The 144,179-nt window shown below is 42.3% G+C and overlaps 4 protein-coding genes across 4 annotated transcripts in view; 2 read left to right on the top strand and 2 right to left on the bottom strand.

Moving 5' to 3' along the window:
- Positions 1–23,810: 23,810 nt before the first annotated feature.
- On the bottom strand, positions 23,811–73,765 carry grk6 (G protein-coupled receptor kinase 6). The gene is made up of 16 exons (XM_084940978.1): positions 73,538–73,765; positions 62,193–62,288; positions 51,899–52,011; positions 47,872–47,949; positions 46,553–46,653; positions 42,814–42,906; positions 36,638–36,701; positions 34,112–34,252; positions 33,138–33,328; positions 33,020–33,057; positions 31,825–31,914; positions 31,286–31,494; positions 29,937–30,074; positions 26,948–27,085; positions 25,982–26,116; positions 23,811–25,677 (listed from the first exon to the last, which is right to left on the bottom strand). Exons 1-16 carry the CDS (start codon positions 73,587–73,589, stop codon positions 25,627–25,629), a joined length of 1,728 nt encoding a protein of 575 aa, XP_084797104.1. The 5' UTR covers positions 73,590–73,765; the 3' UTR covers positions 23,811–25,626.
- Positions 73,766–79,415: 5,650 nt separating this feature from the next.
- Positions 79,416–90,294, top strand: nop16 (NOP16 nucleolar protein homolog (yeast)). Its single transcript, XM_084940977.1, has 5 exons — positions 79,416–79,641; positions 80,924–81,032; positions 82,090–82,144; positions 83,684–83,790; positions 87,110–90,294. Exons 1-5 carry the CDS (start codon positions 79,535–79,537, stop codon positions 87,251–87,253), a joined length of 522 nt encoding a protein of 173 aa, XP_084797103.1. The 5' UTR covers positions 79,416–79,534; the 3' UTR covers positions 87,254–90,294.
- Positions 90,295–103,983: 13,689 nt separating this feature from the next.
- arl10 (ADP-ribosylation factor-like 10) lies at positions 103,984–128,584 on the bottom strand. The gene is made up of 4 exons (XM_084940976.1): positions 128,264–128,584; positions 121,427–121,610; positions 110,624–110,799; positions 103,984–107,053 (listed from the first exon to the last, which is right to left on the bottom strand). The coding sequence occupies exons 1-4, from the start codon at positions 128,399–128,401 to the stop codon at positions 106,880–106,882; spliced, it is 672 nt and encodes a 223-aa protein (XP_084797102.1). The 5' UTR covers positions 128,402–128,584; the 3' UTR covers positions 103,984–106,879.
- A 10,003-nt stretch (positions 128,585–138,587) lies between these two features.
- wwc1 (WW and C2 domain containing 1) overlaps positions 138,588–144,179 on the top strand; it is a 38,557-nt gene continuing 32,965 nt past the window's right edge. Inside the window, exon 1 of the mRNA XM_084940975.1 lies at positions 138,588–139,560. Coding sequence (XP_084797101.1) covers positions 139,442–139,560 — 119 coding nt within the window. The 5' untranslated portion in view covers positions 138,588–139,441. The remainder of the gene's footprint in view (positions 139,561–144,179) is intronic.

Here is a 144,179-nt window from a genome sequence, read left to right as displayed (position 1 = left end):
AACTGTTTTTACTTTGTACAAGGTTTCTGTGGTAAACTGTGTTGGAGCACCAGATCGCCAAAGCGGGCGCCGTCTGCTGCCTCTCGGGTTGATTTCCCAAACATCTCAGTGGGTTTTTGGTTTATTCTAAATAATTTCAAGCACATCGTTCTTTATCAAGCATGTTTGAACCCAAATGTGGTGTTTTTATCAGAAACGATGAATGAAAACGGAGGTCGTGATGATGTAAGAACCTGCTGTGAGGCTCATTTCATTGCAGCTTTTGGGTTTGCACACAGCTTTTATCTTTGGTTTGCTGAATAGAAAATTTTAAACTATTAATCACAGATATTAAATAAAGGGTTTCCCTTCAAAGAGCTTAAAGGTAAACACCAACATCATCGATGTCACAGTCACCTCTACAATACGCTGATTATTACTGCTGGCGTGTGATTTGGTTTGAGCCGGTGGTCGTTTCCCTCCGGCTGAGAGGAGAAACGATGTAGTAACAGTTTGTTTTTAGCCCCGCTGACGGTCTATAAATGGACCGGGCTGTTTCTGGATAGACGCTCTGAGTGGAAACTCCTTCAGTGGTTTTACAGCTGACGTGGTTTCCACCCACACTGAGCCGCTGAGTGTCAGAGAGGGAGGGAGAGGAGTGGGTTTTATATGAGGGTGCAGGAAAGCAATTACAAACAGTTTGAGTCACCCTAATCACGTGCACGGTGGTTTCCCCTGACACACTAACAGTTATTCACTTATACTTTGTGTTTCCCTTCGTGTGTGTGTGCTGTCGATGTGGTGGATTTTTATATTAAACATGACCAGAAAGCTTCAAAATACTGTAAACACTCAGCGTCATAGTTTTTCACTCTCGTGTACGATATGCTGAGAAAAAGAGCGCCGAATTATGGTTTGTATGAAAAATAAAATGGACTGCTATTTCTAATCTGGTGATGCTACAAAATTCATAAAAAATTTACTGAGATCTAAAAGCATCGCCAAAGTCGTCCTTGTTTAAACAGGTTTCCTCAGTTAGTAGCGTCTTGGTAACGTGGCCATATCGGACATTGTGAAGCATTATTATCAGTCACACTGATGAGCGACACCCTGGAAAAAAAAGTCTGCAACCGGTTGGTGAGCAGTTGCTGGAGGTTCCTGATAGCATGAACTTATTTCCAAAGAGGCTTCACTAAAAACTTCTTTGCAATTGCTTTGGTTGCTAGCAGGTTGCTGCTGTTACATATTGTTTGCATGGCTGGTGCCAACTTGTCTGCAAACAGTTGAAGACTGCTCAGCAAGTAGAAGTCAAATGTACAAAAGTACAAACAGGAAACGGAGACCGTTTGCTTTCAAAGTTTAAAGCTGCACTTGTTTAAGTGTTGCTGCAGCGGTAAGGCACAGCTTTTATTTTGAAAGTGAATGCTTGTGATGCAGACAAGTTAAAATTTTGACACGAACTACATGTGACCACAGCAAGGAGGTTTTTGGCATATGTTGAGGTTCAATTCTCGACCTCACCGATCCTTTAATGTCCCACCTGGAGAAGAAGAGTCAGATGAGGCTGAAGTATCCTCTCATCAAAGCTTTGTTACCAATGCGCATTGGGACATCACACTACATGCAGCCACAGCAAGCACCAAGTGGATCCGAGGAGCAGTTCCTCAGTCTGTTCCTGCTTTTCTATTCTTCTTTACAACCTACTGCTTATCTCTGCACGTCAGAGGGGAACTGGAACATGCCACCTGCTCTAATACTTTCTCACACATAGCGCCCCTTTGCGACTGATTTCACCCAGAGATAGTCACCAACTTCCAGGAACCACTCGAGGACCAGTTAGCATCCGGTCCTCTGGTCACCTGTGTGTCTGATATTTACTAAACATGAACAAGGACATAAAAACTGCTCATACAGAATCAATAAAAATGCTGAAACTCTGCCAACCTTTTTTTGTTTTTTCATGTTTCCCAAGTTTTCTGTTGTGGAACTGTCCTGTAGAGTGCCAAGCTTTGTAGTTTTGTAATATTTGTTTGTGCACTTAAGTGATGGTTAATTGGAACTGTGAATAACTATGAAGTAAAATTACTCCAGTGTCCATGAATAATGATATAAAGGTGGTAATGAGCAGAACAGGACCCTCCAGGTAGAACTGGATGACCTCAAAGATGGAGCTCAGGAACCTAAATGAAATGTTTTCAATATTTCGTGTAGTGCACGTGCTCATTAAGCCAGTGTGCATTATAAAGTTACAGAATCATGAATGTCTGTGCAAATCTCACTGAAAAACTGTTAATCTGATGCTTGGATGTTTCAGTGCTGCGTCACAGGTGTAAAAGAAAAAGAGACGCTTCACTCAGACACCAAAATTGTCCCGGGATCTGAGCCGATCGACTCATCCAGCCTACTGACTCATGAAGGAAAACGTAGGAAATAAACAATGCCACAGTGATGATCCAGCGTGGGATCCGACCCACAGGACAGGGAAGCAAGACAACAACGACAGAAAAGACAAAAGTGTCGGTCTGAGTGGGTTTGGGCTGACGTTGCTGCGCTGAGTCTGCAGGAGAAACTGTGTTTGATCCAGTGACACACAGCGCTGACAAGTGTGTGCGTGCGGGGGTGAAAGTGTGACGGTATGACGTCCGATCCAGAAGTGACACACACACACACACTGACTGTACACACAGTGGAGTCTTTGTGCTGTCCGCTCTGGACGCGTCCCATCCCGTGACTTTTCTGGAAGACGCTACATGACGGCATTTTATATTAACTAAGGATCCGTGTGTTCTCAATGCAGTCAATCCAAAACCACACAGTGACATAATAAACCTCGGGGTGTGGATGGACGTCACAGACGTTCTCTGAGCTCAAGTTTGGTCAGATGTTGGTGTCTACTTCCTGCCAGATGATGCCATTGAGGATCCTCAACATGAACTCACCTGAATTTGAGAACCTTAAAAATATCGCTGCGACTGGTTTACATCCAGAGTTATAGCAGTGCTACATGTTTTTTTAGTATATCATCTTTAAATATAACCTCTTGCTAAGTCAAGTTTCAGAACTTTTTCTTGGCTGCCTGGACTTTCCTGGAACACCTATACAAGGTTCATTATTTGTCACATGGATAGCTATACAAGTATAACACACAGTGAAATGTAGCCTGACACGCTCCTCGACATGTGCAGAAATGGGGGGGTGGGGGTACAGGAAGAACGTACCTACCTACATACCTACCTACATACATACAGTGCAGAATTATTAGGCAAATGAGTATTTTGTCCACACCATCCTCTGCATGCATGTTGTCTTACTCCAAGCTGTATAGGCTCGAAAGCCTACTACCAATTAAGCATATTAGGTGATGTGCATCTCTGTAATGAGAAGGGGTGTGGTCTAATGACATCAACACCCTATATCAGGTGTGCATAATTATTAGGCAACGTCCTTTCCTTTGGCAAAATGGGTCAAAAGAAGGACTTGACAGGCTCAGAAAAGTCAAAAATAGTGAGATATCTTGCAGAGGGATGCAGCAGTCTCAAAATTGCAAAGCTTCTGAAGCGTGATCATCGAACAATCAAGCGTTTCATTCGAAATAGTCAACAGGGTCGCAAGAAGCGTGTGGAAAAACCAAGGCGCAAAATAACTGCCCATGAACTGAGAAAAGTCAAGCGTGCAGCTGCCAAGATGCCACTTGCCACCAGTTTGGCCATATTTCAGAGCTGCAACATCACTGGAGTGCCCAAAAGCACAAGGTGTGCAATACTCAGAGACATGGCCAAGGTAAGAAAGGCTGAAAGACGACCACCACTGAACAAGACACACAAGCTGAAACGTCAAGACTGGGCCAAGAAATATCTCAAGACTGGTTTTTCTAAGGTTTTATGGACTGATGAAATGAGAGTGAGTCTTGATGGGCCAGATGGATGGGCCCGTGGCTGGATTGGTAAAGGGCAGAGAGCTCCAGTCCGACTCAGACGCCAGCAAGGTGGAGGTGGAGTACTGGTTTGGGCTGGTATCATCAAAGATGAGCTTCTGGGGCCTTTTCAGGTTGAGGATGGAGTCAAGCTCAACTCCCAGTCCTACTGCCAGTTTCTGGAAGACACCTTCTTCAAGCAGCGGTACAGGAAGAAGTCTGCATCCTTCAAGAAAAACATGATTTTCATGCAGGACAATGCTCCATCACACGCGTCCAAGTACTCCACAGCGTGGCTGGCAAGAAAGGGTATAAAAGAAGAAAAACTAATGACATGGCCTCCTTGTTCACCTGATCTGAACCCCATTGAGAACCTGTGGTCCATCATCAAATGTGAGATTTACAAGGAGGGAAAACAGTACACCTCTCTGAACAGTGTCTGGGAGGCTGTGGTTGCTGCTGCACGCAATGTTGATGGTGAACAGATCAAAACACTGACAGAATCCATGGATGGCAGGCTTTTGAGTGTCCTTGCAAAGAAAGGTGGCTATATTGGTCGCTGATTTGTTTTTGTTTTGTTTTTGAATGTCAGAAATGTATATTTGTGAATGTGGAGATGTTATATTGGTTTCACTGGTAAAAATAAATAATTGAAATGGGTATATATTTGTTTTTTGTTAAGTTGCCTAATAATTATGCACAGTAATAGTCACCTGCACACACAGATATCCCCCTAAAATAGCTAAAACTAAAAACAAACTAAAAACTACTTCCAAAAACATTCAGCTTTGATATTAATGAGTTTTTTGGGTTCATTGAGAACATGGTTGTTGTTCAATAATAAAATTATTCCTCAAAAATACAACTTGCCTAATAATTCTGCACTCCCTGTACATACATACATACACACACATACACATATATATAGTATATACAGTATATACATTGGGTGAATGTGCAGTAGTAGCAGCAAGCAGGTGAATTCTGTACATTAATATGAATAGACATCTGACTATTTTACAGAATAGACAATATAAACATATTTAAAATTAAAGGAATTTGGAATGTACATTGTGCCTTGGTTTAGAGTGTCTGGAAGAGAGTCCTGTCTCAGTCAATTATAGATGATGTGAGAGGGCGGGTGTGTGTGTGTTTAGGGCCCGGATGGCTTGGGGATAGAAGCTCCTCTTGAGTCTCTCTGTCCTTGCCCGGATGATGCGGAACCTTCTACCAGATTGCAGAAGTTGGAACAGTTTGTTGCCAGGATGGGACGGGTCCTTCAGTATCTGCGCTGCTCTAGTCCGGCATCTCCTGGTCTAGGTGTCCTGAAGCGGGGGGAGAGCAATCCTGCAGCAGCGTTCTGCTGTACGGATCACTCTCTGGAGAGCTTTTTGGTCCTTCACACAGCTGTTCCCAAACCACGATGTCATGTTCTGTGTGAAGATGCTCTCCACAGCGCCTGTATAGAAAATCCTGAGGATCTTTGGAGAGACCCTGAACTTCCTCAGTTGTCGTAGGTGATACAGGCGCTGCCTAGCCTTTTTGGTCTGGACCTGAATGTGGGCAGCCCATGTCAGGTCTGAGGAGATGTGGACACCAAGATACTTGAAGGACTGCACCCTCTCCACTGGAGCTCCATTGATGATAATGGGCTTGTAGTCTCTGTGCTGACCCCTTCTGAAGTCCACCACCAGCTCCTTGGTCTTGCCGATGTTCAGCTGGAGGTGGTTGTCCTGGCACCATGATGCCAGATTCTTCACTTCATCCATGTAGGCCGCCGTCCACCGTTTTACCTCCCTCGTGGTTACGTCTTCCCTCCGTATGTTTTGTTTATACTGGGGAATGAGGAAGATGGCGTTGTGGTCAGACTTTCCAAAAGCCGGGTGTGAGACAGCTTTGTAGCCCTGCTTGCATGGCGTGTAGCAGTGATCCAAAATTCGATCCCCTCTCGTTGGACACGAGACATGCTGGTAAAAGTTTGGCATGACTTGTCTGAGGTTCGCTTTATTAAAGTCTCCTGCTACAATGAGGGCTACAACAAAACAGAGATAAACTCAAACTCGATCATGTCTGTTTCACACACTGTCCTGAGATCACAGCGTAGACCAAGAAACACGATGAACTTGAACCGTTCTGGCCTTTCTTTTACTTGGAGTCATGTTTGGACATTAACCTGTAAAGAACAGAAGCTCAGTTATTTAAAGTCTGACAGGCTGCAGACTGCTACCGAGCCTGGCTGATGATGACCCGAAGCCTTTGCACAGGAAGTTTCAGGTTCTTCCCTCAGCATGAAGGTTTGATCGAGCAGCCATCGCTCACATGAACCCATCATCGCTGTGATGTCCCATGTGTAGTTTCCTTCATTAACTAGTATCAGGCTTCTCTGTGCATGTGAGGGTGGATGACCCGCCCACTGCAGACCTCAGGTAAACACGACTGACTGCAGTCACTCTGCAACAGGTTTGAGTCTGTCTGCAGCACATCTCTTTGTAACTCGACTCAGGTGTTTGTACTGGATATAAGATGATGCACCTTTGTCACTGTGCGGTTAAATTGCTGCAATGCAGCAACTACATCACTATTTGTGGAGCAGTTTCTGTTTCATGTCTCTGAAGTTCTGTCTGGATAGTTCATGTTTGTGGTTATCGCTAATGTCTCTCAGATTAACATGCTGACCTTGACCCAGTTCAGCTGACTCCGTCTTATGGTCGTTTGGCTGCACCTCTCAATACAGCAACTAGATTGCAAGTAGTTGCAGACCTGTGCCCTATATTCAACACAACAGTTTGTTTGTGCCACCGTCTCCAACCAAGTCTTAGCAAGTAAAGAAAGCAGCTGCTCGAGTTCCCAAAGAGCAGGATGTGATTATGATGATGAGGCCTTTCTTATTTTCTGAACGTTTCTTTCTCCTCTGCATTTGTGCTTCTTTTCATTTCGCCGTTTGAGCATTTTTGATTTCCTTCTCTGAAACCCGCTCTGTATCTTCCTGAGGAAAAAGTGCTCTAAAAATAAAGTTTAATGATATTTAAAGTCAACAGCCTACATTTATCTTGTCTCTGAGGTGATGGGCTGGCTTTCCAGCCGAGACTGCTGAGCTTTGCGTCGTGCTTTAATCACAGGTTGCTCGCAGGTAGATTTTCAGGGTTTTGAAGTGACAGTGAGATATGAGGCGCTCCTCCCCGCCGCTCGAGTTTGAGGACTCTTCACACAGCTCACGACCTGATTGCTGAGAGGACACACAGCCTCTCCTGCTCTGCCTCCTTCTCCTCGTTTGTATCTTCATGAAAGACAAAGTGGCTGCAATCATGAAATATGCGAGCAATCATCTTTTCCTCCTCTGCGTGCCACAAAGAGACGAATACAGAGAGCGGCGGCGAGCGTACGCTACGGGTGTCTGCGTGGGTGACAACACGTGTGGGCGTGTGTCTACTTACAGTATAATCGCTTCATTGAAATCCTTCCTGATTCCGAGTTGCCGTGGTAACACGGGTTAAAACGGAGGATGGATGGGAGATGTTGACACTCGTGCATGCTGCTTGTTTCTGCACCAATTTCATTTTCTAATTTTACTTTATGGGGCTTTAATTTCTCCCCGTGTGATCGAGAAAGACATTCTCATTTTCTGAAAAAAGATCCCACTTCTCTCCTAACACGTGGATATCTGCCCTCTCTCGTGATTAACTTTCATTATGTGGAGCAATGTCAGCCAATAAGGAACGATTAGTAAACTGTTATGATGGAATATAATGAGATGAGATGGCAAATGTGTCAGAAGTGGGTTTTGTTATCAGCCTGTCTGCAGCAGCAGACCCACCTCAGTGAATTGAGTGCGTTAATTATTGTTCTGAGCCTGCGGGTCCAAACTGGGCACGCTATGAAAGCAAAAACTGAACCATGAAATAAGTAATATGGGTCAGAAAATAAATGCAGCCGTCTTTGGTTTTTAATCAGGTGACATTTGATTGATAACTTGCACACGGTCACATAACAACCGCCCCAAGAGCTCAGATCAGTATCACCAGAGCCTGATGGGTATAAACAAAATGTAAGACATTTGATGAGCTTAATGCTCGAGTCGACTCGACAGCGGCACGACCAAAACTCCGTGCGATGAGCTTACAGCCTCGGTGCATCTCGGGGACTGCATCTTCAGCCAGTCACAGTCAACCGCCATCTTCAGGACAGCTTTGGTGAGACATGACGGCAGTTACACAGCAATAACTTTTCTACGAGTCTGTTGTGGCCAGTGCTATCCTCTACGCTGTTGCATGCTGGGGCAGCAGGTTGGAGGTTGCTGCTGCTAACAGACTCAATAGACTGATCTGCAAGGCCAGCACCGTTGTAACCAACATAATTTCTCTAGGGATCAATAAAGGATTTTGATTTTGATTCTGATAAGACACAGTCAGCCTGCTATCAGTCTGTGGCTGAATCAAGTTACCAATTATATGCAATCTGTTTGTGATGAAGTTAAATGAAGTTAGAAGTACAACCAGTTGAGTTTCCTGAATGTGGTGATCCACAGGTTGGTGGTGTTGCCTGCTGATCCTCTGGATGACGAGCAGGGCGCTGCAATCGAATGTTCACCAAATGTGAAAAAAATTAAATTCACCTTTCCCAGTTCCAAAGAGGTTTTATTTTGACGGTAACACGTCAAACCAGCATAACCATCACCTCTGTCGGCATTAATATGGACCTATGATGTCAGCTGTTCACATTCAGAGTCTGTTTGATTTAATTTTGTTGTAATTAACCAACATATTAAACGATTCTTGAACACAAGCTTTCTTTGCTGGAAAATCTAAGAAGGACATCCAGGAAATGTTCAAGAAGTCGGGCTAACAGCCAGCCTGTGTTGAAATGTTTGCTGGGAAATCTTTTAAAAACGTGAATGTGCGTCATATTTATCCATTCGCTTCCACTTCTCAGGGTCGCGGGGGGCGCTAGAGCCTATCCCAGCTGTCATAGGGCGAGAGGCGGGGTACACCCTGGACAGGTCGCCAGTCTGTCGCAGGGCCAACACACAGGGACAGACAACCATTCGCACTCACATTCACACCTAATGGCAATTTGGATTTTCCAATTAACCTATCCCCACAAGCTGCATGTCTTTGGACGGTGGGAGGAAGCCGGAGTACCCGGAGGGAACCCACGCAAACACGGGGAGAACATGCAAACTCCACACAGAAAGACCCCGGCCTGATGTTGGAATTGAACTCAGGACCTTCTTGCTGTGCGGCAACAGTGCTAACCACCGTGCTGCCGCATCATATTTATGTTGGTTATAATTTCAGTGGTTGTTAATGCAGGAACTAGTACAAGTCATTAATATTTGCAGCAGCCATGTGCTAATTTGTTTAACTAGTAATTTGGTGTCGTAGGAGAAATATAATTAATTGTCGTCAGCACTGAAATAGAAACTCACACTGTGTTCTTCAATAACACCAGGTCCAAGAACAGCACCCTGTGGAACACCACATTCCAGCATACATTCAGCAAACAGCAATATTCAAATCATTTGGCTTCCTGTTACAAAGTGTTCTGTGTCTGTGTTATACCCACCGTGTCTCCCAAATATAATCACATCTGGTTCTGACAGCAGCCAAAACACATTAAAATCTGCGAGTGAGAAAGCGCCTGTTTCACATTAAATGAGAATATTGATGACAAATATCAGTGTCACACTTAGAGCAGCATGTGGAGGAATTAATGAGACAATATTGATCATTTTGTGTTGGAGAAAATTACATGTTTCACACTAATTTCACCAAACGCTGCGCTGTAAGCCTTTAATAACTTGGGCTTAACATTTCCACAGCTTATAGCTGCAGGCTTCTTTTGCTTTGGCATTAGCAGAGGGACTTTTGTTATCAGGAGGGACGAAAAATGGTTTGAAGGAGAACAAAGAGGAGTTCAGAGAGTAAAATAACAGGCTTGGTTCAATAGGAGGATCAGAGAAATGTGGACGGGGAATGTATTAAAGCTGTGAAAGCATTCACAGCAGTGTCACGGACAGACGTCACTTCAGTCTGACTCAAACTGACTTCTTTCTTTTTTATACATGAAAATGATTCACTCGGCCGGATCTCTGCAGTGCTAGCTTATTACAGTTAATTTTACTCACCTGGTGAGTGACTGTCACTGATTAGATGGTGAGACGAGGCCCAGCAGGACTCGCCGACACGCATCTCTGAAATAATCTGCAGCCATTATTTCCAAGGACAAGCTGTTCATATTTTACATACTTGTGCTGTTTGGTGAAGATTCGTTTTTCGGCGCGGCGTGAACGTCACGGCGGCCAAATCACAGGTATGAGCCATGAGGGTAGGACGCCTGACGAATCTTCTTATGCTGGACTTCTGGCAGGTCGCAAATCCTGGTCGGTGGTGTTTTCATCTCAATCTGGTTTCTACGTGTTTATTACTGCGAATATCTGAATGCACGAAATGAGCAGAATGTAATAAAACAATTTTTTTAGCCTGACTCAGTAAGTTAGTGGAAACACCTCTACAGTAAAAAGTCTTTTCCCAGTTTTGAGTTTTTAATGTTTGTCACATTTACATGTTTCACATCATCAAACGAAATGAAATGTTAGCTAACCCTTCATCGGCGTATCAAAGGTTTAACCGAGTCAAGGGTTAGCAGAATGTTAGCTAACTAGTTTATATCTAAAAACGTTCTGATTAAAAACGTTCTGATTAAAAACGTTCTGCACTCCTTCGATCAATCACTCCAGAAAACTAAACATCAGCCACGTTTGCAGGTTAGTACTGGGTTGAAACGCAGGTTTCAAACCAGTACTAACCTGCAGGTCCAAGTACTGGACCTAAACGCAGGTCCAAGTACTGGGTTGGACCTGCGTTTCACCGCAGCTCAAAGGTGATCTACTGGGCTGAGATCTGGTGACCAGCCATTTGAGTTGGACAAACCAGTTTGAAATGATGGAATATTACTTGCTGGAAGCAGCCATCAGAGGATGGATACTCTGTGGTCTTAATGGGATGGATGTGGTCAGTAACAACACTCAGGTAGACTGCGGTGTTTAAATGATGCTCAGCTGCTGCTAAACGACCAAAGATATGGCCAAAAATACCCCACACACCGTTACACCACCACCACCAGTCTGAACTGATGTAAGCCAGGATGGATCCATGCTTTCATGCTGTTTACACCAAATACTGACAAAGCAATCTGAATGTCACAGCAGGAAGACTCATGTGACCAAACAATGTTTTTCCAGCCTCGGCTTCCTGTTGTTAGCTGACAGGAGTGACAGTCTGAGTGTGGTCTTCTGCTTCAAGCCCGGCCATGCTGTGCAGTCAGAGATGCTCTTCTGCAGACCGTGGCTCCAGAGAGGGGTTCCTTGACTTCCTGTTGCTGTCTCATCAGCTTGTCTAGAGTGGCCATTGTCTGCTTTTATTCTCCATAAACTTTACAGATTGTTATCAGGGACAATCCCAGCAGATCATCAGTTTCTGAAACACCCAACAACCACGTTTAAAGTAACGTAAATCTCAGTTTCCTCCTCGTTTTGATGCTCACTTTGAACTCCAGATCTGAGTTGCTGCCATGTGATTGGCTGATTAGAAATTTGCATTAGTAAGATGTGAATGGGTGTAGCTGACTGCAGACTGTGGTTCGGCTGATATAAACACACTGGCACAGAGATGATGGAGGATTTGTTTGTTCTTAATAAAGGTTAATAGTCTCGTCTACATGCAGTCGGATTCTCGAAGGACTTCTCTTCTAAGTCTCCGTCACCGCTTTCCTTGAAACCATCATATTTTTTATCGAGGTCAAAAAACAGAGTTGGAGAGACGTCATCTTTCTAACGATTATTTGACTCGTCTGAATGTGTGCTGAGGTCACTCCACAGCCAGGACGAGAGCTTTTATTTCAGTCTGTATTATGTTTTGTTAAAGCTTTTCAGGGTTTAAAGGCGATGGTTCCCAGAAAAGTGCTTTTATAATCTATAAAGCTATAACAGCGTGAAAGCAGCCGGAGCAGTTTTCACTATAAATGAATGAATGACGCCAGCGTGTTCCTCAGTGAAAGGCTCTCCGGGGTAATGAATAGTCTGTTAGCAGGAGAGCAGAAACAATGATGGACACATTCAGAGCTGCACCGCCTGAATCCTTTAATCACGCCAGCGGCGAGAAACTAACAGACCATTAACACACCTGCTGTTCTCATGTAGGTCATTTAATTCAGGATAACTCGAGCTGGATTTATTAACTTTGGGATTTGAAGATACATTTTTAAAGAGCTCCTCAGTCCAACCCAGTTTTTGCTCTTTTCTTTTTCTCCTCCATAAAAGGCCACGTTATTCTGGAAGTCCCAAGACGAACAGAATCAACCTTTTGGGATTTACTTACCTGGATGAGCATCAAGACATTTAATCTGGAAGCCTGCAGAGTTTGTAGGCGTATTCTGCCTTCAGATGATGAACATATGACTCGTAGGCAGAGATGGGCAGTAACGCGTGTAATCTGATTACTTTTTTCAAGTAACAAGTAAAGTAAGGGATTACTATTGCAAAAATAGTTAGATTACTAGATAATTAGATTACTGTTGCTTTCCCGTAAGCACGCTGCGTTACTAAAACCGTGATTTTTTTGCGAGAGTGTCTCATGACAGTGACGTAACCGAGTGCGACGTTCGTGGCAACAGCTGTGTGCAGATCAACAATGGATCATATAACGAGTGCGGGAGAGAGTATGAGCGTGCAGCGTTTAAAGCGTGGGAGTACTGACCTTACTTTGAGTTTGATTCTGCAAAAAGTGACAAAAACATTAGCGTCTGCTGTTCACTGCGTGGGAAGAAAACTTCTTTTTACAGCGAAAAAACCCCCAAAACTTCCGAGCAAGCACCGAATGCGCGGCCACGGGAATGTGACATTCACAGAGAAACTCGCAGATTCTTCCACTGACCGCTGCGGCACACCTGCACCTGGGCAAACATCCGCCTGCTATACAGGTGAAAATATATTATAGTATATTAACCTCTATTTAACCAGGAAGATCCCATTGAGATTAAAAACCTCTTTTTCAAGGGGGACCTGGCCAAGATAGGCAGCAGCAGGTGTCTCACAGTTACAGAAATTACTCAATTAAACACAGGCAGCAACAACACACATGCAAAAATAAATGAAAAAAAAAAACAAACAAAAAAAAAAACCATAAAATAAAATTCAGTAAAATTCAAATAAAAATAAAAAATCTGTTAAAATGATAATCAATCTAATTGAAACAGTTGCATGTTATGGACTTGGCCTCAAGGATTCGTAGTTTAGATTTAAAAGCACTTAATGAAATGAATTCAGTCATTTTCCAGTCGTTCTGCAGTTCGTTCCAAGAAAAGGGAGTTAAATGGACAAAAGCTCTTTTACCAAGTTCAGTTCGGGCAAATGGAACAGAAAGCAACAAGTAACCATGCGGACGAAGAGAATACCGACCAGCATGTTTCATTACAAGCAGGGAACATATATAAGAAGGCAGCAACCCAAGTATTGCCTTATATATAAAACTGTAGCAGGCCGTCCTACCTGAGAGTATAACTCACAGTGGTGAGTCTGAAATTTACGGTTAGCGATGAACCTCAGAGAAGCACGATACACAGAATCAACCATTCGAAGACATTGAGCAGAAGCATTCATATATAGAACATCTCCATAATCCAGCACAGGCAAGAATGTTGCAGCAACAAGCCGCTTCTTTGTATTAAAAGAGAAACACAACTTACTTTGAAAATAAAATCTCAGTTTTAACTTCAGGTTTTTCACAAGAGTCTCTACATGTGGTTTGAAGGTAAGCGAGTCATCAATTAAGATTCCCAGATATTTATAGGTGTGAACCAACTCTATTTTATTACCTTCAAGAGTGGTTACTGGTGGGATTGTTTGGGCTCGTCTCCTTGATTTAGAAAACAACATAAGCTTTGTTTTGTCTGCGCTGAGAACAAGTTTAAGCTGAGTAATGAGTGCTGGACAGCAGAAAAGGCTTTCTGCAAGGAGTCAATGGCTTGAACAAGAGTTGAACCACAGCTGTAAATAACTGCATCATCAGCATAGAAGTGCAAGCTTGCATCTGGCACATTCTGATTGTTTATGTAAATGATAAATAGAAGGGGACCTGATACAGAACCCTGTGGCACTCCGTTGTGCACTGTAACAAAGCCAGAACATAGACCGTCAGATTTTATGAACTGAGTCCTGTTACTGAGGTAGTTTGAGAACCATCCACTGCTCTCTCAGAGAGTCCTGACTGGAAGAGTCTAAGTTTTAAAATACAATGATCAACAGTGTCAAATGCTTTTGACAAATTGTAACCAATACGTCTACTCACCAAAGAATGAGTGAAGCAATATGGATAACAGCAGAGGACAATTTATTTAGGGTCTGATGGCAATTTACCATCGGTGTCCAGCACTTTAAAGGATTGATGGACTGGAGCACATCTGTCCTTAACATACCCTCTTAAACATCAGCTTGACACTGATACATCAAAGGAAACTTAACCGACTCTAAGTGCAAATGTTTCAACCTGAACAACTTAAAACTTCTCTGGGATACAATGTAAACAAAGACAAGAAGAAGAAAAAAATATTTCCATCAATAGCCACTTCTCCTAACCAGGAGACAAGTGAATATATTATGTAAAGAGTCTTTTTTCTCAGTCCTGGGGTTGTAACACTCTATTGTCTATTTGACAATAACCAAAATGTCTTTGGATAGTCTTTGTGAATGCAAAAAAACCAAACAAAAAAAAACAATGGTGTTAGCTGGCCAGCAAAATAAAGAGAGTGTATGGCACTGAGTGCGGGCGTGTGTGTGAGTACTTCGGTCCAAATAATCGAGGTCCGGATGGATGAATGGATGGCAGCCGCTTGTCCTTTAATGGCACCAGCGAGACAGCACAGTAGTAAGGCAACACAGCAGTGAGGCGTCTGGCAGGAGAACGAACAACAGTTTTTTTTTTAAGGCTACTGCAGAAGGAGATATTCCCCGCTAGCTCACCCAAGCTTGCTCTCTGGCACAGCTACAAGCCACGTGAGCTCGTAACCCCACAGTGACATACGAACTTGGCTACCAACGTCCGCTTAGCATGGCGGCTAATTGTCGAGCTTGCTAGCTTGTCCCCGATTAGCGATTAGCACCTTAATAACCATTACTACACATCACATCATAGCATAGCAAACACATGATAACACATGGAATAATATAATATACATACGAAACATATTTTTACCTGGCAGGAGAACGAACAATAGTCTTTTTTTAAGGCTACTGCAGAAGGAGATATTCCCCGCTAGCTCACCCAAGCTTGCTCTCTGGCACAGCTACAAGCCACGTGAGCTCATAGCCCCTCCCGCTAGGATGTACTACCACAGTCGACTGTCGTAAAGCAGCCGCAAACCAATAGCAACAAAAAAAACCTCAAAATCATTGAAGAACATTTTATAACTGAACACCCAATATAGATATATACATATATACTGAATATCACACAATATCAGATAACCAAATTAACACTGGGTTACAAAATCAATAAAAAGGGATGCAGAGTGTTGTTTTTTATCAAGTGCAATAGTAATATCATTTACCACTCTCATTGCAGCTGTGATAGTACCGTGACTCTTCCTTAAGCCTGATATTCAGATAAAATGGCATTGGTGTGTAAAAACTCCTTTAACTGCTCGCACACAAGAGCTTCAAGAACTCTGGCCAGCACAGATAGATTAGATATTGGTCTGTAATTAGTTAACACTGCTGGGTCGCCCCCTTTTAATAGAGGAACAACAAAAGCTGATTCCATACTGAGGGAATTTCATTCGTATTCAGTGTGAGGTTGAAAAGTGTTGTGAGAGGCTCTGCCACAAAATCAGCTGCCAGTTTCAAGAAGTAAGGATCTAGTAAGTCTGGATCTGGAGATTTTCTAGGATCTAACAGTTTAAGAGCTTTACAGACCTCCTGCACAGAGAAAGGAACAAAGTTAAATGGCTGACCAGTGTACACCGGAAGGTTTGTGCCAGATTTTACAGAGACTGGGTTCAGAGAGTCAAACAAAGAGCCAGAAGATATAAAGAGCTTGTTAAAGCAATTCATCATCTCCTTCCTATCATAAACAGGAACAGAATCCTTAAAAACATCGGTGGGTAGAGCGTGGGAGCTTTTACTCACTGAAAGAGACTTCATGATTTTCCAGAACTTCTGTGGATTATTTAGGTTCTCAGTGGTGACAGACAGATAATATTCTGATTTAGCTTTCTTAATAGAGGAAGTATATTTGTTTCTTAGTTGTCTGAAAAGAAGCCAATCAGCGGGGTAGCCTGTTTTCCTCGCTTTGGCCCAAGCCAGGTTACAATCACCAATGATATCTGCCAGCTCTGGGGAGAACCAGGGGTTTTCACGACCTTTTATCCGATATCTTCTTAATGGAGCATGTTTGTTCACAATTTGCATAAACCCATCCGTAAAGAATGGCCACGCTAATTCTACATCAGGGATCAATCCTATTTTCCTCCAGTCATAGTTTGACAAATCAGGATAAAATGCTTGTTCATTAAAATGTTTAAGAGTTCTTTTAAAAATAATACGATGTTGTGACTTGGGCACCTTAGTATTTCTAATAACCGCAACAATTTAGTGGTCAGTTAAGTCGTTACAAAAGACACCCAAGGATGAAAATTTATGAGGAACATTTGTCAAAATCAAGTCAATCAAGGTAGACTTTCTGGGGTGTCTGAGATTCGGCCGAGTGGGTAAATTGACCAGCGGAGAAGACTGATACAATCACAAAAAGATTTAAAATCATCTGAAACAGTTTTGAGCCAATCCCAGTTAAAGTCACCAGCTAGAACAAGCTCATAATAATTTAGTCTGGACAGCAAAAGGTTTAAAGAACGCAGAGCTTCTGTGGAGGCAGAAGGAGGTCGATAGCAACAAGCAACTGTTATGCAAAGACCCTTTGCAACATTCACATTCAGAGCCAAAAATTCCAGTTGTTTGCAAATGGATTCTGATTGAACTATTGTAGCATCAAATTTTGACTTAACATAAGCAGCAACACCACCACCTTTCTTAAGCCTATCGGTGCGATAGATATTGTAGCCAGCCATGCTAACATGTTCATCAGATATATATTTAGACAACCAAGTTTCAGAAATGAGGACAATATCTGCATCTGCTGATTGAACCCAGATCTTGATCATATCCATCTTGGGTAACAAACTGCGCACATTAAGATGAACTATCTTCAGCCCAGGTGAGGATTTAAATTCAGATGGTGTCTGACTACACTGCAGCTCAGGGCCTGGGTTAGGTTGCACATTACCAGATAAGAGCAGTAGTAAGACAATCAGAAGTCTCTGCTTTGTAACATTACTTATTGATTTTGACTTGTGAAATGTTGAAACAAAGCAGAATTTTTCATAACTAATTTTGTAATCGTACAAAGCAAGAAGGTTTTGAAGGTGAGGTAAATCTTTGTGTAGTTCAAATGATAAATTCATGTCCTGTTCCAAATACATTGGAAATTGTACAGGATGCACAGCTGCAGTGACACATGTAGCTCTGGGGACCATGTCTCGCAGAATGGGGACACAGTTAAATGTGCTCATCTTAGAAAAACTGAGTGTCCCAAAGTCCCCCACAGCCAATAAGCAAAGTAAAGTTATTAAGAAAGCCATTATCCAAAACACACAATGACTGTTGATGCTGAATTAAATAGGCTGCACAAACCTAGGATGGCAAGTAAGGCTCCAGCCAGAAGCTCAGATCCTGGTGGCTTGCTAGCAGAGGGGGCTTCAATCAACAGCACAGCGCCCGATGTAATGCAGGTGAGCTTTTTCTAGCAGCACAGGCCTTGGTGTGGTGCTGACAACTTCTGGTAGTAGCAGAGGTCCCAATAAATAGACCACTTTCCAAGAATTTAGAGAATACTTTAAAATAGTCTTTAAAAAGCTTGTTGGAAAAAACTAAAACCCATTTAAAATAGTAAAAAACAAAAAAATACCCCACAAATTCAAAGCAGACATTCAACAAGGAGACATGCTGCTGCCATCTTGCAGCAGGTGCAGAAAGTGCGACTGCTGTGAGCACAATAGAGCAACAGGAGCACAAAGTCTTTGATTTTATTTATTTTCTGCTGTGTTTCACTTGGATCTATTTGAAAGATTGAGTGTAAACACAAAAAATATTTTATTTTATGTGCTGGAATATACAGAAAATAGGTTTAAATGTTAAACAAATTTCTTCAAGTCAGAGACTGTGGCATATAATTTATTTTTGCTTGATGCATAAAGTTAAAAGATTAGAACCAATAAAAGAGACTTTTTCATTTGATTACGTTTTAAGCTCAAAAGAAAATTTGAAGTTTTACACTGACTGCTGGGATATTTTGTCAGTGGCTGGGATAGTGGGAGTTTCTGAAAAAGCTTCTCTTCAGCATGTGGTTAAAATCAAACAGGCTCGGTCTCCTCAAACCAAAACTACAGTCAGTTTTGTTCCTGTAGGAATCACAGGATCGGACTGGAGAAGTTGACTGCAACTTAAAATTCTGGCTATTCAACCTGCAGCAGATCGAGGTCTGGATGCAAGTTGAGCTTTTCTCTCAAAGAGCCTGACTTTTAAGTCCATAATGTGAAACAGTTTCTTTGAAAGTGTCCTTTCTCCATTTGGTGTTGATGGGTAGCTGTGTTTTTGTGGCCTGTATCTGTGTCTGGTCTCCTGTGAGTCATTCCTATCCAAGCACAGCGTCCTCAGTGACTCACAGGACAGGACGACGGGGCAACCACTCGCAAACATGCCCTTGAAGATTCTTCTCCAAGCGTAACATCCTCATTGACACACAGTATCGCCGGGTCAAACTCACAAACATGTCCTAACCTGTCCAGGTGTTGAGCTATAACCAGGTTTTGGAAATGAATCAGGTTTCATTTTGCAGGTTGTGTGTGTATAAAACTATAATATGAAACAAAAAGCTTAAATCAATCAATTATTGTTCCTCGTGAGTCGTGCATCAACCTAAACTCTACCCAATCAGAGGCATCTAGGGCGGGCCGTAGTGTCGCAGAATTTTGTAGAGGCTTTTCAAAGTAAAAGTGATCTAGAGCATCGCACGTTGATTCATGATGATTTTTTTGTCTTTTGTTTTGAAAAAAGATGAGTGAGGTCCAGACCTGAGTGACCTCACAGCTGGTTACGGTCATATCCGACACGTCAGATAAGAACCGAGGTGACAGACGGTGTTTGCAGTGACGAGCGCTTAGACCTTTATGGACATGAAACCCAGCAACCAATCCAGAGACGCCCTGTCGTCAAGGCGCCACTCAGCTTCACATCTGCACCTAATAGATCGAAGGTTTGAGAGAGGAGCAACGGAGGCGTCTATGTCCACCTGGAAGGAGTTCAGCTGAAGGGCCTCACAGGTGATTCAACCTTCATCCTGTCATTTCATTCAATGTACCTGCGATGAATCCCCATCAGCTCTTATAACTAAATATGTCTGTATGGATGAGATGGTCAAACATCTTGAATAACATAAAAAATAACTTTAGACCACCGTGACATGAGCTGGGTGACTGAGAACCTCGACAGAGAAAATCTTTTCCTCTTCATCCTCACACATGAAAAACACACCAGTGACAGGAGGAAACAGCAGCAGGCTTCAAACATACTGTGAATGTCATAGAGGACCTTCAAACACCAAAAGACACTTAGGATGGGATCTGTGATTTTCTGTACATGACGTGTTTGGTTAAAACGACCTGGCTGAGAACAGCAGGCACACCTTGACTTGATTTACACAAAGAAAACTGAAACACAGCTCAGAATCAAACAGTGGACTGATGAGAAAAATACATTTTTTAAAGGTAAGTTCTGTTTTTCAACTCAGGCTAGAACGTTTGATCAACAGCTCACTCGCAGTTCAGTAACTTTCTTTTACCAAACGGCAGTAAAGCTTCTAGACAGCTGGCCCAGCTTTCTTGCCGTTGTCAAAGGCTAATTCTTTATTATTTTAACCCATTTCCTCTACAGAGGAATGAGGAACATGCAGTCACCAAATATTAGATTTGGTGATGACGCTCCTTCCACAACAGAACAGAGCCGGTATCAAATAAGAAGAAGGGGTGGGGTTGCCGAGTGGCTTTCAGATGCACAACAAAAGCTCCTGTAAATACTTTCAGATTGAGACAGTTGAGATTTGTTGCTCATGAGATTATTTCCATCCATTTCTGTGACGCTGATCAAGTCAGGCAGCGGATGAAATGAGGAGCTGTGGTGGAGGTAGGTTGCAAAGCGGTTTGCACAATTATTGGTGTCAGCTGAACCTGATGTGGGTGGGCTCTGAGATCATCTGATCTGCAGGTGAGCTGAACTTCCTGAACTGATACTTAAGATTAGCATCTCCTTCCTGGGACTCTTAGCAGCTGGCTCACTCACTGATTGTGGTCAGTCAAAGTCAGACAGCCTCTAACGGATCACTTCAGCACGCTGGACTTCCTGTGTCATGGAAACATTTGCGGTAGTCCAGAATGGGACTCTGTGGAGCTGAAAAATGTAAATCCGGTGGATAAACTCTTTTGTTCTGGGTGAGGAGAGCGTACAAAGTTCCAAATACCCAGATTTTAAATGCATTTCTGTGAGTATACAGGACGTCGTGAGCGTGAAGCAAGCAGCACAACAATCAGACGTCTCTTCTACACGCAAAGTTTCTGCTGTGGTTTACCTTCTAATGTGTGGCTATCATTTGGAGCTGGACGCCACTGAGTCTGTCCTTAACCGACCAATCAGCACGCATTAGCAGAGTGGCTGTGTTTCAGGGGGAAAAACTCAGCTTTGCTTCAAGAAAAACTAGAGAACAAAAGTGTTGTTTTATTTCAGATTGGAGACTTCTTAGTTTCTGGGGCTTTATGGATATTTTTGTCTAAAACTGGTATAAATAAAACTTGTCGCATGTGCAGATCGGCTCTGGCTACATTCAGTGGAGGTGATGTGCTTCCTTCTTCCAGTGAATCTGTGTAACTAAACTTCAGATCCACAGACCCCTGTTAATGACAATGTGGTTGACATCAGGTTTCATCCTGTCATTTAGAGACAATAATATTATTATATAAATCACAGTGACGACAGATGCTGGTGTTCACTGTAACACTGAAGTTTCCAAACTCTGTCTGTCATCGAAGCATTTCAAAACTGAAGAGCAGGAGTAACAATACTGGTAGTTTGGGCCAGAAACTAAAAACTTAAGACTTTTGCACAGTGCTGTACCTCACAGGGTTGAGTCTTTTGTTTCTATTTTGCTTGGAAAATGTAAAATAGATGCAGCGATTTACTGAAACGTGCAAATATACATGGAAATACAGCACGTAAGGCAAAAGTCAATATTTGGTATGATCGCCTGTGTTTTCAGCACAGTCTGAACTTTCTTTGGCAGAATTTCTTTCAGCAGTCTTCAGGAATCCTTCTCAAGGCTCCCTGAAAGACATTTAAAGCTCTTCTTGTGATGTTTCTGCCTTTTGTTCTATCCTTGGTCAGCGTCCGGGCTCTGGGGAAGCCGATCCAGGTATCCAGGTATGCTTTTACTGCACTGATAGTGTGTTTTTAAAGGTACGCTGAAAATACAGGCTGCTGCCAATCGGATCCTTTTCAGATGATATTGGTATTAAAATCTGATGTTACATTTTGGGGTCAAAATTTCATCGGTTTTGACAATTACTGCGACAATGAAGCCCAAAACTGTCACACAGTGTGTTTTACAGATGGCTGTAGAAACTCACTGCTGTTCGTCTCTTCTCTTCTGTACATATTTCAAGGAAAAGTGCTACATTTGGATTCATCAGCCTTGTCACCACTAGGGATGGGTACCGGTATCCGGTGCCATCATGGCACCGGTTCTGACATAAACGGTAGTAACCAGACCGAAAAGCAGCGCACATTTCGGTGCTTTATTTCGGTGCTTTTTTTCGCTGAGCTGTGATACACTTTGAATTCTAGCCAATCATTTTACGTTTCCGAGGATAGTAGGCGGGCCCAGGTACGTCCGTTCTTTTAGAGCAGAGCAACAGATTAAAAATGCCCAAGGCGAAGCGGTCAAAGTCTGGCTGTACTTCACAGCAAAATATGCAAACTCAGCAGCAACAAGTGCTTTAAGCTGATACTGTGATACTGTCAAAGGAGGTAACACCTCGAATCCGATGAAACACCTGGCGACGCATAGCGTTTTTTTTTAAAAGCCGAGAAATGCGCCGTATTTGATAGCTTGCTGCGAGACCTCACACCGAGCACATCTACTGCGGGTGTGGTGCCTGTTATCGGACCCGGAGTTAGCAACATCCCCCAAGAACCCGAAGAGGAGAGTCCTGGCCCCTAGCCCTGCCAGTGTAGCAGAAATGATGAGGATGATGATGCAGCAGCAGCCGTTCTTCTCTGCGTGAGTAGCTTAATGTTGTTCGTGTGTAATTTACGTTGAGTAGGCTAACCACGTTATTACATTAATGCACGTAAGGTGAACTAGCAAACATCATCATAGCTACATGCGGCTGTCTTCTTGTTTGATGGAAGATGCTCCCGTCACCCTGGCCAAAAAGGCTAAAATGACCAAAGAAAAAGTGGAAAACAGTTAAACATGAGAGGTTTTTGGACAAAGTTGGTGTTTTTTTTCATTGTTTAAGCACTGCTTCCAGCCAAGAGTGATACCATATATGCCCTATAGCTGCAGAAAAGGCTAACATTCTTATCTTTTTACAAAAAAAACAGCTGAACATGAGAGGTTTTAGGATCAATTTTGTGTTCTCCATTCTTTAGGCACCGGTTTGAGCACCGTTTAAGCACCGGCACCGTTTCAAAAGTACCGGTTTGGCACCGGTATCGGATAAAACCTAAACGATACCCATCCCTAGTCACCACTGATTTTCAGTCCAGCTCTGGTGTCACTGAGACTCCTGCTGATGACGCTTCATAAAACAGTAGATGGATCAGCTGAAGGTCACATAGAGGCCTGGATTTTTCCCTCTTTCTTAACGTACTAATTTCAGCTAATCACTCTTTGAGAATCACCTTGTTGGTGGAAAAATATGATTCTGTCTGTCAAACCGTGTTACCTTTGTGATTTTGCACAGACTTAACTAAAGAAATGGGAACAAATGATGTGTTTTTGTAATTGGATGCTAGTAAGTGCTTAAAGATACGATTTAAAATCGGATGTTTGCTAAGTTGTCTGTTAAATGTAGACAAAATGCTGGTTAATCCCTTGAGTTAGGTGCATACTTTATGCTTAATTATTCATAGGTCAGTGTTAACTGACTTAAGAAACAAAACAACAATCATCTGTAATGGTCAGGTGACAAAGCAGCTGATGTCCACAGAAAAACTTTAAAACACCTTCAGGAAGCCTGGAGGATTCCTGACCTCAGTGGCTCAGAACTTTCGATATCACGTTAACTTTTTAAAAAACTGGATCATTTGTCCTTGAACGCTAAAAGCAGCAGGGTTTCCTGCTGCCATGTAATCAGGATCCCACTGAAGTCTGAGATTTATGGAAGAAACCATCAGTCACGCTCATGTTTGTCTTTCCTGCACAGTGGGCATGCCCGGGTGTTTACTTAGCTGCATTTAATACACGATAAGCTCATGATTCACCTCAGTGATCAATCTCATTATCTGACTGGCTAAAGGAAAATTCCATTTATTTTTTAACATTAGAGATATCAGGCGCACTAAAAGGTCAAGGGTCATGGAGGTCCATCCCATCACAGAGCACTTCCTGTCTGGTCTGCTGGGATACCAGCGGAGCCATAATTATAACAGCTCAGTGCTCCAAATACAGACAAGCACAGATTGAGAAACACGACTAGAGCAAAGTGTCAAATCATGTTTTCTTTTATAAAACTTGGTGAAGAAAGTCTTAAAAAGTGACCGTATTCTATGGTACAGCTTTAATTCTGGAGCCTGTGAGCCAAGAGGAACGCTGACAGTTAAAGGAGAATTCCACACGCTTTCCAAAATCATCCGCTACGGAGGATTAACATAACAGCAGAAACAAACGGATGTTTGTGAGACTTTGGCGTCTAGTTGGATCTGTTGTCCTAAAGGTCGTTCTGCAGAAACAACATGGCAGCCAGTCTGTACATTCAGAGGTATTTCATTTTAATAGCTTAGAAATAGAAAACCATTGACTGTAACCGTCCAACTTCAGTCTCAGGGTTTGACCCCAAAGCTTCAGTTATTCTTGTCGTTTCAGTTTCAGAGTGACTGAGAGAGTTTGGACTGAGTAGAAAGAACCCAGAGCAACTGGAGGCAGCAGAAACCCTGAGAGAAACGCAGTCTGCAGCACTAAACACTGGGACGAAAAGAAAAAAGCCTCATTGTTTTATCTGCAGTGATTTATATTTGGCAGTATGAGTCTGGTCTGGGAGCTACAGCATCAGTGACAGGATCTGGGTTTGGTGGGGGGTTGCAAAGCAGCTTGCACCGGCAGCCAGCACAGCCAGTTTGTAACATGACCTGGTGCACGTAGATCAGTGTGTCATTGGCCTACATGATGATTTTAGTTTCCTTCACAATCACACAAGCCTTCTCTTGTCTCGCGATATGCAACAAAATAAGTAGTAACTATTTGTGTCATAATTTTGTAGTTTAATTTTTACCAACTAATTCAGATTTGTATCCACCTGGTCTTCAGTCATATACTTTCATCTTTTATTTAGATAATCAATCATAATCATTGTAGATCTTTGTGACATGTTGAGTTTCATTCATGCTGACTCTTGTGAAACACAACATTTATGCCACTGAAAAAAAAAACTAAACCTTTGGACAACCAGATGTCTTGGTGGGTAAACGAAACCCGGGCTGACTGTTGTTATTATCAGGGGTTAAAGGTGGCAGTTTGGAAACTACCAGAGCTGGTGTAACAGTTTTCTTTGCTGCTGCTCTGAATTTCAGCCAGTAAGTAATCATAGCTGCTTTCCAAACCTTGCCAGGATAAACCAGAGTGAGTGAAATGAAGGCACAATAAGGTGTGTAGGTCAATGCAGCTCTGAGTGACCAGAAGTGATTAAGGGTGATCATTTCTATCTCAGAGTTTCTGTTAAAACTGGACGGCTCATCTCCCATCACATCTGAAAACTGATATTTTACTGACAAGAGTGACTGAAGCTGCGCTGACACACACGAGGAGTCGATTGTCTCATGAAATCCATCGGAAAAATTCTGAAAGAAACCCAAATGTTCAAACCCTGAATGTCCCAGCTCGCAAACAAGAGAATAAAAAAGCGGTGAGGTTCGTCTCAGCAGGATGGAGGGCAGAAGAAGTGGTCACAGTTCACAGGCTGAAAGTTTCCCTGGACAAAGACATGGAGGAATGTTCGGTCCTCACTTCACAGTGCCCTCAAGCAAGGCACTTCTACAGCAGGCGCTTGTTCCAGTGGAGCTGCTTCGCAGCCAGAAGCAGCCCTCAGTTCAGTGTGTGAGTGGATGAAAACAAAAGCAAAGTCTTCCCTGGACAAATAACAACAACAAACTAAAAATAAAAGGCAAAACCCCCCCCAAAAAAACAAGAGTTCATTTTCTGTCTCCGCCTCCTGATTTGAAACAGCAGATATTTCACACTTTTAAATAACATTAAACATTATGGCTATGATGAAAATTTACATTCTGACATTTAGATAGGACTACCGTAAAAATACAAATGTGCAAAAGTTGTAAACAAATCAGATGGTATGTGTGTGGTTTGTCACAGCCTGGTGGGCTCCTCGTCACTGTCGCTGCAGTTACCACAGCAGTCCTGCAGGGGGAGGAAGAGAGCATCGATGTTACTGTCATTCACAGATGAATGCAGATCATTTTTCTATCGACTAAATTTTATTCTTTGTATTTATATTGTATTTATTTACTGGTCTTTTTTGTTTTTTTACCATCTTGCTGTTTTACCATATTAACTCCGCCTTACTGACGTCCGTCTGTCGAGTTAGCTTACACTATACAGTTTAGTGTTTGCGTCCTTTGTGCTAGCTCACAGCTCGTGTGTGTTGATGTATGCTGGTAAATAAAAGAGCGGTGATGTTCTGGAGGTGAGGGAGGTTGCTCACATTTCTGCCGAACAGTCGCTGCAGGAGTCCCTGTTTGGGTGTCGGAGACGGCTGTCCTCTCCAGTCCAGGTCAGGAGGAACCGCCCCGTCCTGGTAGAAAACGTTGAGCTCTGTGAAACACTCTGTCTCGATCATCTGCCGAGAAAAACACAAAAATCTCAGAACCTGTGCAAAAACACGGGGCAGTTAGGAGTTTGTTCTTTTTACCACTAACGTGGTCAAAAGGCTCGACTTGTTCTGGACAGCAGCCGTTAGTGAAGCAGGTGGCAACAGATCTGGCAGGTTTGACATGACATGAAAACGGGATGAAGGTGGGTTGCAAAGCAGCCTGGACTGACTTTATGGCCTCCCTGATTAAAGCTGTGCTTGATTTCTGTAACATGTTTTACATTTAAGACTATTTTTCAAAAGAACAAATATAATGTTTGGTTACTCATGTAACCACGGTTCTCTGGAAATTGAGCACTGCATCTAATTACTGGGGGAGTGTGAACCATCCTGTAACTTCCTGTCTTTGCAAGAACTCGTGCTGGTGCTTTTGGCTTGTTGAATGTACTTTCCTGTACTTAAAAAAATTTAATCTTACATCAATTATAATTTAATTAGTTCCATCTTCAGTCTTTCAAGTTCCTTTTTATGTTTTGTTCCATCTGTTATTTATTTTTAAACTGAAATCTGCTCTAAAGGTCAGGCGACTTTTCCTAACAGTCACCATTTTCTCGGGTGAACAGTGTGCGTAACGACAAAGTGAGGACTGTGTTTTTCCAATTAGGTATTTTTATCCTCCTCCTACTGAGATGGAACAGCAGCAGCAGCATGTTTAACATTTTCTCACTGCTGTTAGTCATAAATGTCAAAACCTCTAAAAATCATGATGCTGGTGGTAACATCATCAGGAGAACAAATTTCCTGGATTTTTTTCAGCAGGACATTTTACAGCAGGAGTGAGCTGAGTGTGTCTCTAACCTCGTTTTGCCAGGGAATGGAAACGCTCCCCGTGGACACTTTACTGTAGAAAGACTCGTCCTTGGGCTCCAGCTCCACCCCTTTAACTGTGGAGAACTGCTCGATGTCCAACACGTCTTTACAGTAGATGGCCTGAGGCTGAAACACACAAACACACACAGCCGATAAGGTCGTCAGTCTCAGCAGAGACAAGTCCAAACATCTCCAGTTATCTGACCCCACGCTGGCTTCCTGCCTTTGCCATCGTTTCCACGTGCATCACCCGAGTCTTCGCCCTCCCCTCGTCAGACCTTCTGTTTACCTCCAGCACAAGTCTGCGTTTACCTTTTCAGTCTTCTTTGGCTTTTATTGGGAAGCTCCTGCTTCACCCTGACAGCGCCTTCAGTCTTTTGAGTTCCTTTTTATGTTTTGCAACCTGCCAGTTTGCCTCCTCGGTGGCCTCTTTTGGAGGCACACCTGAAGGGGAAAAACACCTTGAAACCAAACTCTGCGTCTCTTTGATTAGATGTAAGCTCGCTCTGTACCCGCCCAACATGAAACCTGCTGTATGGATCCTTCCTGTTACAGACGCCGTGCAGCAGCTTCACAGAAATCACGCCAGGGCCTCGGAGACGCACTCATTCACTGTGCTGTGGAGTGCTCTCATTGTACAGCCTCTCACTCAGAGTTATTATTAGATACTTGGCTCTCGCATTATCGGCTAACGCACAAAATCAGCGAGGTCGTCCCACCTGACCCCCTCAGAATCAGCTCCATTAATAAAGCCAGTATCTGACATCACACGCTGTAGGTTTTCTAAGCTTTGGTCCTCAGAGCAGGCAGAGAGGGTCAAACATTTGGTGCTTTTTAATCCATTTTTACATCTACAAGAAAACTTCCCATGAAGCTATGAGGGTTCAAAAATGCAGAATAAAAAAATAACTGAATCTTCTTTTTTAAGCAGCTTCCTTTAGAGGTCACCACCGAGGATCATCTGCCTCCATTTCATCCTCCTCAGTCACACCGAGCATCTGCAGTTCCTCCTTTCTTTCATAAATAATGCATCAGCTGATTCTGAGGGTCGGATCAGGATCCAGCTGATCTTTTATGCCAGATGTGTCCAACTCCAGGCCTCGAGGGCCGGTGTCCTGCAGGTTTTAGATCTCACCCTGGGTCAACACACCTGAGTCACATGATTGGTTCATTACCAGGCGTCTGGAGAACTTGTTGACGAGGTGATTCAGCCATTTGAATCAGATCAAGTAACGACACAGAAAACCTCAAAACCATCCAGATTTAACTGATTAAATTGATTTTATTACTTAAGTTAGTGCAGCCTGGCTTTAAGACTGACCTTTGTCTTTGTTTGGATCGGTGACGTGATTGGAGGCTTTTTGCTGCTTGAATAAAGTGAGCGTGGCTCACGCCGGACTAGGGCTACGTTCACTCTGCAGGTCTTGATGCTCAATTCCGATTTTTTGATCAAATCCGATTTTTTTTTTGTCTGCTTGTTCACACTACAAATAAAATGCGACAGCAAACACGCTCTAGTGTGAACGCTCAAAGCGGCCGCATGCGCAAAAGAAGACGTCACACACAACGCGCTCTGTTTAGACCCAGAGCAAACAATATTGTTTGACTGATGGCCTTAATATAAAGACTTCGGACTTCACGTTTCCCAATTTTTGCTTTAAGTTATTTTGTTATTTACATAATAATGTAAATAACCTAATAATGATCCTTATTGCTGTTTTAGAGGAGCGGTGCTTCAAAGGATAGTTGCAGATTTCTGTCAGAATCTGCAGATTATACAGTACAAATAAAATGTTCACGTTTCTCCAACGTTGTCTTCCCAACAGTTTCACTGACATCTACACAGGATGGCCAGGAAGCGTTCACGATGTCTTCTCCGGCGCTGATAATTGGCGTCTGTCTTGTGTCAGTGACGTAAAAGACGGATTTAATGCGACATGACCATCAAACAGCAGTCGCTTTCTGAAACATCGGATATGTATCGGATTCAGTACCACATACGAAAGTGACCCAGATCGGATTTGAAAATATCGGATTTGTGCCGTTCACACTGTCAGACCATGATCGGATAGATGGGTCGCATAGGGTCAGAAAAGTCAGATTTGATGCGCTTTCGCCTGCAGTGTGAACGTAGCCTTAATCTGTGACGTTGGCTGACGATGCACAGACAGCTCTGATAGTTTTAACGGTAGAATCACAGAATCATCGTTGATCCCAGCGATGTCCACATGACGTGACCCCAGAGATGTTACTGAGTTTGGTATTTTTGTGATATTTAATGTTTTGAGTTTTCTTGTGTATTTAGTATCACTGGTAGAATTAAATGTTTATTTTGCACTAACTCAAAAGAATCACAAGTCCTTCTATAACAGTTTTATGTTTTTATAGATTTTTAATCACCATCTGTGGAGTAGGTGGCGCTTGAGTCATGTGATGTATGAAACACCTTTTGATTGGTTAGACGCTGTCGAGTCTAGTTTTTACATTTTCTTGCCCCTCCCCCTCGTCTTCACCTGTCGCTGACTGTTGTCAGCTGCCGTGTGCTTTGCTCCCTCATGCGCCTCGTTGTGTCATCACTGCCTCGTCTATAAATAGTCTTGTTTGTTAAGACTTCTGTTTATGATCCCTGATTTGCTCGCTGCGTCCTTCCTGATTTCTCGTGTTTATTTTTGGATTTCAGGGTTTTTTTCCAACCTTTGAACTTTGTGACTTTGTACTTTTGAACCTTCCAAAATAAAGGCAAACACTGTACGCACTGACAGATACAGATCTCATCATTTGTGTGTGACGGATGAAGAGTCTCAGACTTCATCTCGGGTCACCAACAAACCTGTTTTCAGGCTCGTACCTGAACGTCAAGTCACAAACTTGTCAACGACTCTTCAGAAGCCGAGTTTTGTTCTAAATGATAAAAATGAAAATCTTTTTTAATAAAGCTAAACCAGTGAGCATGTCGGTGTGCTCGCTGTGGACTTACGTCAGGGATGAAGGGTGTCTGCAGCATGCCGGCCTCCAGCCGTTTGAAGTTGATGGAGCGGAAGATGGGATGAGCTTTGACCTCAGTGGCTCCGCCCCCCAGGCAGCCCAGCCTCTCGGTGGGATCTTTGGCCAGCAGCTGAGGGGTTAAAAACACAGCAGAGCTTTAGAGAAGGTGGAGAGTTACTGCTTCAGGTCAGGCGTTAAAGCATCAGCGGTTACGCCTGAGCCGGGTTTCATTTTCCACCAGTTTTACAGGGTTTTAGCAGGAAGCTGTGTGTTTGTATTCAAAGCATGACGTGTCTGCGAAAAGCAGCCAAAGGCAAAGAGTTCTGGATGTTTGCTACCCTCTTTATTAAAATGAAGCAGACACAGTGCCAGTGATCCAGCTTTGCTTGTCTGGCCTCCACAGTCTGTACGCATCGTGAGTCTGATCTTCAGGAGGAAGTTCCCTCGTCTAAAGCTTGTTTTCCTAAGCATGGAACAGGTTTTCCTGAAACCCTGCAGTGAGATGACAATAATTTCCCATCTTTCAGCCAAAAGTATTGCAGATCATTACTTTAAGTGTACGCAGACCAGTTGAGCCGTGTGCACTCGCCCTCCAGGTGTCCAATTACGAGTCAGGATAAACTCAGGTGGACCACAGATCTCACCTTAATCAACCTCCCGCCTGACTTTCATTTAAAAAAAAAAAAAAAAGATGCAGGTTGAAATCTGACCAATGACCAAAAACAAACTGCAGTATTTCCTGTTGGGAGGTTATTCCGTCTTCTGTTTGTTAGCAGACTCAGCAAACATGGCTGAACCGCAGACCGACGACGCGTATCCGTCAGCTCGCCGCGAAGACGGCAAAGGCACACGTCTGCATCGTGTTCCTGGACGTTTCTCTGCGTGAGAATTCGGTCATTTGTTTCGTCCATTCACCAAAATCTGGGATGATGTTTATAACGAGGTTTGTGATTTGGCCCTCGACCATGACGTGGTGCAGCGTTTTAAAATGTTTGCCTTTCACGCCAAAGAAGGCTGGATTCTGGGGGGAGACACACCCCCAGCCTCGTGGAGTTATGAGCTAACGTTGTCTTATGTTCGGTTCTGAGTCTGGATGAATGGGATAAATGTATCTGGGTACAGCTCGGGTAAATATCACAAACTAATCTGGATCCACACGTCCTCCTGGATCCAGGAATATTGGACGATTACGAATAATCGCAGGGAGCAGGGAGATCTCGCCGCAACGTTTCAGCCACTCTGAAAAGCTGAGTCTAAAAACGTGACTGAGGTGGCAGATGGGAGCTAAAGACGCCGAAGACAAAGAAGCTGATTTGGCCGCTCGCCGGCGCATCCACTCACCATTTTACAGAGGGACTTGGCGTCCTCGGAGAACTTGCTGGAATATTCCTCCTCCACCTCCCTCACCAGCCGCTCCACTTCCTCCCTCTTGATCTTCTTCTTCCTCTGCTGGAAAGGCGACTGGCCCTCGATCATCTCGTACAGCAGGCAGCCCAGCGCCCACCAGTCAGGGCTGAAGGTGTACCGCTCGTTTTTCACCACCTCTGGAGCTGGAGGGGAGCGAGGAGGCGGTGGGAGAGAAATTAGAAATCTGGATCGTAAGGTGGATGTTTGTACTACAGTAAAAGTACAATTACCACTTTGTAAAAGTCTTGAAATAGATAAACTGAGTACAAATACACAGGAATAACCAAATGTTTCCCAACACTCGAGTGTTATGTGTAAAAGCTTTCTGTTATTGTGAAATGTCTCAGTGTTAAATTAAAGTTGGTAAAAACATTTAACGTTCCTTTGAAATGTGTTTGATGTGAGAGCACTTCATACTTTAGTGCAGTGCTCACATAAATGTACTTGCTCAGTAAAGGTCAGAGGTCACTTACACATGTATCCCACTGTTCCCACTCGTCCCTTGATGGTTTCTCCCTCTGGCACATGAACCGCTAGACCCAGGTCTGATATCCTGATGTGACCTGAAGACACAAATGTTAGCACACATGAGGATAATCGGCTAATTAAAGATATACTCCATCTATCCATCTGCTCAAAGCTCCCTCCTGTGGTCCACTCGCTCTACACAGGCCTGTTTCTGACTTCTTGAGACTTTCAGTCACTGGTGATTCAACTGTAGACAGTTTTGTAGGCCTGCCACTTCTTTTTTCCTCCACTTGTCCAGCATATCTCAGTATATGTTAGCATGCTGAGATCAGTTTTCTCTCTATGAAAAGCGCCTTGCTGGTGCAAAATGGCATTAAATGCCTTCCAGACTGTCATTTTTATTGATTTATCTAAATAAATGGAAACAAATTATGTTTTTGTGTTAGTAACAAACTGCTAGTTCTTTGCAAACGTGTCTGTTATGTGGACACAACACTGGTTCATCCCTTGAGCTCTTTTTAAGATTGAATTATTGAAAAGTCAGAGTTAAAGTGGTCCAGGTACACGGACTGGACTGATTATGAATGAAGAAGCAGCAGAACTCGGACCGACTCTCAGCGAGCTGGAGAACTATTGTTTAAGAAACTTTGAAAGTGACAACAGAGTCTGGCTCACTGTAAAGAAAGGAGGGGTGGCTCAGGACTGTATTTAGAAATCAGATTCCCATTGAAGGCTGAGATTCATGGAACAAACCATCAATCATTGTTTTAGACAAAGTTTTTCAAACGGAGAATCTCAGATTTAGACTTTCATGGCGTTTGTCTTTAGCTTCAGTCACTCTGTTAGTGAGACTGGCGCTGCCTGAGGCGAGTTTCCTGGAGTCAGAGCGCCCTCTGGTGTTTAACGGCAAACACTGACACTGCAAAAGTGAATCTTGGAGTGGAAGCGGAGCTCATGTTAACCATAAATGCTTTTTAATCTGTATTTGAGTCAGATAAATATGATTTGCTGCTTCCCAGAGATCTTTAACAAGGCCTCATTTTCACCCTCCTCCCCCCCACCTGCCATATTTTTATTTTTCCAAACACTGACTGGAATTACTGCAAAAGTTCATCGTGCAATGTTACTGAAAGACGTGCAGAATTAAAGATTTGATGATGTTTGTGGTGGCGATATCTCCTCCTCGGTAATCGGACTCACCGTGGTCGTCCAGCAGGATGTTTTCTGGCTTTAGGTCCCTACGCAGAGGATAAAGACACGGAGAGTGAGCAGAAAGGCAGGAGCCAATGAGACGAGAGGAAGGTGTCTGGGTGCTCACCTGTAGACGATCCGCTCCCGGTGGAGGTCCTCCAGGCCGCAGCAGATCTCCGCGGTGTAGAAGATGGCTCTCTTCTCATCGAAACCCGCGTCACCCATGTGATAGATGTGAAACTTTAAATCGCCGCCGTTCATGAGAGTCAGCACGAGGCACAGGGCGTCCTTGGTCTCGTAGGCGTACGCTAAACTCACCTGGAGATGGACAGGAGTCGTGTGTTTAAGCATTTGGATGCTGGGAGTGATTCGTGGACTCTTCTAGGGCGGCTTTGCATGATTCACACAACTTTCAGCCGTTTGTGACTAAATCGACGAGCTGATCTGAGAGCTGCTCTAAAGCCCTGAGGTTGTTAAGCAGTATGCTGCAGCTGCTTACACACACACTGCCAACATGCTCACCGAGGCTCCGGCTCTTCATACACACATGTGGATGAAGATATGTGGAATCTGTAGGCAACCAATAAGATCTCTGACACTGAGAGGTCGACTGACTTGACGCAGGGGAAATGCTGTGGCTGGTTTTCATTTAGGATTTAAACGTATTTGCAACGAGGACGTTGAATTGCATCAAAAATGTGCGCACTGTCCTCAGATGCCGTGCTGAAGATAATCTGAGTTTGTCCGCGCCGTCGACTGTTTTCTTTTGAAAACTGTAATCCATTCAAGTTTAGGAAGTTCAGCATGTTCTGTTCTGCACACATAAACACAAAAACCTCGTGCCAAAGATTTCCAAACTGATTAAGATGTGTTAATTAAAGCCGTCTGTGAGTTTTCGCATTAAACCCCGGGAGACCGTGTAGGCCCGAGAGCCCGGACGAGCCGACTGACGGCCGTCCAAATCAAATAACAGCTGAACGAAGTCCATCTGGTCGAGAATCAAACCACAGCAGAGACGCTGCAAACCTCAGCGCTGCCTTTTAATTACTGCCACCGCAACGATCCCTCGAGCTGAATCTGAAGCTGAGATGAGATACTTACTACAAATCTGCTGTTGACTTTCTCCAGGATCTGCTTCTCGTTGAGGGCCATAGACTCTCCTTTCCTCTTCTTTATCCTCTTCTTCTCCAACTTCTTGCAGGCGTACATTTTCCCCGTGGCTCGTACCTGACAGGCACACACCTGCAGAGGACGGGGTGGAAGAAAAAGGACACGTTAGGATCCCTGAAAATATCATCATTTAAAAAAGAAAAATTAAAACCAACAAAACTATGGAAGCCCGTTTCCACCACACAAAAAAAAGTATCTATAACTCGAAATTTCGAGTTATGGATACATTTTTATTTTTTTTAGTGGTGGAAACGGGCTTCCATACAAACCTCGCTAGAAACTGACTGAAAAAATCATGAAAACTAAAAAAAATATATCAAACTATATTAACTGCAGCAAATGAGGAGGAAACGAGTTCACATTGGATTATATCACATAAACACACAGTTAAAGGAAACTTAATGTTTCAGCTGTAGTGACTTTTGTATGGAAGCCCGTTTCCACCACTAAAAAAAAAAAAAAGGATCCATAACTTAAAATTCCGAGTTATTTTCTCGAAATTTCGACATATTAACTCAAAATTTCGATTTATTAACTCAAAATTTTGAGAAAAGTAACTCAAAATTTCGAGTTAGCGCTGCCAATCAGTAATCTACGTGAATGACGTCATTTCCTTGTTACCCGGAAGCTGAAGCCCTCAGCTACAAATGCTACAGCTAAGCTACTGGTATTACATCCAGTCGTGAATGCACAGATTGCTGAGTGTTTTCAGCCTGGCTTCACAAATGATGAAATCCCTGTGTTATTAGCTGAATCACATGGTGTTACTATCAGCAAACGTACTCGCGAAAGCGCCAATTTGTTGGGATCCGTTTTTGAGTGCGCGTTCCTCTGCGCCATGTGCTTCCGGGTAACAAGAAAGCGACCTCATTCACGTATATTTTTGATTGGCAGAGCTAACTCGAAATTTTGAGTTATATTTCTCGAAATTTCGAGTTACTTTTCTCGAAATTTGAGTTAATAAGTCAAAATTTTGAGAAAATAACTCGAAATTTCGAGTTATGGATACTAGCTTTTTTGTTTTTATTTAGTGGCGGAAACGGGCTTCCATACTTTTGTGAGGCAGCAGCAGTGTTAAGGTAAAGAAACAACTCACTACTGACCACGACAGGCTGACTATTGCATGAAACGTTCATGGCTGAGAAACACAAGCTGTGGTAAAAACAACCACATTTAAGCTTTTTCTTTTTGACACTGCAAATACAATTATGTTGTATTTGTTACAGTGACAATACAGACATGATGATTATCTTATCCAACATCATTCAGAGTAAAACTGTTCGACGCAGAAGAACCGAAACAAACCCTGGATTTTGTTCTGATTTTGCCAAACTGTACCAGAGGAATGAATTTAAATCAGACATGCTTCATGGAGCTTGGACGCGGATTAAACATTGTTTCTCTTTCTGGAGAATGCACGGAGGGTTTTGGGATCTTTGCGGTTTGTTGCTTCATTGTCTGCTCTGCTTGTCCCTTTTATTAACTTGTACAAACTTCAGAGGAGAGCATCCAGCTGTGTTCAGTGCAGTGTCCTCCTCCTTCTGGTAGTATCAGTGCTCAGATCATCCTCTGAGCCTGGAGGTAAGATTTGCATGGTTTCATTAAATATACTGAAGTTACTGTACAAAAGCAATCAGCTGACTCTGAGGGGGTCAGATGGGAGGCACTGAACGACCCCAGAACCCCTCATACAGGTCAAAGACTGTCAGAAAATGTTAGCACTCCGAATTGCCTTTGTGTATCACTTAAAGGTGTCCCCTGTTTTTTCCTCACCATGACCTTCCTTGTGGTTCCAGTAAATGCGACTCACCGTGATCTGAACCGACACCTGACCCTGACTTAATGTCCCCTGTTATCTCATGACCTGATGCGTATACGCCTAATCAGCTATCAGTGTTTGGAATTAAAAAAGACTCGTCTCATTAGACGAACAGAGGGCACAGAGACACCATTCAGTGTTGTGTAACAGGATTTAGATGCCTCCGATAAAGTCCTTCATTTCAGGGGCCAAAGAAAAGATTGAATTAGGAACACTGAACTCCTCTGCACGATTAGACCGTTTAAAGGTTTTAATGCATTTGTTTTAGTCTGACCTCAGTGAAACAGCACCCATTTCTCTGAATCTGAATGACTGGAACGTAATTGACAACTTTTCCTTCTGCCCTCTGTTTCGTTGGCCAGTGTTAGGACCTACAAACTCATCTACAGCCTCTGATTTCTTAACGGTTGAGATTAAATCCAATAAAAACATGTCTTAAAGTCTAGAACTTTCTGACTTACCAATGCATAACTTTTCATTCAAATCTTCACTGACCTCAAATGAGGGCAGAGCCTCTGAACTTTTAACTCAGGTAACTTTACCTGTATATACTGTAGCTGCTCAAGAAAGACTGTTTTAATGACATTATGGCAACATAACACATTATAATTAAAGTAACAAAAACTTTCAGTACTCACCTCTCCAAAACCACCTTTTCCTAAAACTCTGTACTGTCTGAATGTATTTTTCGTCACTGGTTGCCTGTTTGACAAAGAGAGAAGCTCACTTTAATAAACGTCCAATTTAAAAACCAATGTACACGTGTTTAGAAATGAAATGACATGAAAAAAGGATGTTTAGGAAAGCTATAATGATGATATAGCTGAACCAGTTTAAAACCAGTTTAAAACTTGAAAGAAAAGCAGTGTTAAGTCTGTTTGTTTGTCTCCAATCAAGAAAAACAAAGAATTGCAAACAAACTTTAACTTCAGACACATAAGAGCCATATACATGTCACACGAAAAACAGCCACATTTCTTTTATTACTTTATTTTTTTATTTGTCAAGAGATAAATTAGAGAGAAAGCCAGCTAACTGCTACTATGGTTATCAAACAATTTGTAGGCTACTATTAGCATATCGGCTATCATTAGTTAAAAGAAACCCAGTTGTATCTATTAGAGCCTCGCTAGCCTGTTAGGAAATTGACTATGAGGAGAAAACTGTTTGGTCAGATGTTCAAGTCGTGGAGATTCTTTGTTTGGTTTTATGGACCAATTTTAACTTTTAGTCTTTGTCTGGTCAATGTTGGCTAATGCTAGCATGAGTGCTAAAATTTCATTTGTTTTCTTATTGGATGTGTCAATAATTTTTTTGTTTGATTTTTTTGTCCTCTTAGTCTCTTTGTCAAAGGTAATGCTAATTAGCTATTAGCTTGACATCAGATGCTAGCTATCAGTTAGCTATATAGTCAGTTTTCCTGGGGAGTAGGGAAAACCACTGATATTTGGGTTTGATCAACCATGATAACTTGAATTAGCAGTTATCATCTAAACTTTGTTAGAAGTGATCAACACTGAGTATCTACTTAATACATCTGATTTAACAATAATCCATTACTTTGGTTTAACAAAAGTAGATTAAGGCTACGTTCACACTGCAGGCGAAAGCGCATCAAATCCGACTTTTTTGACCCTATGCGACCCATATCCGATCATGCTATGACAGTGTGAATGGCACAAATCCGACCTGGGTCACTTTCGTATCTGGTACTGAATCGATACATATCTGATGTTTTAGAAAGCAACTGCTGTTTGAACGGTCATGTCGCATTAAATCCGTCTTTTACGTCACTGACACAAGACAGACGCCAATTATCAGCGCCAGAGAAGACACCGCGAACGCTTCCTGGCCATCCAGTGAAACTGTTTAGAAGAAAACGTTGGAGAAACGTGAACATTTTATTTGTACTGTATAATCTGCAGATTCTGACAGAAATCTGCAGCTATCCTTTGAAGCACCGCTCCTCTCTAAAACAGCAATAAGGATCATTATTAGGCCAAATGTAAATAACAAAATATCTTTATAACTTAAAGCAAAATTGTGAAACGTAAAGTCAGAAACAAGTCTTTATATTAAGGCCATCAGTCAAACAATACTGTTTGCTCTGGGTCTAAACAGAGCGCGTTGTGTGTGACGTCTTCTTTTGCGCATGCGGCCGCTTTGAGCGTTCACACTAGAGCACGTTTGCTGTTGCATTTTATTTGTAGTGTGAACGAGCAGACAGAAAAAATCGGATTTGATCAAAAAATCGAATCTGAGCATTAAGACCTGCAGAGTGAACGTAGCCTTAGTGTCTTGTTTTGATCTTCAGGTGACCGTTACTTTAATAATGACATATTGTGTGAAAACTATAAGATACCAGCAGCTCTGCATGCCACCTGTTTGAACAATGCAGTGGTTTGAAATACAGTTTTTCTGTTGACAGACAGTCGTTGGTAAATGGATTGCAGAGAACCGCACACTGTTGTAATAAACACCAGCACCACTGATCTGGACCCTCCTGGGATCAACACTCTCATCTCATCACCCCTTTTGGGCATTTTGGTCATCCAACCAGGTAATTTAAATGGACCCTGGGGCACAGGCTCACTAAACCTGATGACTCATTTACTGCTTAATAAGCCATGGGATGAAAATTCTCCTATTTCTTTTTTCACATTTGCATTTTTTAATAATTGGCATTGGTTTGTGTATTTTTGCATTAAGCACATGTGACATCCTTGGTGCTTTTATTGGCAAATTTATCTGCCAACAATCATCTAATGTATTCAAATGGAAATCACAAGGAATATGGAAAGTTACTAGCAACAAAAGCACCACTCTCTCTGCTGCCCTGCATATTAAAACGTGCAGTAGCCCTCACTTTTAATGTGTTAATATCTTTTTATTGACAGTGTTGGAACAGACTCTAATGAAACTCAAAGATTTTCTCCATCTTTCTCTTTATGCTTTAATAGCGTGTGGACTGATTTCTATGTGATAAGTTGATAAAGTCACACTGATGCTTACGTCCAATTCCCTTTCCTAATTTCCCAGCATCAACAATGAGCAACACTAGCTAGCATTAGCTTACAAACAGCATATTAATCAACATCAGCACAACAGAGACTCCAACACAACTCCACATACAGGCGAAAAACAATCACAGATCCAGCTTCTGATTTAAATTGAGACACAGCTAGCTAACAGGGTGGGAAGCAAATAATAAATTATTGACATTACTTTGAGAGCCAGTTTCCCCGTTTAGGTTTCTTCACTCTCTCTGACTGCACTCCTGCATCATCAGCTGCTTACTATCAGCCATTACCCAGCCCTGCTAAATCAGCCCCATTAGTCTGCGGGCATATGCTTCTCTTGAGTTAGTCAGTCTGTCTCGTTTTTCCAGCAAGAGAGCAATCTGCCTGCACGAGAGAAGCTTTTAAGAAGTACTGACAGGGTAAAATTACTTTCCTTCTTGTCGTCACGTCTGACACTTTTCTCTCCTTACTTGAAGCACAAAGATTTTGTTCATCTTTAAGTTCACCAATTAAATCCCTTTGTGTCTTTTTGCCTAAGTTAATAAAAGACAAAAATTCTGAGGTTTATTCAGATTGTGACCTGGTAGCTTTAGTTGAACATTAACTCAAATTTAGGCTCATTTATCAGTTTCTGGCCTCTGATCAGGAGGCTGGAAGAAATGGAGGTATTATGTTTTATAATCTTGTTGGAGACCAAAGGCAAGATGAAAATACCATAATCTCCATTAGGCATTTAATTATTTTCTATCTGAATAAAGTTTAGATTGCTTTACTTTGGTTCTTAGCAGTCCAAGATGGGGAGTGTCCCTGTTGGATAAGACTACAATCCTTGTTCTGATCATATTTCTGAGTTAAATTGCAAGAAGTCATTGAGTTTTTAATGCCAGGCAGACAGAAGTACAGGGAGGACTTTTTTTTTTCAGGACTAAATGAGACATAACTGGCAGTCATTAGTTTATTTCTATAAAGAGGTCCAAGGTCTAAGCCCTGTGGGACCCCACATGCTATCTTTAAGTGATGACGTGATGAATCCTGCTTCCAGGCCCAAATTACTCTGTGTTTATTAAGGCTGTTGTGTTTTTAAAGCTCAGTTTTTAAACCCTTACGATGTAACTACAGCCCATGCAGCAGTATATTAATGACTAACCTCGTATTGTTGATGGATTATCTCAGTTGTTCTCCTGACTGGAGTTTGGTCCGTTTACAGCATCCTGCCATGCGATTGCATTTGTCTCTAACCATCGGGAACCCTCACGTTAACTTTTATTGAATGGAAAAAAGTTAGCGTTCGTCCTCCAGCTTCACTGTTTATGTTATGCTAACATAGCTGTGTCGCTAGCCACCACGTAGCACAACATTATATACCAGCTAGCCCAGCTTCAGTAACCCTACAAACGTCACTGCTGTTTAGTTTTCTGTCTTCATTTATGTTGGAAGTGATAGCAGAGCTGTACGTTTGAATTTTTCAGAAATCTCTCAGTCAGAACATGCTATCTCATGTTTAGGTGCAAACTAGCGAGCTAACTTCCTGCTAACTTCTAACTCTGTTAAATTTCATAAATCCTGTTTTCATGGATGCCTGGATGTTAAGCTTAATTGTTACACCTGGTAAAGCAGCAACGCTGATCTTTTGAGAACAAACCTGACTATAATTCTTTTAGCCTTGCTGAGCAAAACAACGTCAGGTAAATTTTTTGACTACACTGAACAAATCAATGAATTATATTTCCGAACTATAAATGAGCTAAATTTTCTACTGCCCTCTTAGAGTGACTAAAAATGACATGCAGCTTTATGTAAAACAATTTCTTGGCTCAAGCTGTCTCTCTGATAACTGCGTGCAGACATCTTGAATGACCACGACTTTAATCTCTGTCAGTCAGCAGCACGGCAGCCTGGCTTTACTGCTAAAAGAGAACTTCCACTTATGGTGCTCATTTCTCATGATTTTGCCTCATTTAAAGGAAGGAATTCAGAGCTAGTCCTCGAAACTTCAGTCGATGAACTGACAAGTTTGAGGTCAACGACCCTCCGCAGTTCCCGGAAAACCGATCATGCTAAACCCTTAAAAAAAAACTGTTAAACGGCATGTGAGGCTGGAACAAAGGAGACTCGTGTTTTATATCTGCTAAACGTGGATCCCTGTAAGATTCCCTGGTTTCCCAAGAGTGTTGTTTCCGCTAATCCATCATGAGCAGAAGTTTAAACAATGAAAGCAAAACAGTCTGCAGGATCCAGAGTGTGTTTGCGGCATCGCTGAAGTTTTCAAAGTGGAGACTGGGAACCATCAGAGAAGCAAACAAACCTGACAAAACTGCCATTATGCCATTGTGTGTCAGCTTACTCCACCACAAACAAATTAACAAAGCACTCATCAGAGCGCGCTTACAGCTGAATACCAGGAATCAGGACCCTGGTGTTTCCTGGGAATCCTCATCAGGAGAAGTCCCTGTGGGAAGTCTGGATTTTGGCTTGTGGATATTTTTCTCAGTGTTGAAAGAAGAAACTATTTCTTCCAATTTCTCTGTGTGCTAAAGTGGCAGCGCAGTCATGTGACAGAATATCCTAAGGGAAAAGTTAAGGTCGCCAGATGCGACCTTGAGTTGTGTCACTCCGTCCTTCGAGCAGCTGCAGGTCGCTTCATAATTAACCAAACATTTCTAAGGAAGCCACACTCAAATCTTAAAAAAACAAGTGTGACACACAAGACTAAAGAAGAAGAACTTCTTTCATTGTTGGTTCACAAAGATTTGCTTGATCTCAATTCTCTATAAACAGCTTCCCTTTTACTTTTCTTGCAAATGAGCGATAACAAATTAATTAAATACTAATGTGTGAGCCCTGCAACAGACTTGTCCAGTATGGCTGCTGTGATAGGCTGCAGCCCTCCCAAAACCTGAACTGGTTAGTGGAAAAAAACGTAATTTTTTATTGTCAAATGTTTCTTTTTGCCAAACTGCAGTTCGTTCATAGACCACCAGGGGGCTGTGGCCCACACTTTGAGACTCCCTGCTGTGTCTATTTTCTGGTGTGATTTAAAAACGATCTACAGCGCCATCTGCTGTGTATAAAAACATGGACGTCTCTTTCAGCCAACCAGCAGGGGCCGACTGCTTGATTTTTATAGGAAGTCTAAGTTGTTTAAGTACTCCCTGTGCCAGGAGCAGTTGGGTTTTTTTCTGCTCTAGGATGTGTATGATGTCACAGAAGCCACACCCACCTGCTGTTCAAACCTCAAAGAATCCAGGAATAGAAAAGTGTAGCTGAAGGTGAATCGCTGCTCTTCCTTCAGGTATTTAGGAGTTGTTTGGAGAGATTTTCATCCTTTGTTTTTCTGTAAACCTGTTATCGCTCAGCACAGCTCTGTGGAAGCGTTTATCTCTTATTTCTGAAGACGTGATTAGACACTGCTCGGTCACACTGCATGATCGAGCAAACGCCCTCAGGTGTTGCTTGAAATTCTGCAGAACCCCCTTTAGGCTGTCTGTTTGAGTAGCTACCCCATAATATTCAACAGAAAAGTGAAACATCCCCATTGAGCAATTTCCAAATCAGATTTTTAAATGTGTGACGGTGATTTTGTTTGTAAAGACTGTTCTCACCCCCGTTAACCCCCCGAGGAGATTGAAGGACACTGATGAAGCAGCTGAGCGTGTTCATACTGGTCCTGTGGAGGATTTAGTGCCTCTGAATGCGCCTGAGTTATTTTTTTTTAAGTTGAAGAAGTTGCTGCACACAGAGAGCAGAAAGAAAGAAGGAGAAAGAGAAAGTTGGTGTTTATGCTTAAATGTTACCTCTCCAGCCATTTCCACTGGAGGAACCTGTTGTAGTACATGCTGTCGAGGTAGTCTGCGAAGGGCGCCATGCTCAGGTAGTCATGGATCAGTCTGGAAAACACACAACACACAACAGCTGTCAGTTTCACACTGAATTCAGCTTCATCACTGAGAGCTCTCCGATCATTTAAGTCAACAATCTAATTATTTCTGCGTCTCCTGTTTGCTGTGACCTGACTGGTCTCGTTGGGTTAAGGTGAACCTCACACTGGACTCTTAGGAAAATGAAGGATTTTCAGTAGGGCTGGGCGATATGGCCTAAAATTCATATCGCGATATAATTTGAAGCATGTGCGGTAACGATATATATCGCGATATATTCTTTTCTTCTGTATAACGTATTTTCCACACTATAAGGCGCACTTAAAATCCTTTAATCCTTTAAGTGCTTCATCTCTTTGCTATGACTGTCAGCATAATTTGCAGATGATAATAGTAGCCACTGCGATGCTTTCGACCAAAACAGGCGCAGCTTGATGACATCATCAACATGCGCTATCGCGATAGAGCGGTATAGTCAAAATCTCTATCGTTGGCCAAATTTATATAGTTTCTATCGTATATCGTTTATATCGCCCACCCCTAATTTTCAGGTATTTTATTCCCTTCATGTGGACACAAACCTGCCGAGTTGAACATGACTTTGTTGTGGGTTGGGATGTTCCTGGTGACACTTTATTAGTGATTAAACGACTCAGAGGGGCTCAGAGCAGAGCTAATGGTCCTCCACATCGAAAGGAGTCAGTCCATGCTCAGGACACTGAGTAGGACACCTCCCAGCAGACCCCCTATGTGAGGTGCGTCAGGTGTGTCCTACTACGAGGAGGGACATGCTGCAGAGATGACATAACATGTCTGGCTTCAGAGTCCCACACTGTCTCTGCGGATGAGCTGGTGGAGGTGCTGCTCCATCCTGCACTCAGATAAGCAATATGGACGGATGGCTGGACAACGGAGAGATCTCAGACTAGTCGAGTCATCTAAAAGCCAGACAAAAAAAGGTACTGTGCAGACTAACTCTGTGGTGAGGCGTGGTCTGTGATGCTGCTGCAGGTGAGATGGACGCACCTGCACGGCATCTGCAATCACCTCGCCAGTGCAAAAGGCTGTGCTGTTGTCATTAGTTTTGTTGTTGTTGGTATGTGTCCGGCTGTGAGCTGCAGCCGAGGTGTTTGAGTGTACATCAACCGTTAATAAGATGCTGCAAAGCATGCAAACATCGCTGGGTCTGTCGTGGTTTTATCACAAACCCGTTTGCTTATTTCCTGTTTTGGATGCTCCTGAAATCCTGCAGGTCTAAACCTCCTCTCTTACACACACCTCTTCTTCGGTCATCAGTGCCCTCAATGAGACTCTGCTTCGATGCACAGGCTTTTTAAATTACAGCGTTAGCCATAAATGTTTCATCCTTGGGTGCCCTGTATGCATCCTGCAGTAAGCCTCAGGTGGACGTTAGAGGAACTGCAGGTTACCCTCAGGTGGGCAGCCACAGAGTGACCCACACAGAGCTTTGAATGGTCTACTGTCAGCTGTAAGATGATGCACGATGGCTGCTTTACATTTGCAGTTCAGAGATCGTGGTGTTGATTTTGCCTCTCTGCGCTGCATCACGCCTACGCAGCGATGAAGAGGACGTTACTCAACATGTGAGTGTTGTTAGCACACCGCATCAGAGAAGCAGCATTAAATGTATTCATATTATTTTTACAACCTGCTCAAGTCAAACTTTTCTTTTCCTTTTTTTAGTTAGTTTTGTTTTACGTCATCTGCAGCCTGACAAACAGCCACCGATACTGGAGACGTTACAAACACTCAGGGCTTTAAAATGAAACTGTGATTATTGGAATTTCATTGTCACACATCTCTCTGTATGCTGTCGGCTCTTTGGCGTACATTCTGAAGCACCGTGAGGCGACTGTTGTTGTGGTTTGGCGCGATATAAATAAAACTGAATTGAATTATTGTTGCCTAACAAAAACCCCAGAAACACTCCAGCAAACGTTATTAGACGGAGAACTCTTCGGGCGTTTGGTCCTCCTCTGGGCCAATCATAACCCCTCACACACACAACACTCAGGACACAAGTTTGAAAAAACCGTTGACTCTAAAAATCGCTGCTGCGCTGAACTCTGACTTCAGTTGGACTCGAGCCTTGTGACTTTAAAGACTTCGCACGGGGCCGACATCAAAGCCCGGCTGCCGGTTTCTCTGCAGGGCCCTCGATGTTTACCAGAGATATTTCTGGATAAGCGCTAACGCCGACACCCTCGACACAAAGGGATGTTTTATTTCACGCAGAATGGATAAAGTCTGTCATATCCGCACAACTGAATCTCTTATATTTGACATTAAGTGGCAATTTCTCTGCCGCGCCTACACAAACAGGGCATTGTTCAAACAAACGCTGATTCGTTTCCAAGCTCATCACACGCTCGGAAAACCTGCAGCTTCTCAAACGTAGATGTAATCACATTTTCCTTCATGTGTCCATAAAATGAAGCGTCTGAGTAGGAAGATTCTGGGGGAAATTTTCCGTTTAAACTCCTCTTTTTTTTTTTTTGTGAAGCAGAGACAAAACGCACATCACTGCCCATCCACAGAGTCGGGTTAAAGCGGCAGCAGGCGAAGCAGAATATTCCAGATCTTGTGATATTCCCAGTAAAGTGAAGCAGCTTGGACTTGAGATAGGATCTGGATGTGGCACATTCATCTTTTTGCTCGTCTTATTTTGTTGTAGTCAGCTGTTGGTGCCGTTACTCGTGTGTTTGACCATCATCAGGTAAATGCTGACGCCATAAACGAGTCCTAGAGTTCAAAGGCTTTTTGTTAGAAAGCATGAACAAAAAGAGCAGCTGTTGTATTTTAAATATTTCAAGGTAAAAGAATACATTTGACTCAGCTGATTTAATTTATTTACCCTGAAATGGAAACTGTTTCTTACTCCAGTTTGTAAATGGTGCTGTGGGGATCCCAGCTTTACTAAACTGCAGTGAAAGGGAAGGTTAAAAGTACTGATTGAGTCAACAACCATATTATTTTGGTTTTATGGGTTTCCACTGTGGTTTGTCAACTCGGATGTCATTAGATGTACATTAGAGTCAGGAAATAACACCTCGGCCTGTTCATGGGTTTCCTAATAATAATATCTGGTGACGTCTTTGGTTGGCGAATGGTCTCAGCTCTGAATGTTTCCTTTTCTGATTTTCTTTGAAAACAGTTTGTTATGGACTGGTTTAACTGGTCTGGATCACTGAGATCAAACTAAAGTAACTCGGTGTATCGTTTCCAGTTTGAAGCGCACCTGTTTGTGTGATTTTTGGCTCTTAGGACGCTTCAGGAGGCCGGGTCAGGTTCTTGTGACCCGTGCTGCTGAACAAAGACCGAGGATTGTTTCAGCCTTAGGGCTGCTTACTCCTGACTGTAAGGTGTGTGGGGGGGTCTCAGATTTAATTTCTTTGATTTATCTAACAGCTTAGGTTTTACATTTGTGTTACAAGTCACTTTTTGTTTATGTATGTTTTTAGGCAGTATCCCCTTGCCCAGTGAAAACCTCTCAACCTTAATGTTCCTGGGGTCCGAGGTGAGCGAGAGTCCGAACAAGCACATTAATCAAACCTTAAAAAAGCTGATCTGATTAAACTGGGGAAATATATCCAAAAGAACAGCAAATGAATCCTTAAAAACCCTGCAATCTTACTTGGTGCAGTCCTTGAAGAGGTCTTTGCAGGCCTCCTGCTGCAGCCTCTCTGTGCACTGAGCCATCATGGCCTCCTCCACCTCAGGCACGTGGTCCTCTGACTGCACAGGGAAAAAACACATGAAATCCAGGTGAAAACAGTGAATCAGCTCCGACTGTAACTCTGACAGAGAGAGCCGGACGGATGAGGTTTGAGACGGAGCTGGGAGGTGTTTGTGTTCGTCTGCAGGTTCAGACCTGCACGTTCGCGCTCACACAGAATTAGCAGGAAACATCAGGGCGGAGCTTCAGCCTGAACCAAGGCCTGAACCAAGGCCTGAACTACAAGGCGAGGCCAGGATTTCTTTCTGTTATCTGGCTTCACTGATCCTGACACAGCCAATGACCAATCAGAGTATCAGAAGCACTGATGCTGGTCAGGCATCAGACTACCTATCTCACCTGGCTTGGAAACACCTGAGGTAGAGAGAAAAGATTTTTGACCCTCTTACTATCAAACACAGAGATCTGATTGGTCAGCAGGCGGTGATCTCTTATGTCAAACATAACCTTCGCCTGCTGAGAAGTGAACCACCTTCATGACACTGAAACTTCAGAACGAGCCGGACTGAGCGCTTCCTCCTGAGTGATGCGTTCAGGGACGCTCTAGAGGCAGGTGTTTTAAAATTCAACCACAGTGGGGGCATTTAACAGAAGACAGTCGAACCTTCTGCTACAAAACTGGCTGAAAAAATAATAACAGTAAAAAACTAAAAATACAAATAAATTTAGCACTTTGTCCAAAACTCAGTGACTCTATTCAGTCTGCTGTGATGACGAGTTTTATTAATTTACTCTACTGGGCAGGTCATGTATTTTGAATAAAAGTATAAAATAAATCTATAGTGCACACTGTCACAGCACACTGGTACCGACAGACAGAAACAATGTAAAACATGGAAAAGATTTGACGACTTTTGGTCTGATATTTTTGTCAATGAATACATCATTAATATAAGTTTAAATCGCTCCGACAGAGCTCCTCTGCTACTTTGACAACAAAACTGATGTTTTGTTATCAAATTCAAGATCGTCCAATGCAATAATTTTCTTTAAACGACACATTTAATGACCAAAAGCCAGTGGAAACCTTTTGGTCATTTGATGGTCGTTGGTCTTCAGTTTGGGCTTGTTTCTATATCTTCCTGCTTCAGAGGGAAATGAGCTTTGAGTTATCTCTGATCCTGTACATGTGGGCAATAAACAATAAAAATACTAACAGATATCGTCCTAATAAAAATAAAACCATGTCAGACCTGACAGGAAACATCAGAGAGTACCTTTGGGTTGAAGTATTTTTCGATGAGCTCCTGTCCGCACTCCTTCCTCTTCTCATCCGGAGTCACTTCGTAATCCGCCTGCAGAGAAACGCACACATCAGCATGCTGTCAGCAGGCGCTAATACTCAAATAACACAATCTGAGGACAAAACTGTGCTCAACTTATTTCAGTGAATTCATTTACTGCCATGACCTGAGTTTACTTTTTGTTTGTGACATTATGTTCTAGGGCCTTTGTATTTCTTAGTACGAAGAAAGTTTAACCAAGAAGGCTTTAGCGCCTGAACCTACACAGGTAGCTTTTAGCATTAAATCCAAGCAAGTCAATTTTAATGTTTGAGGCAAACTCAGTAACTTATCAATTATTGCTGAATATTTTTTAATCACTTGAAATAAAGTCGTCTTTGTAATTAGGGTTAGCCAAGTAATTCTTAGCAATTAACAATAATCAATTAGCTTTTAGCTACTGATGCTAACCACGTAGTTTTTAGCAATTGATGCTAACCAAGTAGCATTTAGCAATTGACTCTAAACAGGTTGCTTTTAGCATTTGAGGCCAAGTAGTTTTTAGCAATTGATGCTAACCGGGTTGCTTTTAGCATTTGAGGCTAAGTAGTTTTTAGCAATTGATGCTAACTGGGTAGCTTTTAGCATTTTAAACTAACTAAAGAGTTTTTAGCACTTAAGACAAACAAGGTAGTTTCCGGCATCTCAAGCTAACTAAGGAGTTTTGAGAATTTCTGCACTACAATGTGACACTGCCAGACCTTCACAAAGAGAAGAGTACCAGGATGTGGTTTTCAGTTTCAGCATTGCCAGAAAAATGTGGTTAAAAACATTTCTTTTATTTGGATTTTACCATGTTGCTGCTAGCTGTATTTTTTTTTAGCATCCTGTCATCAAAACACCTGACTAATAATAATGGATTGCATTTATATAGCGCTATCTAAACAGAGTTAGAGAAGTGTTTGGGTTAAAGTGAACTCTTTTTTTTTTTTAATTTTTTTTTTTTCCATATAAGCTCATTTACATTTTACATGCATTTCTGCATATGACCACTAGATGTCATTTCATTTAAAAACATAACTCAGTCATTAATTTGGACAGAATCTGATGAAACTGTGAATATATGATGACAGTATTGAAGGCCCATAATATTGAATGATTGCTCAGCTGAACTACCAGCTTCGTGTGTGTCCCCTGCAGCCTCCTCTCGGCTTCAGAAAACCCACTTTATGAGTTAATTGAAGACTTTTTGTAGCCCTCCTCCCCCACACCCGAACCGATTGCATCTACTCCTCCCTGTGAATGACCTGCAGTAAACTGAGCCTGACTGGAAAACCCCAAAGTGCTTCCTCTCCCCTCTGGCAGCGAGAGCCTGTAAACTAATGCTAAGTGACAGCGGAGACGGTTCAAATCTCATTTTCCCCTCTCCATCTCGTCCTCTCGCAGGGCTCTCAGAGACGAGATGGGAAGCGGTTGTGGGGTAAAAGGGAGCATAATTGCTTCGAATGCGAGTTGAAAACTGCAAAGCCATCAGACTGGAGTCAGCTGAGCAGAGCAGACTGTCTTCATTAACCTCCTCTACCTCAGCAGATAGGACTACAACCATTACCTGATCCACTTTAACAAATCCTTTCTACTGTTAATAACACCAAATTGGCAAAACTTAAAGAAATGCAGGCTTAAAAGGTTAATCTGACATTACCTCACACTGATGAGCCTCCGCAGTTACAACCTTCTGACAGCTTTCATTCGTTTTTACTACTTTCCCATATTAGCAGGTGAAATTCGACTTACCCTTGACCTTACCTAAGCCTCAGACAGGATTAGCCATGAACCAGGACAGTTAATATTAAAATAATCCCACACTTCCTGTCTGAATGGGGCTTAATGTTTGTTTTTGTTCTGAGTGTGATACTGTCTGACAGGTCAAAGAGCTCTTAATGCTTCAAACCCTCATTTGTTATGAACTTTTGCACAGAGATTCATGGTCTCTGCAGAGTGAACCCTACCCAACACTGATGATCCTCTGACTTTACCATATCACCAGCAGGTGGTTTCAGATCAGATTTTAAGATTTTGGACTTGTTCAAACTGTCGACAGTTATTGCACTGACTGGATAGATTTCCCAGGGGATGAACCCTCAACTCAAGACAACATGCAGCGGTTTTGGACAAACTGAAATATCTTGAGTGTAATCACATGGACTGGTTTTTGTAAACACATCCCAAGAGGATAATCACAGATGACAGTGATGAATTACTGATATTTAACACGTAGGGACATCTAGAAATCTGTGGTCTCTGGAGGACGACCCCTCAATTCTTTAAACTTCAAAACAACTTCCTGATGCTGATTTGTGCTCCTTTTCATCTTTTGAGTGGTTCAAACCAAAAATATTTCCAGTATAATTTGGTAGATTAATATTCAATTTGTATGCATATCCCCAGAGGATAAACATAGATGACAGTGATGAAGTAATACACAGGGGCACCAAGAAAGTCGTGGTCCCCAGAAAGTCCTCGTTCAAAGAAATCAACAAATTCATGACTAAAAAACCTGAACATCAGGATTCCCAGCTAAACCCTTAATTCAAACCTTCCCCCTGACGAACCTGGTTCTTTAAACTGCGTCTGGTCCCTGAAGTTGTGAGGACCACTCTGAATGTCCTCATAAAGCATTAATGTCCCCACTGTAATGGTTTTAGATACAGAAACACACTGTGTGACCTCATCTGCTGCAGTAAACGAGTCGTAACTCGCTCCGCTCACTTCAGGAATGCTTCCCTCACACTTTGTTTCATTCCCACCGGAGTGTGTGTGTGACGGGGATACAGCATGGGAGGTAGGAAAGAGCGACTCAGTGACGCAGATTGTTCCCAGAAGTCAAGAGTTCCTGTATTTCATTAAACAGATATTAAACCCTACTTCCTCCTCCTCATCTTCAAGTGCTCCATTTGGGCATTCAGGGTAATTAAACTCGCCAATCAGCTTTTGGAAGGGTCAGTTCACCCGAAGAAAAAAAGAACATTTTCCCACAGCTCAGCGTTGGCCTGCTTGGACAGTTGGGGCACATTTGCATTTATTTTGGGCGACTCGAATCCTGAAAAAACTGTTTATGTATCACAGCAGAAAAAAGCATAAATAGGCCACTTTACCGTGCTCTGTTACTGTGTGTTACTTCCTGCTGTAAACTGAGAGCAGCATTTAGCTGATAATGAGCTAACTTTCTTTATCAATGTGAGTCGCTGGAGGCCAAAAATCAGCTAAAAGTGAGTGAATATTGGGCATGTAGTGCTATAATCACAACGTTTAAATGTCAAAGTGTTTGTTTCCTGTTAAAGGCCTGCTGTATATTCTACCTCATTTCCTGTCATATATCGGGTGCTTGTATTAAAGCTACTAAATAACGATGTTACACCTGGTCCAGTTTAGAGAGCAGTACAGAAATCACTGCCTCGTTCCCTAACAGTATCAATGACAGGAATGACCCAGGATTTCTTACAGGAGTGCCTCCTCCACCTCCTCACAGCACTGAACAATGAGGTCTTCAAACTGCCTGAAGCAGATCTAAACAACACATTAATCTAACTGATTAATTACAAGCTGTAGTTAAATGTCAGATCCTTACTAACACTGATAAGTGTACTAACTCACTCAGTCAGCCTCTTTCACTGTTGCAGTCATACTGAACTCACAGCTTAAAGCAAACACACATTAATAAACAGCTGTATCACAGTTTTCCTGCCACACAAACCCTCAGATGATACTTTCAGTCTGTATTAAGTGTTTAAACTCAGAAACAGTTTTCTAATAATACAGTTTAATCGTGTCTGTTCCTCTCTGCTGTCAGCTGGCCTCTCCGTGTCTGATTGGTCACGCTGTTTTCACGTTAATGCGTACGTAGGGAGGCTGATAAATCCTGGGCTTACAGGACAGTCTGAACCCTGCAGAGAAAGATGCTGAGGCTGGACACACACGAGCACACGAAGAGAAGAGGTCAGACGAAGGCGGCTCTGCTTACCACGGCGTCCAGGAACTTGACGCAGCGCTTCAGCTCGGGTCGAGTCTCGCAGAACTGCCTGAAGAGCAGCCGTCCGATTGGCTGCCGCTCGCAGAGGCTGCTGTAGTCCTTCTCTGCAGAGACATGGAGGCAAGCGAGGTCATCGTTACACAGATCTGAATCAAACCGCCGGCACTGTTTTACAGGAGGCCTGCCTACACTGATGGAAGAAACAATTCTCACATACTTCGTTTATCTGGACACAAACGTGCACGTTATTTAATCCAGAATCAGTCTGTGAATGCTCTCAGGTTAAGCCCATTGCACACTGAGCGTGCTGCGAAAGAGCAACACAAAACTTTTCAGATGCAAACTGATTGCGTAACATAAACGCCTTTATGCAGAAAATAAACCTCAAAGCGAGCACACTGATGTCTGATTGATCAGATCTGTTTATCGGATCTGATCAATCGAGCTTCATCCAGCAAACTCACGTGGAGTAAAAGGCTGGATTAAGAATAGGTGAGTCCAAATGCAGGAAAGATTTACATGATTTAACATGTTTGGTGTGTAGAGGTCTTTGAGGCCCCTGAAGGACCCCGGGATGAGTTTAACTTTGGTGCTTTTTAACATCTTTTTCCATCATTTTTAATCCTCAGAGCTTCAGAAGCTCAGGAAGCAACTTTCAGAGCTCTGTTAAAAACTGCAACCAGATCAATCCAACACCCACTCCAAAGGTCACAATCTAAACACAAACTCTGGGTTCTTTTCTATAACAAACTTCAAGCTTCAAATTAAATCAGACCCTCACAGGAAGTACAAAGTAGCACGCAACCTTAACCACACCTTATACACTGTGACTATTTACAACGTAGAAAATTCATCAGATGAAATTTGCTTTCGACACAGTTTTTCTTTCCCAAACATTTTTACTTCCTTCTAAATAAAAGCTGAATTTTTATAACATAAATAATAAAGTTCCTGCAAGCAAAACAGCAGGTTTATGCAAATATGCTGGTATTTGATTATTCCATGGATCAGTGTCGTTCCCTGTTATGCTGTGAGCCGGCACCAAATGTGTTCTTATTATCTTATTATTATTGCTGTTTCTGATGTACTGCATTATTAGAAGGCTCTAGAAAAACAAAGTCAGATGGACGCTTATTTCTCCATGTAGAGAATGGAGGTTAGAAAATGTTTTCTGAGGAAGGAAACATGCTCAGCACATTTGTGAGGCAGGAACTGTTGTGAAAGACTGAATGTAAATGCTAAAGAGGCAGCACACTTTTTTTTATAGCAATAAAGGAGCAGGCCTCCCTCAGTGGACACTGGAGATCCTGTGACTGAGGGAGGAGTAAACCTCTCTCTGACTTGCTGAAGTGTCACATTGATCAGTCTGACCTTTTCGCTCTTTTCCTCGTCTCTCACGCCGACCGCCCCGATCTTCAGTGAATCACATTTGCTTGTGCGTGAAGCTTCCTGAGTTGTTTTGCATGTGTACGAGTCACAGATGCAAATCCACGTTTCCTTGTTAGCGTTTCTATTTTTTTTCCTCAAACACAGCTGGACAGATGAACTGAAACGACCCCAGATATCAATCTAAAACCTCCTCATGCGAGTATGTTTTTGTTTTTGGTGTACATGTGACTGTCACTACAACAGCGGCACAGCCTCGAACGGCTCACGTAAACAGACATCCCGGTGTTACTGAAATCATTCTCTTCTGGTTCCACAGTGAACATGGAATAAAAGACACGATGACCTAAAGTTTTGACTCTTTGAACTGTAACCATTCAGCAACTGAGACCAAAATCAAATCATTACAAACGGACAGAATATTGTATCGCTGTCAGGTCTCTCTGTGCCCAAACACTGGCCCAGTTCAACTAATTCCTTAACCCAGTGCATCACACACCGACTTCAACAGATGCCGAGGTACAGCAGGGTGTCATCTGCATATATAATAATAAAAGTTGTTAGATTTCAGCCTCTTGTGTCAACATTTGTCAGTGAGCGTTGTTACTGCTGTGAAGCGTTTTAATCCAAACTACTGTCTTACTCTAAACCTGAGTCGATTCTATCTGACAGAGGCGTCGTATCAGGGTTGTAGATTTAATAGCCAAGTTACACCAACAGACTGAAGTTTCATTCATAAAACCATCTGCAGGAGTAAAAAGATGCTGTTTGCTTTGTGGGTGATGTAATCCGTGTCATCTTTTTGTCTCCCTGCCTGGCTCAGTAGATGAACATAACTCGGGTGGAGCGCCCCTTTGATTGTTACTCTGCTGAGTCATTTCCTTTTGATGACCCACTGACTGATGGTTACTGATGCCTTGTTCTGTCAGGTTCTCCTCTGTTTTATCCTACTTTGAGATTTTCTGCTCTAGTTGTCTCTGCTCTGCCCTTTGTCCCGCTCTCCTCTCCTCTAATGATCTCTTCTCTCTCTGATGTTCCACTTAAGTCCCGCTGCAGAGAGAACAGAGAAGCTAAGTGTGCGGCAAAGGGAATAAATCTGTGGATGACAAAGGACACGAAAGAGAGAAAGACGAGAAAAAGGCCGTTCAAAGTCTTCACATCTACAAACCCACTGTTTTCTTTACAAAAGGGACATAAATTACTTCATTACAGTTCATAAAGTTACTTAGGCAGTATCAGATTCTTGCATCTCAAAGTTCTGGGAATTCTCCGAATAATCATTATCTCATTATGGCTGATTACGGACGTTTTGAGACATGATAGGAGTTGTGATATACATGAATGGAGATCCAGGGCTGTAGAGAACATGCTGTACATTAACACGCGGAAAACAAAGAGGCCTCTGTCGGGTGTCCTGTTGGCTTCGAAGGCCCTGCAGTGAAAGTGAGTTTCAATCCAGACCAAAGCACGACACGGAGTGCCTCCATCACTTTATACAGCGTCACACTGATTTTAAGTGCACCAGTTTGTTCTAGAATGAGCTGAACAACTATCAATAACCATGCCAAAACATCCAACAGGAGGAAAGGTCAGCAGAAAAAGCCAGAGTTACTGTTTCCTTCCTTCCAAACCAGCTTGGTAGGAAAATCCAAGCAGATTAGCAGCGTCTGAAATACTCGAACCAGCTCGTCTTCAAAGTCAGGAAAATCTTCCTCATTCTGGGGCTCAGACTGAACTTCAGCAGGTCATCTTGAGCTGCCACCGTGTGATAGGATGTCTGTGTTAATGACCAGTTGAACAAGTGGATGGTGAGTGTATATATTGTAGGATGTATTTGGTAAAAGGAAGCAGTAAACCTCAGAGCAGCAGCAGCACATTAAAAAATATTATTTTCATTAAATCCTACTTAACCCCTGATTATGAATGTCTATGAATCTTAGATATTAGCACTTACATAGAAAAGTGCTGGTTGTGCAAGTTGTGCAAAGTGCTTTGACGAGTAGAAAAGTGCTATATAAGAACCAGAGCAGTTACCATACTTTATTTTATCGCCCTGGAAGTTGCTGCATGATTACAGCATCACCACCCTGACGAAGCAGCCGGTTCCCTCTTCCTCTCTCTGGGTTGCTCGGTTGTATTTAAACCATAAACATATTCCTATGATTCAGCAGCTGAACACTGAAACCAGTGTGGACCTACTTTACTGTAATATCATGTTACTCTAATGGCCTCTTATGAGGACTGAGGAGGAGGGGAAGGGGGAGGAGAAAGCATCAATCGAGACTAAAAATGCTTTCATTTGTGCAGAGGACGTGCGGTGAAACTCCCTGCACGTGTTTCTCAGGTTCAGCGAACAGCAGAGTCACCGGGGCACAAACAGACAGAAAAACACACTTTGTGTTTTGCTGCATTTCAGACGAGCCTGCGAATGCACTGCCTCGACTCTGCACACAACAAGAAAGCACACGTTCGAGTGCGGTGCAGGGCCAATCTTTCGTTTTTTGTTTTTAATTGGTGCTGGTGAAATGTGTTGTAACAAAGGGAGAACATCTGTAAGATCTCTGTTGTGCAACATAGAAATGTCTCACGTTGCTTGCAGCATAATTACATAACAATAAATGATGTTCGTATCAGGGGATGAGAGGAAAAAGAGGCAGTCTCCTGAATATCTTCCTCCCACTCGTCTTCTGGCCTATCAGCCCTGCAGCACCTCTGCTCCCCTCTGTGGGACATCAGCATTTCAAACCGTACTGTATGTGGTTTTAATGCTGAGCTTCTAACTTCCTGTGTGTGTTTGACTGAACTCATTCAAATCCAAACTTATTTGCATCGGCCCTTCCAGGGAAACAAAAGAAGCAGCAGCAGCATCTCGAGTGTAAAATGGCTCATCTTTATTTCCTTATATTTTCACATCAGCAGGAAGTCTTTAATTATGTTAAGTACGTGTCTAAAAGAAGCCAGATGCAGTGATGATTAGGAAAATCAGTAGACGAGCTGGAAACAAAGCGGTCACGTTATTTAATAAGCTTCTGCCTCTCCTGCCACAGCCTAACCAAAGGGAACGCCACCGCTTCAGATATATTCATATTAGCCTCTATTTCATTTGAAATATCGTCAACTGCTCTATTAATATCTATATATAATATTATACTCTATATGTCCTGGTGCTGCTCTGAGCCTGACGGCCGTTACAGCTGCTCCTGTTGGTGTTTTTCCAGTTTACTCTGGAGGCAGAGTGTCGTCACCGGACGATGGCCCGTAGTCCCCGAGCAGAGGCTACTCGGAGCTAAAAGGAAGTCTGTTCCTGCCATCATCACGTGGAATGTGAGGTGTTTGGACAACGATATGGAAGAGCTGCATGAGTTGATTACCCACCGAGGTTACCACACTGGAACTGCCAGGAGGGCCGTTCTGACCCTGTCCTGTAACAACAGCATGAATGCTAAAGACAAGTTGTTAACTTTCAACTGTTTTTCTAATTTCTAAGTAAGATTTGGCCAAATAATTATTTAAGGTTGATTTTAAAGGTTTCATCAATGATTTAACACAAACACATTAGAATAAACTCCTGAACAAAGAGTTAAACAAAGCATAGTAACTACAAATGGAGTTATGAAAGAAGAAGAACATGAATTGTGGGGTTAGCTGTATTAAAATGAAGGTGGTGTAAAAACAGAGCTGACCTCAGAGCTGCTACAAAAATATAAGCAACACATTTTAAATAATTACTGTAAAAGCAGAATAGTCAAAGTTTATCATCTGCCTCTGGTCATCAAACCTGAAGCCGTCTCAGCTTCACCTCTTCAGGCCTGACATACGTTTTGGATTTCCCTCTTTATTTGCTCCGTTTAGTTCTCCACACTCTGGACTTCAGCTCTGCACCGGTCCTCCACCCACTCAGTCACGCACTCCCTGCTCTAGTGGTTTTATATTAATGTGTATGGGTCAAAATGACGCCCTCTGCAGCTCTAGGTATACTTTCTCTTTCTTTTGATCCCACAGTATTTGATGACCCACTTTAGAAAAAATCCCAAAATATGAGACGATGAGAGTTAAACAGGGTTTAAAACGTCCGCCTTGGCATTTCCAGTGTTAAACACAGTGTGAACGTATCTGTGTGGACGGGAATGTTAATCTGGGTAAAAAGAAAAGATGACGAGTCCACGCTGTGATTAGAAAATGGGGTAAGCCCGAACATGTTATTGAGACGGGGATGTTTCTGGACTGGAACCTGTGGTATACGCTTGGGGAAACCTGAGTGATGAAACGTGTCACATTGTCGTTGCCGTTGCTGAATCATGCAGAGTTTTGTTTACCAAATGGCTCAACTATCGGACCAATTGTGCTTACGTGCATAAACAAAGGCCCATTTTGAGTCCGGAGACGTCTTGAATGACTATTTGAATATTCAAAAATCATGACCATCCCTACAAGCAAAATAAATATGTTTTCTGTCTCTTGCACGCTCTACTCAGGTGCCACCCTTGCTTTAACCAAATTGAGTATTTCCAGTAGTGAAAACACATCTGGATCAGACTGTTTCCTGATACATGTGAGCAAAGTACAACTTTGGAAAATGTCCTGACATTTTAGCTCAGTTAGCTTCATGTGCTTTCATTGTCTTTTTGAACTGCTCCTTGAACTTCCCAAAACAGTAACAGTAACAGTAAACTTCGCCAAGAACACGACCCTGGAGGCATGCCCCCGGGAGCTGGTGAATGGATGTATTAAGCAATAGAAATCTGTAAGACTTGAGCGTATGTGTATGGGGCAAATAAGTCCTTGACTTCTTTGGTGAACTTTGGTTTACCAGTAACAAACATGTGCTGTACTTTAGTCCAGCTTGCCCACCTGTCGCCACCCTGTGCCTCGAGCCATATTAAGTTTTATAACAAGTCATCAGCCCAGCTCCACTGCTTCTTCCTCTTCTTTCTTCCTCACAATGTGTCCTATGTGTCTGACTTGCCCCGCCTGGGTACCATGGATGCAACCATGCCTCTGTACACAAACACCCCCCCCAGTAGGTGAACAGGAAGTCAGCTGTAAAAATCTTCATAATGCTAATAACTCACATCACACTGATATCACATGTTGCTGCTGCTGTTAGGCAGCAACTTAAAGCAATTGCTTTTATGCACATGACCTCGATTATTTATTCTAACCAAACATCAGGGACTTTGAAATAAAAGCCCGTCTCTAATGCTGGACAGTGGCCTCCTGCAGCTAAGATAAATATGGGATATGGTTACTATTTAAGGAAATAAAGTCATGAGAACCAAACCACGTAAACCACAGTTCATGCTTTGGTCACATATCTTCTGACCGTCCCATCTGGACATTTCCATCCAATTTTGTGAAGCAAAAATCATAAACAAGTTGACATAAACACAAAGCACGAGACGCACATGTGCCAGAAACTGCAGTTCCTCTGACGTCCACTTGACGGCAGCTCCAAATGTCCATCAGTCTTCATAGAGTCCCATGTTAAAATGTTCAACTTTAACAAGGAAACGAACGTGTTTACAGCCTGATACACGTTTGGGTATTTCCCAGTCAATGACAACGTTACTGTGGGCGAAGTTTTATAAAGGCTTAAAGTTTGACAGGAACCATGTTTGAGCTCATCGTGACTTTTGGGGCTTTTCAAACAAGTTACTGAACCAATAATATAAGTGAGTGAATTTCTAGACGATTATTAGCTGGCGCTAATTAGCAGATATCTTTGTCTGTGTTGCACAGTTGCCCAAATATGGTCACTTCTGGGTGCAACAATCCAACATGACAGTGCAAACACCGAGGTTTCGGTGACGTTACAGTGCCTACATCATTCTACTTTATGCTTTCTGAAGTAAACATGTACACAGGCTTCTTACCCCCAAAAAGGTGAGATAGTCAGTGGACCTGCACTTTTTTTGAGCTCACTCAAAGCTCTTTACACCACAAACCACCATCATTCATTCACACAGGACTTTATTCTTTAGAAAAAACTTCTGTGTGCGAGTTTTATCTATCTGTAATCTACATGATTACAGATAGATGACCTAACATGCATGACTTCAGATTGAAGAGGAAACCTGAGCACCTGGAGAAAACCAGCCAGGCGTAGAGAAAAACATGCTCGCTGCTTTGACCTTTAATTTTATTTTGTAAAAAACTAAGTGCAACCAATGACAAAGCACAACAACAATTATCTCCGAGTCTGGTCTCAGGTAGAGATCAGATCTTTTCCTGAGTGACTCGAAATTTTATTTCTCCAACCAGTCACCAGTTAAAATGAAAGTAATCGGTTGGTTGAAACAGTAGAAAAATAACAGGCTGCTTCCTCTTTCTGCAGGCGCCACAGTTTCCTCTGTGGTGGTACTTGAGCAACACTAGCGTTTTGTCTTCATACCACCCACACACTTTCAGACCCATCGCAGGTTTGACTTTTCAATGAATAGCATGCTATTAAAGTTCGCGCAGATTGTCGCTGCTTGTTGCCTGAATGTAAAAGACATTTTTATAACATGGCAGCTGCAGCTCTGAGAATACAACTTCAAAAAGGAAAGGACGCATAAAAACAGAAGTTGTAGCAACGCTTGATCCACAGTCTCGGTGTGTTGGACAGGAAGCAGTGACAGTCTGGCAATTACAAAAGACGTCAACTGTCATCTCAAAAGTGAGTCTTGGTTTGGGGGACTGGAAGGCAACTGTTTTTCATTCTCAGTTTATTCTGCAACAGTTTCCAAAACCTTCCATATAACATGGTTACAAAGTTCACAACTCCAACAAAATATACAACAATCATGATATCGTTCAGTTTTGGATTTAAGCCCAGGTTCATGCACAACAACCTGACCACTACCATGTGTATGTGGATAAAGTGGTGGTCAGCGTGGGGCTAAAGTGGGGTTTGGGCAAGTAGATGAACCCTAAAATCCTAATTATTGACATCGGCATGAACGTGTGGCGGAGATGGGAGGGTCATCTCAAATCATCAAGAGCCTTCTGCTTATAAAAGTTGCAGGTCGATCGACGGGCTCCATGGAGCTCATGTAACTTTTATTTGATAACTGGTCTAAATTTAAACTAGTCTAGTTCCTGTAGGAGGGAAATGTTTTCTACACAAATGGAAATGTATGAAAATGAAGAGCAACGACAGCAAACACTTCAGTGTTACGCTCGGTATGAAAGTTCTGCCAGATACATTAATCAGCATTAAGCAATTTCCCAACCGTCCGGTTAAAAACTGTGAGACAAAGTCACAGTTATTGCTACAAATGAGGTTAATGCAAGCATAATGTCATGGATCATATCCAAAGTGGTTGGAAGTGAGATGTTGGAGTGTGAAGGGTCACTGTTGACCTTGGAAAGAGTCGTTTCCCTCTCAAAATAAACTTCTTCCTCAGCATATCCACTCCGATCAGTTCTCACAGTGAGAGATATCTCGCATTTAAAAACTAAAACTTAGCCTTAATACTGTTACAAGTTTGTTATTCACATGTAACAACTCATTTATTCAATCATTTGTGATTTATGGAGGTTTATGTGTTGGAACTAATTCTTGATGAGCAACAGTTTTGTGATCACAGGACAGTGTGCCATACGTTTTCTGCCGTTTTGTACACAACCTGAGGTCTGCTGGTGATAATATCAGCCATGTGGATGAATGAGAGTCTATTTCTGTACAGAATTAGGAAGCCGCCACCACCGCTGCTGCTGTATACAGAGGAAATGAAAAATCAACACTGATCATATTCCCTCAGTGAAATGTCATGTTTAATACTGAGGATGAGTAGCTCATGTTTCACTGCAGCCGTGTGTCTGACAGTGTGTTCTCTACTTTATTTGCTTTCTTAAAGAGGTTTGAGCCTCGGGGCCACCATACCAGACTGCAAAGACAAGGAGAGAGACACTAGAAAGCATAACATCTTCTGAAACAATGAGGGGATTGAATTCAGGCGTCAGATGAGCCACAAAACTGAGAAACACACAGAGCCGTGCTGTGCAGCAATTCATAAATTAATATCTAAAACTGGACGTCTTTTAGGGGTTTTTCCCCAGTAAAGAGGAGTCATCTGCTTCTCACTAAAGACATTTTAAGATATAACTCCCACACAATTCCTTTAACAAACAGCCCGGTGCAGAAACAGTTAGGTCTCTGTGGACAGTTTTCATAATGACTGCAGCAGGAGACTTTTTTATAACTTAGACCCTGGAGCTATACTGGGAGGGCTTTAGGGGCGTGGCCTCTGACACGGCCTGTAGCTGCTGATTAAATGTTGATGTTAACGACTCCAAAGTCCACACCCGATAAGTGACTTAACGATGGCTACGTCCATCTTTTAAATACAGTCAATGAGGGATTGTGTCACGCCAAGTGGGCGTTGGTGGAACTGCAGTTTGTGTCTAGAGTTTCAGCCCAGCTGGTTACTGCTCGTTTCCCCACAGATAAAACTTTATTTATAAATCAATAATTTGCATCCTTCGGAGGACGAGGACACGCCGGTAATCATGATAACAGTGAAAAATTAAAATCAAAGAATGACATGATGTTAAAAACATCGTAAATAATCCACCTGCACAGCTACAGATTCTTCCCTTTCAGTTCTTAATATATTATTGCACAATTACCCACTTAAATAATTTCTTGTGTTTTGCATTATCACAGACTGTGTTTTCCATGGTAATAGTTCCTTTATCTCCTCTATTTTTTAATTCGATGGTTTTTTGTGCAAGTCTAATCATGTCGAGTTTGAGGTACCAGCGGTGATGACTGAGGGGGTATTCAAAGGGTGCCATGGATACGATGTGTTTCAAAGGCGTCACACTCACTCGACACAAAGACGTCCACGTCAAATGAGATAAAGGTGCTGCTCTGAGAGAGAGAGCGACTGGAGACAGAGCGGCGTTAGCTCACCTATGGTTTGTCGAAGCTCCTCGCACAAACTTATGTGTGGGAACTGCAGCATCTGCTTCCACTTCTTGCTCTTTCCTTTTCTGTTCCCGCCCCCTCCTGTGAATGACATACACATTTTTTATTGTATTTTGGGTTTGACGGAGAAGAAAGTCTCTACATTCAAAAGGAAGCGAGTCGGGGAGGACACGAAGAAACACGTGAGCGTTTAAAGTAAATCAGCAGGATGTGTCGTCATACCGTTGATACGGAGAACCCGACTGAGGTTTTTTAAGACTTAAATATGCGTCGAGTGCATATTAAAAAACAGCACAGCATCGAGCCCTGACGAGCCGCGCCCTGATGTTTCTGAACAAGTAAAGTAAGAAACTCAAATTCTGGTTTCCAGGTTGGATTTTGGGACCATTTCTGAGGCGGTGGAGAAAAAATCATTTCAGAGAGCCGATCGACCCGATCGATGCAGTGATCTGATTGGTCAGATCTGCTTATTCAGATCCAAAAAATCTAACTTGGTTTGAAAACATAAATGTTGCAAATTCACCCAGTGAAATCACATGATCAGTGTGAAAAGCTGCACTGAAAAATCAGACATGCAGATATTTTCTGAGCGCTGGATGTTTTTCCTGTGCTTAAACAACTAGTAAATTCATTGCAGGGACAGTCTGCGTTAGCCTGACTGCTCACCACAGATCACATATAAACGATGGTCTGTTTGTGTGTTAGAAACCAGGAAACTCGTTGGTTTGATGAAGTCCAGCAGTCATTTGGGAAAAATGTTATTCTCCAACTGGTTGTCAAGTAGTTTCTGGAGGTTGCCAGCTTAAAAGCTTCCCTGGGACTGCTTTAGTCACTCATAGTTTGCACGAAACACACCAACCTATCTGCCAACATATAACCTGGAAACAGAGAGCGTTTCCCTTCCAAGTAAAAGTTACGCCTTACTGTTGCAACCAACACGTTTCAAAGGTACAGCTTTTACTTTGAAGGGACACTATATTTGTAGAGTAGTTTGGTGAGTAGTTTGAGTGTTTGCAAGTCGACGTCTTCCATACTGGTGAACGAAGCAAACGCCAGGAAACTCCATTTTGGATTTTTATTTTAAGGGAACACACGCCAATACGCCAATCACAAGGTAACATTATTTTACTCCGATGGTGGGTTCACACTAAGCAGACCAGACTAGACTAATATACAATAGAAGCTGCAGCAGGTGATGTCTGTGTGGTTTTAAAGCTTTGTTGTTGCTGTGATGAGATTCTTTTGATGGCACTTAGCCATGACGTAATTCCACATAAGTAGTCCTCCTGTTGGTGGTCATGGCTGAATATTCTTGGGTTCCCAAAATCACTGTTCTTCATGTTTCATCTGGAAACTCCACCATAACAACCACAATTTACAAAGTAAACATCACGTGGTAAACACAACTTGCGACCATGAGCTCCACGAAGGTCGTAAACTGAGTACGAAGCAGGGTCGCTTTCTCATAGACGTCTATTCAATCAGATCTGTTTGAAACCAGAAGAGTCGCCCCCTGCTGGAAGTTGGTTTGATCGGTCCAAACGTGAGAACAGAAGAGAGAAGAGCAGCATGTTGTGGTTTTAGTAGGAAGCGCAGGCTCGATCTGTGGGGGTGATGTGACCAGAGGTGCTGATCTGAGCAGATGTGGCTCCCATGCGCTTTAAACAAACAGCAGGAAACCCAACACTCATACCCACAATCACTAATTTCGCAGCTTCACCCTCTATCTCTAATTTTGAGGGTTTGAGGCTTACACGTGTTCAGTAACACCTCTGCTGTTGTCGGTCGTGGGTGGCAGGCAAGGCCAAAGGGCTCGTTACAACAAATGATCCCCAGCGATGAGCCGGCTCCTCACCAATCCAGCTGTGCACACACGAGCTGCAATGCACAAAGGAAAATGAAACCGAGAGCCGGGCAAAAGTCTGCCTGTTTTTCCCTCCTTCCTCCAGAGTCGTATTCAAATAAGACAAAACCAGTGAGTGAAATCTGATTAAATTTGGTCCTTTGAATTTACTCAGAAGTGATATCGCTCTCTAAAAGAGGATCTTTGTAAAGCTGTGACCTGCTGGTCTGCATCTGAGGATTGTTTGTGTCAGGGTTTCTGGGATGTTTTGAAGGACAGTCTGAATACAAATCACAGACACTGAGAAAAACAGAGGGAAGTAGTTTCTAAATCAATAATCAATTTAGCAAACAGGTCCTGTGAAGCCTGTTTTGAACATGAAGCATTTTTCTCTGTGGACAAAAGCAGACTGTCTCTACACCCAAGCCTGAACCACTCCTGAATCCTCTTTGTTTATCTCAGTTAAGAGCACATGCTGTGGTCAGAGGAGGGATCTTTTATTCGAGGCTCCGTGTTTGAAATGCGATGAGGTTAAAAGTCATGGCAACCCTGCAGCCGATGAACCGTTTTCATAGAAGCCGTCGAGCAGGATGAAGACAAAGAGCTGCAGAACAAAGAGAAACCAGAGGAAGTTCCTGTCCTCTCTGCGTTTGGGCGGTTTCTCAGAGGCAGGCGGCACTCTCATTTCTGATAGAGCTTCATTCAAGACGCAGCAATAAGCAGGACCAGCGCACTCTGTGAGCTCATGTCTGAGCCTCGAAGGCCAACCATCCTCCCTTTGCAAGTTTAGGAAAGAGATCGGATCCCCACCAGAATCGTACAGCTTCTTCCTGTCACCATGCTCCGTATATATCTGCTCCAGAGTTTCTTAACATTTAATCTGATGACAAACATCCATTTTTTAGAGATATCGCGCTACAAAAACAAGAATAAAGTCTTTTAAGAATCTCCATTTAATATTGATGCTCATCAGTAAAAGTCGGGAATTCAGACGATCTCTAAAAGTGGAGCAAAGCAGTGATGGAGAAATGTTTCGGTAGCATCGACTGCAGTTCCTCTAACAGCCAGTTCACAAAAAGTGACTCGTTCCTCATTGACTCCCATGTTAAAAAAAAATCCCACTTTACAGAAGAAATCAACCAGCTAAGAATAAACACATTGGGACAGTTTCTCCCTTTAACTCAGCTTCAGTGTGGTGGGTAAATTTGTTTATAACTGATCCAGCTCGATCCTTCCGAGGCTTAAAGTTGGGCTGCAGTGATTAATATTGGATTGTAGCTCAAGTAGAAGTGGATTGGGCTTGTTCCCATCATGCATTTGGGAGCATTTTTAGTGGAATATCTGATAAGTAATATATTCTCTTCTGCTTCCAAAAACCCAACAGGACAGCTGCAATAAATCTAATCAAACTGCAGGTTCATAAATGGACATCAGTGTCTATGGTCTCATCATCGTGTTGCTATTTTCTGGCCCTTGGCTACAAAAAACTGGGACAGAAAGTCAGATTTAAAGAATAAAAAATAAAGGAGAGCGAGTCCCCCCCATCTGCTGTCTGTAAACACCCTCTTACGTGAAATATCGTGAACCTGCACCATCCAGGCTTTCACTGATAACACGGCGTTGTTGTAAATACAGCAGCAGCCTTGAGGCGTCCAGCCTTCAGCATCCCTGATCCTGAAGGAAGGCAGTCCACGCTTCAGGATTTGCTATTCAAATACTTCCAGGCAGCTGCTTTGAAAATCAATTACTGTCATAGAGACACTGCAAACAAGATGTTGTGTTTGTGCCTGAAAAATGAGCAATAACATCAGAATTACAGATAAGCTGACTGATGCCCCGCGCCCGCTGTGTGCATTAGTGAAAATGTAAATCAAGACAAACAGCATGAGTACACGGATGGAAAGCCAATGAAAGACGGACTGAGCGATACACCGATGTAATTAAGATGAAAGCAGCCCAATTCATCCCGCACTCTCAAAGTCATTAGGCAGTTCAAAGGTTACACATGAAGGCCAAACATGACCCTGGAGGCCATTATGAGGCTGGCTTATGAGCTAAGCAAGGTGAGTTCAGGTTTAACCAGGCTCTGAAGCAAGTCCAGGAAGGAAACCACTGCCTGCTGACCAATCAGCTGACCAATCAGCAGTCAGTGGAACACCTTAAACTCTGTATTTCCATTCATGAAGACGTCTGCTGATTTCAGGCCTTGACAATGACTTTGACTTGGTTCGGTGTTGGGTGGTGTTTTTCTGAACCATGGAAATAATTCTGTGATCATCCACTTTAGGTGTTGCTGCGCTGGTCAGTGCATCCATGCTTTCAAAGAATGAACAAGATTGTTGATTTGACTGGTCTCTGAATCATTTCCAGATCTTTTATCAGTTTCCTGTCAGTCAACTGTCCGATTACTTTTAAGTCTCTGGAAATGGGACACTGTCTTTAAAAAAGACTGTAATTTCTGACGTTGCAAAAACACTCTGCAACAAAGCTGAAGGTCTGCACGTCTTTGCATCTTGATGATCTGATCTAAAATCCACTGTGGTGGTGTATGGATTGTGTATAATTTGTGAAGCAAGGCACCACAACCAGGAAGCTCCTCTTTATAATAAAATGTTAACATCGAAGGCCCCGGTAGGACCATCTCAGGACACTGTAGGTAGAGAATACAGACGCATACAGACTGTGTCTTCTGCAGAGGCCACACACATTCTGATTTAATACAGATTTATCAAATCAGTTTATCAGCTAGGTCCAGAAGTGCTTCTTTTAATGATGTTTTTCTGTATGTCAGATTAAAATGCTGAACAGGTCATTACAACTTTGGTGGTTCAACCAACATGTAAACCGAGGCAAGTGCTTACATCGAGTGGACAGAAAACCGGCCTCAAACATGCCGATTCGCAGCTTTTTCAGCAAAGCAAACTAAAAATTGTTTTTTATTTGTCTCTGCGACTTCGTTCCGCTTACATGTTTATTTTTAAACGGTGTTATTTTAAGGTGTTTGTGCTTTGCTTTAAAGCTCACGATTTCCCAGATTTTAATTGCTGTAAACAGCAGTGAGAGAGGAAGTGACATCAGGGACCGAAATCACATAGCATAAGGTGAGAACTGGAACGCAAAAAAAGAGAGGAGGAGGTGACAATCAAGTCAGGTTCAGATGCGGCTTTTCATGGTATTTCCTGTGAGAAGGCCCGTTTCCTTTGTGCTGTGCATTCAGACTGTGGTTTCGTCCTACATTAAAGGAGGATATTTGTGTCTATATACCAACTAACATTACTATAGGTGTAATATGGCAGTATTAGAGTGTGCAGGGTTTTTACTGATGTGTTCGAGTGCCGGGCCAACACTCGTATATTTTAAGGCCGCCCCCTCTTACCCAACATGACAGATTGTCAATGAAATGCAGTCGGTCAATACGACCTGGCTACTTACAGCCTGAAGCAGAGGGAATCTCATAAAAGACAGAGCCTGGGAGTAAAGACGGGGCTTGAAGGCTTTTAAAGAAAACTTTATTGGCGTTTTTGTCAGCTTTGATTAGTGAACCGCTTCAAGTACTGACACCTGCTCCTGGATTACAGACGTCATCATCAGTCTATGCTTTCTCAGTCTTCCTGAGAAATACATTAGCTATGCCCGGCTGTACCATAGTAAAGTAAGCAATGAAGAAACACTACAGATAAACCATGAACCATAACATGTTCTGCTTTCTCAGTATCAATAAACCACTGAGTAGCAGAAAAACATTCCTGCCTTTTCACTATTGATAATGTCTTTACAATTAGATAATGGAAAAGTCTTCTCACTACAGAAGAACCATTAAATAACAGAAGAGTTCCTTTCTTCTTTAACTCTAGATGAACCCGACAATTTATTTCATGTATTTGTGTTGTTTGTTTGGTTGTTTTACAGATTTGTTGCGCTGATGAATTTCTCTGATTGACACCAGCAGCATTTCTTTGTAACGTCCTGTTGAAACTGCACTTGAGCTCTAACTCTTGGGCTGTTTATTATCACTTTTACACACAGATGGTTTATTAAATGTTAACATTTTCAAGAAGGTTTTTAGGTAATCGTCTTCCATCAAACTGGACTGACTTTAACCCTTCTGTTCTTGGAGGACTTTGTTTGACTTGTTTCCTCAGAGTCTTTCATCCTTCTGTAGCAGAAAGCTAATTCTTTATTTCAAACTTAAAACTTTACAACAGATTGTTTCAAATTTCTCAGTTGCAGCTGTGGCACAAACCATATCTTTCTCATCCATCTATAGTTAGCTGGTTTATTATTGATTAACAACATTATTGCCAGAGATCTTATAAGAGAGACTCGGGTGACAGAAACAATCCTGCACTCAAATCAACGGGAGTTTATTTGGTAGGAGGCAGAAGTTGACCATAAAGGTTTTTTTAAACCATATTTAGGGTTAAATTTAAACAACCTTTGGTGATTATAAATAATAACCACACAAACAAAGTCAAAAGATATTTCAGAAATGGTGAGAGTTGCTTTTATGAGGACTCTGTCCTGGCCGCAGCCTTCGTTAGTGCACGGTCAGCATTTCTGGAGCTTAACGGGCTCGTTGGTGCTGCTGGATTTTGCTTGTTTAGCAAGTCAGCGAGTTAATAATAGTGGTTTGGAAATAAAACAAATGAAAAACTATTTTTAATTTTTATGCTTTGAACAGAAAGCAAATTATCCACAACTGGACACTGTTACCAAGTACCAGCCATATCTACTGCCTCGAGTAATATCTCATGTATGCGACTGAGACCTGAGTAAGTTTACACTGACTGGTATGATATCGGGACTGATGATGCTGTCTTAGTGGACTTAGACGAAGAGTAGACAGAATGAACTTAAAGTCGGTTGGACGTTTACATCAGTTTATTGCCTCACCAGACTTTTTGATTGCGTGCAGCAGTTCAGTTTGGTCGTGCTGTTGCATACGCATGATGCCGTCTTTGTGCCCGTTTTATGTGCTTAATTGCATCATTCTCTGTGCAACATCCAGGATAACCTCCCAGATTTTGAAACCTAAACGGTGGCAGGTATGACCACGTGCTAACAGGGTTTACTGCGGGGCTTTAGATGCCAAAGAAGCACCTAAAAAAAACCAATGAGCCACGAATGCCTCACGTCAGTCCATAATTCAAAGCTCACTAAATAAAAATCATCGCCATCCTTCACTGATGAATGTGACGTCACAGCTATGGTAACCACGTTTGTGTTGTATTTGTTGCTGTGACAACAAACACACACTTGTTCTGCCTGTGTTAAGCTAAGTGTTAGCTTAATATTCGTTAGAACATCTAAAACATGGACAGAAATTACACAGGAAGTTAAAAAACATACTAAGCTAACATGGAAACACATCTAATCTAATACAGCTAACTAGATGGCTAACCGTGTAGTAACAGTGTAGCAGCTAATTACGCTAATATCATAGTGAAAACTGAAAATGGACTGGGGCTTGTATATTGTGTTTTACTGCACGTCTAAAATATGAAAAAATAATTCTATGTTTGGTTTTGACGTTGTGTAAAATCGCTCCTCAGTGCTGGCCTAAATCACCGATCGGCCCTGCAGCACAAAAGCAGACATCTGCAGGGCATGAGCGTCTCTGCACACAGGAAGTGACACAAAAGGTCACGACTGGAACTTTTGCACAGCAGAAAGCGTGTCATGTCGGCCTCTCTCCTCCGTTCGTGCTCCAGCGTTCACATCGCGCTGCATGATTTTAGGTCACTGACACATTCAGTGTTTCTTAGCGTGCCATCATGAAGAAACCTGCAGCTCAGAGGCTTGAACCCCCTGACTCTTTGTTTGGAGTAATACTGAAGAGCCGTCACGCTGCACATGCCTTTCGGGGAACTTTTGAGACTCTTCACGAACCAATTCGATTTCCAAGGCACACTGAAATGAACTGGCACTAATTGCTTAACAGAAGTGAGGAAATCCTTGGGCAAAGCTGAAGACGGCATACAGTATACACCACTCTGAATAATCCAACTTCAGAGTAAAACAGGTCAACTACAGATGAAACTCCCAAAAAAGCTTCCTTCTGAAATTTCCATAACACACCTGAATGACACAAAGATGTTGAAAATCAAGGTGCTGCCCCTCTAAAAGGTTTACGGATGCAAAAACAGAGCTGCTGATGAGCTGAGTTTATCATCGTCTGGCTGAATACCTCCTCTGCACCGAAGTTATATGCTCTTTGAAAACGTACATTTAGATTACAGGATTATCTTTAAGACTCATGTGCAGTTACAAAGAAAGTACACAGGTTCTTTGTAGGTTGTAAAATTAGGTCAATACAACCTGTAATAATATACAAAATATAACATATGTATCATCACACTTTGTAACAAAACCAAAGCAAAATGTAGAAACAGTGTGGGAAAATGAAGTGCACCCCAATGCATCCGTAGAGACTTAGAGGTTAAGTATCAGCCAGATGCAGATAATCAAATGCAGTTAATTCATTTATCATCGGAAAGCATGACCACCTCTATTGACTCATTCAGGTGTGTGATAACACAATGCAATTATATTTTATTTTTATAGCACAAATCACAACAACTGTCACCTCAAGGTGCTTCATATTTTGAGGTAAAGACCTTTCAATGATCCCCAACAATCAGACGGCCCCCTGTGAGCAAGCGCTTGGTGACAGTGGGAAGGAAAAACTCCCTTTCAACAGGAAGAAACCTCCAGCAGAACCATACTACGATCTTCTCAGGAGTGAACAGCAAAGACGTCCAAACGTCTGGGAAACTGCAGAAAAGCCTCAGACTCTACGGGCCTCAGTCAGCTTATTAAAGGTTAAAGTTCATGTCAGCACACTTAGACAAAGATTGCACAAGTACATCCTTTTTGGAAAGGTTTCCAGGAAAAAGGTCTCTCTAGAAACGACATGGCTGCACGGCTTAGGTTTGCAAATCTCAACAAACTACAAGACCTCTAGAACAATGTCTTTTGGACAGACAAAGTGGAAATGCACAGCGCCACCTCTGGAGAAAACCAAACACAGCAGATCAGCAAGAACACCTCATACCAACTTTCAGCATGTTGGGGGATGGATGATGATTTGGGCACCTGGCAGCCGTTGAGTCGACCATGAACTCGTCTGTATACCAAGACTCAAACGTGAGGCCATCTGTCTGACAGCTAACGCTTGAACTAAACTGGGTCGTGCAACAGGGCAACGATCCGAAGCAGCAAACAGAACGACTGAAAAAGAAAAGATTCAGGGTCCTCGCCACGCCTGAAATGCTGCGGTTGGACATTCACAGAGTTGCGCATAAACAAGTGCCCACAAACCTCAATGAGCTGAAGCAACATTGTAAAGAAGAGTGAATGGAAAATCCTCCACAACCATATCAGAGATTAATAAAGTCACACTTTAAATTACTCCTGCTAAACATGCTTCAACAAGCCACTCAGTCGCTGTTTGTCACACACTGCCTCTGCAGTCTGGTTTAGTTTGAGTAAAGACCCGCTGTGATATGTCGGTGTTGTTCACAGACACATCACAGTTTATTGACTGTATTTATCGCTCCACTAACACTATGTAACAAACAGAAGAGTCCAGCGACACTTACATTAACAGGGAACAACTTTATGAAGTGACTGACGCGTTTCGGCTTGTGGCGTTCCTCAGGGTCATTCGGCCAAGCTGAAACACGTTGGTCACTTCCTGAAGTTGTTCCCTATTAAAGTAAGTGTCGCTGGACTCTTCAGCGTCATCGGTGTACATGACATGAATATTTTTCCAATTTTAAATGGAGGGATCATCGTTGTTAGAGCAAATAACTTCACTCAGCTTTTACATCAATTTGTGTTATTTTAAATACATCATAAATACACTACTGATCCAAAACGCCTCATAAATTATTATTTAAAACTACATGCAGATATTTAGAGGAAAAAAAATCCCAGTTTGAGTTAAAGAAAGTGAAAAGTTGTCCAACACATACTGAAGAATAACACTGCCAGCCCTTGTTTCGATGAATGAGTGCCCTGTTTACTGAAACACGTCTTAGGTATGTAAATGTAAATTAAACAAATTATTCATTCATCCCCAAACAAAAGGCCGGGGAATTATCCCGATATCAGATGACTCTCACATCCAAAACCAGGCAAACCCCAGTGAGGTCAGAAGAGTCACGGCTGCATGTGTGATGACTCAGTGGGGACAGTGCTATATGAGGAAAACTGAGAACGATCATTATACAGCAATTATGTGTTACATATTAAGCAACGAGAAAAGGTGCAAACTGGTGCAGAAAATTCTGCAGAACGCAGGAAATTAAAAGCGCCGGGCTCAAACTTTGTGTTGAACTTAAACTCAAGAGTTTAGATAAGTCTCAGCTCCAGAGAGGTCAGAGTCAAGGCCTGACGGGGCCCAGAGATACGGTGCCTTTCTCAAGGGCGCTTCGGCTGGATGCCAGCACAGAGCCTCAGGTCCTGGTTATGTATGAGCACAGCTGATAAACTCATGAAACATCTTCTCAGGTGCCTGTGCACAGGGCATTAGGATTATGTCGGCTGTGAGCCACTCAAACCTTTGTCTCCTGTTTACTGGAACAATAACAAAGGCCTTTGATCGCAGGAGGGCCGTTTATGTTGCATTAGGTATTCAAAAGTGTTAACAGTTATTGGACAAACTGTGCCAGTAGTGTCCTACGAGCCAACCTTTTCACCTGGTCTCTTACCCACAGATATCACAGCTTCCTGGTTGTAGCTGATTAATGAGGGCCGTTTTAATGATGATGATCTTTGGCAGGAACAGTAAAATCAATTGTGTGCACAAAGCAGTGCACAGCACAGCTGCTCTGCCACAACATCCTGTTTCGCAAACTACAGGACGATGCTGCAAGATCAGCAAGGGAAACCCGATGTGTCGCTGCAGCCACAGTTCACGGTTACAACCCTTTCCGGACAACCTTTTTAGGTACACTATCAAAGCCACGCCAAAAAATAATTTTAAACATTTGCCACTTGTAACGTTTTCCCAGGCTTTAGGTCATACTCTTTAATTCAGCGTATACTGGCATATAGTAAACATTCATACATGCCCTGTGTAGGTAGCATAACAGAGTTATTGACTTTACAATGTAGTCGGCACAATGAACAAGGAAGACAGAGATTTCACGGTAATTAAGAGATTTGTTTAAACATATTCCACGCCGAATTGGACACTGTTTGTTAAATTCTTGAATAAAGTCCTCATTAAGTTGACATTCAGCGTAGGACCACGGATATGAAACAAAGCCTTATACCGCTCGAATTATAAACAGAGTTCGGTTGGTCGTTTCTATCTACTCGTACGAACTGTATTTACGGTAACACCCTGCGCGCATCATCAGAAGATTTGTCAGGAAGTGCAGGAACAGTTCGTGCCGCCTGAGTCCGGGGCATCCCTCCGGTGCTGTGACTGTAACACACCGGTGGAGAGGAGCTGTCACACCGCCTTCCCCATCCTTACCTTCCCGTGCTTTGAGCAGCACAGTGTTGGCCACGATGTTCTCGAGCTCCATGTTAATGCTGTGCGGGCTTACAGCAGCGACAGCACACCGAGCTCCAGGTCCCCCCCGGCGGCTTCAATCACAGTTATCCTCTGCCAAGCACCGTCCACCGCCACCACCTCCTCCCACCGCCCAGCCAAGGAGGAAAAACTCCGTTCTGCTTTCGCGCAGACCCGTCCGGTGACAGTCCGCGCCCCTCCTCTCCTCTTTCTCCTCCTGTTACTCCTCCTCCTCGCTCCATCTCTCCGCCCTGAAGCTGCTGTCAGAGAGGAGGAAATAAAGCAGACTTCTCACTCTGTTACAAAGGCGCGTTTAAGGAAATAAGCATCATAATATCAAAGGCAGACAGCTCACTCTGCTCATATCTAATGCTTCGGTTTTGAGCTAGCCCCGAAGTGTGTGTTAGTTAAAGAAGCAATGTAAAGGTATTAGAACATGCTAGCAACAATACCATTAGAGTTTGAGTTATATTAAAACAAACTTTACTTAAACATCAATTTAAAAAGACCAAGTGGCATAATTTATAATGGACCCTTTACCAGAGACGGGCACAACTGGTCTCTGATAGCGCTTTATGACTTTAAGCTAACCGTTTAAGCATTTAGTACTGTTAGCTAAGCATTTAATCAATTACCTTTGGTTCACCGTTCAGTACTTTTAGCCATTTATAACAGGTTATTACTTTTAATACATTTGGTTAACTGTCTTTTATTTTTAGTTAACTGTGTATTACCTTAAGCTGACCTTGTAATCTGTTATTTTTAGCTAACTGTTTCGTTCCTTTCTTTACATTAACATTTTATTAATTTTTTGCTACCTGTGTTATTTATTATTTTTAGTTAGCTGTTTATTACATTTAGCTAACTGTTTCATTTGTTACTTTACATTAATAGTTTATTACTTTTTTACTACCTGTTTCATTTATTATATTTAGCTAACTCTTTATTACATTTATCTAATAATAAATGCAAGCTCCATGAACACGCACAGCTGTGGATTCCAGCTGCCTCTGTAGTTCTGCAAACTTTGACCCCCACAGAGTTGAGCCTTTCAGTTCAATCAGCTGCATTTCGATGTCCTCTGTGTCCAGGCAGTCAATGCGAGACAAATCCAGCTGCTCATTAAACCTTTCTGGTTTGATTAGAAATGAAAACATTGGTCCATACACCTGGAAGTCCCGAAAACACATTGTGAATTCTGTCTGGAGTCTACAGATGTATCCATGTATTTCTGTGGTGCTGATGCTGCGCTGAGCGGACAGCTCCTGAAGCATTTGAAGTGTTGGAAATTTCAACATCGCTTGATAAAACTGCCAGCTAGCAACGTCCCTCTCACCGGTAGGCGAAGTTATTTTTAGCCAATTACAAGTTGAATCTGGTACTTGGGGTTGTTAGCTAAGATACCGTCATTAAGAAGCGGCACAACTAATGTGTCTATGTGAGCTAATTTGCTATGTGCACCGCTGGTCCAGCCATTTATTTTTTAATGCACCTGCTCAGATTAATTCACTGCATGTCGTGCCCAGGGCTGGACTGGGACGAAAAACTCAGCCCGGGCATTTTGACTAGAGACCAGCCCACCAGGTATTATAGGAAAAGCCATAAAGCCTTTGAATGAAAACAAATGCTGTTGTGACAGTGATGTACAGTCTTGTTGGTATATATGTATGATTTCTATACATTTTACATCAGATAAAACTTTGGTTGTAAGATTCAGATAATTATTTATTTAAAGCGAGACACTTTAAATGAGAACGAGAAAGAAAAGTATTTCTTTGTGCCCCCCTCTCCCTGTTAATGCCCCACCTGGCCCCCCTGGCAAAACTTTGCTAGACCCGCCCCTGCACAGTTACCAGCTGTCAGCCACTTAGAAAAGGATCCTGGTGTTATTTGTCTCTCAGAAACAGTTCATAACTTCCGTTCAACTCCTTCATGTCACCTAAAAGGTAAACCTGTTTCTCCATCACCTGTTCAGCTCTGATGATTCAGTAAGGACATCTCCTGGTTTCATCTTCATGTTTCCCTCTCACCACATATCCAAACCGACATCATGACCAGCAGCTTTACAGCTGTGGCTCCAGCAAACATCAGCTGATACTAGAAATTAATATTAAATCAATTCTAACAACAGCTGATCAAGCTGCTGTTGTTTAGCGCGACATACACTGGTTTCTTCTTTCTGGCGCAAAGTGGGCGATAAACAAACAAGAGAGAAAAGCCGATCAGCTGATCATTGATCAGTTTCATGATTGAAGTAGCAACAGGAGAGAGAGGTGGGAGAGAATGAGAGAAGAAGAGGCAGCTGTGCAGCAAAGACAGAATAACTCCAGCTTTGTGTCTTTTTCCATTCTAGCTGAAGTTCGGGACAAACTGTGCTCCTTTTCACCTCAATACGAAACGCGTAATATTTTCTCTGAATACGGGACGACTCTGTTTATTACGGGAAGGTTAGCAACTCTACTAACTAACCTTATGAATAAAATAAAGTTCACTATCAGTAACATCATAGCACCCACCCAGCTGTATAGAAACTCCGTCATGCTCGCTAGTACGCAGTACGAGTTATTGTAACTGACTGTAAAAAGTCAGCACAACAAAAATAAACTCCACCTAAACTTGGTTTATATCTGACCCAGATAGACTGCAGGTCATAACTTCTTACCTGAAGTTCAGTTCACCTGACACTCGGACCGGCGGCCGCCTCGGGTCTCTCCTCCTCCTGTCTCCCCTTCCCTCATCCACCTGCTGGCCTCTGTGGAAGCTCCGCCACAGCCACCACCAGAGTTATTTTTACACATCTGCCAAAAAATCATCGGCCCATAAAAACGAAAAATCGCCCGATGGCCGGTCCAGCTATGGTCCTGCTATCAGTTAACCCTTCGGTGCCAGCTGTGGCATGCGTGCCCAGGGTTGCAGACCCCTGCTGTAAGGAATTAAGTAATGCAGTTTTTAAGATTTTTTTCTATAATTGTTTAATGAGAGGCAATTTTATAATTCCATTATCTAAAATGACTTGAGCTCAGTACTTTTTAAATGTGGAGTCTGAGGAGAGGTCTTCAGTTGACATAGAATGATGGATGCTTGAATTCCCTGAAACATTTGGATGTGTGATCTTTGACAGCAGATTTGGTTGTCAGAGATTGTACATCCAAATATTTCAGGGAATTCAAGCATTCGTCATTAACTCGAGCGCCACTCCTGACAGTCTACAAGAGAAGCTCAAACAGTCCTTAAAAAGGCCTCTCAAATATGATTTCTGGAAAACGTTAGAAAACAGCTCTACCTTCATCCCAAAAGTATTTTTGAGAAAACTAATGACAACAGGAATCTGCATTTTGCATAACTGTAAACAAATTTTTCTTTCTCCTGGATTTTTTAAAGCCAATCTGATTCTCAGGTGGACATTTTTTGTTGTTGTTGCTTTTTTTAATTTGATAAATTGAGATAATGTTAATTATGGAGGATTTATGGATATTAAAATGTAATTGTTGCCCTGTTAAAAAGATCAGCTGCATCATTAAGCAGAAGGGCAGCTGTATTTCCCATATACTGTAATATGTATATGTACAAACTAAAGCAGTGGTCCCCAACCTTTTTTGCGCCACGGACCGGTTTATGCCCGACAATATTTTCATGGACCGGCCTTTAAGGTGTCGCGGATAAATACAACAAAATAAAACTAGTACCGGTACTGAAAAAAAGAAGATTTATTCATAACACACCTGAAAAGACCCAGGAAAACCGAGTAAACGATAAAAACGATAACAAAATAACGCTGAAAACCGATAAAAACCCTGAAAACCATACATTTCACACCTGAGCCTCAACTCTTGCGGCCCGGTACCAAACGACTCAGGGACCGGTACCGGTCCGAGGCCCGGGGGTTGGGGACCGCTGAACTAAAGCATTTCATTGTTCAAACCGTAGAACAATGAATTGTTAAAAGAATAAGTACAATTTAAGATTTAGGTAAGTTTAACACAATTTAACTGCAAACATTTGTGCAAATTCTATTGAAAAGAACTAAAATTACTTTTTTCTTTTTCTACTTTTACTTATTAAACCCATTCAGTTCAGTAGTTTGGACTCGTTTCTTAGAATCAGAAGAGCCTCCAGGAGCTCCGGCTTACAATGTATGAATTGAAATTCCACCGCTGTGGGAAATTTAAACTTTCATAAGTCATCTGAACTTTTATTGTTTCCTGTAATATTGACGACAGTGTGTGTTTGTGTGAACTGTACGGGAAATATGTCTACTACTGTAACTGCTAGTAGATCTACTGCTTGTGGTGCTATTGGCATATATTTATTGATGTTTCTTTGTTATCATATGTCATTTAGCTATTTGTGAATTTAAGTGGTAATATTGTGCAGGTAAACTTGCTTTATTAATATGTAAAGTTTATTGATATAGTGCTTTTTAAGATGAGGACATGTCAAAAAGTGCTTTAGAAACGTATTAAAAAATGGTGAGATAATCACCTGAATCCAGTAAAACAATACAAAACACCCAAGCGACTGGTATTTAAAGAGACTGTAGGCTGCTCCTCAGGTTTGGCACTAAAGTCTGATATATATTAGATTTCAGGAGGATTGTGTCAGTATTTCTACTTTGGTGTTTCTCACAAAGAAAACTATGAGAAGAAACTCAGATCATCAGCAGGGTTTTAACCTTTAAGCAAACAGGCAGGAGGGTTTAAGTGCAGATTTTATTTATATCTGATCAATAATGAATAATGACGACTCTGAGGATGTCTGGATTTCAGCGCTGTGAGTCTCTGAGCAGGTGTGGAGTAGGTTAGATCACACTGACCTCTGGATGTTTCAGTCATCAGCTGCAGGTTCTCAGCTCTGACTCAGCAGCTCAGAAAAACAATGTCAAGCATCTCATTTAAAAATGAACATCCCCTCAAATCACCACAGAAAAATGACGTAGAAAACACTGGGCTTGTTTTTAGATGCTATTACAGGTTTGTTACATGGTGGTGTAATGAACGATACTGCTCGCGTTTAAAGATGAGTTTGTGTTGGATAATTGTTTTGTCAAGTGAAAAAACAGGATTTTGACTTTTAGCAGTGGATAAAAAAGCTGAAAGTTGTAATTCTGATTTATAATCAAAGTATTCATGAATGAATTATTCATGGCATGTTCACGGTCATATACATGACATGGATGAAAATTATAGATTGATCGACGTGTGAACCAATTTAATGCTGAAGCCTTTGATATATTAATCACGTATATTGTTGTTGGGTAGCTTGGTAATGCAATTTATCTGCAAGATACTAAAGGTTTAAAATAAATGATGCATTATTTGTATCCAACATATAGGAGAGTAGAAGAAAACAGCATAACATGGGAATATGTTACAATGTTACAGTGTGTAAGTGAGTGTATGGTTGTACCTTCTTTCTGCTCTCATCCACTGTAAGATTAACAACACTCTGATCCAGCGGCATTGTTGGGATAGGAGACCCACATGCCCCCTTCTGGACTCACCTCTGTTAATATCTTAGCAATTTGGCATAACATACAGTAAACTTAAAACTTTCTATTTTTTAAGTTTTTCCTGCAAAATTATTTGAATTATTTGATTTATGAAATAATTGTTTTAATCAGAGAAAATAATTTCTTCATTGATATTTTTTATGTCACATTATTTTGTAAATATTAAAATGTGTTTATTTTCTCTTGTACTACATTCTTTTTTTATTTTATTTTATTTTATTTTGTTTTTGCAGGTGGACTCTGTACATTCTGAAAAAAATGAGAAAAGAAAGTTTTTAATAAGAAGCGGTTGGGTTGGAGGGGTGTGGCCTAGTCGTCACATGACCTGCACAAACCAAACACGTGCTTCCTGTTGCTGCCCGCACGTTGCCTGTTCCTTTCTGATTTTTTGAGCCATAGTAAGAATTATACAAAGTTTGCGGCTCTGAAAACGGAGGAAAATCTCTAAAATGCCGCGAGCCAAGCAGTCAGCCCGGAGGAAGAAGTTTGACTACAACCGGAACCGGAAGAACGTGAAGACGAAGAACAAGAAGAAGTCGAACCCGAGGATCGAGCAGTGAGTGTTAGCATGTGTGCTAATATTAGTAGGAATGATGCAAAAACACGTTGTTAAAGCTGCAGCCAAAACATATCAGTGAGCCGAGAGTCGACTAATTGATTGATCGAGTACATTAATTCACCTTTGTTTAAAGTCGATTGGTCCCATTTGTTCAAGAAATGTTCCATTTAGATAAACTCTTCATAAAAGAGAGTATTTTATACTTTTAACACAAGTATCTGAGTGTGAACTGAATATTTGTCATGAAATCAGCTTTTTGATGTTAGAGGATGAATGTACAGAGGCCCACTAAAACCTCACCTGCTGTTTTTAATGCAGTTGTTTGAGTGATACACAGACTGATGATGGAAATGATCATTAGTGACGGTGACGGGCACTTAAATGTCCTCTTTTATGTGAACCAACAACTGAAATATTGCAGCAGATGTGCAGGGTGTCTTTAAAAATGCTGAGAAAACTGGACAAGTCATGTCCTTAAGAAATGGAAGGAAAATAAATCCCGCAAAGACCTGACACAGGGCCTGAGAGATGGATCTGCGGTTTACTGGCTGTCAGGAAGTCATTGTTAACGGAGGGAAACAGGAAGATTAGGCTGAGGTTTGCCAGTTATCCAAACACTGGACTGAAAATCAGTGGCAGCAGATCTGATGGAGGGATTATTCCCCATCATCACTCCATCAGAGGAGCCATGTGTAAAACACACTGGAGGCTCTGTGATGGTTTGGAACTGCATTTCAGCCAGTGGAGCTGGGTATCTTGGCAAAACCGTTAAAAAGTACCATTAGATTTTGATCCATCACGCAAATCATCTGGAAAGCATCTGATTGGCAACGGTTGCATTTGTCAGCATGACAGTGATCTCAGTGTCAGTGCAGTAAAAGCATATCTGGATAGAACAGCATCAGTCATGGATTGGCCTCCCCGAGCCAAGACCTCAACATTATTGAAGCACTGTGGGGTCATGAAAGTGAAAGGAACAAAAGAAGAGCTTTGAATGTCCTCAAAAAGCTTGGCGAAGTATTCCTGAAGACCTCTTAAAGAAAATACAGGCTGTATACGGCTGTGTTGGAGGACTAAGGTTTTCATGACAAATGTCGATTACATGTATTTTTGCTTGGGGTGGCCCAAGAACTTTAACGTTTGATTAGTAATAAATCTGGTGAATAACTGTGTTCCTGTGTATTAAAGACTTGATTCTACAGACAAAGTTGTGCTCTTGGTCACGTGCTAGGCTGCAGTAGATGAGCTGATCTCATGTCTAACGTGTTGTCGTTGTCAGATCTCAGATTCGAAATGCGTGGGATGACAACAAGTCCGTCGCCAGGAACCTGCAGGAGATGGGTCTGGCTTTTGATCCTAACCGCTCTCTGCCCATAAAACAGCAGAAGGTAAGAGACTGCGCACAGTTTAGGTCTCGGATCTCTTTAGCTGCGCTTAATTTGCTCTAAAAACATGTTTTAGATGCAGTAAGGATCCAAAGTCAGTTTCGAAACATAAATATGAATTTATTCATAAATTCTGGTTGTGAATGTTTATATTTTATTCAGGTCTTCTATCCAATCTTTCTAATCATCTGTCATTCAGTTTTGGTGAGCCCGTGTGAATTAGCCTCAGGTCTTAGCTGACAGGACTGGCACCGGCGTGGTCTTCTGCCGCTGTAGCACATCTGCTTCAAGCAGTGTGCACCCAGAGATGGTCCTCCGCCTACCTTGGCTGTAATGAGTGGTTTTTGGCTCATTAGATATTTGTGTTAACGAGCAGCTGAGGAGGTGTACCTAATGAAGTGGTCTGTGAGTGTAGAGCTAAAGATGAAAGTGATTAAATTAGTCATATTTATAGCAACTGCAAACACCTGAAATGAAGGAATGACCTCAAGTTCTTGCTATAAATTCTGTTAGTGTTAAAAACAACCAGCACATTAAACTTGCAGCATGTTTGTGTTGACGTCCTGCAAATGTTAGTTTGAGCCTGAAGGGGGCGACAGAGTGTTAATTATGAAGTCTGCACTCAGCCTGAGATGTTTGATTGCTCCAGGTTTCAGACAGAAACAGAGATGCTACCTCCTGAATTTATCCCCGCTGATGTTTTACAGCTGCTCGTGTTTTTAATTAATCACCGCTGCCGTTTCAACCCGGGGCTAAACCGAGTGAATCCCGGCCTGCGGGCTGCACTTTGTTTTCCAGCAGCCTTCAGACATTCAGACGTTTTCATTTTGTTCTCCTGTGACGGCGACTAAATGATGAATTCGTGTCTTCCCCCCGGGCTCGGCGGCGAGGACACTTAAACGGTTTTGTCTCCCGAAACGTCGTCGCAGATGAGATAAAGCACATTTCACAGCTGTCATCGCGTCACATTACGGTGGAAGATGGATGATTATGTTTATTAACCCAGAGTCCAAACAGGCTGCCTGATGACCTTCATTGTGTTTTTCTTCCACACGTGCAGCTCCCCAGGGAAGACAAGAAGCCTGCCGTCGTCACCAAACCCTACATCGTACAGCGTGAGTGTCTCCTCCTCATGTACACGAATGTCTGCTTCACTTCATCCTGCAGGTGACAGGAAACGCTAAACTAAATCCCACCTGCTCATTTATTCATTTATTATTCTTTTATCTGGAGCTTGGAGCTGTGTGTCCATGATGTCAGCATGTTTTTCTGTCAGACTTTCTATGATTTAGGGATGATTTCTAGTTCATTGGCTCCGATCAACGTGAGAATAAGATGTGATCTTGTAAAGACAATAAGTCGATGGAGAAGCAGTAAGTTTACAGGGCGATGCCAAGGTTGGTAAATGACAATAAGAGAACAACAGAAAGGTCGGTGACCTCAGCAGAGGCATCCAGGCCTGCTCATTCAGATGTGGAGAGTTATCATCCCGACTCTGGACTCCGTCTGAGGGTCTGACGTCTTCACCCTGAGTCTGAGGAGGAGTCTATTCGCCTTTCTGAGGTGCACGTGAGGGCAGGAACGTAGATCGGCGCTCGTCTCCGTCACTAACGTAGCCCAACAGAGGCCACTGAGCCGGCCGCTGCACAGAGTCCGAGGAGGGTTTGTTGTGTTCAGAGTTGGCTGGATGCTGCTCACCGCGGCTCGTTTAAAGCCTGCTCGTGGATGCCAACCAGGCTGTGCTTCTAGGATTTAGCAAATATTCCCAAACACTTCATCCGTACACCGGTCTGTCCGGTTCAGCTCTCCCTTCGCTCGTGAACTCGACCACGAGGCAGCCAGAGTGGGTAGCAAATCTGTAAAATTACAGAAAAAGTTCTGTTAGCTCATCGTCCAGATTGGGGGATTTTTCCATAATAGTGAAAAAAAATGTCTTTACTGCCATTTAATCGTTTATCTATTTTTTATTACTTCAGTATGAGCGGCTGTGGAGAGGTCTTTATCAACGGGACAACTGTACATTTCATGAAAATACAGTTAAACGTCGAGAGTTTGTGGCCTTCTTCACATTGGGTGAAGACGTCCAGTGGGCCGGATCCTGGCCCACGGGCCTTATGTTTGACCCCTCTGATATAGGGGGTCTTCTGATTGTTGGCATTTCTCAGTATTATTGTGGGGTCTTCACCTTACAATATAAAGCACGTGGTTAACAATGTGACTTGTAGTGTGAAGCACTTTGAGCAGACAGACACTGGAAAGACACGAGCATGGTGAGTTGACCTTTACCGTGGCGCTGGAGCGGGGGCGGAGTCAGGATAAATCATCCTCGGCTGCTGCTGCTTAATGACATGTTAGTGTTTTTAATGACGGCTTCTTCACTTCACTTCCAAAAGTCTTTTCATGTTGCTCGCTCTGTGAATGCAGCCTAATTAAACCAATTAAAATGAAAGCCGTGTTTCACTTCTGTGTGTTTGTTGTGATGTTATAGAAGCAGCAGCTGCAGATTCACCGTTTTTATTTCCAACCTGTGGCAAGGTCGCAGCTCAGAAACGCTCGTCTGCGTCGGCAACCTTATTTCAGTTTGCATATTTACCTTTTTCCTGTTAAACCTGATAAGAGTGTTTTTGTTCTTCTCCTTTGGTTTGTGTGAGCAGAGCTGGAGGCAGAGGCCAGCCTCCCCGGCAAAGACACCAAGACGTTATCGACCGACCTGATCGAATACGTTCAGTACATGATCCGAGAGCACAACCAGGACTACAAGGTAAGAGCGACCAAGCTTGGACCACAGTGATGGGACTTTCATCTGGATTTAACAGTAAATTACAGTTCCTTCATTTTACGGCCAATTTCCTGAGTTATTCATGAAAATTTCACAAAAATGAGCAGGTACTGACAGTAAAAGGTCAGGTTTTTCTGCTCGGAGACCCAAGTGACCGTTACTCATGTGCGTCACCCATGGTCTCTGCAAGAGGCATCCCATATCTGCACCTGTAACAGCCTCGAAGCACGTCAGGGCCTGCTTTATCTTATTTAAGGGGGAGATAGGCCGGAGCATGTATTATCTTTGTGTTTCATGAGCCTGTAACTCAGAAAATAATCACGTTATGAAGATAAATATTAAATATACTGCAGTTATTGCACAGAAAAATCACCTGATTCTGAGGGGGTTGGATCAGAGGCATTGATTGTTATACTTGGAATAACCCTGAAGTGACTTGGATAAACAGAGCAGTGTGTGGCAGAGGTTTAAACCGAGCTTTTATTAGAAAAATGACTCATTAAAATGAATTTTCAACAGTTGCTTTAGATGAGACTGAGTCACCGCCGGGAGGGCTGCCAAGCCAGAGTCAGTCAATAAGAGGGGATATTGTGAGAGTGTGGATTTTTCTCTATACAATGAAACGTCCTTCACAGAGAAATGTTCTACCCTCGACTTTTTGAGCCGAATGTGTCAGCTGGAGCTTCTCACTGAGAGAACATGTCGGCAGATTCAAGGGTTTTTACTGCAGTTCAGACCCGAGTTTATACTTCTGCTCCCATTAAAGTGATGCTTTTTTATTTTACAAATCAAAACACAGAAGAACATTCAGACCGAGGTCAACCATCAAATTAACAGCAGATGGAATAACTGCTTGAACTGTAGTAGTACTTCATCAGTCAGAGCAATGTGATCAGCTGGCTCTCCGGCGACTCACTCGTCCCACTGATCCCATCGGACTCCGCCATCTTGGATTGTAGCTGTAGGTGCTGACAGCCGTCACTAGCTGAGTTCCAGCTGTGAGTCGAGATCCTCTGTGAGTCGGCCGAATGACATCGAGGATCATCTCAACAGCAGGTTGAAGGGAAGTCCCTGATGCGAACGGCTGAGGCCTCTCTGGCTAGGAGCGACTGAACTTTCAAAATAAAATGTAATGGAAACTTTTTTAATAAAAATGAAACTTTAAAATCAGGTGCTGAATATACTTGGTGGTTATTACACCTGATCACCGCCCAGGTATAATTAATATGTAGGAAACACTCATTGCCCCTAACACCGCTCATGCTGGAGGTTTCTTCCTGTTAAAAGTTTTTCCTTCCCGGTGTCATCAAGCGCTACCTCATTAGGTGGTTGTTGGATTGTTGGGGTTTTCTCTGTATTACTGTAGGTCAGGGGTCAGCAACCTTTAACACCCAAAGAGCCATTTGGACCCGGGTTCAACGTCAAAGAAAACACTGGGAGCCGCAAATACTTTTTGACATCTAAAATGAAGATAACACTGTATATATTGTTTTTTACCTTTATGCTTTGTGTGAACAACTAAGGTGTGTTGCTTATGAAATCCATGAAGTGCTACAGAGAAAATTACATTTTATTTATGTAATTAACACATTTTGAACTCTTAAAGAAATATAACAAAAGCAAAGACACCCAGCTGAACTAAAATGATCCAGCAAACAAAAGCTGCTGTGAGCCGCCACCCTCATATCGCCTTTGGGCTGTTGGAGCCTTGACCTGACTTTTAAAAAATAATTGAAAAAAAAGCTCTATGCTGCTAAAAAAGGAAAAATAGATCTTTGCAGAATTCTGCCTAAATATGTATTTTACCTGGTTAATGTGTGTGGCGGGGCGTGGTCTGCAGCACCGCTGCAGGGAGTCGCAATCACCCCTCGCTGCCTTTACGTCTGTGCTCTCTCTGCTGTTGTGTTGTGTTGGTGTGTGTCGGGCTGTGAGCTGCAAAGCTACAGCCGGCTGTATGCGTACAGCAACCGTGTGTGAAAAGTGGTCAATAAAGAGATGCTGAAAAGCGTGTTCATGCAAACATCGTCGGGTCTGCCGTGAGATGTTTACAATGGGACTTCTGCTCCTGAACCTCTGCGCACAGCGTCTGCCAATCGGGGCTGTACGAAGTCACTTTCATCTTTACAGGACTGTAAGCTGTCGTCTGTGAGGCGTGAGCGCTGTTTGTTTTTAACATAGTTCACGGTGGAGAACAGCTGCCGACATAACGTGGATCCGAAGATCCATAATTGGGGTCGAAAGTCTCGATAAATGCACGGTGTTTCGGCAGGTATACCGCCTTCTGCGAGTGTGACGCTTATTTTGAGCGATGAAAAAATAATAGAATATAATTTTATTTTTATATTTCAATATCACAATAATCTTCCAATTTAGAACTACAAGTTAAAAAAGAACTAACATAAATAAAATGCACTTCAGTTAAATGCTTCTAATTTATTTTCCCAAACCACGCGGAGCCGCAGTATAAGGACTGAAGAGCCGCAGGTTGCCGACCCTGCTGTAGGGTCTTTGGCTCACAGTATGAACCACGTTGAGAGGAATTTTGTTGGGATTATATGTAAACAAAATTGAAAAAGAAAAGTCCTGGTGCAGAACAGCAGTCATCTCCCGGCTCTTTGTGTAATAATATTTCATACAAGGTGTTCATCACAGATTCTCATTAGGAGGGACTTTTGGTAAACTTTTGGCTGCATCTCCAGTGAGTCATTCATCCAAAGACTGACTCCAGCTCCACCTTCCTGGGCTCAGTCGGGCTGCACATGAACCAGTCCTCCACTGGTTGCAGGGTCTTTTTAGGGAGATCCTTTAATTTTCCACAGAAGAAAGACTTAAGTTGACAGCTGTAGTCGAGTGGATGGGGGAGCTGGAGTCGGTCCAAAGGACGAGAGACTCACTGGAAAGGAAGCTGAAAAATGTTGGACAGCAAGTTAGCTGGTGTCTGAAAGCACGAGCTGGTTAGCTGAACAAGAAGGTTATCTTACAGTCGATCATGGAGGAATAAAAATTAAAGATCAGCACGTAGCAGGTGGGAAATGCTGAGAGTTAAACTGACCACTTGTTTTCTAATACAGCATGGATCCATTATTTAAACTAAGACCCATCAGTCAGTGGAAAACAAGAGCAAGATGCTGACAGTAAAAAGCCTTCAGCCTGAATCTGCTCTGAATTCAAAGTCTTCCCAACCTGTTGTTTAATTAAAGCTGATCCTCTGTTTAAGCATCACGTAGCTGAATAACGTCTGGTTAATGTTCACAGAGGAAGGCTCTCTCACACTGCTGTCCCTTCCTTCCCCGCTCTGCAGGCGATGGCCAGAGACGAGAAGAACTACTACCAGGACACGCCCAAACAGATCAAGAGGAAAATCAGCGAGTATAAACGCTGCCACCCGCAGCACTACGAGGCCTTCGTCAGCTCGCTCGCAGCTCCAGAGCCGATGGTCCAGTAGAAGATCTGCTGTGGGTCTGAGGAAGTGGACTGTGGACATTCAGACTGAGGTCGAGTGTTTGGACGGAGAGTAAAATACCGGAGCTGTCGCCGAGTGCCGAGGAAACACGTCCATGTTCTGGGACGTTTCTCTCTCCTGTTGTATTTTTAATTGAGTCATTTTGTTTCAGGATTTATTCGCTCTTTCTTGTGAAAGTCAAACATGACTGAAATGAGGTTTTTAATAATTTAAGCCCCTTGAAACTCATCCAGCAGGTGTGGGTTTTTCCCCTCTCTGGGATAAAAGTATTTCAATTTCCTCCATAATCCTCATAAACCACAGGAGGACCCGAACATCCAAGTAAAAGCATCAAAAATGGATCTATTTTTATTGGTGTGTTAATTGATTTCTGTTTTTATTCCCAAGCAAACCAAAGTCCGAAACCACAAGACAAGAATGATCTGTGCAGGGATCGAATATCAAGTGAGATGCTAAAATAAAGAAGTTGGTGAATCTTTTTACTGATAAATAACAAATATATAAGCGGGTTTTTTGAGCCAGTAATAAAAGTCGGGATGATTGTTGGGACGCTCAAAGAGTTTCTGGATGTGACCAGAAGCGACAGATCAAAATATTTTTGCTGATTTGGAGGAGCGCTCTACAAAAATGTTAACGCCGTGTGAAAGCGTGACCCAGATCTTGCTTTTGGCGTGGCTTTAAAGACCTAAAATTACATTTCACAGCTCTGTTTTAAGCAATTCGTCTTTAAGGGATGGGAACTACGTAAGGATTATTTCGAACTGTCAATCATGCAAAGCTCCTTAAGCAGAGTCCAACAGTAGAAACATGGAGATTTGAAACAAGTCTTTAAACAGCTGATTCAAAAAACTTGTTGAAAGGCTTTAAAAATTCCACCAATAAGGGAGAGCACGGGAAAAATATTTTGTGATTTTTTTATTTTATTTTTTTGTGCTCAATGTGTATTGTAAACTAAATTCTCGTTGCAGTGGAGTTCAGCTTCAGTCTTTGTTTTAATTGTGTTTAAATGCAGAGGAAGTTTGACTGTTCACTGTTTAGGTAGAAACCTCATTAGAGTCTGGTTTTACTCTTTTACTGAACACGCAAGTGTTTAATATAAACGTACACGTTAATTTGAGTGTTTGATACGAGATTAATTCTGCAGTAGAAGCTGAATCAGGATGAGGTCTTAAATTTAAAAACATGTTTTAATCGGATGCTCAAAGTGCTTCACCGTCTTTAAACTGACGGCTCCTGCAGGTTTTTCAATCAGTGGAGATGGAAGTGAGGACAGACACGATGACCCTGAGGCGAACGGGAGATACGTGATAACAGACAGGTCATGATGTCCTTTTGAAGAAAGAGAAACACGCGTCCGTGAGCTCCTCTGAAGACAGGCTACGTCTAATGAATCAGCCTGTATTCAGTGAATCCCATTAACAGACCTCCACGTCGTCTTAATGATTTATTTTTAAAAGGTTCTCTCATGAAGTGTTTTATTTTACAGGGCTGGGGGTTTTGAACAAAGGAGACAAAACGCAGTTATTTTAATGACCAAAAGGGGGCGGCGACTGTGAGACGATGGCCCCGCTGAGCCATGATGAGTTCAAGGGCTCAGCTTCTAGTTTCTTGTCTTCATGACTACATTGTGATACTGATGATGTAGATTATGGTCTCCATTAGTCAGAAAGGCAGATAAACCAAGGTAAAATAATTTACTCACTGGCTAACCAATGAACGTTCAGCGTCCCTCAGTTTCACAGCCCGTCTCTCGCTCTTCACGACAATCAAATGGCCTGGCCTGTCAACCCAAGAGTTGCAAAAATGTTTCAGTTTAAACTGAAACTACAGTCGTTTGTCTCTGAATCACAGAAGGTTTAAATCAGGGATGTCGAACTCGTTTTACATCGTGGGCCAGATGTGTAAAAACACAAGATAAATGTGTAACGTTACAGAAAAGGTTTTGGTACTTTATACCTCAGACTGTCCTATAGCTATAAAAAAATAAAGCATTAGTTATTTATTAACAATGTCACTTGGTGTAGTATGGTGGTTAAGGGTGGCTGGGTGGTCTTTATCAATAAGAAAAGCTGTAAAAGTCTTGAAAATACAGTTAAAATTAAGAATCTCTGCACTCCTTCATATTCTAAAGCTGTGAGTCTTTGCCGGGTCGGTTTCTGCTCCTGGGGCTTATGTTTGACACTAGGGGTGGGTTTTTATAATCGATTTATCGATTAAAATCGATTCTGGCTTGGATAACGTAAAATCTTTTCATTAAAATCCTGAATCGATTTTTTAATATAAATGTATTTTGCCCGAAATGCCAGAATCTCTGGTGAAATCTCACACAATTTCAACCACCACCAAACAGCTAAGACAGTAAATGAGAGCAGGAACACGGATTCTGCACAAAGACTTAAACACAGCGCGACCCGCGGATCAGAATCAGATGTCGCCTTTCTCACGGTCGGGGCTGAAAGCCGACAGCTCGCTGATTCTGATCTGTCGGTGGGTCCGCGCTTTGTGTTCACGCCCTTTATGCGCTGATTCTAAAGCTGTTAGTTTGATGTCTCTCCAAACAATATTGACCGAACCAGCAGCAAAAGAAGATCCAAACTACGCTTCACATAAACGTCGTCATGTATTCACTCTGACTTTTGCTGTTTTGCTTCGACCACGATGCACAGCTCTCTCTCTACCCCCCCCCCCCCCCCCCCCCTCTCTTCAAGAACAGTTTCCCGTCTAAAAATCTGTTTTTTGCATTATTCGCTTGCTTGTTAGCACAAGTCTACCGTTGTTTACAGCTCTGTCAGCCGATGTTTTTTTTCTCGTTTTATATACTTCCGAAAAGAAAACCTAATTTCTGCTGTTCAATACTGAACAAATTTAAACTTTTTAAAATTATGCAAAATGCAAAACGCTCAGCTGTGTCTGTAATAAAACCGCTGTAACTTCAGAGGTAATGTTCATGTGTTGATTAATGGTTTTCTTTCGTTTTTGATGTACTGCAGAATATTTTTATAAAATCCCAGGCCAGGAAACTCGCCTTCATGTTTTTCTGTGTTTTATCTTTAGCTACTTTGACACAAAGGCCTCTGCTGTGATGCTCACACCTTTGATAAAGTCTTGCGTGTGTCAGCTTCCTTTTTATAGATACAAAAATATGTAAATGTACTGATCTGAATTATAATATTTCTGACTGTCTGAGGCAAAATTTCCCAGATTCAAATCTAATTGAATCGAATCGAATTAAATCGAATCGTGGATCGAATCGATTCGGGACCTTGTGAATCGAAATTGAATCGATTCTAGAAATCAGTGACGATACCCAGCCCTATTTGACACCCCTCGCTTAAAATCTTAAATTCATGCTGTGGGAACACTGAACATCTGTCCAGGGCTGGACTGGGACAAAAAATCGGCCCGGGCATTTTGACTAGAGACCGGCCCACCAAAAATGTGACGTCATTCAGGGGTAAAACCGCAAAGGATTCTGGGAACTTGTGGCAAGAGGTACTAGCGCATGCAGGCTTTCAATTGAACTCAGTTACACAGCGATAAAAAGAAACACAAAAAATGGCAAGAAGCTGTTGTATTATTAACTGCAATAGCCGGTGTTGTGCCAAAAAGTGATTGTCTGCCAAAAACTGATTTCCGGTATTTGCCAAAAACTGATTGCTCGTATTTAAATTGCTATAAGTAACTTGTTGGGCTATAATATGTGAAACATATGTCAAATGCATCCCTCATGGATGACATAAAGTCATCTCTCCATCTCCATCTCTCTCTGCTGCTCTTTTATTTCTTTCTTGCTCCATCTCTCTCTGCTGCTCTTCTGTCTCCTCTGTCACAGACTTCTCCACTTTTGATGATAAATCAGCCTGGTGCAACATGTAAGGATTGGCACAATTTGTTAAGATTTTGAGGAGTTTGAGAAACTAACCTTAAGCATAAAATAAAATTTACTATCAGTAACTTCATAGCACCCGCCCAGCAGTATATAAACTCCGTCATGCTAGCTAGTACGCAGTACCAGTTATTCTAAGCGACTGTAAAAAGTCAGCACAACGAAAACAAACTCCAACTAAACTTGGTTTATAGAGGGTTGGCAAGATGGCGTCGTAGCGTGAACACCCGTCTCGCTGTGCTCCGGTGAGGTCCCTCGATTATCAGTCTAAAATACGTGTTCACCTGGTGAAACGTTACAAATGTGCGTGGGAGTGACTCTATAATGAGTCTGGACGACTATTTTTCTAAAATGCCTAACGTCAGGTCTAAGAAAAAGACAGCTCCGGTTGTGCAAGCTAGCGACATTGTGGGTCCTATGGCGGCTGAGCCTGAAGAAGCTAACGCCAGCGACACAGAAATCTCCGCTGACGCTGAGGAAACTGGGAGTGATATCGACCCGAATATCCTTGCGGCTCTGAGTAAGATAACTGACAGCATTACAACTTTGTTGGATGTTAAAGTTGACACTGTGCTGGCCGCAATCCGTGAACAGACGTCTCGGATCCAGGCTCTGGCGACGCGGGTGGGAGACGCCGAGATACGGATTTCAGGCGTGGAAGACACGGCAGGTGTATTGCAGGCGAAAGTGGCTCGACTCGAAAAACAAGTAACTGACATGGCAGACCATATGGATGATTTGGAGAACCGCAGCCGCAGATGTAACCTTCGCCTGGTCGGGCTTCCCGAGGGCACGGAGGGAAATGATGTTGTCGCCTTCATGGAGTCATGGCTCCCCTCCTATCTCGAGCTCACAACTAAAAATGGGAAGATCAAACTGGACCGCGCTCACCGCTCTCTAGCACCGAGGCCGGGCCCCAGCCAGCGCGCCAGACCCATCATTATGAAGCTTCACAACTTTGCTGATAAAGAACGTGTGATGGCCGCAGCTCGGCGCCTGGCTACGCAGCCGAACCAACCAACAGGTCGGATCAAAGTCTCCTTCTTTAATGATTATTCAGCGGCGGTAGCCAAGAAACGCAAGGCTTTCGACGAGGTGAAAAGCTGCCTGAGGAAGAAGAATGTGGATTATGCGCTTCTCTACCCCGCCACACTGAGGCTGTTTGCCAACGGCAAGGAGAAGAGATTTAACACACCGGAGGCAGCTGCGTCCTACGCGGACTCGCTGCCCTGAATCCCCGTAACCACCGGAGTACTCCTTTTCTTCACACTATGCCTTATGAACCGGTGTGAGTACTTGCCGAATCTAGGCATATGTGACTCTCTTTTTTCGTCCTCGCTGCTTATAAGCGACCAGGTGAAATCTTCCACCCCATCGGACACCGGACGGACTGTGTTTTCGTCTATGGGTAGGCGTGAGTTACGCGCGTGCAATGCCCTTCGGCTTCCCCGACGGGCAGGAGGAGACTGGTTTTTCCCTACATGTTTAGTAGGGCCGTTGCCAAATCACTGTTCTTTGAATGTTCCGTCACACAGCTTTTTTTTTTTTTTTTGCTGTTTTATTTTCAACCAGGGTGTGGTGAACCCTTTGGCTCAATATGCTTTGTATGATACATGAATAAGTCTAATAATGAGTAGGCTGCGAATATGCACCTGGAATGTACGAGGGGTTCACAGCCCTATTAAGAGGAGGAAGATATTTACTTGTCTAAGAAAGGACGGTGTAGATGTTGCTATGTTACAAGAGACGCATCTTGATAATAATGAGCACTTGAAGTTGCAACAAGGATTATATGGACAAGTGTTTTTTTCATCCTTCACTACAAGAAGTAGGGGAGTGGCAGTGTTGATTAGGAAAAATGTACCTTTTGTAGTAACTGATTGCGTTAAAGATCTGAAGGGCCGCTACGTGATAGTCAAAGGGATTTTGCAAGGCCAAAATATTTTATTACTGAATGTTTATTTTCCACCTGCCCACCCGACTACCTTTCTTACCAAAATGTTTCTGGAATTAGCCCCATTTCTTCCTAACTCTACCGTTATTATTGGTGGTGATTTCAACTTAATGTTAAATCTGCTTATGGACAGATTTCCACATAGCATTGCAACTCCCTCTCCCCAGGCCAAAGCGCTTCACGCTCTATGCGACGAGTTTGGACTTGTTGATGCTTGGAGATATACTCACCCCTCCGATAAGCAATACACATTTTTTTCGGCTCCGCATAGGTCCCAAACTAGAATTGATTACTTTTTTCTCCCGAAAACTGACTTGGGTTCAGTAGTATCGTGCGACATAACAAGTATAATCATCTCAGATCACGCTAGAGTAATCATGGATCTCGATCTTAAAGCTGCGCTTCATAGGTCCCGTCACTGGAGGCTTAATACCATTATTCTTAAGGACGAGGAATTTACCTCTCACTTCTCTGCCGAATTTAAAGCGTTTTTGGATATCAACACCTCCTCAGCTAGTACTGCCTCTGTTTTGTGGGAAACATGCAAAGCTTATGCGAGGGGCCTAATTATTTCGTATTCTGCGACAAAGAAGCGACAACGGATGGAGGAACAAAAATCTTTAGAGAGCGAATTGATGGATAAGGAGAAAACATATATTGCCTCCCCATCACCACCATTATGGCAAGAAATAACCGCACTCAGGTCAGCGCTGAATTGCCTTCTTACCAGAGATGCAGAGAAGAAACTTAAATACACCAGACAGAGGTTCTACGAGCATGGAGATAAGGCCGGTAAATGTCTGGCGTACTATGTTAAGAAGCACGCAGAATCTAATACCATTGCAGCGATATCTGATGAAGGTGGCCACAAGATATATGAAAACAAACTGATAAACGACTGTGTTAAGAAGTTCTACAAAGCCTTGTACTCTTCTCAACAAGTCCCGGAGGGGGAGCAGCTGATGCATAATTTCTTTACCCAATTCGACTTACCAAATTTGTCAGAGGAACAGAAGACTGCCCTTAACAGCCCTATAACCAAGACCGAAGTGATTAAGGCTATTAAATCACTACGAAGTGGAAAGTCGCCAGGGCCTGACGGCTTCTGTTGTGAATTTTATAAACAGTTTCGAGATATTATTGTGGAACCGCTTCTTGATATGTTCAACCACTCCTTCATTACGGGTGAATTCCCGCAGACACTGAAGGAAGCCAACATTTCCCTAATTCTAAAGAAAGGGAAGTGTCCTGATTTGTGCGGATCCTACAGACCTATAGCCCTCTTAAATGTGGATAGGAAACTGCTTTCTAAAATTCTGGCCTCCCGCTTAGAAATTTTTTTACCTATGCTGATAAGGGAGGACCAGACAGGCTTTATAAAGGGTCGAAACTCAGCCACCAATGTTAGACGCTTACTGAACGCTATTGTAGCTTTCAAGCAAAAATCTATTGACGGCGTGGTGCTTTCTCTCGATGCGGAGAAAGCATTTGACAGAATTGAGTGGTCTTATTTGTTGTATACTCTAGGCAAATTCGGCTTAGGGGAGAATTTTATAAAATGGGTCAAAGTTATCTACAATAATCCACAGGCAGCAGTCCTGACTAATGGACTTAGGTCTGATTACTTCAACACTCATAGGGGAGTTATGCAGGGCTGCCCCTTATCGCCCCTTCTATTCGCTCTGGCCATAGAGCCTCTTGCTGAGGCCATAAGGGCGACGCCCACAATACGTAGTTTAGAGATTGGACAGCTGTGTCATAAAATAACCTTATACGCGGACGACATCTTGATTCTTTTGACTAACCCTGTAACATCCGTACCCAGTCTCATTGAGGTGATTGACAGGTTTAGCCGTTTCTCTGGCTATAGAATCAATTTGGCTAAGTCAGAGGCCATGCCTCTTGGTACTCTTTTCACAATGCCGGCTACTGTTCCTTCTTTTCCTTTTAAATGGTCTCCTAATGGTTTTGTGTATGTGGGGATCTTTATTACCCCGTCTTTCGACCAATTGTACAAAGCCAACTTCACACCCTTATTTGGCAAACTCAAACAGGACCTAGAGCGGTGGGCGTCACTTCCTGTCTCCTGGCTAGGACGCATTGCCCTGATCAAAATGAATGTGCTGCCCAGGCTATTGTATCCTATCCAAATGATCCCCGTCTTGTTCTCTAAGAGAGTACTGAAGGACATAAATGGTTGGCTTACCTCTTTTATCTGGAACAAGCGCAGACCCAGGCTCAAGATGGCAGTGTTGCATCTGCCAAGCTCCAGGGGCGGCTTGGATCTACCTAATATTAGATTGTATCAGCTTTCTGCCCATTTAAGATTTGTGAGCGACTGGGTTAGGGGTAAAACCTCAATCTGGTCGGATATTGAGACAGCTCTGTCACAATGCAAACTGAGCGATCTATTATTTTGTAATGATTTTAACGGAATTAAGGCCCTTTGTACAAATCCTGTAACAATCAACACCCTAAAAACGTGGCGAATTGTCCGCCGTCTTGAGGGAAGATCGAGAATAACATCAACCTTTACCCCTATAATGAATAACCCTGCTTTCCCTCCGGGTTCCTCGGACCCCGGCTTTCAACGATGGTCTGATAAGAATATTAAGTCTCTTGGTGACCTTTTCTCGGGTGGTGAACTCATGTCGTTTGAACAACTTACCAACAGTTACGGCTTGCCTAGACAGGATTTCTTTCGTTTTTTGCAAATACGACACTATATCACTCACAGTACAACCCTTGCTGAGCACCCTGAAGTATCTGATGTTGAGAAAATTTTGTTTAGGCAACAGCTGAAGGTGTCTCTGAGTTCATTTTATCATGTGCTTAATGCTTTGACTACCACTGATGCGCAGGGGATTAGAGGTGTGTGGGAGAGGGAACTGTCGGTAACCATAGATGAAGATAAGTGGGATACCGTTTGGTCTCTCGCAAAAAGGATTTCAATTTGTACTCGGACAAGAGCAATCCAACTTAAGATTTTACACAGATTGCACGTATCCCCTCACCGCAGACACCTCTTCAACCGCTCTCTTTCCCCTGTGTGTCTTAAGTGCAAAACTGATGTAGGGACTTTAACTCACTGTTTTTGGTCCTGTTACAAGCTTCAAGAATACTGGGCTGACATTACAGGTGAACTGGGGAAAATCTTCCACGTTGATATAGAGATGGACCCTTTATCCCTGATTCTAGGTCTTCCAAGTGACCGCCTAAAAGCGGCGGCCAACAAAAGATTGTATAACACTCTAACATTTGCAGCCAGGAAAAATATCCTCTTACAATGGATCAACGATAGGACTCCCACTGTCTGTGGCTGGCGCAAAATAATTTTCGAACTGATTCCTCTGGAATACCTCACACACGTTATACACCACAGTGTGGGTCAGTTCTACGGGATGTGGCACCCCTTTTTGGACTATATTGGACCGGACCTTTCCGCTATCTTATTCAAAGGACTACTACGCACGTGATCATCACCCGGGCGCTGTAAGACTGACTCACCACCTCTTGTATGTTATATTTTGTATTTTGTATCTTGTATTATGCCTTATTTAAGAGCTGTTGTGTACGTTTTGTGTTTGTACTGTTTTGTTGTTCTGTGTCTAATGTCGAGACACTGTGTTGTTAAAGGAAAATCTGCAATAAAAACAATGATGAGAAAAAAAAAAAAACTTGGTTTATATCTGACACAGATAGACAGCAGGTCATAACTTCTTACCTGAAGTTCAGTTCCTCTGCCACTATGACCGGCGGCCGCCTCGGGTCTCTCCTCCTCTTGCCTCCCCTTTCCCTTATCCACCTGCTGGCCTCCACCACTTGCTGATGTTGCTAAATCTGTGGAAGCTATGCCATAGCTACCGCCAAACAATTCAGTTATTTTTACACATTTGGCAGCGTCTGCCTGAAGGGCTTGTTTCTTTTTGGCCCTAATTTTTTCTGCACCTCCTTTCCTTTTTTTGTTCTCCATTTTCTTTAGTTATACCCTTCCAAAAAAAAATAAAAAGCGATCGGCCCATAAAAACAAAAAATCGCCAGCGGCCCACCGGGCAAGTGCCCGGTGGGCCGCTGGCCAGTCCAGCTATGCATCTGTCCCAGAGTTCATGGTAAAATGTCAAATTATCATGATAAGAAACAAAACCAAATAAATCCAAGATTAAATAAAATGATTGGGACACATCCTGGTTGGACCATGAAGGTGATGTTAACCAATCAGTCCTGTTCAATCCACACATGCCTATGAACCCAAGTCATTTCCCTCCCTGTGTGAAACACTGATGGCAGATCTGCTGTAACATCTAATAATTCGGATATAACAAGGAAAAGTTTCTTGTCCAAACTTTTTTTATTAATCCCAATTCCAACCATAGTCACTCTGAAGTGTTTCTATTGTGATAATTTCTGAACTAATCGATCAAACGCTTACGTTTTGTGTTCATATATATATATATATCAAGCCAGGTTTATGCACATATCCTCCTGACTACCAGAAAAGAAAATGTTGTCCAATCAAAAAAAAATTTAAATCCCCCTATGTTTGTAAGGTAATTAGAAGACTGAAATAATTTTTTGGGAAAAAAGTTTACATTTTTTAGATATCACATGTCCACTGCAGAGGACATTGGAAGGCCAAACATGTAAAAATGAACTTTGATGGCAAATATTTGCTTCAGCTGTTCACCAAGGAGAAGTTTGAACTCAAGGAACTGTAGTGGTTTCTTCCCCCAAAACTGCAAGTCACTGCTATACTGAAGCCACGAGTTGGTGATTGCCAGATCAAAAAGTAGAGAACTGCACATACTGTCAATTTCTGAGTGCGAGAGACCATCCTGTAGAAACTCAACATTCGGCAACAAGGTCCACGTCACCTATATTGGTAGTGTACTCAGCAATTGCGTGTGGACTTGGCACACGGACAAACCTTTTGTTTTTCTTAGACCATCTTGTGCGTCTGTCCTGAGGTTGATTGCCATAGGCAGAGGATGTCATGACAACTGTCCAACCACTTAATGACAGCAAGTTCAGGTCTGAGTACCATCTCTGATGCTCCTCCTTCTTTCTTCTTCAAGGGCTTATTCCCTATGATCTTCTTCATCAGACAACTCAAGATCTGGGTTTCCCTCATCAAACTGCAATAAATTTCTTTCTGCTTCTAAAAAGGATTCATTTTCTGGTCATTTAAAAAAAACAGAACAAAATGGAGGAAATGACTACAAATGTCCACTACGGAGGACATTTTTTAAACACTTCAATACTATACTAAAATGAAGTTAGAATTAAGCATACTATGTTTTAATGTGTTATTAAGAGACTTATTTAAAATATGTTAACAACATTTATAGCTAAAAATTGCTTAATAAGAAGTTTTATGCACTTACTTTTCTTCTTCCCATAAAATGTGCTTGCAGCGATGGCTGCCATGTTCCTTAATGAAAAAACTAAAGTTCCCAAAGCTCCACCCCTTCACATTTGGTATCATTGGAAAGCCCTAAATGTCCTCTGTAGATACCAAAAGGAGGCAATTCTGTAGTATGCAGTGCATGGGAGATATTCAGGTTTAGAAAGGTACTCTACAGAGGACAAATTTGCATTGCTGGTAGTCAGGAGGATATACATATGTATATATATATATATATATATATATATATGTGCATAAAACTGGCTTGATTCCTTTGATTCAGCAAATAATAACTGAGATTATGAAATCATGACGAGTTTTTATGACCCCGTCTGTTAAACTGATAGACTAGGTAACATCTGGTTTGTACCTTTATCGTCTTTGGTTGTTGTTAGAGATTATCTCCCGCACGACAGCTAAACAACATCTTGACAAACTCTTCATCAGCTGTTTCACCTTCTGAGCTCTCATCAATCATTTACAGCCAATAAAAACATATTTGGCGTGAGAGCAGGAACTTCTTATCTGAGGTCGTACTGAAGGAATGTCGGGCGTGATTGCTCAGTTTATAAATAAACACCGCTGCTTGTGAATTATTAACGGAGTCGTTCAGCGTGAAAAATCAGGACCTTTGTGGGTTTTTTTTTTACCAAGTTTGGTTTAAGACATTACTTCATATTTGTGTACAGTGTGTGCTGAGGAAATATTTGTATTTCCCCGGTTTGCAACCACCAGCATCCGCTGGTTGGCGATTGTTTGCTTACAATCACCAGGCGAGAAAGACCCCAAAGCTCGCAGATTACCTGTAAACACTCTGCAACTAAACTGAGGTCGTTTGGCTTCTAAGTAAAAACGGCGTCTTTTGAAATTCACAGTTTCAGCACAGCTCAGAGTAAATGGCGAATGTTGGGCTACCACAGCAATCTGTGGGTGACTAACATCATTTCAAGGAAGTTTTTGACTGGAGCACACTCTTTGCAACCAGCCCACCACCAGTGACAGCAAGCAACTTCCAGCAACCACTTGCTAACTGGTTAGGGAATGGTGGCTGCTGGGCCTGTGCAATCAATCAATGCAATCAATAAGAGCAACTCTGTGATTTGGATTTGATAAGGCTACCTTGATAAGGTTTGGGGGGGGTTTCTTTTGGCGTTATACTCATTCTTGTGCATTCTGTATATACACTAGCATACAAGGACAGTCTTGTATCTGTTATATAACTGTTTTGGCAGATGCAGTTTCCTGGAAGTTACGTCATGTACTAAAATGACATTCATGGAAGTCAGGTTTCACCCATGGTGCATCTCTTTCTAGGGCTGTTCGATATAACGATATATATCGGATGACGATATAAAAACATCTATCGTTTCATTTTATGCTATTGTTTTTTTCAAGGTGTCGCAAAATAAACTGTTTACGGCAATATTTTTTCATTGTTTCGATGGTCACTGTAGTGGCTATATTAATTTCTTAAAGTTCTCTCTTTCTCTTATATTTAATATAACCACACTACAGACGGACAAGCGCCTGTTTTTATGTGTTGTCATTAGCAACAACAACGGTAACACCATCGCGTGTCCACTTGTTTATGTTCCACGTAAACCTTTCACAATAAAGCTCAAGATCCTGTTGAGACTTTTCAAAATAAACTGAATCACGTGAAAGAGCAGATTATTTACGGATGAGAAGCAAAAAAGAGCCGCCAGGTGCTAAAAAAATAAACCTTAGACTCAAACGTTAGAACAGGCTTTTCCCCGCAGCACGCCGTGTAATAAATACTCACAAAGAAAACGGCGGCCGTTACAACTTATGTCTAAAACTGTATAGTTTCATGCATCTGTTAAAACACTCGACTCCAGCTACATGACGCGCAGCTGGAAACACTTCACGCAAGTCGAGCTGCCCAAGATTCACAGAATTTACAGGAAATGTTACATTTTTGTGATTTATATCGTTATGGGACGACAGATGTCTTATATCGGGATATGAGATTTTGGTCATATCGCACAGCCCTATCTCTTTCCCTCATGAATCACTTCATTCTTTAGATGTTATGTATCTTTACAAGCCAGTGATCCGTCATTTGGGGTGTTTTATGCCTCAGTCGTACCTGCTGTGAGGCTTTATGCTGACTGAGTCACACTCGTAGCAGTCTGCCGTGAAAACAGAGTGAAACTGAGCCAGAGTGACGTCTCAGCAAATTCATAAAAGTCCTGCTCTGCCGGCTGGGGAACTTCACCCAAGAAACAAGTCCGGACACTTATAGATTTGGTTCGTATTGTCAGTGTTTGCAGTGAATTGCTCAGTCAGCAGACGCAAGGGTGATAAGGCAAGCAAGCAAATAGGATATTTGTTAGGGGATATCTCAGAGCTCCACTCAACGGGTGATATAACAGGATACTTAAAAGCTGAGTGCAAGCCTGTGTTTATGGCATGTCTACTCTGTGCATGTTTCCCCACTTGTACTTTAGCACCTCATTTACATGGGATTCATCTCTGTTTAAGCCGAGCGACAAGGTTTGATGGCTTTGAATGACATGAAATCCTCTCCTGGTAATTCTTTAACCATTGGTTGTTTCTGGGAAATCAAAACAAATGAACTACAGATAAAAAGAATTAACCCTGTGCCAGCCTTTCCACACGGCAGGGTGACGACAAAACCCCATCAGCTTTTTTACAACTGAGGGTAAAAATTAAAAAAGATGTTTGCTCCTCAATAACTGCATTTTTGTCAGCGACCTTGGTTTTCTTTCTTTAAAAGTAAGATTACTTAATAAGAAGTAATGCACAAGGACAAAACTGTCATAAAATGTATTTACAATTTCATAAACAAATAAAAACAAAACAAAAATATTGAGAGATGAGAACCAATCAGAACTACCCGTATGGAAAAGAAATAGAAAAAACTTATAAAAGACTTGCATCAGATGTGGCCTACTTCATATAGTGAATCATAGAAGGCTTATATGATTTACTCATGAAAGTGGCCACTTTCATATATTGTTTTAGTAAATATCCAAAACATACAAGTTTCATTTATATAATTTTTTGAGGGATCTTATATCTGTTTTCACTCTTGTATGCTTTTCATACAAGTTTCACACAAGACAGATACAAACTTTATAAGATTTATATAAATCTTTTCCATATGGGTAAGTAAGCTGTGTAGTAAGGCGGGATGAGTTTGTAAATCATCCAATTAGAAGTAATGTCCTTGTACATTAAGGTTAGACTTGCTAATCTGATCTGTATCATGTCCATGATACTCAAAGGAGAGGAAAACTCCACCATCGATGAGACTTTCCAACTCTTGGCTTTAAAACTGTTTGAACAAGGTGAGGCCTGCAATGCTAAAACCAAGACGGACAGTAAGGTAGCAACTGTTTGCTCTTCCTGTCATTGCCGAGAGGCGGTGCCTCATGCATGACCTGTGCAAAGCATGAGGCAAACTGTGGTCTATAACTGTGCAGTGTTGAGCTATAGTTGTTTTGGGTTCCTGTACAAACTGAGTGAGAGGCTTGAGAGCTTGGCTTGCTCTCAGTGAGTGCTGGTCTGCCATCTGTCACTGATTCTGTTCTGTTATTTATGGACAGAATTTCCAAGCACAGCCATAGTTTGAAAGGTTTGATTGTCTCAGGATCTTGGTCCTGCTTTATGCAGATGATATGATTCTGTTGACTTCAGCTTGCACCGGGGCTGTTTGCAAGTGTGAAGCACTTGAGATGAGAGTTAGCACCTTGTAGTCTGAAGCCATGGTTCTCAACCAGGAACAGCTGGACTCCACACTCTGGGTTGGGAATGAGGTCCTCTCCCAGGTGGAAGAGTTTTAATATTTTGGGAAGAGTGGAGCGTGAGATGGACTGACAGATTAGTGTGGTCCTGGCAGTGATGCAGATGCTGTACCGGACTGTTGTGGTGATGACAGAACTGAGTGTAAAAGGACACGTGTTGATTAACTGGCTGATCTATGTTCCTACCCTCTCCTATGATCACGACCTATAGATAGAAAGAATAAGATCAGCAGCAGAAATGAGTTTCCTCTGAAGGTTGTCTGTGCTCAGGGTGAGAAATAGGCTCAGTCAATTGAGAGGGGCTCAAAGTAGAGCCATTATTCTTCCACATCAAAAGGAGGCAGTTGAAGTGGTTCAGCATCTGACCCCGGTGCCTCATGGGCACCTCCTCCTAAGTGAGGTGCTTCGTACATGTAATGGAGGCCTGGAGCAGATCCAGGACATGCTGAAGAGTTTATGTCTCTGGGCTGGTTGTGCAATAATTTCAGGGGTCAAAATGATCCTGATTGGATCATTTTGACCCCTGAAATACTATCACAGGATGGCAAATCCGGTCGTTAAGTGATGACGTGACGAATCCTACTTCCGGGCCTAAAGTAGTCTGCATTTAATATGGCTTTTGTGTTGTTAACATGTTTAATGTTTTGTATTTTCTTCTATTTGATCTCAAAAAGCTCCTAAAACAGTCAGTGATCACTGTTGACCTCCCTCGGCTTTTATTACCGCTAATCATTTATTTAAGCTCAGTTTTTAAAACCTTAGGATGTAACTACAGCCCAGCCCATGCAGCAGTATATGAATGACTAACCTCATATTGTGGATGGATTATCTCAGTTGTTCTCCTGGCTGAAGTTTGGTCCTTTTACAGCATCCTGCCATGCGATTACATTTGTTCCTGACCACCGAGAACACTCACGTTAACTTTTATCGGGTGGAAAAAAAGTTAGCTTGTTTATATTATGCTAACATAGCTGTGTCGCTAGCGGTCACGTAGCACATCATTATATACCAGCTAGCCAAACTTCAGTAACCCTACAAACGTCACTGCTGTTTAGTTTTCTGTCTTGATTTATGTTGGAAGTGACAACAGAGCCGTACGTCTTAATTTGTTTCCAAAACCCCGCAGTCAGGACATGCTATATTGTATTTAGATAGAAGCTAGCGAGCTAACTTCCTGCTAACTTCTAACTCCGTTAAATGTCATAAATTCCGTTTTCATGGATGCCTGGATGTTAAACTCAATTGTTACACCTGGTAGAGCAGAACGCTGATCATTTTATTAAAGATGAAAGACTTTAGACAGTTTTTCAACTCTCAGTAATGCCACAGTGATCGTTTGATATATGGACCCGCAGCGGCAGTTTAGGCCCAGACACGGCTAGTGACGTCAGACTTAACGACCGGATAGGTTTTTTAATAACATCGTGGATTGTACTTTGGATAAAAGCTGCAAGTTGTATTACTGAAAAGTTTAGTTTAGTACAAGTTATACCTTTGTAATAGTAAAATAAGCATTTTTTTTCTTTAGATGGCATTAATGACAAAACTAATAATGCTTTAAGGAAGAAAAACAGTGTTGCCATTTCTTTTCTTTTACAAATCTGCATGTCTTTGTTACAGCAGAGCAGTCAGTAAAGTAAATACTTGACAAACATGAGACTTTGTGTCACTCTTATCACATGGAAAAAAAAACAAGCAAAACAAACTTAAACCAATTTTCCATTTAAGAATGACGTTTGAGATGACTCCATTATGTCTTCTTTATCTTTCTCCACATTTTGTCACAGCATTTACAAAGGTGGATCTGCATATTAAACACGTGAGTCAAAAGTTCAGGCTTCAGACTGAGTCACCATGCTTCAAGCAGCTTTTTTCTACGCACAGAAGCTCCGCCGACCTGGCTCTCCAGGGAACCACATTTTCAGAATAAAGTTGGATTGAAAAGTGATAGGGAAAGGAACTAAAACATCTCTCAAGTTGCACTAACAGCCAGTAATTAGATTAATAAGCATTATTTTAAACCGTATATCATGCAAAGCAACTCTAGTAGAATTCAAGAATAAACCCACTGAGCTGGAAATGAACTGAAGAGGTCCCCTTCAGGTTTGGTGATAAAAAACCATGTAGACATGCATGAATGTATATCTAACAGAACACATAAAACAGGAAATGCAGTGACTAGTTATAAAACAGTGTTCAAACAGCAAATCCACTCAACTTTAAAGTGAAAACATTTCTGAAGTACATCACAAGGAATAAAACTTCACATTCATTAAAAAGTAAAACTGTGCGTCGGAAGCGAACATTGCTGCACACATACAGCATTTAAAGATCTAGCTAATTCCATTTTATCTTACACAGAGCTTAAAAGTCAAATACTGCATTTACACATTCAAAGACGTGTAGTTTACGGGATAACTGATTCCTACGCAGCTACTGAAATGGGACTGGAAGTATGAGCTTATAAATGGGATGACGTCCAGACTGCACGGGCAAAATAAAGACAAAGAATTGATTTTAGATCCACTGCTGACTATTACTGCCTATAACTAGAGAATCTGAGGGTAGACAACTGGGCATTTTTCAAGAAATTGAGGGTTTACAGAAGCACGATGGGTTCAGTTCACAAAATCAATTGCCCTGTTTTCTAAATTAATGGGACATCTTAAATCACAAAGAGCCTCTATTGACCTAAAAGCCCAATTTCTCAGAAGCAGTGATGTCCCCATCTGAGACACTTGTCTCTTCAGAAAAAGAGACAAAAAGTTTGTCAGGCAAATGCACGACATAAACAGTATTTCACGACCATGTCGCAGCAGCCCATTGTGTTGTTTCTTCAGTAAGACTTTTATGACCATAAACACATTTTTAAAAACAACCAGTTGCAGTTTCACAGGAGTTTTTAAAATACTCACAGCCATTATATTAAACTGGATTGGGAACACAAATGAGTTGATTTGTTTTGCTTCACCTTCCTGAACGCAAAGTTCCAACTGTGTCTTTTTTGTTTGATCCATCCAGTCTCATATCTGTGTACATACAGTTCATATTTTCCACTTTTACAGAGCAACAAAGTCCACCATCACCTTGTTCTGAATGTAGAATGAATTATTTCAGAGGTCACATTTCAAATATCTGAAATTGGTTGAATTTAAAACACTGGGTTAGGTTTAAAACATCACGGTGCCACGTCTTATAAAGCTGATTCATGCTCCAGACACTAAATATACTTACAAAGTCGTGCTGTTTCAAAAACAATTGACAATTCGATCCTATTAACATGAACTTTTTTTTTGGCGACTTTTTCCACTTTCTTGTACGACCGAGCTGGAAGAACTGCAAGAAACGGATTCGTGACTTTTGAATGTTTCTTCTTCTCCCAAGTTGACAGACATTAAGTTTGTACCGAAAACGTAAACATCTGTAATTCATTATGGTGTTAGCGTGACATTATTTTGGTAGTGCATGGATTTATCATTGATTAATATGCACACAGGTTTTTTTATATTGCAGCTGCCAGTAGTAGAACTAGACTAGCTAACGTTGTGCCGACTAATCAAATGTACGACTACTGCTTGTTTTCACTTATTTTAAAGTACAGCAGCCACATTAAGTATCTGTATTAAAGTAATTAAAGCACACCTCAAACATGAAGCATTTGAATATGTAGGCTTTCGGCCACAGTTTAGAGAAAGAGAAGAAAAAAAGAGTAGCTGTTCATTTTTGTTAGCTGCTTTTCATTGTTAGCTTAACAGGCTAACGGCCAGTGTCTGTACAACGTTTTGTTAAAAGTGTTTCCTAGGAAACGACAAACTGTTTAATAAGCAAGGAGTTATTTTCTTTGGAGTGTCTAATCTTTGTTCCCCCGATAATGACAAAACCTGCAAGAAGTAAAAATGCTGCATTTTTTACTCTTTTTTTTTTTTAAGTCTCGGACTTCCCTTTGAATTTCCACACGATGTTCCACTAGATCTCAGAGAAGCTGCAGTGGAGCTTCATCCTCTGAAGCAAACTCAACCAATCCCCAAACAGCAACCGCTCTGCTCGGCCAACGCCCTGATCTGACTTTACACAAAAACATTTCATAAAACATGAAAACCTGACAAAAATCTGTTTCTACAAACCTGACACCCAACAGCACACATTTTATATACACGCAAACTACATGCTTAAATAAACCTGTAACAGGCCAACATTAAATAAGAGTCTGAGTCAGCAGCAGAAGGTGATCTCTGTAAGATCTGAGTCACTTCAGGGCCACCTTCTGTCTTCATCCTCCTCAGTCTGCACTTCCTCTTCTTCACTGAGCAAGAACAGATGAGTTAGAGGGAAAGTGTAAAATGCTTGAGAAGTTACTGTTTATAAAGCCAACTAATAAAAAAAAGGACCAGAAGAAAAGAAGAAGAGGTGCTGAAAAAAACAGCACTCTGTTTTGGCATCTTTTCACTCTCCCGCCGTCCTCCTCCTCTGCCTCTGAGCTTAAACAAGAAAACCAGAGAGGAGGAGGAGGAGGGTGTCCTCAAGCCACCCCTTTGCTTCCATGCCTACTCTTCTGCTCTGTGGGAGGGATCCTTGATCAGACTAGCTGGAGCAGCAGGTCCTGGACTGCATCCAGGCACTTGCAGGACTTCCTCAGGGCTCCATCAGAGTCCAGCTGGGCGGCCAAGAGAAACAGCTTTCTGTCTTCGGTCACGGAGCCCAGAGACAAGGCTTCGTGGAGCTCCGACACACTCACAGCGTTCGGCTTATCCTGTGAAGAGGAGGGAAAAAAGGTTGAGGTTTTATTACATTACTTATTACAATCTCACTATTGCTTTATACCTTCTAATTGTGGCAAATGAACCCAGTTTCTCACCTTTAATTACGAACTGTGTAACATCTCCTAACTGTGTAAGCATCATCTCTGGTATGAAGAACACGTTTGTTAACGGAGCACTCCAGTAAAATACGGTTAAGCTTTAATTATACCCAATTTACCCAAAAGTCTGTGCAGTTACATTAGAAATCCACCCAGGTTTCAATCAAAGTATATATCAACAAATATACCGTCAAGTTCGCCTCCACAAAAAAAATTGCTGATTTGAATAAAACATTTTCCCATTAACTTCCAGAAATCTTCACAGTGTGTCATTACAAATTACTACATGTCACACTGTTTAAATGCTGGTTGTCTCTGTTGTGATCAAAACTCACGTGTGCAGCGAATGAATTTAAAACCACCTTCCTACACAAACCATTCAACCCCGGTGCGACTCTATAGATGTCCGCCTCGTTTCTTGGCACCACGTCTTTCCCAGCACACGAGTTCTGTGGGAAACGATCTCTGTGCTGTTTAAACTAAGCGAGAGCCGAGGCAGAGAACAAAGGCTTGGTGGGCGAATGCCAGTATCACTGTCAGAAAGAGCTCCTTTATGTAGCCCATGTCACGGTACAGCCAAAGGTTTAGTTAGCAAACACCTCAACAGAAGCATTAAACCACCACAGTTGCCCTAAAATTAACGATATTGGAAATTACCAAAATAACTTTTAATGTTTCTGTAATGGTAAGTTCACCAGTATGCACAAGCTCTTTAATGAAAATACCTTTAATGCTAAAAATATGCATTTACCAAAAACCTGAAAAAAACTGTAATTTTGTGATTAAGACCATAAATTACATTTATTATCTTATATTCCTGAACACAAAAAGTTCTGATTGAATAATTTTTGACTTCTGAGAAAAGTCTGCATGATAAATAACAATGTCATTTTTAGCTTAAACAACTTTTTGACAGATTTGGTTATTATTTTTAGGACTCTATCTTCAGATTATAAATATGGACACTCCAAGTGTCTGATAAGTAACATAAGATGTTACGTTATTTGTGAATATGAAAACTAATGAAGCCATAACATCGAACACGGGTAATCATCCGTGCATAAGTGGTTTAACTCTAAAAATAGGGAATGATTCTGACATTTATTTGAACAGTACAGACTTTTAAATATACTTTGCTATATTCTCACGTGAAACACGCTCCTCCCAAAAATGACACGGTTATATGTCATCCAAACATCTAACAGCCTTTTATCATTCAACTAAACTTTTTAACTTGAGCTTACACAACGTTTGATCTGCAAATCACCCAAACTGCTGGGAATTGTTGAATTTGTTGTACTTTCTGATGTAAAACTTCAAAGCTTTGCAGTTCAACCTGATGAAAAATCTGAATTCCTGTACTGCGTTCGTATCAACAGGTTAATTAATAGGTCTATTCTCCATTCTGTTTGATGATCCAAATTTCCTTATTAATTTCACAGATGAAAGCAGAGTCAGTAAAAGTCTGCTCATTTTACACCTGTAGAGCCTCTTGATCTTTTAAACATGACGTGACCTGACGTAACCGGACTGCGGCTGTTCTGCAAGTTTTTCTTCTTAGTACTCAAAAAAAACCTGACAGGACTGCGAGGATCGAGCCGCAGTGATCCAACATTAAATGTGACTAATATTCCTTTTTTCCCTGCAGTGTCATGCATAATTCCACACACTGTGAAAGGAAATATGAACTGAGGAGGAAATGTATTTCAGGACTCTGATGGATCTTCCTCTTCTGGTTATGAACTTAACTGCATGCAAATTTCAACCTCTGCATGGCTGCTTTCAGCTAACTGTTATTTTTGAAGGAAAAAAATAATTCACGCTTCAATACGTACACGGGTATTTTTGAGAACTGAGAGTTTCCGTTTTTGTTTAAAAAAAAAGAAATCCCATCCACGCGTGCAGTTTTGAAAAAATATCTCCATCCACATGTAAATGCAAAAATCAAAGTCAAACGCTGTGAAGAACATGCCACATCCTAACCATGTGGAAATGTTGGCCAATCAGAAATCTAGAAGCCTGGGAGGGAAAGCGTAAACAGAGTTTTGTGCCCTCACCAAACCTTACGTTTTTCTGGAAAGGCATCTAATTTTGTGTTACTTTTCTAATGCCTTCATCATTTCAAATGTTCATAACTAAAGACAGTATTTTGGATTTTGCCTCACTGGCTCTCTTGGCCAAAGTTTATTCGATAAAGAAAGAAACTGAAAATTTTACATTAGTCTGAGTGATTCATAATCACAAGTCACAGCGCTCTGAAATGTGACTGGTGTAGACTCACAACTTAGGAATGGACAAAATGCACACAGCATACATTAATTACATTTTAAAAAGATTAAATTTATTCAAAACCAATGACAACGTTGGCGCCAGGATTTGGTTGTACCTGCATTTGTAACAGCAACTGTATTTTGCCTCTTTTCGGCATTGTAGAAATTCATCTGACATAAACAATAACGTGGCGCACAGCGTGACGTCAAAAACGGCGCACACCTTTGACGTTGCATGACTAAGTCTTTTCCTCTTCCACACGTAGACGCAAAAAAAGTTTTCGAAAATCTCCACCCTGGCAGGAGTTTTTAAAAATATCAGTTTTCAGTGACCCAAACCGCCGTTTACATGTGGACGAAAGGTGTAAAGGCATAGAAAAAGTTTTCTAAAATACTCGTGTCTGTGTGCACGTAGACTTCTGGGGTATTTTTACATTGATCTCTATACATTTCCATATAATCCATAAATGACTTAGAAAACTGAATTACATTTTGTATACTTATGTGAAAAATGTGTCTACATATAAAAAAGAAAAGAAATAAAAGACATCATATTCTGTATATAAAAAGTTTGTCAAATAACTTGAACACCATCCTGGTTATAAATGTCTGCTACACAGATTTTTAATTGATTTTTTTTTGTTCTTCTGGGTTGCTATTGAGTTCCATTAATTTCCATATAATCCATAAAAAAATTAGATAATCTCCGGCTCTCTTCCACAGCATGTCCACAGCATCCTGTTTTCCTTCTCTCTCCCCAACCGGTCAGATGGCCCCGCCCCTCCCTGAGCCTGGTTCTGCTGGAGGTTTCTTCCTGTTAAAAGGGAGTTTTTCCTTCCCACTGTCACCAAAGTGCTTGCTCATAGGGGGTCATATGATTGTTGGATTCTTCTCTTTATGTATTACTGTAGGGTCTACCTTACAATAAAGCGCTTTGAGGTGAATGTTGTTGTGATTTGGCGCTGTGTAATTAAAACTGAATTAAATACTGGTCTTTGCTTTAGTTTTCAAGAACATAATATAGTTTGAAACTTGAGGTTTAATGTCTGAAACTGCAGAAAATTAGTTTCCATAATTTTCATGTCCCCTAAAACTTTATAAGTTACTATCTTTTATTCAACACAGCATTAATGGAAATCAACGGTTGCTTAAAATGATAAAAACATAAAAAGACGTCTGTTTTATGGTTTACCTGCTTGTTTCCCAGGACGACCACAGGCAGCTGGGGCTCCACCCTCAGGAGGCGGTGCAGTTCAGCTTTAGCCAAAGGGAGGCGGCTTCTGTCAGACGAGTCCACCACGTACACCAGAACGTGAGTCCGTCTCAGGTAATCTGACCAGTAGCGCCGCAGATCCTCACCACCACCAACTGCAGCACAGAAAACACACCGCAGACATTTTTGACTGCGTCGGCGATGTCATTTTCCACCTGAAGTGCGCGAGTCATCTACCAGACGGTTGGCAGGACTTGGACTTCTCTATGTGATCTTCAAGCTTGGCTAGTCTTTAGACATTACTGGACAACACATAATAAAAACTGGTTGTTGTTGAGCAACACCCGGCCTGCAGGCTTCAGTATCTGTGGAGGATTCAGCTCCTGAAGCGATACACAATTCTCCTCAGCAGGAGTTCTCATAATTAACAAACAAGGACGAGACATTGTTTTACTGTCGCTCCCTAGGGGGGATCTGTTTGCCCAAAATAAAAAGGCTTTATTTTTAAGTGTGTACAAGCACACATAACACTGCGTTCAGAGAAAAGGAGGCTGTTTGTCCAAAAAAACAACAACGACAAAACAATTGTCAGCCAAAGAAACACAGTATCCCCACACATCCCCGACTGACCGCCATGCTCAAGGCCATTTCACTGGAGGAAGGCTTTCGGTTAAATAAAAGGACAGATCGATACGCAGAATTAGATACGCTGTTGGCATCCCCACTTTAAACAAATTGGCCACAGATTAATTTCACATCTGCACCGGACTGAATGCAATCTGATTTTCACCGAGGGATGAAACAGGCTGAGACGGCACTCAGGCATTATTTATATCCACAGTTCGCTCCTGGGCAAATTAGTCTGATTCATTTTTTTCCATCTTGTTGCCTCCAGACATGATATGTTAAAGAGGCTCAGAGTAAAATATGACAGTGCAGCAGCGATTTCTCTTCATTTAATGGGTCTGAATTGGGGGGTTTTCATGGAATTTATTCAGTTTTTCTTGTTTTCCTGCAGCCCAGAGGCTCAGATTATTCTTAGTTTTGGGGGAAATACATTAGTATTGATGTGGTTTTGGTTTAACTTTATATTTTGTCCCCTTCTTGAAACGTTTTCTTATTTGTTTTCCTTTCCTTGTGTTCTTTTCCAGAGACACTATAAATAATTGAGGACACATCTCATTTATGATGTGTGCAGGATTCTTGGATTCGTTTGGCTGCATGAAACAGCAGCAGCTCAGTCATCATGATTTAAACATTGAGGAATGTGAGGATTCATTTTGATTAGGCTGTTTAATCCATTCACATTTTTACACAGTAAATAATGGAAGTCAGTGGTTGGTTATAGAGCAACATCAAAGTGTAACATTTTTAATGGCGTGACTTGGAGTTTTGGGCCATTTTAACACTTGTAGTTCAGTTACGTTGACCAGATTCAGTTGATGAGTCTATAAACTTTAGCTTTTCCTCACACTTTGATTTCCTTCCACACAGAGTGAACTGCAAGTCAAGCCCAAAGGCTTTCAGCTCTAACTTCTATCTTACAACTGGTAGTTTGGTCGGTTTGAGGTTGGATCACATTCTCGCCATAAACAAACCAGATCGAGTCCTCCAAACTGGGCTATACTGAACCAGAGTTTGACTTGGACGGCCTAAAGGGTGCAGGTGTGAAAATACTCTTACTAGGCCACCACTGACTTCCATTAACTTCTGTACAATCTGGGGGTGATCGTGGCTCAAGAGTTGGCAGTTCGTCTTGTAATCGCAAGGTTGCCGGTTCGAGCCCCGGCTCGTACAGTCTCGGCCGTTGTGTCCTTGGGCAAGACACTTCACCTACCGCCTACTGGTGATGGCCAGAGGGGCCGATGGCGTGATATGGCAGCCTCGCTTCTGTCAGTCTGCCCCAGGGCAGCTGTGGCTACACCTGTAGCTGCCTCCACCAGTGTGTGAATGTGAGAGTGAATGAATAGTCCCACAAGGAGCAACAGGACAATTGACCTACTGTATGCCAATGTGAGAGATGCATACAGAGCCACCCCCCTCCCCCCACTAGGGAAGTCAGACCACAACCTGGTTTACCTACAGCCACAATACACACCCCTCGTCCAAAGGCAGCCTGTCACAACGCGCTCCATCCGGAGATGGACCCCAGAAAAGGAGGATGCTCTGAGAGACTGCTATGACACCACAGACTGGGATGTGCTTCTGAGTCCACATGGTGAGGACATAGAGGGGGCGACACACTGTCTTACAGACTACCTCAACTTTTGTGTGGACACGGTCGCCCCTGCTAAGACGGTACGGTGTTACCCTAATAACAAACCGTGGGTAACACAGGAAGTCAAAGCTGTCCTCAACATGAAGAAGAAGGCTTTCAGGAGCAAAGTGAAGGAGGAGATGAAAGCAGCACAGCAGGAGGTGAAACTCTGCCTGAGGGAAGCAAAGGACACCTACAGGAGGAAGGTGGAGCAGAAGTTGGAAAGGAACAATATGAGGGAGGTCTGGAATGGTGTGAAAACCATCACAGGCCACAACACCAAGAACAGCACAGTGGGGGGGGACTGTGGAGAAGGCAAACGAACTCAACTACTTCTTCAACAGGTTTGACCAGCCCACAACCCCCCCACCCTCACCTTTACTACAGAGTCCTCTCCCCACTCTCCTACCTCCCTCGCTTCCCCCCCTTCCTGACACTATGACACCCCCCTCCTCCAATCCCTCTCTCAGCAGCAAGACATCTTCTCCCCCTCCTCCCAAACATCTCCCAGTGTCACAGTGGATCAGGTCAGGAGACAACTGAGGAAGCTTCGCCCCAGAAAGGCAGCAGGCCCAGACAAGGTGTGTCCGAGGATGCTAAAGGCGTGTGCTGCTGAACTTGGGGAGCCGCTACAACGAGTCTTCAATCTCAGTCTGCGACTGGGGAGAGTGCCCGCCCTATGGAAGACATCCTGCATCGTCCCGGTCCCCAAAAGGAACCGGCCCAATGAGCTGAATGACTTCCGACCGGTGGCACTGACGTCACATCTTATGAAGACTCTAGAGCGGCTCTTCCTCAACCTCCTCCGACCACAGGTACAACATGCCCAGGACCCACTACAGTTTGCATACAAGGCGGGTGTCGGAGTGGAGGATGCCATCCTGTACCTCCTGCATAGAGCCCACTCACACCTGGATGGGGGAAAAGGCACGGTCAGGATCCTGTTTCTTGACTTTTCCAGTGCCTTTAATACCATCCGGCCCTGTATGCTTCAGGAAAAACTGAACAGGATGCAGGTGGACCCCTGCCTGGTGGCTTGGATCTCCGACTACCTCACCAACAGACCACAGTACGTCAGGCTGAAGGACATCACGTCTGACACTGTGGTCAGCAGCACAGGAGCACCACAGGGAACTGTGCTGTCCCCTCTTCTCTTCACCCTGTACACCTCTGACTTCTGCTACAACTCTGAATTATGCCACATTCAGAAGTTTGCAGACGACACGGCCATCATGGGGTGTATCTGGGATGATCAGGAAGATGAGTACAGAAGTCTGGTGAAGAACTTTGTCGCATGGAGTCACACAAACCACCTGCAACTCAACACCTCAAAGACCAAGGAACTGGTTGTGGACTTCGGGAGGTCCAGAGCAGGTCCACTGCCGGTTCAGATAGAGGGGGAGGAGGTGGTCAACAAGTACAAGTACCTCGGGCTGTGGGTGGACAATAAACTGGACTGGTCATGCAACACAGAGCACCTGTATAAAAAAGGCCAAAGCCGACTGTACTTCCTCAGGAGGCTGAGGTCTTTTAACATCTGCAGGAAGCTCCTGAGGATGTTTTACCAGTCAGTGGTTGCTGGAGTACTTTTCTATGCTGTGGTGTGCTGGGGGAGCCGCACAGCAAAGAAGGACTCATCCAGGCCGGAGAAACTGATCAGGAAGGCTAGCTCTGTGGTCGGCATGAAGCTGGACACTCTGGTGACGGTGGCAGAGAAAAGGACACTAAAAAAACTGCTGGACATTATGAACAATGCTGGGCATCCTCTGCACACGGCCATAAACAACCAGAAGAGTCTGTTCAGTGACAGGTTGCTTCTCCCCAAGACAAGAACCAACAGACTTAAAAACTCCTTTGTCCCACACGCCATCAGACTGTTTAACTCCTCTCTGGAGGGGAGAGGGAGGGGAGACAGGAGGACAAAGGAGGGGGGAACAACTAAGCTGTAGTGCCTCTTCACCTCACTGTGCAATACCTTTTGTGCAATACTTTTGTTAATAGTCAATGGTGCAATAGACCTCAATACTTGAAATGTGCAATTCACTTGTATTTTTATTTTTATTCCTATTTATTCTATTTATCCCCTTCGTATATTTTATTTATATATGTGTGTGTGTGTATATATATATATAATATTCTGTAACTCTGTAACTTCTGTCGGTGCTGTGCTTTTGGAAACCGAATTTCCCAGAGGAACCCACCCGAGGGATTAATAAAGTTTTATCTTATCTTATCTTATCTTAGTGGAATTGTAAAGTGCTTTGAGGTTCTCGAAAAGCGCTATATGCAGTCCATTATTATTTAAATCAATAAACGTAAATTGATACTAAAATATAGAAATAAACAAAAATCAAACGTTGCCTAGAAATGTAGCTCCAAATGTCCAGTGCTTTGGAAAACATTTAGCTGTGCTCTAAAACGTTTAGACCTCACTGGACTCCATCCGTGTGATTTAATCCCACAGCTAATTACCAGTGTTGGTCATTACTAAGATCATTTTAAAGTACAGTAATGGTTAATACACCAGTATGTGAAAACTCTCTAATCTGAATATTTTTTATCCTGAAATATAATTATTGAATTTTCAAATTTACTGTTTTACAAAACAGCAGAAAAAAACAAAGGACATCATTATTTTGTGGTCAAGATGTAAATTACAGTTTTTTACTTGCATTCCTGAACAGAAAACTTTGTTTTAGTGGTTGAATGTTATGCTTGAATAATTTGCTGGCTCTAACTTGAATATAAAATCCTGAATTCAGTTAGTTTTTTCACTCATAAATAACAATTTAGGGGTTGCTTTTTTTTTTTCTTCTTTTTTACATATTTCTGGGGGGGAGGGAGTGTTTCTTGTTTTTATGACTAGTGATCTAAAAAATCTATTAAGAACGTTAATAGATTTTACATATGAACGTACATTCACATGTATTTCTTAAATGCATCCTGTGCACTTTTAGACTTTGGTTGTATTTTTAAACGGTTATAAGCTGCCATTCACTTCCATTAATTTACATATCATCAGTAAATCAATGAGAAAACTTAACAGTTGTAGATCTGTTTTACATTTGTAAGAAAATGCTGTTTTTCTGCACTCCCCAGGCAGTCATTGATTTCCATTTGTTTCCATAAGATCTATAAATCATCCAGAATACTCAGTTATGTTGTGTAATCCATCGACCTGAGCATGAAGTTTTCCTTTTATTTGGTTTTTCTTGCTTTCTGGGATCACAGAGGAAACAACTCAGTATTGATGTGTTTTTATTTCCATTGTTTTCAGTGGAACTGAGTAATAAGAGTAATCGAGGACACATCTCATTTTTAAATCTACTGGTGTACAAGATTCTTGTATTTGTTGCAGCGTGATTTAAACCTGGAGCAATGAGACCAATTGTAATATAAAAATCCTTCATAAGGTAAAGTACAAAGTAAGAAGAAAAAAAAAACAGCCATCTACAGCATTTCAGTACCAACACTGCTTGTACCAAACACAGTCACAGGTCACATTTGCTAGAAAATCAGTTTCCAGCTTCAGTGGTTTGGAAAGTCTGCAGCAGAAGTGACCTCCAGCTGCAGGAAGCAGCGGTGCTCGACGGCCAAACGAATCACTGCTCACAGCGGCGAGTAAGACTTTAGGTCCTAACTGCCTCTGAATCCAAGAGAGTAGCAAGAATTCATTAGTGCTGGACCTAATGGGAAATGTTGCTAGGAAACTGGGGAGTGCTGTACTATAAGCTGATGTGATGTGGCAGCAATAAATACCTGTTTACCCGATGCAGTATGGAGGCCGGACCCGGCGCTCGGCAGCGTGAGCAGCTTGTGTTTTATTGTCACGGGGATCTCAACGGGATGCTGGTCCTGCTGCTCTACAGGCCACCTTATTAAACACCCTCCCACGCGTGTGCGCGCAGTCAACACCGAGTCACATGGGTGTGAATGATGTGGGCGTGTGTCTGTACCCACCTAACTGCTTCAGCTGCAGGCCTCAGCTGACGAGGAATTTACACCTGATTTTACAGCCAAAGTTCGACTGTTCCACCCAGATACCTTGTCACATGATATCTCAGTTCAAAACTTGGTGTTTAAGTACAGAACCTTTTAACCTGTTATTCTCCAAAAGGTCTTTAAAGTTTGCCTCTTTAAAGCCTCACAGATGCACGTGGGCATGTTTCATGTCTGCTAACGCAGCCAAAGTTCAACTCAAAACTTTGACTTGAATCCAGATTTTGACCCGTTGTTCCACCGCTGTCTTCACTCTCACAGGTGTGCACCACGTCCACGGGACAGTAAGTATACTGTGGTGGTGTAAATTTTAAAATAAACACTAATTAGTGGACCTAGGCTTGTTGATTTAAATTAGCAGAGCACCGATTTACTGTCTGAACATGAATACCATCAAACATTCACCTTGTTGACTGTCACTGCGGCTCCTCGTTCATGTCAAAAATCTACATAATGACTCACAGACATTAGAAAAATAGTGGGTTTATTAAATGGATTTCCAAAACAACTTTAACTATTATTTAACCTAGTAAATAAATATATATGAAATGAACTGAGCATGCCATGGCTAGTTTGGGAATTCATCTAGAGGCAAAAGTAAAGAACAGGGATGTGTGCAGAGGAAAAATTAGCTATTACAAAAGAGGATTACCCTAATTATCTATTTTTTTAATTAATAGAAGGTAAGGTTGTAATTGCAATTGGAATAAAATTAATAACACAGCCCTAACGGCCACCAGTCAAGAACTAATTCAATTTAACTGGACCTCTGACACATTTAGTTGGTAAGTTGGTTTTATAGCATTTCTAATGACATGTCTAATTGTCAGACAAATGTTGACTCACAAACAGCTGCTCAAAGCTAAGAATAAAAAAAACATACTGACAGTGCGGTGACGCTCGTTAAACTCTTTGTACCACTACAAAAACCCATCATCAATATTTTCATCAAACCATACAGGTGCTGAACGTCCCCATCGGTATGACGACTACGTTATGAGCGAGGGTAACGTAAATCAAAGTTCAAACTTAGGGGGAAGAACGAGGAAATGGTGGATAGTGCAGACAGCACTATAATAATGATAAAACACAAACCCACTGACAACACAACTGTGCAAATAACCATAAATGATTTTTGGTTATTTTGGTAATTTTTACCATTTTGGGTTTTCTTTGTCCCCTCAGATGTTGGGATGTCGTGTCAATGACTGATGTCATAGGCAGTGTATCCTAATAGTTTCATATCAGTGTTGTCTGTGATTTTTATCAATACAGTGGAACCCCGGCTTACGAAGACCCCATTTAACGAAAAATTCAAGTTACGAAGACACTTGACGGCAATATTTCTGCCCGTGGTTCAACAAAATGCCCGCGTAAGGAAATAGATAAAATAGAAAATTAAAAAAAAATTAAATTAAATTCCATAATGTTATATACATGTACACGTACGTATGTATGCATGCATACGTATGCTTTCTTCAACCTCCGCCACCAAGAACTTCGTCTTCAGCCAGCATCGCCTCACTCAAAAGGCGACGGAAAAAGGTGCTTCGACTTACGAAAGACCCTCTGGAACGAATTAATTTCGTAAGTTGGAGTTCCCCTGTATTTTAACCTTTACACTGACAACACAATTGTGCAAACAAATAATTGCTGAACGATGGATTTTTTAACGTTATATTTTCTTCTCCAATTAAAAGAATCTTTTAGAGAATTTTCTTGCAAAGAGTATCATACGATCGCCATCATTATCACGAGCACGGTGATTCTCATCACATCGTAATCCTTAAACCTGAAAAGAGCCAGATGTGTTTCGGCACACATGCCTTTGTAAGGGAGTTTGGTCTGACGGTGTGAGTGCATGACGACGTAAGAAAATTGTTATTTTGACGAGTCCTCCTGATGCCTGCGTGTTGAAGCTGTTTAAAAGAGACGATCTGGGAGCTTCAAGTTTTTCAAGAATACCGAACACGTATCCAGTTTGAATTCAGGGCACTTCTACATAACTTTTTTTCATCTTTTTATTCATGGACTCTAATATTCAATCAATAGATTGCTTCTCAGCTTTTATTCACTTTCTAATTTCAGAAGATTTTCTGAGCTTGTAATCAACAAAAACACATGAATTTGTTCAGTGAATGGCAGGGACAGCAACAGCACGTGAAAGTAAACATGGAAATCTCGCTTTTGTCTTTTAGCAGAGTTCTTTCTTCTTGAGTTAAATGTGTGTCACGAAAAGATGATTAAAATGGAAGACCTGTGCATTAACGATGAAAAGTAAAAGACTTTCAAAAAGGGTTTTGACTAGTTTAAGCTTCGGTCTTAGTTTCAGTTTAGTTCTTCATTTCACGTGCACGAAAAACGTTTTAGACCAGTGAACGCCGAGCTTTTAAAACCTGAGAATAAGAAAAAAACTAGGATATTTTCTGGTACCATTAAAGGTCGTGCAGCTTTATCTCTGTTTTTGACATCAGACTGGTTGAAGGATTTCTGTAGAGTTAGAGTTATATCTGTTATACATGTATCACAGACCGCTGTATCTGTATCACGGTCTCAGGTTTTTGTGATGTTTGTTTTGATTTTATTCTTCTTTCAGTCTCCCCAGAGTTTCCATGCCTTCGCCTTCCTCTGTCTTCTTCTTGCCTTCATCATCCCTGTTTGTTTTGGATAATCTAATTTCCTGTGCTTTTACTTCATTTCTTCGTCTGCTCTCTCATATTTTCCGCCTGCCTCGTCTTCTCCGTTTCTTCGTTCCTTTGCTTCTTTGCCTTTGTTACCTCTGTTCGGACACTATTTTTTAAGTAATTAAATTTCAGCACATGGCAACACAATTTGTTTATCAAAGCTTGTAAAGTGGACATGCCATGCTGAAGGAAAAAGCTGAGGATTTAGGGCCTCACCACTGACAGTTTCACTTCCCATTCACACAAAACCAAATCTCATCATCAGCTCAAATCCTAAAACTACTTCTCCATCTGATCTGGTGTTGGTTCTTTTATTTATAATTCCCCCGAGGACTCCATAAAGAGATCCGTGCATCGTACTGCGTCTCACCTGTCAGCATGCCTCTGAGTCAACGTCACCGACACAAAGACACTTTAGACATTTAATGCACAGACCCGCTGAAGTATTGTGACTGTGTGGGTGGCGGCGTGAGCTCTTCTTACTTTCGCGGATGAGAAAAAGATTAGTGGCGCCCACCGATAGCAGTGTTCAGATCAGTGAACGTGACACATTCCTCTAAATACATCGGCCAATCACGGCTGACCACGCATGTTGGCTGAATGCAAAGCGAAGTCATTCGTGTTATTATTAGTGCTGTGGAGCACTAATGTGATGGATTTATTGATCCTGCCAGCAAACGTAATGCAATCTAACTTTACCACCATAGTGTGAAATTAAACAGAAATACACTTTCCAGGCTTCTTTGTCACAGTCAACTTTCGTGATACCTTGATACTGAACGTTTCAGTTGCTGAACAAATAATAATATAACAAGAGCCATTGCCAGAGATTGCCTTGTGATTGCCTTTGTGTTGGCAGTGATGGATGATGTGAGCTTTCAGGGAAGAAAAACAACTGAAGTTGTGGATCAAGTCTCCCTTTAAGTTCAACTCAAACATAAAGCCAATGGAGTTACTTCCCAGCACCTAAAGCAGATCAATTATGGACATTACCAGCTTCACGTTTTCATACTTTCTGGACCAAACAAAAATGTATGAACATATTTTTCTGTTTTAAATTTCTTTTACACCACTTGTTATTTTTTGCGAACATCTTGTTGCAAGCTTGGAAATATTCTAATGTTAACAAGCTAAAAGCCTTTGGTTGTTTGTACTTCATCAAGCCAACTATCAGTAGGGTATCCAACATTACCCAGCATGCTAGCAACCAAAGCAATGACAATGAGGAATTTGGTGCAGCACCCTCTTTGCCAGGGTGTCAGTCTCTGGGCCTGTGTGAATGGAGCTTTATGGGTCGATTTCACGCAACCAGACAGTGAATATAATTTAAATCAACTGGTGGTTACCACATGGTTGTCAACTGGTCTCTAGGCCTGTGTGACTGTAATCTAAGATGCTAATCTGTATGTTTAATTAGTGTTAGCATCATCTTGTGCTAACTGACGCTAACAGTGGTAAAGGTTAGTAAAGGGTCTAGCTTAACAAATGTCAACAAGCTAACGAGCTAAACACTTTCAAGTGGCAGAGATGTGCTAACATTAGCACACACTCACTTATCTCCATAATTTGCTAATGTTTAAAAAAAATCAGCAAATTTCATTCACCAAGTCTGAGCTCTCACAACTTCATGCTAACATTTTATGAATCCGGTTTTCCACAGTGTGTCTCCGGCATGCCTGCAGAGCTGTTTGATTCAAGGCGGTTTTATGAAACAAATGGCCAACTGAACTGAACAGTTGTGCTCTTTCCATTTCTCCATTTCATGCTGTTTGATAAAACATCAATGCCCGCTAGACTCCACACAGAGCAGTATTTGATTAGGACGGATAAAAGGAGCCTTACTCTCCAGGAAGTCGAGCTGACAGGCGGGGGCGTTGAGACTCATAAAGTTGAAGCCGCGGGTGGGCCGGCACCGGCCTCTCTTAGCCCCTGAATCCCCGGGGGTCAAACCCTGTAGCATGCTGCTCTTCCCGGCCCCGTCCAGACCGAGTACCAGGACCTGGCGCTTCCCACGCTCCTCTTCCTCCTGCAGGCAGACCGCAGAGCTGTTAATGTTTGCAAACGCTTGGAAATGTTGAGTTGAGGCAAAGAGTAAACACATCACTTATTCAACACAGAGTGAGGGTGAAGCCTTTGGTTTCTGAATATTTGTGTTGCACTTTGAGCTTACCAAACCACAAGCAGTTCATCAAAATACAGGAAATATATGCACAGTGATGGGCCAGGTTGGAGGGCTTCAGACATCAAGGAGAACATTACAACAAAATATCACCTCCAGGAGTGAACATCAGTTGTTTTAGTGGAAAAACTATGCAAAGTCAACACTCAGAACATGGTTGAAGGGTGTTTCTCCGGTCTCTCCTATAAGCCAGGTCAAGTCTGCTCAGGTCCCAGTGACGTTAATTTTGTCATCAGACAGTGAGTGAGTGGTGTGAGGATGTCCATCTGTCCGCCTGTATTTACTACAGGCGATGCATGCGTCCCAGGCAACAGACTTCAATCAGACTTAAAGAAGTTTAACGGTAATAAGTATTCCAGCTGTCCGAGCCTATGACAGAGTGTAATCATGTACCGCCGTTACAAATGCAGATATATACAAACAGCTGAACGGATAAACTGGTCTGGCTCTACCTTCAAACACCACGACGAGCTGCTTTTCAACAAGGAAGGATGTTTCTGTCGAGCTTTAACTTCTAATATCTGTTTACTGTTTGGGTCAATTGGTTTGCATCTTATTTCACACGCACTAGAATTTAAGTTTAAACTAACAACGCCGGCTTTTTGCCTCCTAGAAACAGGTGGAAATAATTCAGCTCTATTCGCTAAATTGCTGCCAGTTTCAGTACAGCAGAAAAGGCCCTCTGCTCGGAGTGAGTCTTTGAGTTCAGAATTGATTAACAGATACTGAGATACTGAAAGTCAAGAGTCCAAAGATAGCTGGTGAGCATGTTTTTCAGGGCCACCTGTAATATGACTCATCCCAGACACGTGTTTGTCTTATTGTCACATTTTTTTAAATTCACCATTCTGGACATTTCAAGAACCTCACCTTGGCTGCAGGAACCTAATAAAGGACAAAGCCAAACTGCAAAAGCAGATTACCTAGTAATGAAATGATGTTCGCACAGCTCTGGTTGGATCAAACTGAATACCTGACTCTTCTGCCTTTCAGCTAGAAGCAGGTATTTTAACTTGATGTTTGTGTTTTTTCACACCGGGTCGCCTCTTCAAATCAAACTGAATGCATTAGACTTTTGGGAATTTGGCACTGAAGACTCATATTGTGCAGGAATGTGCAGGAATATGAATCAGCTTCAGCAAACCTCAAGGGGCACCGCTCGTGATATTATACTTTAATGAAAGAGCAGGCATTCTTTTATTACTTTTATTTCAGGGCAGATTTGTCTCAGCGAGCTTTCTGCGTGTGCAGGAATAAAGAAACGCGAGTCTCAGAGAAGGCTTCAAACGTCGACGCGCTCTGAAAGCGCCTGAGAAGCTCGGGGACGTCACGGCCCCTCTGAGATCCCTCACACGTCAGTCATCTCCTTTTTAAAAGTCACACAAGGTTGGTCTTTATTCATGCTGTGTGCTGATGTGCAGCCGCAGCTCTGTAGAGGTTAATTACCAATTCATATCAGCCCTTTTAGAGTGCAGATGTGTCAGCTTCCTATTAAAAATACCACTTTGCTGATGGATCATCAAGCGCTAAAATTACTCCTTCAGAATCAGTTAATTTGATTCCCTAACAGATGAAACCACCTCATAATTACCCAGCAAGCACTGCAGAAACAGGCCAGATGAAGATTCTGGGATATTTTGATGATGGATTGCGTTTCTTCTGACATCTTTCTGGCTGTAATCGCCGCCTGGTGCTGCCGGATAAATGCAGCAGCAGATAAACAAGGCCGCTTTGACAGCTCTGAAGCTCGCCTCCGTGTTTTTCTGGCTGAGTCGGCCCACTGGGAGATCAACCTCAAACCCTGACAGCGCAGAAGCCTCACTGTAGCTGCTGAGGCTGCAGAGCCACTGCTGCTCCTAACAGGGCGCGCCGTGAGTGCATCTCTATCGTCTGATTGGCTCCTACCTGGACTGCACGCGTATTCAAATGATCTAATAAGACTTTAAGTGAAACCAGCAATTCAATCGTCTCCTGTTCCCTCTGTAACTTTCTCTTTAAACTTTTTCTTGTTGCTTCAGACATTTCTCATAAAAACTGGTGATACTGAATCGATTTCTTTTGCTTTGCTGCCCCGCGGGGAGGTTAAAGAGTCCTGGCTCGGCTGCAGATCAGCGCTGCTGGATCTGACAGAGGTTCTCTCTCAAGGACACTCCACCCAAGCAGACGCCCAGCGACGCTGCAGCTTCCCACCGAGGGAGCGGTAAAGCCAGCTCGCCTGCAGCTCTGAATAGCAAGTGTACAGCTGCAGTTTACTCAGAGAGGAGGCAAAAGGAGCTATCATCCTCTAACGACGCCACATGCCGTCGGCCGCTCGTGTTCCACGACTTCTCCTGTGATTACATGTGATTGCTCTTCCTCTCTCTCTCGCATCTACTTCCACTTCAGTGATTTCACTGCAGCCAGACTACGAATAACAAGCTTCAACTTGTGGCAAAAAGACACGATCGACTACCATCAAGCATCGACTGAGGGTTTAAAATGCTTCCTCCTTCCCAGGAAATGGAAGTCAAACTCAAGTCTGAGCTTCGCCTGGAATAACAGGAAGTGACAGGAAGGCTCTCTGCGGACACTATCTGATCAACAGCAGCTTTATCAACGCCCAGAAGTCGAGAGTCCAAAGATAACCAGAAGTTTTGGTTAGAGAGCCAGCTTGTGATTGGCTGAGTACTTCCTGACTGACGTGTTAATAAAGTTAGTGAGAGCTGGTTTTAGTTTTAACCTCTTTGACCTAAACAACCCCAGCTCTGAAGCTGAGTGATTCAGAAAAAGTGAATTAAATAGAACCTGAGCTTTGAGTTTGTGACCATCCAATAAAAACCTGGTAGACTGAGACTCTTCGCCAACATATTGTCAGCTGACAGGAGGTAGGCCTGGTGTCATGGAAAGAAATGGACATCATCTCACATGTACTTCCTAAGAAAACTGCAGCTTCACGGTGAAAGCCTGAGACCCGATTCACAGCATCTTCCAGCCAAAAAGCAACAAACTGGGAGAGAGATGATTTCAGCCGAGAAGGAAGGCGGAGCATCTTGCGTCGTCACTGAGCTTATATCCATTACCGTGAGATAATTCCCGTTTTCAAACCACACAGTCTTCACGGTGATGTTTGAAGCTACACAGCAACGACGATGTGGGGTCACCAGCGGTGAACGGAGGTTTCAGAAAGTCTGTGAACCAAAGAGAAGAACGCAGCTATGCCACAACATGTGTAATCAGCCCAGTTTCAGTGATGGAGCTGTAAGGCCGAGCTTTACTTGTATTTATCTTATAGTACGGGCACACTTCCTGAAACGGGCTCTGTGAGACCTGTGGAAGTACGTTCAAGGACAAAAGTCAAGATCAAAAACTTTGCATTTACCTCAGGACATTTCTGGTTTTATTAAAGGCCACAAACGAGCAGAGGCTGTTGGATAAAGGTCTGTGAAACAGACTGCTGGGAGCTGACTGTCTGCAGCCCTCCTCTGGAACTGCAGTGAGAATATATTATATTCCTGGACTAAATGTCACACAGGCTAAAATACTCGATGTGGACTGGCTGCGGGCTTCATCCTCACCAAGCTGTATGCGAATACGCCGTTGAGACGTTACATTTGCAGTGAAATCGTGCCTGTAGACCTTTTATCTGGGCCTCGGTGAGGATCTCATTTCCCAGCGTGGCCCTCGCTGAACCTGAATTTGACACCTCTGACTTATGATGCTGCGATATTTTAAGACTAGATGAAACTCCTATACCACTGCACCCTGACACAAAGCAGAGTGTGAGCACACACGCCTGTCGATGTATGAAATACTAAACGTAACGCATTAACTCACGTTTACATGAATCGCATCACATTGAGATACTTGTGACCGTGTTCCCATAATTGAGTTTTTCCTGGTTTAAAGGGTGATAACGTCCACAATCGGAGGCTGTTGGACCCATTATTCACGTTCAAGGCCAACAAGTATTATTATTTTTACCCTTAATCTCGCATTACACACTAAAATTACATGTTCTTATGAGCTTTACTTTGAGAATAAAACTACTCAGTAAGGTTTGGAAACTGCAAATGAAAACTTAGGTTTGGGCAATAAATCCCTGGATAGTTTTAGGTAACTAATTAAAGCTACTCGTTTAAGTTTAGACAATTAAAACTACTCTTATGTTACATTAAGGTAAAGAAAATAATTCTGTTAGGTTTAGGTAGTAAAACTAGTTGGTTAGGTTTAGGTAGTGAAACTGGTCAGGTTCAGACAATTAAAACCTGGTTAGGTTTCAGTAACGAAACTAGTTGGTTAGGTTTAGACAATTAAAACAATTCCGTTAGGTTTCGGTAACTAATTAAAGCTACTTATTAAAGTTCAAGCAATTTAAACTACTATTATGTTATGTTAAGGTAAAGAAAAGTATTCTGTTAGGTTTGGGTAGTAAAACTAGTTGGTTAAGTTTAAATAATGAAACTATTTAATTATGTTTAAGTAGTGAACCTACTCCCTGAGGTTTAGACAATTAAAACTGCTATTATGTTACATTTAAGAAAAGAAACTTATTCTGTTAGGCTTGTGTTGTGAAACTACTCGGTTAGGTTGAGGCAATACAACCCTGGTTAGGTTTAGTTAAAGTTGTGCTAACTAACAACAAAAGGACAACACGTGTCTTGTACGTGCACAACAGATTAGATTCTTATACGTTTGTCACATTTTCACTGCTGGACATTTCTGTGGAGTCTGGAGACCATCGCAGTCACGGGTACCTGAACACCTCTCGAATGTGGCAGAACTGCACAAACGATTAATAATGTCAACACAGAGCAAATCTCAGAGGAACAACAGCAACATTTAACAACAACCAATGTGCCTGTAGAGACGAGGCCGCGGAGTCACAGACGATATGAAAAAGTGGGATTAATATAAAGATAAAGGCCTCGGAAACCATCGTCTACCTAACAAAATAGCGAAAGAAAGAGCAAAACGAAGTGCTCCTGTGGTTGTTTGTCGCTCTGTAAATGAGCGTGTCCTGCCCTCCCACCTGCTTCGACTCCTTGGGGTCAAAAACACGCTGTTAGTCCCCCCCCCTCCCCGCTTTCCCGAGACATGATTGGAACGAATCCCCAGACTGAAACATTTACATCTCCTCTGTGGCAAGCCGCCGGCAGACGCCGGCACTATCCCCCGAAGACGGGCTGAGCCAGCTAAACCAGGCTAAGCCCGTTACAGGCTGCTGCTGATTGAATCGAGGAAACAAGATTAGAAACATGCAAATAGATTTTATTAAGAGATTCAGGCTGCAGCTGTGAAGACTCATTCATTAAGACCCTCCGCTCGCTGCCCGCCTCATTTCTGTTTTTCTGTCTCTCTGCAGGAAGCTGAGGAAAACAATCATATTCCCACAAGGAAGCTCGCTACTTCAGCATCACCTTGAACATGATTTCCCACTTTTTTCTCTTTTCAGCAGCAGCAATTAAAGCTGAAACAATCTGCAAGTGTTTTAATTATTAAGTCAGTCATTTACCCACGAAAAGCTGTGAGTACTTCAGGGGTTTTTGTCTTTAAGACACTGGGGTGGCCTTTTTCTGTGATTTGAGTAAAACAGAACTCTGTAAACTGAGAACACAATCAGCAAATGTAATCGCTTAATCTTTCCTTCTTTCTGGAGAAGCCGTCGGTCATGAGGACGTTAAAAAAGCTGATCAGAAAACAAACGTGTCTGAGAAGAAATTAATTCAGCGTGCTTTTCTATTTCACATCTAAAAAAATTAAGCTAGCATGAAAGTTTCCGAACCTGCAGTTCCTCAAATGGCCACTTGAGGTCCCATAGACACCCACTTTAAGACGTAAACAGTTTCCATCTTTGGATGGTTTGTCTCATTTACTAATACATTAAAACACCACAGATAAAATATCGCTGTAGCTACCGTAACGTTATAATTAATGAGGAGAAGCTCACGAGTGCCCCCTGCTGAAGCTCTGTCATAACTGCACCCGATTTCTGTACAGTGGGATTAACAGGAAGTAGAACAGTCTTAAATATCACTGGTGTCCATGGTTACTAATGTGGAGGGGGCGGGGCTTTTGACCTACAGTTCAACCAACCACCAGGGGGCGATCAATACACCTCTGGAGCTGTCACATTACATAATGCTGTCCTGTTAATATAAAATAAAGTGCATTACATCAAAGTCTTCAAATCATGCTCACTACATTCTCCCACCTTCATCACCACCACCTTCATCATCATCATCATTAATTATCAGTAACGGCTTCATTATCAGCACCACCTCCTTCTTTTCTTCTTCTTCATCACATCTTTCTGTTTTCTCATAATGCCACCGGCACATCTCCACCAAGCATCAGCACATCTCCAGCAGCTCTAATGACTCTGCAGCGTCTCCTCGCCTCAGTCAGAGGTCCCTGAACGCGCTCCTCACCAAGTTAAACAGTTCAGCTCAATTTAAATTAAATCGATTAAACGTCTAAAATTACCAAACTCTGAGGGTTGAGTGAGTAACCTGCCCTCCTACCTCTTTGATGGTGCAGTACTCCGCCTGCGGGGACCATATCCGCCTCTTGTAGAAGTAGTTCAGCGCGATGAAGAGCGCGGAGCCGAGGGCAGCCACGGCGGCGGTCAGGGCGATGGAGATGTGCCGGAGGAGAACCATAGGTGGCGGGTGAGGTGGCGGAGGGAGCCGGGAACGGGAGCCGGACGCACCGCTGCTGCTTGTTCCTGGACGCCGACGGCTCGACTGACTTCCTCGTTCCTCGCGGCTCCGCGCTCGTGCTGCGGCTGTGCGCGCTACATGTGACCGAGCCGCTCCGATGTTTTTGTTCTCATACGCAGAAAAAATGCTGCGTTCAGGCGCTGCTCGGAAATTTCCCTTCTCCTCTGTACAAGCGCGTTTAACTGACGGTCAGCGAACTGTGACTGCTTTGATCACTGATTAAGAACAAAATGTACTTTTTTCTTTTTTAATCTGTCATAATCTAATGATTTATATGACGATTTTATTTGTTCCTGGCCTACTAACGTTGATACATTTATTTATTATTGCGTTATAATGATATAAAATTATTGAATTTTGTGAATATGCATATTTGTACGAGAGCCCGACTGATACCAATACCAAGTCATAGATAACTATTTACACAAATTCTGCTCGGATCAGCTGATTGTTGTGTTTGTAATGTTCCAAGCACCTGTTGCAAACAGAGAAGTTCTAAAGCTCCCCCTGGTGTACAAACCAGACTATGCAGCACCAACATTCATAACGGAAATTAAAAGTTCTTCTTTAATTCTTCATTACTTTTTCACTTATCAGCTTTTTTAAATTCCAAGGCCAATATAAAGGTAGACAGCTAGTATTTGCTTATATATACTGGAAGATCAGACTCTAATATTTAATTTTTTAACATATTTTTAAAATAGTAAAAACACTTTAATTTAATAACACTAATTATTAATTATTTATAAAAAAAATATTTACATTTGAATCTAACAGTCTTACTCAGTGAATTAACATTATTATAATAAAACAGAATTACTAAATGAATAAATACTCTTATCATGCTGTAGAATTTTTTACATTAATATTTATTTAATATCATTGAATCACTGCACGATATGTTTTGGGGTTTTTTACATTTAAGTTTTTATTGATTTTGCAAGTTTTTTTGAAAACATATACTTAAACCTGTATAAGGGGGGGGGGACCAAGAAAACTGCTGGTGTGCACCCCTCCCACCCCTCCATTGATGATGTAACACAAGTGAAAAGTATCACAACTCGAGCCAACCGGAAGCCATGACTAACAGGAGATGTCCACAGGCTGCTGAAGGCCAGAGACAAGGCCTTCAGAGCTGGGGATGAAATAGGCCTGAGAACAGCGAGAGCCAACCTGTCCCGTGGCATCAGGAAAGCGAAACAGGACTACACACACAAGATAACCTCCCACTTCAATGATAGCAAGGACGCAAGAAGCTTATGGCAAGGCATGCAGGCTATTACAGACTACAAGCCTGTAGCGCGTAGCTGTGAGAGCGACACCACTCTGCTCAACAACCTGAACAGCTTCTTTGCACGATTTGAAGCACAGAACAACACACGCCCACAGAAAACACCACCACCTCCACACGACCAGCCTCTGTGCCTGTCTGCTGCCAGCGTGAAGAGAACACTCATCACCATCAACGCCCGGAAAGCAGCGGGTCCAGATAACATCCCTGGTAGGGTGCTGAAAGACTGCGCAGAGGAGCTGAAGAATGTCTTCACAGACATCTTTAATACCTCTCTGAGGCAAGCCACTGTCCCATCATGCTTCAAGACTGCCACCATCATACCTGTGCCAAAGAAACCATCCCCAGCCTGTTTCAATGACTACCGCCCCGTGGCACTGACACCCATTATTATGAAGTGCTTTGAACGACTAGTCATGTCACACATCAAATCCATCCTACCTCCCACCCTGGACCCACACCAGTTCGCATACAGAGCGAAACGATCCACAGAGGATGCAATCTGCTCTGCCCTCCACCCAGCCCTAACTCATCTGGACAAGAAAGACTCATATGTGAGAATGCTGTTCATAGACTTTAGCTCTGCATTCAACACCATAATACCACAACAACTCATCTGTAAACTGGACAGACTGGGCCTCAGCATCTCCCTCTGCAACTGGCTGCTGGATTTCCTCAGCCAGAGGCCTCAAGCGGTGCGTGTGGGCAACAAGGTCTCAAACAGCATCACCCTGAGCACGGGGGCTCCACAAGGCTGTGTGCTCAGTCCTCTGCTCTTCACCCTGTTGACACATGACTGCACACCAACTTACAGCTCCAACCATCTTGTGAAGTTTGCGGACGACACAACGCTGGTGGGGCTCATCACCAAGGGCGATGAGACCCACTACAGGAAAGAGGTTGAGCTCCTGACCACGTGGTGCAGAGACAACAACCTCCTGCTAAATGTTAGTAAGACCAAGGAGATTATTGTCAACTTCCAGAGAGGCCACGCCTGTCACCCCCCATTGACCATCGACGGCGCTGCGGTGGAGAGGGTGAGCAGCACCAAGTTCCTGGGGGTGCACATCAGTGAGGACCTCTCCTGGACCACCAACACAGCATCACTGGCCAAGAAAGCACAACAGCGCCTCTACTTCCTGCGCAAACTCAAGCGGGCAAGTGCTCCACCACCCATCCTGACCACATTCTACAGAGGAACTATTGAAAGTATCCTCTCAAGCTGCATCACTGTGTGGGGCAGTAGCTGCACTGACTATAACAGGAAAGCTCTACAACGCATTGTGAGAACAGCTGAGAGGATAGTTGGTGTACCACTCCCCTCCCTGCAAGACATCTACACCACTCGCCTCACCCGCAAAGCCATCACAATTGTCAACGATGCAACCCACCCCGCGCACTGTCTGTTCAGCCTCCTGCCCTCTGGAAAGAGATACAGAAGTCTCCGCTCCCGCACTACCAGGCTCACCAACAGCTTCATCCACCAGGCTGTGAGACTGCTGAACTCTCTTCCCTCCCGGCTCCTAGCCAGCAGAATCACCAGATTGGCAGAAGTATAGGAAGACAGACTGGACTCTACCCCTCCCACCCCCACCCCCCCACACTCTCCAACAAGAAAACACTCTCTGAACCAAGAACTGGAAAACATTCCTGACTGGAAACAACTACCTCTGCATTGCAATTGCACACACCTGCTGCTACATATTTTTAGTATTTCTTTTAGCATTATTTATATTATTATATAGTAGACTAGTTTACTATTTTCCAGAGAACACTGTTGGAACATTTTATTTTATTTATTTTTAGGTCCCTATTCAATATTACCTTATTGTTAGGGCTGTTTTTTGTTGTGCATCTGCACTTTATTGTTGTCAATGTATACGCATGGGACAGTGTGAAACGTAATTTCAATTCCTTTGTATGGCAAGTACATTTGAAGGAATTGACAAATAAAGTTTTCTATTCTATTCTATTCTATTCTATTCCCCCCTCCCCTTAAAAGTCTAAGAAAAGGAAAGCGAAACTAACTAACAGTAGGTTCCAAGAGAAGAAACACAGAAACAGTCAAATAAAAATGACAGTAAAGTAACATATGGCGCGGTGGTCACAGTTAATAATCCTTCAGATTATGGTATTATGGTCATGATTTCCTGTTTGCTTCAGATAGCTCCAAAAGTAATCTCAATGTTTATTTTTGTCTTCTGTATAATTTTTACGTTTATTGAGCATGGACTCATAGGAAGCAGTCTCTGCCATTGCTCTGATCCAGTCTTTCAGCTCAGGACGTTCTGTAGTCTTCCAGTGCCTAAGGATAATCCTCGATGCAGTTACCAGTCCAACCATAACAACCGTAAAACTATTATTATGAATTCTTGGAATATGAGAACGGTCTCCTAACAAACACTATTCAGGAGTTCAGGGAACTTCTAATCCTGACCAACCTTTTAAAAGTGGGACACGACTTCCTTCCAAAAAGGAGCTATAAGGGAACATTCCCAAAAACAATGTAGGAAAGTCCCCGCCTCAATTTTGCAGATTGTCAGATATATGCTTCATACGGTGTAATCTTGTTGGAGTATGATAATATCTATGCAGAATTTTATATTTTATGCATTTGCTTCTTGCCTCCTTAACATAAATCCCATTTCCCACCAAAATGCTCATCCATTTTCTGTTTGGAATTGGTGCATTTAAATCTTTCTGCCACAAAGTTTTAATATTCGAATACTCCCCACTTCTATTATCATTTACCAACGTATAAAAGCATGATGCTGTGTGGCGCTCCCAAGGCATATTTATAAAGTTTAGAACAAGATTTTCATGTCCCCTTTGAACTTCCACGTCACACAGTGTCTAATTTGCAAATATCTCCAAATATTTTCCTTCCTTTCCAATTTGTATGTTTGGACAAGATCTATATAGGACATGAATTCCCCATCTTTAAATAAGTCACTAATAACATGCACGATTTTAAAGCAATCTTTCCTACTTTTGTTTTTACAGTAAAAATTAATTATTAAAATTAACTCATTTACAAAAAAATATTCATTTATTTCCAACATTTCAGAAAAATATTGCAATTAGTATTGTAGCAATACATTAAATGATATTAAAAATGTTGATTTTATAGCAATATTCATTACTGAATTCATAATTTATAGTAATGTGGAGATTTTTAATTTTATACAAATATACTTTAATTTTAATTTATTATAAAAATAACACATATTTAATTCATATTGTCAAAATAACATTGAATTAAATCTATTATTCATTTTTTAAATGTTATATCCTGTACAGAACAACGTTAAGCACCTAAATAATTGTTTTATTCCAAAGAGAATGAAGCCCTGAACACAGCTCCACATGTGTAAGGCCGCCGTGTGTTCTTTTTAAATCGAGTGACATTTAGACAACAATACAAATCCTTCATGTCTGTGTCATCTCCATAAATCCTTCTCTAAAAACACGAACTTACATATGTGAGAGGTGTTTATTAACCGTAATAAAAGTCTTCCTCCATGTACAGTCATCTTAGTTTATGGTCTGCAGATGTTTTCTGCAAAAGAAGCAACAAGAAAAGCAGCAGCACCCCACAGTGATGTACCCCACAGTGATGTACCCCACAGTGATGTACCCCACAGTGATGTAACCCACAGTGATGTACCCCACAGTGATGTACCTCACAGTGATGTGCCCCACAGTGATGTAATCCACAGTGATGTAATCCACAGTGATGTGCCCCACAGTGATGTGCCCCACAGTGATGTACCTCACAGTGATGTGCCCCACAGTGATGTAACCCACAGTGATGTGCCCCACAGTGATGTGCCCCACAGTGATGTGCCCCACAGTGATGTAACCCACAGTGATGTACCTCACAGTGATGTGCCCCACAGTGATGTACCCCACAGTGATGTGCCCCACAGTGATGTGCCCCACAGTGATGTGCCCCACAGTGATGTAACCCACAGTGATGTAATCCACAGTGATGTAATCCACAGTGATGTGCCCCACAGTGATGTGCCCCACAGTGATGTGCCCCACAGTGATGTACCTCACAGTGATGTGCCCCACAGTGATGTAACCCACAGTGATGTGCCCCACAGTGATGTGCCCCACAGTGATGTGCCCCACAGTGATGTAACCCACAGTGATGTACCTCACAGTGATGTGCCCCACAGTGATGTACCCCACAGTGATGTGCCCCACAGTGATGTAACCCACAGTGATGTACCCCACAGTGATGTGCCCCACAGTGATGTGCCCCACAGTGATGTGCCCCACAGTGATGTACCCCACAGTGATGTACCCCACAGTGATGTGCCCCACAGTGATGTACCTCACAGTGATGTAACCTACAGTGAAGTGCACTGTGGGTTTTACTGTTGCTGTAACCAATTACAATAACATTAAAAAGAAATATATTTCATGCTTCACTTCAATTTAGTGGATATTTTATTCCTGTTATATAAAACAATTATGAAGGGAAGAACATCGTTTGAATATTTCCTCCTGAAAAAGCAGCTCAAATCTAGCAAAGTGCTTCATTAAGAAAGCACTCAAAGCTGGAAACACGTCTGTTAGTGAAGGCATTTCCTTTTTTTCCACAGTAACAGAGGCTTCATGGAGGCCTGACCCTGCATCCCACAGCAGGCACAGCTTCATCCACTGCTTCATGAATGCAACAGTGCCAAAAGAGTGACACGGCTGCTGGGATAATGATGGAGAAGCAGCGTCGTTTTTCACTTTGTGACTGAGGGGATAAAAAACCCTTCTAGCTCGCTGGTCTGAGTTACACCTGCAGTCCTGTGGAAGATGACATTGTCTGCTCAGAAACACAGACTCATAAGTGTTTATAATAATGGAAATGGTCAAAGGCTCTGTTTTGGACCCTTTTGCTGTCACAGCTACTTTAACTCTTCTACAGGTTGTTGGACACATCCCTGTCCCTCACATCAGAAAGGTCAGAGGTCACACATTGTCTTCTTTTGCTCTCCCAGTTCCAGTTTCCCTGATCTGCTTGGCAGTTTGTCCACCTTTGTCAAAATGTTGCTGTGATATTTGACTCTTGCTTTAAGTTTGACAAGCAGATGAACTCGGTGCTTCTTCCATCCATGCTCTGCATTAAAAATGACGCCTTTTCTTTCTGTGACTGATCACAACATTCTCATTCATCCCCTCATTTCCTCATGTTTGGACTACTGCACTTCCCTTTATGCTGGCCCAGTCGGTCCACTCTGTCCTGTCTCCAGTTTGGTTGCTGGGCTCCTCATGGAGAATTCAGAATGAGCTTTAGTATCCTCCTGTTTATCTACAAACACCTTCATGGTCTGGCTTCTTACTACTTCCACTCAGAGGGATGTTTTCACCCCCAAACTATGGAACAGGATTCCCCTCACAGCCAGATCTGCTCCCTCACTGGATCTTTTAAAACTGCTCTTAAAGCTTATTTTTACTCACTGGGTTTTGGCTCCTGTGTAGATTCTCCTGTAAAGAGTTTTTGTATGTACAAACTGTAATGTATGACAGCAGACTGAGAATATTCCACTTTTACCTCATCACAGTTTATGACAGTAAAATCCATCAAACACAGTCAAATCTGTGATAACAATAACAATAACAACAACAATAATAACAATAAAAATAATAATAACAATAATGGGTAACAGGTGATAGGACATTAGTTCTGGGTCATATCTGCTCATTCTTGTCACGGACCTGGGTCTGAGGGACTCAGGGTCCTTGAGCAGTGTGGACTCTCATTATTATTATTGTCATTATATGTGTGTTTTTTAGCTGCACTGTGCTGCAGTTCTGTGTTCCACATTGGGTGTATAGGCAGGTGTGTGCGTGTGTGTGTGGCTGTAGCTGATAGGCTGGGTTACAGGCACTTTCAGGCCTGGTGGGTGTGTCCCTGCCAGGTGGCTGGCCACACCTGAGGAAATGATCACACACACCTGCAGCTGATCAAGCCTCGTCGGAGGAGCTACTTAGGAGTGTGGTGGAGCTCTCGCTGATGCTGGATCATTATGTGACTACCTGTCAGTGGTTTCAACATATCAGTAAGTGTAAGCCTGCCACAGTTATTTCCAAGGAGGAGCCTGGAAATGAGGGGGCAGCAAGCACCGGGTGCATGGGCACCGGGTGCATGGACACTGGGAGGAAGACACGGCACGGGAGTCTGGGGTCCACAGGGATTTATTGTTGTGTATTATTTACGTCACTGTAAATAAACGCACTGCTTGCATTGAAGAGTCCTGCATTTGGGTCCTCCTGTCCCTCATCTCCATGGGCTGCCAGCGCAGCCGTGACAATTCTAGTGATTTAGACGACCAGTTTAGTGCAGTGGGAGCTAATGTGGAGTTTTTCCTACAGCGCTCGAAGGCAACAGAATTGTAAAATGTTAGGATGTTTGGGTTTCACTGTCAACCACAGCAGGTATTGATATTGCTGTGCAAAGATTGCTGCTATATAAATATTCAAAAAGTTGCGTACTGAACTGAAGCTCTGTTTGCAAAAATTAAAACACAAAACATTGATATGCAAAATAATTAATACACGTTTTGATTGGACATAGTCTCCCCTCCCCCCCCCCCCCCAAAAAAAACAAAAACAAAAAAACAAAACATGTCACATGATGATCATTATGAATTTAATGCCAGCAACTGCTGAGCAATAGAAAACTGTTGTTGAAGTTGTTTTATGCTAAAAAAAACAAAACAAACAAAAATTAAAATAACTGTTGAGGTGAATTAAAAGCATGATTGGACATGGACTACACGTTTCTTTTCCAGCTATTTATTTATGAGTGACTTATGTATGTATATATATGTATATATTGTACTATTCTTAGTTAGCGTATTGTCTGTCTTGTCTTAATGTTGGTTTATAATGGAGCACTGTAACAAAAAATAATTTCCCCCAGGGATCAATAAAGTATTCTGATTCTGATTCTGAAGAAGAGCTTCGCACAGTTTTTACAGATAAATATAGGGAGGGTTTCAGCTCTCCGTGGAAGACTGTGCATAATTCATTCATAGTACATAAAGTCGTTAAGATTCAGAGAAATCTTCATACACAAGGTTAAAAACCAGGCTGTGAGCTCATCACTGCGTCCTTCAGTTTCACTTGAATCCCTGTGAAGGAAAAACAGAAACAAGGCCGCGAGATAAACACTGAGCACACGCTTTGGTGACAGTGGGAAGGAAAAACTCCCTTTAACAGGAAGAAACCTCGGGTGGAACCAGGCTCAGGGAGGGGCGGGGCCATCTGCTGCGACTGGTTGAAGTGAGGGGAGGGAGACAGGATAAAGAGATGCTTTGGAAGAGAGCCAGAAATTAATTATAACTGATGAATAAATAAGAGGTGTATAAAAACACAGTGAGTGAGGAAGATGCACCCAGTGCATCATGAGAAACCCTCAGTAGCCTAAGCCTAATGCAGCCATGCCCGTAACATCTGCACTATGAAGTAGTTTCACTCTTTATTCTTGATGTTGGATTCTTGTTTGAAGAAATATCTGCACAATGGAAGAACCTGCAGGTGATGATAACCATCATTTCTCCCAACCTGTTCAGCACTGCGGAATATTGTCCTCCAGGGGGCGCTGTGGGCTTGAAAGTTTGGGCAGGTTAGGAGGTTTAACTGCTAACAAATAAGTGAATAACATTTAAACCAGGCTTTATGAATAAAACATTAATGTATGAGCCACAAAACTGAACAAAACTTTAAGTATCACCATAACTCACAGCCTACAATGAAACTTTCTGTCAATAAAAATAATAAAAGTTGTAAATGTGGAGGTTTATCTGGGTGTTTTTGTTTTGTTTATTTGTTTGATTTAAATTTTTAGACCAAACAATAAAAAAATTTAAAAAGTACAAAACAGACAAAATATAACGTTTAAAATTTACCAATAATAATAATAATTATTGTTACTATTTATATGGTAATAATAAATAATAATCCATAAATATCCATATAATAAAAAAATGTAAAATGACATATGTTAAGATAAGGACTTTTTTCAAAATTTTGAATGGATTCTTACTGTTGTAGTAGAATAAAAGTTTAAATCATAAATAAAATTATACCACAAACTATAGAATATGCATAAATGCATAATTTGCTATTTTTAAATATTAAATTAAGGTAGAACAGCAATGCTTCCATAAAAATAAAAATTATTTAATGAAAATTGAGTTACTGAGATTTGAAATTTTTGCTTTTGAAGTTTTTGCTTTCAAAATACTTCACTTTGATTCACTTTACAGAGTAGATTTGCTAGTTTCAGGTGGATTTTTGATCATTATTTTTAATCATGAAAGTTGTTTGTCAGGAGCAAGATTTTGCAAAATCGGAACAGCTGTTTGAATAAAAACACAGCGCGTGTGCATTTCTATTTTACTGTAGGTTTTATTGTAAGTTCCAAGTGTTTATTCTTAGTGAATTTTAATCTTGTTTGTTACTAACTTAACTCACACCTAGTTTTGATTGTTTTAGTTGTAACTTTTTTTTAAACTAACGTTTAGCTATAGTTCACTGCAACATTCTCTTTTTTAACATAGATTTTTTTAATTTTAGTGATATTTCAATACAATAACCAAAAGTATTTACATTTAATTTTTACCTTCACTATAGGCCTATGTTGTGTTATTCATAGACCCCTGTATATTTTATTCTTCTTCCTGCTGCTATAAAACAATATTTTTTCTCATGGTATCAGTAAAAGTATTTTTCGGAAATTGTTTTGCCCGGAAGTCTTATTTTGTGTCCTGGAGTTTGTCAACAAATATTTTATTTTGAAATCGGAAGTCGGGTCGAGTGGCTACCGTTAGCTTGATCGGTTCGAGCGAAGTCATCGGGACCGAAGAAGACTTTACCGCCGCCGCTGCCACTGCTGCAGCCTCCCTCTGCCCAGCTTTCACCGGAGGATTTTTACGGGATAACAGAGAAGTTCTTCGGCTATTTAGCGGATTTTAACGGCTGTGAATTCTCTCGGTACTTTTCTCCTTTCTCCAAGCGGCGGGCGGACTGTTCGCTGTCCCGCAGGCTGGAGGTTAGCGTCGGTTACTGCGGCTAAACATGGTGGCCTGTAGGCACGGAGAGGAGCCGAGCCCCAGCTCTGCGGGTTTGGGGGTGTTATAAGGGAACGCGAGGACGTTTTTGGCTGCTGCTCCACCCTTTTCTAAGTCTGCGCTTTGTTAATCTGGAGGTTTCTACGGGGCTACCCGTGTGTTTCCGTTAAACCCGAGCAGCAGTACCACCGGCGGCAGCAGGACCCCGTCCGTGTTCGGCGGAGCGTGGATAATCATCCCGAAAAAGTTCTTCCAGGCCGCCTCAAAGTTTGCCCGCGGACCTGGGAAACTCCAGACCGTCCTGGACACTCCTCCAGCAGCTGTGTTTACGTTACGGATACTTTGAGGCTCTCAAACCGGGATGAATTGTTGCACAAGTGCAGCCTGATGAAACAGTTTGTTTTACCCCCTTCCTCCTCCTCCTGTTCAGGGTCTGATTGTTAATCTGAGGATTATTATGGATTGTTACCATGGCCTAATCCAGCCAGACTCTGAATTCGGGGACTAACTGCAGATGTAGAGTCTGACTGTGATGGTGATGATGATGATGGTATCTCTTCGCGATGATTCTGAGTAGAGAGGAGTTCATTACATGGAGACTCGCCTGACATGCCGAGGAAGGAGTTGCCACTACCTGACGGTTGGGAGGAAGCCAGAGACTTTGATGGCAAAGTTTACTACATTGACCACATTAACCAGTGCACGAGCTGGATCGACCCCAGAGACAGGTAGGACTGCGCGAGGACAGGTGCCGTCGACCTTTGACCTCTGGCAGATAGTCAAAGCACATACATGTGATAAATACATGATGTGTTAAAGGCTCCATTCATGCGGTAAACGAGGAGATGTGAGCCTTTTAGCCCAAACATCGTTGTCTGTTCATGAAGTCAACACAGAGTTCCACACCATGTTTGCACTGAAGTACCTTGATATGGATTTAATGTGCAATATTTAAACCTGCTGAAGAGGCTTTTTTATTTAGGGAGCTGTCGCAGCTAAAAGCCAGTCACACTAATCCCAGTAATGCCTGATTTTAGGGACCTTGTTCCCAGTTTTCTGGCAGGTTTATTTGTTTATTAAGTTATTTGATAAGACATCATAGTAAAATCAGTGGTAGCAGGTGATGGAGGAGAGTTGGTATGAACCTTCCAATAAAAGAGTTGCCCAGTGGCTGGCCAACGGCTAAAGACTGCCACTGGCAAACCTCTGATTGGTTGGAGAGTGGTTGCTGGTTGGTGCCTGGTTTTAAATTAGTGGCAAAGAGGGTGCTGCACCAAAATCCTCCTTGGGATTGCTTTGGTTCCTCACAGGTTGCTTTGATCACCTGCAGTTTGCTTGGAGGACACCCACTCATTTGGAAACACTCACCAACTAACCACCAAGCAATTGCGTACAACCTCCCAAAACTACTCGCCAACTGGTCGGGAATACTTTATTTTTCCCTAGCAACTGCTGGTTACCAGGGAAACACTGACCAGTCAGTTTCACAGCATCCACTCACAGCTGGATGGTGGAATACTTGTTATTCCCTAGCAACCGGTGGTTGCCGGGTAGTCTCCAGCTGGTGCGACTGAGGCGTGAATGAAATGGGTGGCTGCTGGAGTCAAGGTGGGTGAAACAGAAGGTGATGGCTACCTGATGAATCAGCCTCACAGGTGTGCACAGTAATTAATTAATTGCAGTGAAAGCCAATCACCTGCATGAATTATTATCTGTAAATTAGAGTGAATGCATTTTATGTACATATATATATATATACTTTAATAAGTATGGGAAAAGTTCATTTTTACCCTGTAATCATGCTTTTATTGCTGCAGTGAGGCAGCTGGAAGCTAGTGAAGTATTTTGAGCTCTTGGCAGCCTGAACATGTTCATTTATTAATGTTTAATCAGACCACCTAGACTGCTCTTAAATAACTTTTTAGCAACGTTATTATTTTTGGCTTCTGGATGGTTTGTCATTTTGTGTTTGTAGTAGATGATTTTTGATATCGCTAATGATTAAACGGGTCAGTAATGAACAGCCAGTCCAGTGAGGTTCCTCCAAATAACTCACTCCAAATACCTGTTTACCTCTGCGTGATGAATCATTCCTTCTCTCGGGAATAATCTGAGGATGGAACCTCGAGCTGAGTGTGTCACAGAGCAGAAAGCCTCCTTCAGTTTGTTAACCTGTCATAAAACCTTGGGTATCTCAAAGCTCAGGATGCCAGAGGTGCTTTCTTGTTTGCTCATTTACATTCCTGCTGTCAGGCGTGGAGGTGTGTTACCTGTTCTTTTCTCCTCTCTCGTAGAAATCGTTAGTGTAATAGGCTTAAAGAGGCGAGCGTGACAGCGACTCGCATGTTCAGATCACCACAGCGCAGAGGGGAGGGTGGGTTTATACAGGGCTTTTCAGTCTTACCAGTCACTTAAGACCCCTCAGACTTTGACACCAAATCCGTTTAATGCCTAATGTCTGGAAATCTCAAGGGTTATTTTTTTTTTCTTTTCCGGGTGACAGAACCTGGATTCTTTCCCCCCAGTGTGTTTGGTTTACTTTGGTTGCTGCGTGCGACTCCCGATTCCTACATTTTCCAGTTAGAACTACAAGAAAGCAGAAGACACAGGAGGCAGCGGCCATCATCAGTAAGAGTATTCTGACTGCTGCTGAGCTCCGTTTTGAGTTTATTTGACCACGTTGTGTCTGAGAAGTGGTCGTGCTTCCAGCTGTCAGATTAAAATGAGGATGATTCCATCTTTGAACGTCTGCCTGTTTTTCTTCATCAAGAACATTTGACTCCCAGAATAATTCCAAACCTCTGATAAAGTTTCCTGTAAGTAAATGGACTCAGAAAATGCCTCTGGCGTGAGGGGGCTGACTCTGCATGGTTCCTGATTCGTCAGAAGTCTGTTTCACCACATTTAACAGAAATCTTCACATTTTTCCCACAATTTCCAAGCATGTGATATTCCAGGAATGTCTGCTATGTTTCAGTAAAAACCCTGGTAAATAAAACAGTTTGAAAACATTTTCTGGCAATCTTTAGACGTCCTGCACGTAAATAACCAGACAGACAAGCCAAACCAATCGCATACCGGCCTAATAAATAACAGCTAATAAACAAGAAGCACTCTGAGAGCGCAAACCGCCACCAACCCTCTCGCTCTGTGGGCGGCGTTTGCTTTGAAGGGAACAGCGCTGTATTTTTTTACACATTCACTTTGTTTTCTTTGTTCTTTTTAAATGAACTTTCAGAAGTTTGTAGTGCAGTAAAAATCAGAGAAGGGCAGCGTGACAGATGTTTACTTTGATTACACAAACATGGAGTTTTAAATAACTGGACATGAAGAACCTTGAGCTTGTGATTAGAGCAGGCCGATATGACCAGAAATATTTATCACGATGTACATTTGAAAATTTGCGATAACGATATAACTGACGATATAATTGACACTAGACAAAATACTTTACAACTCCACAACTTTATTAGTGCAAAAAAACCCCATCAATGTATTTTCACTTAAACAAGCAGCTGTTTTAAGTGCATTAAAGTTATATAAAAATTTAACAGTGCAAATGCAAATTCCTTGCTGACAGTTTAACCAAAAGGCATTTCCAGTGGAAACTGGCCGACATGTCCTCAGCATAACCATGTATAATATCCACAACACTTAAAAAGAGGTTATACACACACAATACGGTAATATTATGTTGAAGCACAGTACGTATCACTCCGCGAGGCTCCGCCTACGATAGCCGTAATGCTCCGACAATCCATCAAGCGGTGCGGCTTCGTAGCTTAGCAAAGTCGTACTGAAACATTTGACAGATTTTCGAGCGCCGTGTACATAAAATCGTTTTGAGGTCAGTAAACACAACCAGAGTTCATGCATAAGGCACACGGGATTATAAGGGGCACTGCCGATTTTCAGAAAAATCAAAGCATTGATTTTAAGTGTGCCGTATTTTCCAAAAAACACGGTAATAACGACGGCCCGCTAGCAAGCGCTACCAAAAATAGTGCTTTGTTGTGTATCTGACGGACGAAAGCTGAACCAGTTCCACACCACTGAAGTTGCAGCATTTTTACAAACTGGTTCATCAGTTTCATTCAACAATCCGCTTTCGCTCTTCTCATTCTCCGTCGCCGCCATGCTTTTTCCGCCATGTGCGTATGAAAACAAAGGCACTGCACATGCGCATTTTACCCAAATTCTATCGCGATATTTCATTTTCTTATCGTTGCCCAACATTATACCGGTGTTACCGTGAACGGCATGAGATGGCCCAGCCCTACTTCTGATATATTATTATTATTATACTACAGTTTATTCACTAACTAAACAGCTCACTGTCTTTCTCTTACTTTCTCTAAAACACAATGAGGTCAACTTGAAGGAAAGCCAGATGGGAAATATAAAAGTGAGGTCAGAGGTCAAATGTGACATGGTATTTTATGGAAGTTTGACCTTATTTGAGCTTGAAGAAGAGGTCAGAGGTCCAACATGAGGTGATAATTTAGAATCCCCATGAATCACTTCATGCCTTCATGTTAGCAGAACAAGAAATCAAGAAATGGCAGTAAAAAAACAAAACTTTAATTTTCTATGTAGCATTGTTATCACTTTGACTTGCAGATCAATATAGTGACCTTCTAGGGGAGGTCGGAGGTCAAATGTGACATGACACAGAACACCTGGAAGAATCATAGTTTCTATGTTATCAGGCTTTTTGTCCATTTTTCCACCAACAAATCCTGAAGTTGACCATGAAGATCTCGTGCATGTATTAGTGTTAATGGACTGTTAACAGTCGACACCCCTACAGAGTCTCATCAGAGTTCATTCAAAGCTTTTCCTTGGTGGAGGCAACCACAGTTAGCTGCCTGTCCTGTAGCTGGATCTCTGCAGATGTCAAGCTTCCCATCCAGGTCTTTATTCACGGGCGGTGTAGCTGCCCGACGGCTTCTGGTAGATTCCCAGAGAGATCCGAGTGTGAGAAACATTGATCTGGTGACACTTTCATGTCTTTTTGATCAGTTATGCGAAAACCCCCCCAACAACAATCTGAACAAAACCAGACTGATCACACAGGGCAAAGTCAGCTCACGGTCTATAAAATAACTGCCGGGAGGCGATCGAAGTTACCAGCTGGGAATTTTTTACATTTTTTTTTAAATCTTCAGGTTTTTCTGTTTTTTATTAAAACAAGATGAGCTGCAATCAGCAGAGGAAGTGAGAATTTGTTGCAGGTGTCAGCGTACCGTCGGTTGTCGGCCTCCACTTATTCGGGCTGCTGGTGAGATAACAAACACACAGTCGCTGGTGTGTTTTAAGGTGGAACGGAGAATTTCTCCTCTGGTTG

The sequence above is a fragment of the Perissodus microlepis genome, chromosome 10 (genome assembly GCF_051167445.1).
Source record: "Perissodus microlepis isolate ML-2025 ecotype Zambia chromosome 10, ASM5116744v1, whole genome shotgun sequence".
Classification (NCBI taxonomy): Eukaryota; Metazoa; Chordata; class Actinopteri; order Cichliformes; family Cichlidae; genus Perissodus; species Perissodus microlepis.
The sequence above is the reverse complement of the archived record's forward strand: the minus strand, read 5'-3'. Positions and strand labels throughout refer to the sequence as shown.

Bases quoted from the DNA above. Each gene is read 5' to 3' on its own strand.
- grk6 (XM_084940978.1), bottom strand. From the start codon at position 73,589: ATGGAGCTCGAGAACATCGTGGCCAACACTGTGCTGCTCAAAGCACGG. The intron at 62,289-73,537 runs GTAAGGATGGGG...TGTCATTCACAG, and splicing joins GCTGCTCAAAGCACGGGAAG to GAGGGGGCGGGAACAGAAAA. The intron at 31,495-31,824 runs GTAAGTGACCTC...GCTCCCCTCCAG, and splicing joins GGGAACAGTGGGATACATGT to CTCCAGAGGTGGTGAAAAAC.
- nop16 (XM_084940977.1), top strand. From the start codon at position 79,535: ATGCCGCGAGCCAAGCAGTCAGCCCGGAGGAAGAAGTTTGACTACAAC. The intron at 79,642-80,923 runs GTGAGTGTTAGC...TGTCGTTGTCAG, and splicing joins TCGAACCCGAGGATCGAGCA to ATCTCAGATTCGAAATGCGT. The intron at 81,033-82,089 runs GTAAGAGACTGC...CCACACGTGCAG, and splicing joins TGCCCATAAAACAGCAGAAG to CTCCCCAGGGAAGACAAGAA.
- arl10 (XM_084940976.1), bottom strand. From the start codon at position 128,401: ATGGTTCTCCTCCGGCACATCTCCATCGCCCTGACCGCCGCCGTGGCT. The intron at 121,611-128,263 runs GTAGGAGGGCAG...GTCTGCCTGCAG, and splicing joins AGTACTGCACCATCAAAGAG to GAGGAAGAGGAGCGTGGGAA. The intron at 110,800-121,426 runs GTAAGGCTCCTT...TCTGTGCTGCAG, and splicing joins TCAGCTCGACTTCCTGGAGA to TTGGTGGTGGTGAGGATCTG.